The sequence below is a fragment of the Muscardinus avellanarius genome (assembly GCF_963383645.1).
Source record: "Muscardinus avellanarius genome assembly, chromosome: 3".
Lineage (NCBI taxonomy): Eukaryota > Metazoa > Chordata > Mammalia > Rodentia > Gliridae > Muscardinus > Muscardinus avellanarius.
The window spans coordinates 41,062,064-41,187,839 of record NC_137788.1 but is presented as its reverse complement, the minus strand read 5'-3'; the positions used below and the strand labels follow the sequence as shown (position 1 = coordinate 41,187,839).

At 36.7% G+C, this 125,776-nt stretch overlaps 2 protein-coding genes and 1 pseudogene across 3 annotated transcripts; 1 reads left to right on the top strand and 2 right to left on the bottom strand.

Annotated features, from left to right (window-relative positions):
* Positions 1-17,891: 17,891 nt before the first annotated feature.
* Positions 17,892-60,645, top strand: LOC308260078 (selection and upkeep of intraepithelial T-cells protein 1-like; the record flags this gene model as incomplete). Its single annotated transcript, XM_080691409.1, has 8 exons — positions 17,892-18,078; positions 22,282-22,362; positions 33,957-34,304; positions 35,799-36,080; positions 37,691-37,798; positions 52,778-52,885; positions 55,093-55,215; positions 60,500-60,645. The coding sequence occupies 8 exons, from the start codon at positions 17,892-17,894 to the stop codon at positions 60,643-60,645; spliced, it is 1,383 nt and encodes a 460-aa protein (XP_080547535.1).
* A 16,932-nt stretch (positions 60,646-77,577) lies between these two features.
* On the bottom strand, positions 77,578-78,715 carry LOC308260077 (glycoprotein-N-acetylgalactosamine 3-beta-galactosyltransferase 1-like; annotated as a pseudogene). The gene is made up of 2 exons: positions 78,453-78,715; positions 77,578-78,231 (listed from the first exon to the last, which is right to left on the bottom strand). The product of its transcript is annotated as a glycoprotein-N-acetylgalactosamine 3-beta-galactosyltransferase 1-like (transcript).
* Positions 78,716-82,343: 3,628 nt separating this feature from the next.
* LOC308260076 (selection and upkeep of intraepithelial T-cells protein 1-like) lies at positions 82,344-92,322 on the bottom strand (the record flags this gene model as incomplete). Its single annotated transcript, XM_080691408.1, has 7 exons — positions 82,344-82,532; positions 82,728-82,789; positions 86,911-87,192; positions 88,750-89,097; positions 91,036-91,116; positions 91,972-92,111; positions 92,246-92,322. The coding sequence occupies 7 exons, from the start codon at positions 92,320-92,322 to the stop codon at positions 82,344-82,346; spliced, it is 1,179 nt and encodes a 392-aa protein (XP_080547534.1).
* Positions 92,323-125,776: the final 33,454 nt, after the last annotated feature.

Here is a 125,776-nt window from a genome sequence, read left to right as displayed (position 1 = left end):
AAGTTTTCAATACTTGATCCCTGTGCCTCCCAATAACCTACAAACCTAAAGAGTTCCATCCAAATACCTATATATGATTAGTCAAATGTGCATACTCAATATTACAAGCAAGCTTTCCCATCAAATACAATGAAAATTCATAGTAAATTATTAAGGACAACAGAGAGAAATTATTTTTGCTTAAGCATAAATAATGGGACCTATACTCTAGGTCCCAAAAGAATGGTCTGATTTAGCTTTTCATCTTGCATTCACTGACTCTTGGCTTTCTCTAAAACACCTATTGAGAGCAGCAGTCAGGTATTGAGTTGGTTGGTTACATCAAACCAAAGTGAGATTATCTTTATTTTCTTACTGCAGTAGTATATGAATAGGCAAAGAAAAAAAGTAGTGATGGCTCTCCACTGTTCCACTTCCACCCACGGAACAACATTTGAGCGAGGGTCAGTGACATATAACACAGGCAGAGGGAATTAAAATAGTTTCATTACAAAAAGCTTCTGTCATTTTATGGAGTAAGAGAAGGGACAGAGGGCTATACAAGAAATGGCTAGAAATGGAAATTTACTGAGTGTTATGAACAAAAATGGTTTTAGTCAAGATGCTTCTTCAAAAAAGAAAGCCTGAGGTGATTTCAAACCATCTCAGTTGAGGTTCCCAATAAATAAAGCTCCAAAATGATGTTTCTGGGCCAGCTATGGCAATGTGTGTGACTTATCTGAGGGTGAGGACTAATTCAATGCCTGCAACTTCCTCCAGAAACTTCAAGACCCTGGATGGACAAGATGATTGGTGTGGAGAGGACAACTTTTCCCCATGAAGCTTGCTAGACAAAGCCTTTGTAATATTCTATGGTTGGAGGATCATAATAAAAATAAAGGATTTTAATAAGATACTGGCCAGGATTCAGACTCTTCTCCTTGCCAATTATAAAAATATGCTACCCACTGAGATGAAACAATGCAAAGGACAATTGTGTACTTGCTAAAATAAAAACTTTTTCTCTGTGTACCTGTTTCCTACAATCAAGAAAAGCAGCCCAGTCATTATCCTTACATTCATAGAGATGAATTAGCAAGAGAAGAAAGTACTATTAAGTCTCTACTAAGGCTTATTCAGCTCAAGTAACAGTTACCTGTGGACTCAAGGGGACAAACAGGATCAGAGTCCAGACAACACAGTAGATCTTAGAGGCTAAAACAAGTCTTCTTCTAAGATACCTCGAACTATAAGGCATACATTGATGTTGTGTCTCTGTATCCTATTAAGAACAATGATAGAGTTGCTTTAGCCATTAATATTTTTCTCTCACTGATTTCAGCAAGAAAATTTAAGTTAATCAATTTCTAAATAAAAATTATTTTCTGTAGCTTTTCTAAAAATATGTCTTGCATCCCAGAGGATATCAATCTGTTTAAAACATGCTTTTATCTTAAATATTTGCCCTTTGTAAGATGTGAATTTATAAAATAATAAATTTTATTTCCTTGAAAGGCCATTAAACAAAGAGACTGAAAAAGATTCAAATCTCTCATCTGATGTTGTTCATATGGATAATATAAGGGAACAAGATTCTGAAACCTCAGAATAAATAATGATGGCTGTAAAATCCTATATGTGGTCCAAGAATTGCCACTTGAAGGTACAATATTATTTGCATTGCATTTACAGCTCTTGTAGAAATTATGTTAACTCAGAAAAAAATGTATAAATGTAATCAGATGATTACTTAAGAGAAAAATAACAAAGAAACCAGCAATTAACATGGTAAAATGTAAGTATCTTAAAGTAAAAAAAATTATATCAATGATTAAATGTCAAAATTAAACATATTAAAGACCATTCTTGTAAATGACATGATTGTGCTCTTTTTTATAGCTGAGTTTAATTCCATTGTTTGTGTATACTATAATTTTGTAGTCCATTTGTCTGCTGACAGACACATAGGCTGGTGCCACAGTTTGGCTATCATGGATTGTACTATTATAAATATAGAAATGTGTGTCATTTGCAGGAAAATGAATGGAATTCAAGAATATTATGCTTGATGAGATTAGCCAGTCATGGAAAGTAAAGAGCCATATGTTTCCACTCATGTGAAAGCTAGAGAAACTGGGAAACAAAGAAGACTTCAGATAAATGAGGGGAGACACTCGTAGAATGGGAGAAGGAGATCCAGGGAGAGAGCTGGGGAGCACAAAGGGGATATCTGATAATGGAAGCTACTCAAATAAGCTTGTGTTCACACATGAAGTTATCTGTATCAATGTTAATATTATCTATGAGTTGGAGGAAACTGGGAAAAACCCAGGCAGAAATGAACCATGAATGCTATGTGTATGTATGTATGTATATGTCACTCTGAGCCTCACTGTGATGTATAATTATAAAACACCAAAAAAAGTATCTAAATTTTGTGTTTATTATAACTAAATGAATAAAGTGTCAAAAAATTATGCATACATCCTAATTATAAAAGGAAAATATACTCTTAAGCAAGACATAGGCAAATACCATATAGTCTCACTCATTTTTGAAAACTAAGCAGTCAGTTTTGTAGAACAGAATTTAACAGTGGTCACTAGAGATGAGGAAGGGCAGCAGAAGGAGGATAGATGACAAGAAGTTCACTAAGGGGCACAAAGATAGAGTGAAGCTATTACTTCTTGTTCTTTTCTAGCACAATAGGGTAACTGATGGTTAAAACAATCTATGATATTTCAAAACGACTAGTAAGGAAGAGTACACAATTCACAACACATTAAATATTCAATTGCTGAAAGATGAAAATGCTTATTATTTTGGTTTGAATATTACACATTGTATATTAAATTAACCAAATGTACCCCATAAAGATGTACATATACTATGTCTCACTTAAAAAGAAATTATTCTCAGTTCTCTTTTGTTTTCCTGTAATTAGTTTTAACAGTGGTATATATCTCAGCATTCTCACCAGTATATCCCAAAATACAAACCAATATACTTTGCTCCTGTTTCTTTAATCTCATTGTACCTCACAATGAAGAATGCATCTAAGTCCATCTCAAAGAGTTCCACAGTCTTAGCAGTTCCAGCATCACTCAACTACCCCAAACTCCAAAGTCTCCTCTGAGACTCAAAGTGAACTCTTTGCTGTGGGACCCAGTAAAAATAAATAAATAAATAAATAAATAAATAAATAAATAAATAAATAAATAGCACGTTATATTCATCTGATGTACAATGGCCAAGAATAACATTTTCACTCTAAAAGGGAGAAAAAGGTCCATGAGAAGAAGGAATGGGACCAAAATAGTACCACAGTTCAGCAGGGCAGGCATATAATCCTGCAGCTCCATTCCTGGCATCTGGGCCACATGACTGTGAGGCAAGAGTTCCAAAGAGCCCTGACAGCCCTGCCCCTGTAGCCTGGCTCCTTTCCATGGGCAGCATGCTGACTCTCCCAGCCTGGCCTCATGGCTCCCAGCTTGTAACTTTTGCTCATGGTCATTCTGTTAGGTAGCTAGCCAGAAAAGAGCAGGACAGGGAAAAGGGATAGAGTGGAGCCTCCCTGAGAAGAGACATGGAGATTTCCCCACCCAGCTGTGGTCAGAGACTTCCAGCCTATTACACTGCAGCTCTATAGTCCCATACTACACAGCCACACTAAGTTGTGGCCCAAAGGCCAAAAGTAATTGCTCCAAATTAATATGCATGAAGAGGGATGTGATTTTTAGACAGTATTTCACCAAGCAGCAGACTCGGTCCATTTCTTATTCCAATTGAAAACTGGCCAGCTCTGTGACTTTCCTGTTGAACCCACTCAATAAAGCCCTTTATGCTCACTCTATCTAGGTCTCCCGAATTAAATTCGTTTTTTTTTTTCCAGAGACAAGAACTGAGGGAAACTCACAGCTCTATAACATAAGTGGAGCCAAGACTCAGATCTATACAAGTTAAGATGCTGACTCCCCTACAGCTAGGTGGCTATGCCCCTGGCTCTTGGCTCAACCCTGGCTTTTCCCCTGATTGTACTGGCCTTAGCCTCCAGCTAAGCCACATCACAGTCCTGGCTCTCTCTTTCTTATTACCCTTCTTAGTGGTTCCAATATGCAGTTCTCTTCCCCTAAACACTCCTCTCAGGGACTACAAGAGCATAGCACTGCCAATGCGTGACTGCTTTCCATCTTTAAAATTCCACCCAGCCTCAAGACCTCTGCTTACCCAGACCAGCAGCAATGCCCATAAAATTGAAATGATTTTCAGACCAACATCTCCCAGCACAGCTCATGCCCAGAGTCTACTGTTTGCTATATTAAAAAGTAAAAAGGCTCCATGTTGTAAGACAAGTGTTTTTTTGTTTTGTTTTGTTTTTTGTTTTTTGTTTTATGGTTTGTGTGTGTGTGTGTGTGTGTGTGTGTGTGTGTGTGTGTGTGTGTGTGTGATACTGGGGTTCCTGGAAACCCTTCTACCTCCGGGCTAGACTCCCAGACCTATTTTTATACTTTTTTTTATTATTTAGAAACAGGGTCTCTTAAGGCAGCGAGGCTGGCTTCAAACCTGAGGGATCCTTCTGTCTCTGCCTCCCAAGCACAGGGATTACAAGAGTGTGCCACCATGCCAGGCTGACAAGTGTGTTTTATACGAACACATAATCCTGACTAGACACCATTTTAGTGTTCCAGGTTGACTCCACTAAGCACAGCCTGGAACCATTTTGGCATTCCAGGTAAGCTATCTTAATGGAAAGAAAACTCTCCCCCTCCTTGATGCCATTTCAACTTAGTTTTTCACATGGACAACACCATTTTTAATTGCCTCAAACCACATGGTATTTAAATGTCTAATACAATGCTCTTTCTTCCTAGACAACAAATCAATAAGGTTCATGGTTTGTGGAGTCTCTTTAACAGAGAAAAGTGATTGAAGATATTAATTTTTTGTCTAATTTCTTGATTTTAGGGGTAACCTATAACTATTAAAATTAAATTGGGTAAATGCAAAATACAAAGAATGTTTTAGAATATTCTTGACTTTTTAAAATCCGAGATAACATAAATAGAATGGTTTTGCTTGGGGCTCTTTACTAAAGTCAACACACACTGCTGGAAATTGGGTTTCTACTTAATACACAATTTTATATACAAGATTATATGATGCTTTGATGAGAAATTATAAAAATATCATAAAGTATGATTTTTGTTAAAAATAGGTGATTTTAAGCTAAGAATATATTTAAAATAAAATTAAGGCAGCATAAACAGCTACAAACCATAGCTCAAGCACCTGAAAAACCAAGCCTGGCAGACCTCTGCCTAGGTATGTATGGAACCATGGTGCCCATGTGATGTACCCTAGGAGGGATTTTAGCCCAGCTTCTCTCTGTAGAATTCCTGTTAAGAGTCTGCTCATTGTGCTGTGCAGCAAACTGTTTATAAATATTCCTCATCACCTGTGGAGCCCCTTCTACCACCAGCGCCCCCCAGGCACCATGTTTGACTCACATTGTGTTGCCATCTTGGCACACCATGCCCTCATGCACATGTGATTGGCTTGGACCTGATATCTTGCCTTACTCCACTCCCCCCCAAAATTCTCTTGCCTTTTTTAGTTCATGCTAATTTTTTTCATAACTGCACCTCTCTTTTCACACTTAGTTAAGTCTGATTTACTTTTGTTCATTTTATCTCACGGCTTTTTGGCCCTCTTTTTTGTTTGTTTGGTTGGTTGGGTTTTTCTCTCCTACAGTCCTTACTGAGAAGTTCAAGGGTTACCAACCCAATTTCATTCTGGATTCACAAACGAGACTATACCTTTTTGGTAATCTCCAAAGGACTAAAAATGGGAGTATTTGGTGTGGATTTATCTTCCATAAGAGGCAAAGTGGTCACTTAAATCAATTGATTGTCACCCATGACTGGCTGACTCTTCCCTCAACATACCCAACTGCATTTTTTTTTCCCATGTCTATGTCATGCAATAAAATCTGTAACCAGATATGTTTGGTGTCCAAAAGCTCTAAATCTGGCAGCAGTCTCTATAGAGAACATTTATAACTGTTTTATCTTCTATCTATGGTGACTCAATAAAGGCTTTTTTTTTTTTTTTGGTGGTACTGGGGTTCCTGGAAGCCCTTCTACCTCTGGGCTCCACCCCCAGACCTATTTTATATTTTTTTATTTGGAAACAGGGTCGAACCTTCGCGATCCTCCTGTCTCTGCCTCCCAAGCGCGGGGATTACAAGCGTGCGCCACCACGCCCAACAAGGCTATTTTTTATTAGTGCATTATAGTCAGACATCTTAATGGGATACAAGATGGTGAAGGCATACATGTACACATCACTTATTTATCCAGTTCCTATCCTATTTCTTCTCCCCTCCCTTCTTCTCATGTTTGCCTTAATGATTAATTCGGATATGTTTGTGAATGTACATCATGTGCAGTAGGGAATTTCCCTCTTGCCCCTTGCTATCCTCCTCAGTTAGGTCACCTTACCTGCTTCTCTATGCTTTCTCCTTCTTTGTCTAGAGTTTCTTTATGGCTGAATAAAATTCCATTGTGTACATATACCATAGTTTTTTAATCCACTCAACTTTTGATGGATATCTTAATCTTGATAAAAACAGCAGGAATCAGTGGCATTTTTCCACGGTCTGTTTCCAGGTCCTATTCTACTCTTAAGTTTTATTGCATAAAATTTTACTCTAAAAGAGAATTATAGGCCTTACATATTGGTATATTGGGTGCTTTGACAACAAAAAGCACTATAGTTGGAGCAGAACATAGAATGACACAAGATATTTTAGAAAACAATAAAGATCTCAAGGTAATACAATTAAGGAAAGCTAGTATCCCAGCCATATTACTCTGTATAATTAACAAAATGAAAGACCACCCATAATTTTAACAAAAATTTATGGAAAGTAGCATCCAACTAACTAAGATAACACTTAAACTGATTATTAATAAGGCTCTGTCTTGGAGGTAGAAATGTCAGAATTCAGATATTTGCAACATATAATGCAAAATGTCCAGTTTCAATAAACAATAATGAAGCAAGAAAACTGTGACCTATACATAGAAATAAGTGCAGTACATAGAAATTGTCTCTAGAGTGGACTAGATGTTAAAGTTAGCAGAAAAAAACTAACGCACTTTATCCAAATGTGTTTAGAAAAATTAAAATATTTAAAAATTAAATAACATAATAATAATGACCAATTCAAATTAGGAAAAATCAACAAAAAAATAATGCAATGTAATTTTAGATGAGTATTCTGACGGTAAAAAATAAAATGACCAAAGTGAAAATTTTACAGGAAGAATTTAATACAGAGTTGAAATAGCAGAAGAATCACTAAGCCTGCAAATGATACAATTTTAATTTTATTCTTTTGGAGGAGGTACTGCAGATTGAACCCAGGAGAATTCTACCTCTGAGCTATAGTGCCAGGCCTTTGTTTATAGTTTATTTTGAAACACGATCACTCTAAGTTGTTGAGGGTTTCACTAATTTTCTGAGGCTGGCCTTGAACCTGTGATACTCTAGTCTTAGCCTCCTAAGTATTGAGATTACAGACGCATGCCACTATGCTTGGCCAATTTTGTTCTTCTTTGTGGTTGAGTAAATATCCATTGTGTCTACATACCACATTTACTTTATCTGTTTATCTGTTGACGGATACCTTGCTTGGTTTTATAACTTGGCTATTTGAATTGTTCTGTTATAAACATAGGTATGATCACATAGTGTCCTGACTTAAATTCTTTTGGAAAGATATGAAGAAGTAGTATTCCAGGATAAAATGATGGTTTTATTCCTAGACTTTGAGTAACCTCCACACTGGATTCCACAGTAGTTGTATTAATTTACAGTACAACCAACAATCTATAAGCATTTGCCTTTCCCTACATCCTCACAAGCATTTATTATTTGTAATTTTGATTCTTTCCATTCTAGATAGAATGAGATGGAATCTCATTGTAATTTTATTTCCATGATTACTAAAGATGTTGAATACTTTAGAACATCATGCTAAGTGATATTAGCCAAACTCAGAAAATCAAAGATCACATATTTTCTCTCAAGTGCAAAAGCTAGAAAGAAAAAAAAAAAGGTACTTAGTGTAACAAAGTGACAAATAAATACAGCAGTAAGAGGGGATTGAGGAGAGAGGAAAATAGAGAAAGGGGAGGATTGAGGAAGAAAGCAAACAAAATAATGTTATGTGCATAATATGAAACTATCACAATGAATACCATTACGATGTACAACTGCCGAGGTCCAGCCCTAGCAAGAGTCGAGGTTCGTGTGTTGGTGAGGGAACCCGAGGTCTAAATGAGAGAAGAATTGCCACATGAAATCAGATTCAACCTTCTCCATTTTATTCAGGATTTGTTACAACTTTTATACTTTATTTTTTGGCAGAAAAGCAAGGGCATAGTCATGCAAGCAGGATCTCCAAAGACAGGAAAAAGTTAGTATTTACATACTTCAGGGCAGGGTGCCAGACATTTAAATAATCATAGTATGCCTTGTCTCACTTCACAAGGCTGACTCAAACCCAATCTTTTACAGTGGCTCAAACTAAGGTCAGTTTGAACTTAATGTTTGGCCCAATAACTTTATCCTTGGGAAAAAATCTTTGCTGCCTGAGTCTCTCACAAGCCGCTGCCTATCAGTTTTAGTTATAATGCTTATACATAAGATTCCAATTATATATATTAATCCAAATAATCCTAAAATAATTTTTTTGAAGAAAGGAATGCTAGACATACTTCATGGGGGTCTACGCCATTGCGGATCCCCTGATCGAGCTTTCTCAAGATCTGCATGAGATGCTGTAAAATACAACTGCAATGTACCAATAGAAGATTAATAATTTAAAAATCAGTAAAATTGATGATATTTCAATACATGTCCCATCTGAAACATAGAAATTTAATGGAAAACAATAATCCACACATGCAAGAAGCTCAAGAAACTCTGAGTTAAATGATACAAAATGATTCACATTTTATACTTAAACTGATGAGATTCAAGATAAAAACAGAAAGAAAAATACTCATTACATGAAAGGGAACTACACTGTTAACATGGCTTACTTATCAAGAAGGCAATGAGATAACACTCTTGTGGTACTAATAGAAATTTAAAGAATTTTTAAATGCCACTTTCTTTTTATACCTAGAGAATAGAACCAATATAAATTACAGAATTTCTTGTTCTCTTTTTATACATTTTATTGATTTCATTGAAGTACAATATACTGCATATACTTAAGGTAAACAATTTGATTCATGTTAACATATCCATGTATCCTTTAAACAGAAAATTGGCATGCCTTAATTTCAAAGTTTTCTAAATACTTCTTGATAATTCATCCTCACTTTTTTCGTGTAGCCATCCTGAGGCAACACTGATGGTGTTTTGTTTTGTGTTTTGCATCTAGAAATTAATATAAATTTTCTAAAATTTTATATGAAATAGTAAAGTATAGACTTATTTTCATCTGGCTTTTTATACCCAGGTTAATTATTTTCAAGGTTATCCTTAACGTTATAGCATTATAGCTGAATAGAATTCCATTGTAGGGATATACCATCCAATGCTCTGAGTCGGCTCAAATATTCAGCTGGAGGACTTTGATGGAGAGAAAATTGATGGACTTTTTTTGCTATTACAAAATATCTATGAATATTTGTATACAAGTCTTTTTGTGGCTATAAGTTTTCATTATATTTAACTAAATATACAATTATAAAACAGCTATGTCATGTGCTACATATATGCTTCATTGTTTATGAAACTGCTAAATTATTTTTTCTGTGCCGAATTTTTATCCAATTTTATTTCTAAAGGAATCTACAGTATCTACTAAATGGTCAATAGCCAGTACTTATATGACTCTCTTTTTGTTTTTTTCTGGCTTTACAAAGATTGTTCTTTGTTATATTCTCTAACAGACTTTTGGAAATAGTATCCCCTATGTTACTGCACATTTATATAGTTGGCCTTGCCTTTTACAATCCAAAGTCATTTTGTTATTTATAAAGCTTTGATTCACATACACTTTTCTTGGATATCTTAAATATATTACACTATTTTCTTCTAGCATAAATTATTACTCTTAAAACTTCCAACAATTATATCATTATATTTTTATGCTTTTTTGGTGCATTATAGTCTCACATCATAGAGTAAATCATGTTAACAATAATATACATGCACACAGAACTTGGTACACCCCCTCGGCTACCTCCCTTACAATACAGAGTATCCAGATTGACATTGCTATATTCACATGTATACACATAGTTGATTAATTGACCTCAGTACATTAATGAACCTCAGTCTTCCTCCTCCCCTACCCTTAGATCTCCTCCCTGGCTCCATTGAGGTTTCTCCTCTATTGTCTAGAGTCCATCTTGTATCCCAATTACCTCCCTAGTTTGTGCATATTAGAGAAAACGTGTGACTCTTCTTTTTCTGTGACTGGATATTTTCACTTAATATAATATTCTCCAGGTCCTTCCATCTTCTTGAAAATGACATAATTTTATTCTCTATTGCTGAGTAGAATTCCATTGTATTTCCAATGATTTTGTAATCCATTCATCTGTTGAAGAGCACCTAGATTGGTTCCATAATTTGGCTATTGTGAATTGTGCTGCTATGAACATGAGTATGCATATATTACTATAATTCTCATTTGATTATATTTCCATTTTGCATAACATGTTTCTTTGCCTAGATGATTTTTTTAGTTTAATATACAACAATTTAAATAGAATATGGTTTTCTTTTAATAATTTGAGTCCACATTCTCTTGTCTACAGAGTGCTTGGTCAACAGAAAACAATTCCAGTCACAAAAACCTCAAAAACAAAATATCTAAGAATAAATCCAACCAAAAAGGTAAAAGATCTCTACAGTGAAAACTATAAAATACTAAAAAAATTTAGAAGCTAGAAGGATCTTCCATGCTCTTGAATAGGCAAAATAAGTATTAAAATGGCCATCATACCAAAACTGATATACAAATTCAATACTATACCTAAAATACCATAGTAATTCTTCACATATCTAGAAAAATCAGTCCTAAAATTAATATACAACAACAAAAGAACCAAGAGAACCCAAACAGCTCCTAGTGAAAATAACCATGCAGAAGGCATCACACTACCTTACTTCAAACTATACTACAAACCCATAGTAATAAAAGCAGTATGGTATTGGCACAAAAGACATATATACCCATTTAATATAGTAGAAGGTACAGAAACAAACCAACACACAGTCAATTAATTTTTTACTAAGAGGCAAAAGCATATGCTGGAAAAAAGACTTTTAAATAAATGGTGTTGACAAAAATGGTTATTCTTATATAGAAAATTGGAAATAAATTCCACCTTCTCACCCTACACAAAACTCAACTCATAATAAACCAAAGATCTGAAAATTAGACCAGAGACTTTGCAATGACTAGGGCACAGGACCAATGCGCCAACATAAGACACTGGAAAAAACTTCCTCAAGTAAGACCTCATAGGCATAAGAATTTAAAAGAGGATTAATAAGTGAGGTTGCATTAGATGATGAGCTTCTGTGCAGCAAAGAAACTATCAAGAGAGCTAACAGAATGTGAGAGTTTATTTGGGTACTCTTCCAATAGAAAATTAATATCTAGAATATATAAAGAGCTCAAGATACTTATTACTACTACAAAAACAAGTAACCTAATAAAAACTGGGCACATGAATGATACAGGTGCTTCCCAAAAGAAGAAATACAAATGTCCAATAGTTATTTTAAAATTTTTACCATTATTAGAATCAGGGAAATGCAAATCAAAATGACACGACATACTTCTAACCACAGTTAGAAGGGCAATTATCAAGAGTACAAACAACAATAAATGCTGGGAAAGATGTGGGAAATAGGAACTGTTATGCAATTTTAGTGGGATTGCAAATTAGAACAGTCATCGTGGAGAACAGTATGGAGGTTTCTTAAAAGACTTGGAATGCAACCACCATATACCACCCAGTCATTACCACTTTTGGGGATCTTTCCAAAGGAGTTGAAATTAGATTATTATGTGAATACACACATTTCAATGTTTATAGGAGCGCAATTCATGGATAGTCAAATTATGGAACCATCAACAGATAAATAGATTATAAAATTATGGTATATATACACACAATGCAATTCTACTCAGCCATAAAAAGAACATAATCATGTCATTTTCAGGAAAATAAATTGAACTAAAGGAAAATTGAGCATATTGTTCTTAATGAGATTAGTCAGTCACAGAAACTGAACAGCCATATATTTTCTCTCATACGTGGAAACTAGAGAGTAACTATGAAACAAAGAAGATCTCAGACAAATGAAGGAAGACACTAGTGGAGTGAGGGAGTGGGATACAGAGAGGGAAGTGCCAAAATGGGAAAGAGAAAGGGGAGATCTGATGATGGAAACTATTCAAATAGTCCTTTATTCATAAATGAACATGAAGCTATTTTTATTGATTTTTTGTTGGTGGTACTGGAGTTTCTGGAAGTCCTTCTACCTCCTGGCTACACTCCCAGACATATACATACATATATATATATATATATATATATATATATTTTTTTTTTTTTTTTTTTTTGGAAACAGGTTCTCTTAAACCAGCGCAGCTGGATTCGAACCTGCGTGATCCTCCTGTCTCTGCATCCCAAGCACGGGGATTACAAGCGTGTGCCACCATGCCTGGCTATTTCTATTGATTTAAAGACGGTCTATGGAGTGGGGAGCAGAATGGGAACCAGAGGGAAATACTAATGAATGCTGTGTTCTTGTATGTATTTGTCAATCTAAGTCTTACTATGATGTATAATTACGATACATCAAAAAAGAGGAAAAAATTCGTCAAAATCAGAGATGTGTGTGGAATTATGAACATGATACTAAATAAATAAGCATAGTATTTGTAAAAAAGACTTATCTATCATAATTTCAAATTTTGTAAGAACAAATCATTGACTTTCCATGAAAAAAATGTGTATGATGTAAGTAACTTGCCACCATGCTTTTAACTTTAGTCAGCCATGCCACATTAAGAGCCTCAGAGCTGATTACTGCTAGTAACCAGATGAACATGTTAAGATGAAGTCTATGATGCCCATTCATGCATTAATCTTTTACTTATAATCTTTCTGAGAGGTAAAAAGACAAAATATGAAATAAAATTTATATGCAAAAGATGAGGCATTTTGTTCATAGAGAGCCTCACCTACACTAAGTTCCTTTCAGTGGTCATTCATATAGAACATAAATGTTTTAATACTCTGGGCCCATCTTAAAGAGGTCTACCTATACAATTCTACCAAATAGCTCCTTACCACCAATCTTCCAATATTGTTCAACTCAATTCTAGGATAATTGGGGTAAATATTTATACATGGTAGTTTTCTCTGGACATCAGAATAACTCTCTCCAATCAAAAGAGTTACCATCTGATCCAGAAATCCAACATCTATTCATACTTTCACCCCAAATAGTATATATACAATTCCATTCAAAATAGCCTCAAAAAATAAAACACTTAAGAATAACTCTAACCGAGGTGGTAAAAAACCTCATTAAGAAAAATTATAAGACATTAAAGAAAGAAATTAAAGAAGACTTAAAAGATGAAAAGACTTTCCATGCTCTTGGATAGACAAAATATTGTCAACATGGCCATTTTGCCAAATGCAATCTACAGCTACAATTCAACCTTATTGAAATACCAATGTCATTCTTTTACAGATATAGAAAAAATAGTCCTAAAATTAACATGAAAAAAGTAAAAGACTCAGAGTATCCAAAACAATTCTCAGAAATACTATGTCTGAAGCATCAGAATATATGATTTCAAGTTATAATACAGAGCTACACTAACAGTTACAGGATAGTATTGGCACAAAAACAGACACATAGACCAATAGAATAGAATATAAAATACAGAAACAAATCCTCAAATTTATAGCCAGTTGATGTTTTACAAAGGTGTTAATATTGTATGCTGAAGGATGTAATATTGATGTATGTAGGATGTCTTTACATCCTTTTCTACAAACAATGTTGGCAAAACTATTTATCCATTGATAGAATAATGGAAGTAAACCTCAGTTGCTCATCCTGCATAAGAGTCAACTCAAGATAGATAAGAGAGCTAGAAATCACACCAAAATCTTTGCAACTACTAGTAAAGAGCATAGGACTAACTCTTCAATATGTAGACACTGGTAGAGACTTTCCCAATAAGAACCAACCCCTCAAAGCCCAGGAAATAAAAATGAGAATGAATAAATGGATGGTATTAAATTAAAAAGGTTTTATGTCAAAAAGAAAACTGTCAGGAATTCAAAGAAAAGGCCTACAAAATAGGAGATTTTTGCTAGCTATTCCTCTGACAGAAAACTAATTATCTAGAATATATAAAGAACTTTAAAAACTTAACAATAAGAAAACACTAAAAATGATCAATGTACCTGAATAGGCTTTTTGAAACAAGAAACAAAAATGGTCAATGAATATACAAAAACATGTTCAGTATCATTAGTAATCAGGGAAATGCACATAAAAACACACTGAGATTCCATCTAGGTCCATTTAGAATGGCAATCATTGCTTTCTGTGACTGGCTAATCTCACTTAACATAATGTTCTCCAGTTCCATCCATTTTCCAGCAAATTGAAGTTCAAATGTTTTCTCTCATATGCAGAAACTACAGAGTAATCAGATACCAGAGGGACTTCAGATAATGGAGGAGAAACTCCAGTGGAGCTAGAGGATGGTCTATGGGAATCAATGAAAATATCACTTCTATTGCCTTTTGTACATATATAAGAATACTGGTGTCAACCTCAAAACCCTCAATACTCAATACTCAATAGGCCACCAAGTGCTGTGTGCATATATGTCACTATCTTCATGAACTATATTATATGAAACTATAACTCATCAATAAAAGTATAAAAATTTTAATACAATTGCAAGAGAAAAAAGAATGGCAGTCATCAAGAATGCAAACAATAATAAATGCTGAAAAGGATATGGGGGAAAAGGAACTCTAATAAACTGTTGGTGGAATTGTAAATTAGTACAGCTGCTATGGAGATGAATGTGGGGGTTCAGCAAAGATTAGAAATAAAGCTACAATATGACCCAACTATACCACTCCTCTATATATTTCCAAAAGAATTAAAGTCAGAATATTAAGTGATACACACATTATTATGTTTATAGCAGCAAAATTCACAATAGCCAAATTATGGAACCAATCCAATTCAGCCACAAAGAATTTATGTCCTTTACAAGAAAATGGATGGAACTAGGGAAAATTATGCTTAATGAGGTTAGCCAGTCTCCAAAAGTGAAGGGTTGTATGTTTTCTCTCATATGTGAAAGCTAAAGAGAAATTGATAAACAAGAGACTTTAGATAAATGAGGAGATATTCCAGTAAAATAGTGGAAAGTGAAGGCAATGGGAGAGGAGACTTGAAAAAAAAAATAGTTCAAATATTGCTTTATCTATGCATGAGATTAACAAGCCTTCTCATGTATGAGAAGGGGGAGGGAACAGAGTAGGATCTGGAAGGAAACACAATGTGTGTATTTATGTTTCAATCACTTTGAACTTCCTTATGATGTATAATTACAATGTACTAATAAAAAAGAACTGGTGAAGGAAACAATTCAAATAATGCCACATCCATATACAAAGGTATCACTATCAGTATTACTAATATATATGAGGAAGGGGGGATAGTATAGTGGGAACTGAAAAGAAACACACCAAGACATGTATGTTTGTATCCCTTTGAACTTCACTATGATGATTAATTACAATGAACCAGTAAAAGTATAAGTAAGAGAAGGAGGAGGAAGAAGAGGAGGAGGAGAAAGAGAAGGAAGTGAGGACACTCTTCTTCCACAAGACCACCTAGAAACCTATTTTCCCAGGGTTTGTTTCACCATATTAAGCCATCCAGACACCCTGAGGCTGCAAAGGGTTAAAGGGGGCTCCTTCCTCTCCCAGCATTGTATAATAAGTAAAGATTTCTCATTAATACTCAGTGAGGTCCAAAGTAAAGTTCCGCAAGTGTTTGACAGCTACTTTTGTGTCTTCATGGTCTAGAAATTATTCTTTTATGCCAACCCACAATTGGCCTTTATCAGCTCATTAAAATTTTGGCTGAAGTCTTTACAGCAGTGTATATTGTGGCTTCTCTCCAATCTTGTGAATTTCCCCAGATGAGTTAATGTTTTTGTTTAATTTCTTCTTAAGAATTTCAGAAGCCGGGCGTGGTGGTACACGATTGTAATCCCAGCATTCGGGAGGCTGAGACTAGAGGATCGCGGTTCGCAGACAGCCTCAGCTACTTAGTGAGGCTTTCTGCAACTCAGTGAGACACAGTTTAACAATAAAAAATAAAAATAAATAGGGCAGGGGGTGTAGCTTGGAGGTGAAATGCCCCTGGGTTCCCTCCCCAGACCCACAAAAAAAAAAAAAAAAAAAGAATTTCAGGTGACCTGTTTCCCTGAAAACTCTTCAAGGATAAAGAAAAGTTATAAGTTACTAATTATCCAACCTTTTCTTAATCTTAAATTCAAGGCCACACTTCAGAGTTTCTGGCAGATGTCAGAGTCCACAACATTGTATTATAATGAGTAGAAATTTTAAATTTAGACAAAGTTTCATTCAGTGTGTATGTGTGTGTGTGTGTGTGTGTGTGTGTGTGTGTGTGTTACTGAGGAATATACCTAGGGGCATTCTACTTCTGAGATACACCCCAAGCTATTTTTATTTTTTGGATTTTGAAACAGAATTTTGCTAGGTTGATGAAAATCTTGCTTGACACATTGCTAAGACTGACCTCAAATCCGCGTTTCTCCTGTCTTGGCCTCCCAAGTACGGGGATGTACTCCCAAGTACTACCATGCCCAGCATTATTTTTTTATTTTTTGATTATTTGATTTATGTGAAATATCTGAAAAACCTCTTATGGTCAGGAAAGCACTTCTACTTTATGCAAAACAAGATTTCCCAGTCCCAGATTCTGTAAACAGAGAGCAAAGCAAGTATTCTCATTATCTTATCTAATATGTAGATAACAACACATGAAACCACTTCTCATTGCATTATGAAGTATATTCTTTCATAAGATCATAATCCCACACACATAACTAGAATATAAGCATATTCACACCCAAACCAATGGGATCTGGAGTTAATTTCTAATGCTCTAGCTGATAAAATACTATTACACTTCCTCTTTTTTTTTGGTGGTACTGGGGTTCCTGGAAACCCTTCTACCTCTGGGCTACACTCCCAGATCTATTTTATATTTTTATTTGGAAACAGGGTCTCTTAAGCCAGCAAGGATGACTTGGAACCTGCGCGATCCCCCTGTCTCCGCCTTCCAAGCATACCCTTCCTCTTCTAATTCTTCCTGTCGTATTACCTGGAAACTTTTAAGGTTAAATTAGAAATATCCATTGTCTATAAAAGGATAGATTCACGTCTGAGTTGCACAATGCAATCACCTAGGAGAACTTTTAAAATACTAATGACACACCCCCAAGTAGTTCTGAAGTGCTTCACAGATGATTTTTAACTAAGTGTAAAATCTGATGAGGAGGGATATTAGAAATCTATGGTGAACAGGTGAGGCAGAAAATGGATATAAGGTATAACCATTTCATAGGAAAACAAATCAAGAAAATAAAAAACTTTTTAACCAGAATTAACCCCAGTATTTACTCTGGATTAATGCCTCTAGAAAAATTGAGACGCTCCTAGACTTTATATCAGAACATTCAGTATAAAGAGATTTTAGCCACAAGAAATGAGGCAATACTAGCGATTATGCTTCACAACTGCTCTCTAGATTTTCTGTGCCAGTCTTGGCACCCATTATGCTTGAGTCAAAGTCCAAAGAAACAGCTTAGATACACTCAGTGTGCTGGGAAAGAGCCTGGGATAGATGAAGTAAAATGCTACCAGAAATATCTGGAGAAGAGAATTACACTGGATTCAGGAACTGGAATAAATGGTAAAATTTAGAATCTGATTCCAATGGAGCCCATCTAATAGCCATGGTCTTTAGGAGATGACCTGCCCTTTTATATATCATACAAAACTAAAGTGCACATGTATGCATATACACTAAAGTATATCATTTATGTTTTACACCTTTTTTCATCTCTGAGATCACCTCTCATCTTTCCTTCTCACCCTCTCTCCCACCCCAGTCACAAGAATCTACCTGACATGTTCTGAATTCATCTTCCCTTTATCTGCAAAGTCAACTTGCTTCCTCAGCTGGAAAACTTACTCTCCTTTGCTTAACTAGGCTGACTGTCCACTTTGTTTCAGGATTCTTCTCAGCCATTATTAGCTTTCTGATGCCTTGTGCTTTTTAATGCTTTCATAGCTCCAGTTTTTTCCTCTCTATGTACTTGTATAGCATTCAAAAATCAAATTTTCATAGTCCCTTTATTGAGCACTAATTAATGAACTATATAAATCAGAGCTTGCATTTCTTCCTCCCTGAGTAAGGCAAGTCGTGTTAGTACTTGAGCAATGCAGGTACAATCACTGAGCTGAGCAAAGGGTTCCACCCACAGGTTGATGAAGCCAGTCCACTGGGAATTTCCCCTGGAAAGGGACTTAAGTTTCAGGCTGGCAGAGTCAGATGCCCAGAGACGGACAGCGGAGAGAGGGCTTTGGTAGTTTGTTTGCCTTGTGACAACTTTCCCTGGCTGCAAGAAAACTACTGAAAGACTGTCAAAAATTCAGACTCAACTGGGACTCTTCCTATAGGACAATAAAGAGCTGTCTTGGGATAACAGGCTCAAGTAAGTAAGGCAATTTAGTGGGATTTAGGAACATGGGTCTCTCTTCATGAATGGTACTCACTTCTATCCTCTGATGGTCCTGAACAAATTGGTTCATTGTCTTGTTGTGAAAGGAATCTCCTGGCCAGAGATAATGTTAAATGTAATACCAAGAAAAAAAAAGGGGGAATTTATCATGCATATTATGGTTTGTACATAAAGTAATACTAGCAGAGAACCAAGATTTAGAGAGTAAATGTTAACTCATTGAGTATAAATTAATATCTTATTTATGATGGAAGCCACCATCTAACCACCAGTATCCTGAATATAAGGAGCAATATCCTCAGCAGAGGTGATAGTTCACAAGAAACCACTGATACTGTGGGGTTTGATAAGTATAAAATAAAGAGGTTATTTACAAATGTTTGAACACTATATAGGGGAATTCTGAGAAGTAGAGTAGGTTCCTGGATCTAAAATAAAGAGATCATGACCACTTCTATCCCTGAAGGAGTAGAAAGGCAGAACACACTAAATAAAACCTGTGTGTGTGGCTACAGGTTGTGTGCATTTGTGTGTAGGATGGTTATACAGTTCACTGAAGCAACCCAGAAAGAAAGGAGCTGAGAGAAAAAATATTTCAAACTCATTCTCCTTTCTATAATGAATATTATTATCCCTATTATTCCTATTATTATTATTTATTATTATTAATGCATGCTAAAGCTCATCAGAAACCATTGGAAATAGATCTGATTACTGTAATCCTTAAAGTTCCATTGTCTGTAAAACAGAGTAGGGTGTAAAAAAAAAAAGGAGGTTGAATTTGGAGAAGTATATAGATCACCCAGCGCTTATTATAAATGCTTAATTATTCCAGGATTCTACAACATACTTTGAATGAGAATATATACTTTCTAAATGTAAAAACATAAAAAATATATTATTAAAGTCATATGCTTTAATGATTGCAGATAGTATTCAATGGGATAAATAAAATAGCTGCATAAAATATAATATTTGTATATAATATAATATTTACTTTTCTTTTCAGTTTTTTTTTTTTACGATATTGAGAATGGAACCCAGAGGCATTCTACCACTGAGCTACACCTCCAGCCCTATTTTTTATTTTGAAACAGGGTCTCACTGAGTTGCAAAGGGCCTGACTAAGTAGCTGAGGCTGTTCACAAACCATGATCCTCCTGTCTTAGCCTCCCAAATGCTGGGATTCTGGCTTTTCTCCCTTCTCAGTTTCTTATCATGACTAATGACACAAAATTTCCACTGACTAATGACACAAAATTTCCACTCAATTACATATTCCAGAAACTCAGGGTCATATAAAAATACATCTCTACTGTTTCCTACATTCAGAGATCCATTAAGTCCTAGGAGTTCTACTTTTGTTTTCTAATGTTATAATCTTTTATTCTTTCTCAAGCATCACCTACTTGGGCTGAAATATTTGCGATAGCTTTGCCATGTGGTAGCCCTGCATCCAGTCCTTCCTTTGCCTTCAGAATATGTAGATTGGATATGGTATGTGATGACTATAAATCCTTCACTAAGAAATAATATTTCTTGGGCATTTACTTTGACTCACTTTTGATCCAAACATAGTTAACTAATTTGATCTTATGGAATATATAGTCATATTACTTGATTTTCAAAAAGTAAAATGAAGCACAGGAGTTATATAAATAATCTAAGTTTACACAATATTATATAGTAGAGCCAGAGTGTGAATTTGGTTCCAAAGTCCTCATTTTTCATCTCTATTAAATATCACTAAATTTCCATAAATTGATAAGAAAACCAATACTTTATAGTCCTTTATTTTTATAGTCCTTATACTTTTTAGTTATCACTTGTCAAAAATGATTCTGGCCACCTTAGATATTATAACTACTAACTTTAATAATAAATAGAATGAGGAAGATATTATTATCTCCTTTTAAAGTTGAAAAGTGGCCAGGCATGGTGGCTCATGCTTTTAATCCCAGTGAAGAGTGAGACAGGAGGATCACCAGTTGCAGATAGCCTCAGCTATTTAGTGAGGCCCTTTGCAACTTAGTGAGACCCTGTTTTAAAATAAAGAATAAAAAATAGGGTTGGGGGTGTAGCTTGGAGGTATACTGCCCCTAGGTACCACAAAAATAAATAAATTAAATTAAATAAAGTTGAAAAGTGGAGTCACCGCTTTAGAAACTTGCCTAAGCTCATACAGCTAAATATTAAGGCCAGAATTTTAACTTAAGCAGTGCCATTACAACACTTTTAACCACTATGCATACTACTGTTCAACACCTTGTATTTTCTTCACTGAGAGGATGAAGTTTAAATGTATTAACCTGGCATGTGAAGCCTTCACAATTGACTCTCTGTCTCACTATTCACTCTTACTAGACTTGCCTCAACTCCCTTGCGCAGTAAGCCTTCTATGTATTGAGTATGGTGCAGTTCTCAATGCTTTTATCCTTCATGATAAATTCACCTTACTCGTCACAGTGTAGGCACACCTCTGCAGACCTTCTCCCTGGCATAGTGCTGCAGAGTGAATGGCTCTCCAGGGCTACTTGAGCTGCCAAATAGTCACATCATTGCCATGATTTAAGCATCTGCCCACTTCTCTATAATGCTAGCACCTAGCAATCTGATTATTTTGCTTGTTTGTTTTTGTGGTAGAAATACAAAAATATAAGATTTGACTTTTGAGTCATGTGTCACTATTATACAACAGGTGAAATGTTTTTACATTTAGAAAGACAAATTTATTCTCTCCTTTGTTCTTTACTGACCATGTGGATCCACACATCTGTCTCTAATTATAAGTTCTCCTAAGCAGAAAATTCAGAGAGATTGCAACAACTATGGGCAAGAAAGTGAGACCCTTCTCTTAAATGGCCACATGGTTTGTCCCATAATAATAAGGCTAAATTTCTGTTTTTAGATTTTTCTGTATAGGTACATATAACTAAATGTGAAAGATATTTATACTACCAAGGCTTTGGAGGTTCCCTGATCTGTTCCCTGGACCTGTCACTTCATCTGGAGAAGCAAATCACTCAATGAAGCTTACAAAACCAGAAGATAAACATCTATCCTGAGACAAAGTAATCCTTTAATGAAAAAGAAGTTTCTGGCTGGATCTGGTCACTATGTTGAGCATTCATCAGAATAGGATGCCAGATTTAGCAAATAAAAAATTCAGGATACTAAATATTATAAGGGAAATGGTTATACTAAAAATTATCCATTGTTTGTCTGAAATTAAAATCTATCTGGGAGTCCTACATATTACCTTGCTATTCCCTAGGAGAGTTAATTACTACCAAATGATGTGAAGATATTGAATTACACAACTCTCACTTTTGTTATTACTGTTTATAAACTGGCCTCACTTCTGGTCACAGGTGTCATGGGAACTTCAGCACTACTTTTCTGCAGACACTTTGTCGTCCTGCACCTCCTTCAGATGGTAACAGCAAGTTCAGGTAGGGTCTTTCACTTCTTTTCTGAGCATTAGAAATAGAAAGTATGCCAGGAAAAACAAGGAACAGAAAGAGAGGATACGTTTTTTGACTATTATTCTTAATGTTTAATATGTAATACTAAAATGAAAATGGATACCATAGGCTCTTGTTTATCATTAGGGGATTTAGTTGTTTCTAATGACCAAGTCTAATTTACTCAGAGTTGTGCTAGGTTGTCTTAGTTGTGCTAGGAAAAATAAATTAATGCCTAATATTTATCCTCATAAAACCAATGTTGATACAGAGACAATATGATGTATATATCACTTGTACAGATAGGAAGTAGTTCAAGATGTGGCTCCTTGTTGTAATATATAATAATTATCAATACAGAGAGGAAAAAATATAATAAAAGCTGATACAGGCTAGTGAGACTTTGATAAAGAATGCAAATTTGCATTTTTAAGTTGAATGGTGCAAAATAAAAATAAATGTAGATTATTTATAGACACATTAAAGAAGGTCAGGAATAGGACAAGGATGCCCATTATCATACTCCTATTCAATATAGTACTTGAAACTCTAACCACAGCATAAAAATAGGAAAAGATAATTGAAGGAATACAAATAGGAAAAGAAAATTAGTAATTATCTTTACTGGCAATGCAATCCTTTACTTAGAAAATTAAAAATTCAACCAGAATAATTCTAGAGATGATAACTGACCTAGCAGAATATCTGGATACAAAATCAGCTTACAAAAAATATTATCGTTAGCATTTTTATTCACCAATGATGAATCTACTAAAATGAAAATCATAAAACAATTGCATCCAGAATAATCTCAACAAATAAAACACTTGGGAATAAATTTAACCAAGGAGATAAAAGACCTCTACAAAGAAAATTACAAAACACCAAAGAAAAAAAGTTGGAGATCTTAGATAATGGAAAGACTTCTCATGCTCTTGAATAAGCCAAAGAAATATACTCAAAATGATCCTTCTACCAAAAGTATTCTATAGTCAAAGCCAGAGACAAAAAATGAAGTAAAAGATGTAGAAGTTTCGCCAGGCATGGTGGCTCATTCTTGTAATCCCCATGCTTGGGAGGCTGAGACAGGAGGATTGCACAGGTTCGAAGCCAGCCTTCACTGGCTTAAGAGATCCTATTTCCAAATAAAAAATATAAAATAGGTCTGGGAGTGTAGCCCAGAGGTAGAAGGCCCCTGGGTTCCATCCCCAGTACCCCAGAAAAAAAAAAGATGTAGAAGTTTCTAGCAAAAAGTCCATTTCAGATGCTAAAATTTTTTCTGAGGCAAATTTAGGTTGGATTCAGAACTATTAAAAATAATGACTGCTACAAGCATCATTGTACATCTGTTTTGAGTTAAACTGAGTGTAAATGTAAGAAATATTCCTATGAGTTTCTGGACAAAATTTATTTGCTATATTATTATTATTATTATTATTATTATTATTATTATTATTTTGAAAATGTTATTCTGAAATAGTTACCAATGTACACTTCTACAAATGGCATGTGTGAGTTTGTCAGGTGTGTATGGTAGATATCAAAGATTTTGTCTCTTCCAAAATTATGGATGAAGAACATAATTTTACAGTGATTACATCTTAATATCTTATTAACAAATGGGGCTATCTATTAAAATTGTATTTTTTTCTCTGAACTACTTGTTTAGGAGCTAAATGCTTATCTTCCTTATTTATTACTTTATAAGAACCCTTAAGTATGAAGAATTACTTTTTTATCTATTTATTTGCTCCATGTATTTCTGACAAGTTTATGATCAGTGAACTCTGAAATTATATTTTTATGTGCAGAATTTTTGCTCAGATTTTTTATTTTATTTTGTGGATTACAAAATAAAAGTTTTGGAGACTTCCAGGAAGATGGTGACCAAGAAAAGCAGCATTTACAAATCCTGCTAAAACTTGATTTCTGTTGCCACAAAATCAGCACTTTTCATAGCCAGAAAACACTATCAGCAGAGAAATTTAAAAAATGTAAACACAAGGTACAGAGAAAAAAAGACTAGAAGAGCAACCAGAGACCAGAAAAGAAATCAAGCCCACAATGAGGCAGCGGAGCCGCACCGGCACCATCTTCCCTCACAGCACCAGGCTCCAGAGAGGAAAGGTAAACAAGGATCTTAAGTGAACAGCTGCAGATCATTCGGGTGTAATTCAGCAGTTCTTTCAGTGCAAAGAACGCCTAAAACTCCCAGTGGCCAAACTCATCACGCCTTTTAGGGACTTAGAATGGAACTCAAAACCAGAAAAGAAATACGCCAGCCTCACAGCCAAGGGCATGGTAGTAGCACCATATTGCCAGCAGCGACAGTGAGTTCACTGTGCCCTGTGACAGCTCCTAATCAGTGCGCACAATAACTGTGAGTGAAATTGCAGCCCCTAAAGGAGAAATCCCTGTACTGCACTTCCAGGGACTTGCGCAGCTTTGATAGTCTCCTTGGATCTGAGATTTTGCAGTTCAAACCAGTGAAAGAGTAGCAGTGGCAGAAATACCACACCCTAGTCACAGCTCCCCATGGGAAATCGCCCAGCACGGCACCCCCACAGTCTTGCGCAGGCTTGATTAACTCCCTGGGCCTGAGACTTTGTGATATAACCCAGTAAAGGAGTAGTGGCAGCTGAGGTTACCACGGACTTGAGATACAGACCACCCTAAGTGAAGTTGTAGTGACCCAGGGAAGGCACAAAATTCCAAAATCATGGGAAAGAGGAACAACAATAGAGCAATGAATGCTTACAACCCCATATTATCAGAACCTGATAACACAGAAATTTAGAGATCTCCAGAAGATTATATCAGGAATATAACTGTAGAAATAATACAGAACCTTCGAAAAGAATTTAGAGAGAGTCTAAAATAAATAAAGAATGAAATCATTGAAGTAAGGGCATCAATTCGAAGTATAAACAATCGATTAGACCACATGGAGAATAGAATCTCGCTCCTAGAAGATGATCACTCCAAAAACGAACACATACTTTATCATTCAGAAAAAAAAATCCAATAGCAGAAATTTGACATTGAAGAAATATGGGCCCATTTTAAGAGAGTTAACCTAAGAATAATCAGAATAGAGGAGGTAAAAGAAGGTGAAACCAAAGGGATCAATAATCTTGACTCCCGGGACTTCCAGGAAGATGGCGACCGAGAAAAGTGGGGCTTAAGAGCCCCACTAACAACTAATCTCCATTACCACAAAATCAGCGCCTTTCAGAGCCAGAAAACACCATCACCAGAGAAACAAAAAAATCACCAGGCTCCAGAGAGGAAGGGGACTCAGAACAAAGGTTAGAGCCACAGAGGAGATACACCGACCTCACGCCCGAGGACGCAGCAGCAGCGCCTTACTGCCGGCGGCAGTGGCGAGTTCACAGACAGCTACAGCGAGCCAAGATGAGCCGCTGCGGAACAGCTGGGCAGGATTTTTTGGCGCAGGGAGCATCTAAAGCTCCCAGTGGCTGAGCTCAGCACACACTGCAGGGACTCAGAGCAGAGCTCAAAACCAGAGAACAAATACACCAGCCTCACGGCCGAGGGTGTGGCAGCAGCGCCATATTGCCAATGGTGGCAGCAGCAGCAAATTCACCGAGTCCACTACAGCTCCATCTGCGTACTCAAGAACAGTGAGTCAAATTGCGGGCCCCAGAGGAGAAATCCCAGTACTGACTCCCAGGGACTTGACCCAGTGGGGGAGTGGTGGTGGCAGAGATATCACACCATAGGAGAACGCCCAACCTGGCACCCCCCATAGTCTAAAGCAGCCTCTATTGACTCCCTGGGTCTGAGACTCTATGATACAACCCAGTAAAGGAGTATAGTGGGGTCTGTGATACCACAGACTCGAGATCCAGAGCACCTTAAGTGAAGTCATAGTGACCCAAGGGAAGAACCCAGAGAAGGCACAAACTTCCGAAATCATGGGAAAGAGGAATAACAATGGAGCAATGAATGCCCACAACCCCACAACATCAGAACCTGATAAAACAGAAATTCAGAGATTTCTAGAAGATCAAATCAGAAAAATAACTGTAGAAATAATAGAGCTCTTTCGAAAAGAATTCAGAGAGAGCCAAAAAGAGATAAAGGATGCAATTAATGAAGAAAAAGGCCTCAATTCAAAGTACAAACAACCGATTAGACCACATTGAGATAGAATCTCGCTCTTAGAAGATGAGCAATCCAAAAATGAACGCATAGTTTCTAATCTAGAAAAAAATATCCAACAGCAGGAATCTGACATTGAAGAAATATGGGCCCATTTTAAGAGAGCTAACCTAAGAATAATTGGAATAGAGGAGGGAAAAGAAAGTGAAATCAAAGGGATCAACAATATCTTCAAGGAAGTAATAGCAGAAAAATTTCCAAACAGAGCAAGAGGTCGATACACAGGTCCAGGAAACTTATAGAACTCCATTTAGACAGGATCGGAGAAGAGGATCCTCACGCCACATAATTGTCAAAATGACCAATGTGGAAGCCAAGCAGAGAATCTTAAAGGCAACAAAAACAAAGGGCCAAGTGACATTCAGAGGCAAACCAATTAGAATCACTCCAGACTTCCCAAACCAAGTCATGAAAGCCAGAAGGGCTTGGAGTAACATATTCCAAACTCTGCAAGAAAATAACTTCCAACCAAAAATTTTCTGCCCAGCAAAACTTTCTATCAAATTAGATGGAGAAATAAGAAGCTTCCATGACAAACAGAAACTGAAGGAATTTATGTCTTCAAAACCAGCACTAGAGAAAATACTCAAAGAGATTAACTACAAAGAAGAAATAGGTAACACACACCAGAACCAGAGAAACAAGATTTTCCATCCAACAGACAACAAAGATTAGTTATCTGTGGAGATTCATTACTTATGTTAGTCTTTTACCTATCGTTAAATTGTATTGTTTGCTTTTATTGTTGTTAATTTTTAGGATTTCTAGTTGGAATATTAATATACCTTCAGATATAGCATTTAGAAATATTTTATCCCATTCAATCAGTAACTTTTTAACTCTGTTTACATTGTCTTTGGATATACAATATTTTTTTTTATTTTTTAGGGAGTTTGTATACTCTTCTGTTGCCTGTGCCATTGAAATCATATCCAAGAAATCACTGCCAATTTCAATGTTGTGAAGTTTTATGACCCAGATTTTCTTCTAAAAGTTTATAGTCTTAAGATTTATATTTAGGTCTTTTATCTATTTTGAGTTAATATTTGTATATGGTGTTAGGTAAGGGTCCAATTTTATTCTTTTTCATGTAATTATTATTTTTCAACAATATTTAGTTAAAAGATTATTATTTCCCCCACCAAATGTTCATGGAAACATTGTCAAAAATAACTTGACAATATATGAAAGAATTTAGCTCTAGGCTTTTATTTAACTCCAATAGTTTATATATCTGCCTTTAGAACAGTAATACACTGTTTCAATTATTGTAGATTTATATGGTTTGAAATCAGAAAATATATATCTTCTAGCTTTGTTCTTTTTCGAGATCGTTTTGGGTATCTGGAGTCCATATTCTATATTAAGATAGATTTTTTTTCTGAAAAATAAATATATAAATATATGATAGTTTCCCCTAAAAAAAAGAAAAGAAAAAAAAATATTCTCTGGTAAGAAAGAAAGGAAAAAGAAATATTGAAATGTTATCTTTAAGTTATCAAAAGCTTGGTATCAGACAAATGAAACTGTTATGTGAGATTATCATTTTTAATTTTGGATAAATTGCTATAATACTAGATGTCAACCACTAAGCCAAGCAAGGGAAGGAGGGATGGGGAGGGAATGGGGTGAGGATCGGGTGGGGGCTGACTGGGCGATGTGTGCATGTATGTCTACAAAAGTTTGTATCCCACTATGATGTATGAATACAGTGCACGAATAAAAAAAAATAAAAATAATAAAAAAAAATTTTAAAATCTCTTCAAAGAAATAATAGCAGAAAATTTTCCAAACATAGAGCAAGAGGTCAATACACAGGTCCAGGAAACTTATAGAACTCCATTTAGACAGGATCAGAGAAGAGGTTCCCCGCACCACATAATTGTGAAAATGACAAATGTAGAAGCCAAGCAGAGAATCTTAAAGGCAACAGAAACAAAAGGCCAAGTGACATTCAGAGGCAAACCAATTAGAATCACTCCAGACTTCCCAAACCAAGTCATGAAAGCCAGAAGGGCTTGGAGTAACATATTTCAAACTCTGCAAGAAAATAACTTCCAACCAAAAATTTTCTGCCCAGCAAAACTATCTATCAAATTAGATGGGGAAATAAGAAGTTTCCATGACAAACAGAAACTGAAGGAATTTATGTCTTCAAAACCAGCACTAGAAAAAATACTCAAGGAGATTAACTAAAAAGAAGAAATAGGCAATACACACCAGAACCAGAGAAACAAGATTTCCCATCCAGCAGACAACTAAGCAAAGAAGAATACACAGTATATCAAACAGAAATAAAATCTTAACTTGTAAGGAATTAAAAGTTATCTCTCAATAATCACAATAAATGTAAATGGCCTCAATTCCCCAAATAAAAAGACATAAAGTGGCAAAATGAATTAAAAACCAGAATCCATCCACCTGCTGCTTACAAGAAACACACTTTACAAGTAAAGAGAGTAACAAACTCAAGGAAAAAGGCTGGAGCAAGGTAATCCATGTTAAGCAGCCATCCTAACAAATGTGAAGTAGTATTTCACTATAGTTTTTATTTATATTTCCTTAATTATTAGTTATATTATGATAATGAGTGATATTCATGTGTTTATTGGTTATATAAAAATCTTTGGAGATTCATTACTTATTTTAGTCTTTTACCTATTTCTCAATTGTATTGTTTGCTTTTATTGTTGATAAGTTTTAGGGTTTCTATTTGGAATATTAAAATACCTTCAGATATAGCATTTGGAAATATTTTATCCCATTCTATCAGTAACTTTTAACTCTGTTTACGTTGTCTTTGGATGTACAATATTTTTTAATTTTTAGGAAGTTTGTATGTTTATTATTTTGTTGCCTGTGCCTTTGAAATCATATCCAAGAAATCACTGCCAATTTCAATATTGTGAAGTGTTATGACCTAGGTTTTCTTCTAAAAGTTTATAGTCCTAAGATTTACATTTAGATCTTTTATTGATTTTGAGTTAATATTTGTATAATGGTGTTAGGTAAGGGCCCAATTTTATTCTTTTTCATGTAATTATTATTTTTCAATAATATTTAGTAAAAAGATTATTATTTCCTTCACCAAATGTTCTTGGAAACCTTGTCAAAAATAACTTGACCATATATGGAAGAATTTATTTCTAGGCTTTTTATTTTACTCCACTGGTTTATATATCTGCCTTAATAGCAGTACTACACTGTTTCAAGTATTGTAGCTTTATAAGGTTTGAAATCAGAAAATGTACATCTTCTAGCTTTGTTCTTTTTCAAGATTGCTTTGGGTATTTAGAATACATATTTCATGTTAGGATAGATTTTTTCTGATAAATAAATAAATGTATGATAGTTTCACTTTTTAAAAAAAAGAAAAAATATCCTCTGGTAAGAAAGAAAGCAAAAAGAAATATTGAAATGTTATCTCTAAGTGATCAAAAGCTTGATATTAGACAAATGAATCTGTTATGTGAGATTATCATTATTAATTTTGGATAAATTGCTATAATATTAGATGTCAACCACTAAGCCAAGCATGGGAAGAAGGGATGGGGAGGGAATGGGGTGCGGATTGGGTAGGGGCTAACTGGGCGATGTGTGCATGTATGTCTACACAAGATTTTTATCCCATTATGATGTATGAATACAGTGCACCAATAAGAAAATTTTAAAAAACAAAATAAAAGTTTTTATGCTTTGATTTCTTATTTTATTTTGTAGAGTACAAAATAAAAATTTTCCTCCAAGTTTTCATTTCTTTTGTCCTATACTGTATCCTAATTTGTTTTTAAAGTTTAATATATTTTTATATATTTTGGGGATTTCTTTTCAAACCTTTTTATTGGTGCACTATAATTATTCATAATAGTGGGATTCATTGTGACATATTTGCCCATGCATTTGTACAAAGCATAATTTGATTTATCTAATGCCTCTGTAGACTGCTTTGTCTTCCCTCTTCCTTCCCTTTGTCCTCTTCTGCTAGTCTAGTTGTCTCTTTGATATCCATAAAGTTCTTTCTTTCCCTTTTTTTCTCTCTACCTTCAACATATGAGAGAGCACATAATAACCTTTACTATGAGAGTTTGGTTTATCTCACTTAACGTTTTCTGCAAATGATATAATTTTGTTCTTCTTTAAGGCTGAAAGAAATTTCATTGTGTATCTATACCATATTTTCTTCATCTGTCTTTGGACATCTATGCTGGTTCCATAACCTAGCTATTGTGAATTGTGCTGTTATAAATATGGGAATGCATATAGTTTTATAATATGCTGACTTTAATCATTTGACAAAATTTTGAGGAGTGGTCTAACTGGGTTATATGGTGATTTCATTCTTAGTCTTTTGAAGAAACTCCATATTAATCTCCATAGAGGTTATACTAATTTAAAATCTTACCAGCAGATTAAAAAAGCTTCTTTTCCCCTGCATCCTTGACAAAATTTTTTATTTGTATTATTGATTATTTCCATTCTAACTGGAAATATCAGGATAACTAGATTCATATTTCCCTAATTGCTAAAAGTTAACATTTCTTCTTTTGAGAAGAGTTTGTTTAGTTCATTTACCCATTAATTGATATTGATTGAGACACACACGCACATAGTTAAGTTTTTAATTCTTTATATAATCTAGACATTAATCCCTTTTCAGAGGAGAAATCGCTGGCAACATTTTCTCCCATTTTGTAGGCTCTCTCTTCATGCTCTTGATTGCTTTCCTTTCTATGTAGAAGCATTTATTTGAAACCATTACATTTATAAATTTTGGTATTATTTACTGGGTTTTAGGTGTCTTATTTAAGAACTCAATGCCAGCATCTATATGATGAAATACTAACCCATGTTTTCTTCTAGCAGTTCTAAAGTTTCTGCTCTATTTCTTAGTTCACTATTAGTTGACTTTCATTAATATACTTTATTTTCTAAAGCAGTTTCAGTTTTACAAAAAATATGCAGAATGTATACAGAGTTCTCATATAACCTCACTGCTTCTTTTCCACTCCCCTCACCACACACATGCAGTTTCCTTTATTCTTAGTATCTTGCCTTAGTATATACCTTTATTATAATTGAACAAATATTAAGAGAATATTATTAACCAAAGTTAAAGTTTGTATTAGGATTCATTCATGTTGTACCATTCTCTGAGTCTTAACAAATTCATATATAAATGAGCCAAATAGTCTCTATGTAAACTATATTTCTCACTATCTTAAATTTGATTCCAATTAGCCCCAAAGCCCTCCAATGTTAAAATAAAAATTTTACATATCTAATTGCTTTAAATATACCCCAAACAAGAAAATTTTAGCCATTTAATGCCTGCCTTCTTTGCCTCTGAAACTGCCTCCAGCATCTGCTAACTATAGACAAATATAAATTCTGTAATTGTAAAAACTCTGTTGATGTCCTCATAGCTCTCTGACCCAAATACTCCCTACTGTTTTGTGGAGTGGTGTCACCTAGATACATATACCCTCTCTGCAGTCCTGGGAGCTCATCAGCCTTCCTTCCCTTTGGATATGGGGCTCCTACACCACTACAAGGTCTCATGATGTGGTGACTGTCTCCTTTCTCAACCCTCAGTTTTGTCCAAAAAGAAGCTTGCTGTGTGCTACTGCCACCTTGTGGTTGTATCTTTTTCCATAGTGACTCAAAAATCTTCAAATTTATTACAGAAATGCATAATGTCTCATAGTACTAGTGAAAACAGCTCTAACATTTATATGAAAGAACAAGGAATGAGAATAGCCAAAACAATTCTGAGCAATAAGTACCATGCTGGAGAGCTGGGCACGGTGGTGCACACCTGTATTCCCAGTGCTTAGGAGACTGAGACAGGAGGATCACAGGTTCAAGGGCAAGCTTCTTTAAGTAGTAAGACTCATCACCCTACTGAGACCCTGTTTTGAAAATAAAATAGGGGTTGAGTGTAGCACAGATGTAGAATGCCCCTGGGTTCAGTCATCATTACAAAAAAACCCCACACATCTGATCTCAAATTATACTGCAGAGATATAGTTACACAAACTGAATTATTAATATTGACACAAAAACAGACACATGGAACAATGGAATAGAATAGAAGATACAAACAAATCCTCAAATTAATTTTTCACAAAATAGTCACAACATATACTAGAGAAAAGACAGTCATTATGGAAAGCAATACATTTGTTCCTAAGATTCAGCTCTACAATTCCTTGTTATTTATCCAAAAGAATTAAAGTCGGCATACTTATAAATACACACATACTCATGTTTTTCACAACACAATTCACAATAGCCAAATTATGGAATCATCCTAAGTATGCTCATCAACAGATGAATATTTAAGAAGATAAGGTTCATTAAAAATTCAATTCATTAGAAATGCTTATATATTCAAAACTATCTTCAAGGACTTACTATATATGCATATAATAATGTGAGGTTAGGCCATGAAGAAAGCATTACTTTACATATACAAAATAATATTCAATATTTTAAGCATTAATTGATCAGTTGCATATTGGTACTTGAAGCTGTTTTTCCCTACAGGGTGAGAAAAGCCTAAGCTGATTTGGTAATTCTGACCAAGGTGCCATGTAACAGAAAGAGTTGAAAAAGAAAAGATGGCCGCTATGAAGGAGAAATGGAGAGTACTAAGAGAATCAACATTTTTCATCCTCTCTTCAAGGAGCATGGCAGGGGAAAAACAAGAGAGTCTAAAATATCCCCAAATCTCCCATATTATTCCAATTAGAGACTAAATATCAACATCTTGAGTTTCTGAGTCTCTAGGTTACTTCAGCTGTAACCATGTAGGATCAAAAAGGAAAAACAGAAAATGAAATGTACTAACCTGAGGACACTTGGAGGATTAGATGGTGTTACTTTAATATGACTTGCTGGGAATCCCAAGACAGTGTAGAGAGTTTCATAGTAAGAGAAAACATAGAACAAATGATATTAAACACACATCAGATAAGAATTTTCCAGAATTAAAAGATAAGAATCCTCAAATTCAATAATTTTATGAAGCTTATCTTAAAAACAAAGCATAAGTTCATACATGGATTCATTATATTGAAATTGCAGTAAATCTTAAAAGCTGCCTGAGAGAAAGGTTTAGAATGAAAGGAGCAACTATTATACTTTTTGTTAACAAACAATATAAACCATTTAGCAGCAATGGAAAACATTTTTATTCCTCAAGGAAAACAATCTAAACTACCATTCAAGTCAAATGTGATATTAAGATGTTGTTAGAGCAAAGAATTAACACTCAATAAAAGTAAGCTGTTATGTGCACATATGTGTGCATGCATACACATGTGTGTATTGCATGTGTGTATTATAAAAGAAGTGTCCTGACTCACACTCTCACTTTTGATTGTTTCCCTTCTCAGATCAATTCACAGTGAATGCCTTAAAGGGGCCCATCTTGGCTCCATTGGGTGGAGATGTTGAGCTTAGTTGTCAGCTGTCTCCGCCACAGAGTGCACGACACATGGAGATCCGCTGGTTCCGGGACCGCTACACACAACCCATTTACCTGTACAGGGACGGTAACGACCAGTACGGAAAAACTCTCTCCAGGTATGTGGAGCGGGAAGAACTCCTGAAAGATGCCATTGGAGAAGGTAAAGTGACCCTCAAGATCTTTAATGTCAGTGCTGATGATGATGGGTCATACCGCTGCCTCTTCAGAGATGGTGATTTCTATGAAGAGGACACTATAGAAGTGAAGGTCACAGGTAAGGATGGATCCCCCTAAAGTTTCTATGCACCAATTGAAACCCATGAGGATGAGTATTAGGAAAACCTTAGGAATTTAAAATTATCTCTACATTACACAGTTTGGCTAGCAAGTTTAAATTCATGCATTTAGTTTTGGAAATAGAGCAATTTGGGCAGACATCAGCTCTATCAGTAAATATCTTCTTTTTATGTCTACATATAATTTTAGATTTCTAAAAGACCAATGGTTTCCTTCTAGGACTTCTTATCCTTTCAATTATTTTACAGCAGTTTAGTAAAATGTGATTTTACTAATGACCTGAATCTTTGCAATAGTCTCCTTAATGATAATTCATATTCCCATTTCTCTGTAATTCAATTTGCTGACTGCTTAGTGACATTTTTTCCTAAATTGATTCCAAAAGACTTTATCTATAATTGTACTGTCTTCAGGTATATATGCTATATTTTAGTATATGTAATTATAAAGCATTTAAGTAAATTTCCTCACCTTCTAAATTATTTTGAATGACAAAGAAATGGAGAAGAGGTAGAGAACATGTAGTAAACTGAAGAATTTTACAAATATGAGAACTCAAATGTAGAGTTCCAAGCCCACTTATATTGAATTTTTTATTGGATAGTTCATGACACCTGACACCTGACTTTGTAGTTTAGATCTGAGCTATATTTAAATTCAAATTAAGTAAATTATCACTGCCCCATTTTGGTGCTTGGGAGTCTCAGGTAGTGAGTAACTAGTGTATCAGGACAGCATAGACTAATTCTATTGCTAAGAAGTTTTTTTTAGACAGAGTTGCTTGTGGTTACACTTTAAATCTTTTTAAATTATTTTTGCCCATCCATTAGACAAGTCTGTATTCCAGGCAATGCCTTGAAATATTCCAAAGATACATTTTCACTAAATTAATATATATTATAATTTGATGACACCAGTGTATTATTTATTTTATTCAAAACATAGCATATTTAACTACCTTTTATATGCAAATAACATATAAATTAAAGTTTTAAATTAAGTTGCAAACATGGATTTATGTTATTATTTATAATTTATCATTATGGCTCAAAAGTGACTAGTAATAAAGATCAAATATATTATACTATAAATTTTATAAGATGAAAATCTTAATTTTATTCATTATTATAATCCAGCAACCTACCTCAGCCTTCTAAATTAAGTAAATACCAATAAATATTTTTAATGAATGGATAAATAAATGAAACAAATAGGAATTTTTTACCTGATTTACTTAGGACAAGTTGTTTACCATATATATATATATATATATATATATATATATCCATTTTTATTACTTATCCTCTTTATCATTTGATTAATTTCTTAAAACAATCAGAGCTCCACAGAGTTTTGACTATCATTATGTCGAAGAACACTGATATTAAAATGGGGGAGGAAGGCTTTTTTTTCTGTTTTTTTCCCCTTTCTTCCACCTAAAAATACTATTTCCTTCTTTGTATCCAACAAGCTTCAAGCTCAGACATACAGATTCATGTGCATCTTCCTACTACCAAAGGTCTTATACTGGAGTGCCATTCAGAAGGTTGGTTTCCACAGCCACAGATAGAATGGAGAGACAGCAGAGGAGAGATCCTTCCACCTGCGGCAAAATCCTACTCACAGGATAAAGACAAATTGTTCAATATGAAGATCACCCTTCTTATTAGTGACAGTTTCCATAGGAATGTTACTTGCTGTCTTCGAAACCCTCTAACTGGCCAAGAGGAAAGAACAAGCATTGTCCTATCAGGTGAGACCTATTTATTTGTTGTTCAAATAATAGCCATTGTCATACAATTTACAAAATAAACAGAAAAATTCATTTGCTTTCTCCACTTGGTTTCTAAGACAGTGCTTTTTTAACTATATTATTCTAATTGTATCTTTTTATTCTCTTTGCTGCATTCATCTTTTTCATTGTCTTCTTAATACTGGAGTTCCCAGAATGTAATTTTTGAGCCTTTACTCACTTATAGATTTATTCTGTCTCATGGCTTTAAGCACCATCAATATGATGATGGATTACCAAATTATATCTTATGGCTAGACTCCCCTACTCTATTCTTTTCTCCAAACTCAGCATCTCACCCTTAAAGTCTAATAACTATCCCAAGCCAAAATATGAAAAACTAAACTCATGATTACTTCCCAACTTGCTAAATTTATTGTCTTCCCAATCATACTTCATATTTTTCTCATAAACAAAATGCTTGACAGTTACCTTTAACTCCAGTTTCTCTCATATTTCACATAACACCAGCCATAAAATAATGTGTGATCTACATATAAAATACATTGAGTCTGATCACTTGTCATTGTACCACTTTGATCCAAATCTGAGACACCATAACCTGGTCTGAATTTTAGAAATAGCTGAATAGTCACCTATTTCTATTCTTGTCCGTGGATATAATATGATAAAAATGGAGATAGTAAGACCCTCCTAACACATGAACATATAACATCACCCTGTGTTCAATATCCTTACATGTGACTTTGCTTCTCTCTGACTTGTGAGATGGCAAGGGTTTCATTTGTGCTCACTGGGTTGAGGAAATCATTTATCTGAGTATAGGATTAGTTCTAAAGTCATGATGCCCTAAGTACTTTGAATTACATGCATGGGAAGCACCAATTCAATTCAGATTATATCACACCAGACATATTCAAAATTCCGTAGCAGAACTCTTGATTGCCTCTAGAGCAGCCTCCTGGATTGATTTTCTCAGACAGAATTGCAGGACATAATGGCATATTCTAGACAGGACAAGATTCCTCCTCTAAGAAGAAAGATCTCTGATTTCCAGATAAAATGTCAGGTGTCATGGCCAGTATGCACAAGCAGGTAGGCCAACATAGACACTTGTTCAAATGAAATGAGAAGAAAAAGTTTCATAAACTATGTCTCTTAATTTAGTCAAGAGTAGTATTCTCAGATCCAATCAGTACTGACAAGTTAGATAAAAGGACTGAAAGACTGAATTGGGACTGAGCTTATTATGATTTCTGGAAACCTTCATTTGAGACTTGGGTGGGGGTTTAGAGAGAAGACCTTAGCTCTGTCTCTTCCCTTGAAGTCACAGAGCTTATGAGACAGAACAGACAGAAGGAAATATTAGGAATGGTATTCACTCACCTCTGAGCCAGCCAAACACTAAGTAACTGCTCACTCTAGACTGTCCTAGCTTTCACCCACCCAATCATAACTACCTCTCCAAATTGATTTATATATAATAGTCCATGGTGATGAAATCTTGAATGGGAATATGCTGTGGATGAATCACCATTCCTAATTATAACTGGGTAAGTCCAGACACTCCAAGTTTCTTAAGTGGTAAGATCTGTAACTCTTCATTTCAGATAAACTGTTTACATGGAAGCTAATTTGGATAACTATTGTGGTTACAATGATGATTGTGCTGGTATTCTCTACCCTGCGGCCCAGTGTTTCCGAGCCCAAACCACAACGTAAGTAGGTTTGAAGAGTGGAAGATAAAAAGTGTGAGAAGGAGAGAGGCAGGTAAACTGAATGACCCTTTATTCCCAAGCCTGCTTGCTCAAGACATTTCAAAGTCTGGGGACATATGTTAGACATATATCTTCTCCCCATTTCTTGGTCCTAGATATTCTTTTCTTGCTGCTAGATCAGCTGACAGTGTTATTTATTGAAAAACCTGGGCTTCTTGTACCTTAATCCAGAAATTGAAACCTCCTTTGTTAGGATGAGAGAGAGCCCAACAAACTTGAAAAGCTTTATAACACATAACACCTAACACAAATTACACACATTTTTCACTTGACTTCTTTGTTTTTATTATTTGTTTTTTATTCTAAATACAAGAGTTACATGATTCAACATAGTTCTTTTTAAATTGTCAGTTAAGTAAAGGTTTTATTTTATTTTTATTAGTGTATTAATTTTATGCATAATAATGGGATTAATGACATACTTATACAACACATGGCATAATTTGGTTTGTTTCATTTCCCATACCTCAACTTTCCTTCTCCTTCTGTCTTTTCTGACTTCCTTCTGCTACTCTACTGGTCTTCTATTTTCAAAACGTCTTTTTCTTTTCTTTTCTTTTCTTTTCTTTTCTCTTCTCTTTTCTTCTTTTCTTTTCTCTTAGTTTTGCTTGAAAGATAAAACATATGATCCTTGATTTTCCAAGTCTGGCTTATCTCACTTAGCATAATGTTCTCTAGCTCCATCCATTTTCCTGCAAATGACATGATTTTATTCTTCTTTATGGCTGAATATAACTCCATTATGTATGTATGTATGTATGTATGTATGTATGTATGTATATGTATGTTTGTGTATATATATATCATATATATATATCACATTTTATTTATTCATCAGTTTGTTGATAAGCACCTAGTTTGATTGCATAGTGTGGCTGTTAGGAATTGTGCTGCTATAAGCATGGGTATTCATGTAGCACTATAGTATGCCGATTTTTTTTTTTTTTGGTGGTACTGGGAATGGAACCCAGGGGCCTTCTATTTCTGGGCTATACTCCCAGACCTATCATATATATATGATAGGTCTGATATAAATATATATATATATATTTTTTTTTTGAAACAAGGTCTCTTAAGCCAGCGGAGGCTGGCTTTGAACCTGTGTGATCCTCCTGTCTCAGCCTCCCATGCGCGGGGATTACAAGCCCCAGCTAGTATGCCGATTTTAATTCTAGAATTGGTAGATCAGGGTAATATGATGGTTCCACTACTAGTCTTCTTTTTAATTTTTTTTATTGGTGCATTGTAGTCATATATTTTAATGGGATACAAGATGGTGGAGACATACATGAACACATCATCCAAATAGCCCTTACCCAATTTGCACCCTGTTCCCTCCCCATTTATCTTTCTCATGCTTGGCATGGTGAATGACATGGATATTTTTGTTAAAGTACATCGTATGCATTAGAGAATTTCCCTCTTCCTCCCTTCATCCCCTCAGTTAGTCACCTTATTTTCTCATCTACAGAATCTCCTTCATGATCTAGAGTTTCTCCTATGACCCATTTTCTCCCTAGCTTCCATATATTAGGGAGAGCATCCAATTTCTTATTTTTTGTGACTGACTAATCTCACTTAGCATAATGCCCTCCAGTTCCATCCATTTCCCTATAAATGAGATAATTGTGTTTTCTTTATGGCTGAGTAAAATTCTATTGTGTACATATCCCATAGTTTTATAATCCATTCATCTGTTGATGGACATCTTGGCTGGTTCCATAGTTTGGCTATAGTTAATTGTGCAACTATGAAGATAGATACACATGCATTAGTTTGGTAGTTTGCTTTCCTTTCTTTTGGGTAGATATCCAGAAGTGGTATTGCTGAATCAAATGTTAAGTTTGTGCCCGTTCTTCTGTTTTCCAAAGTGGTTGCACTAATTTGCAATCCCACCAACAATGTTTTAGAGTTCCCACTTCTCCACATCTTTGCCAGTATTTGTTGATGTTTGTGTCCTGAATGATTGCCATTCTAGTTGGAGATAGGTGAAATCTCAGGGTAGTTTTGATTTGCATCTCTCTCATTGCTAATGATGTTGAGCATTTTTTCGTGCATGTATTGGCAATTTGAGTTTCTTCCTTCATGAAGTGTCTATTTAGCTCACTCACCCATTTTTTGACTGTTATTTGTTTGAATTTCTTGAGTTCTCTGTAAATCTAGATATTAGTCCTCTGTGGGAGAAGTAGCTGGCAAAAATCTTCTCCAATTCTGTTGGCTCTCAATTGAGGTTCTTGATAGTTTCCTTTGCTGTACAGAAGCTCTTCAGTTTAATGCAATCCCATGTATTGATTCGCCTTTTAGTTTCTTGTACCTTTGGGGTCTTGTTGAGAAAGTTTTGCATCTGTGCCTATGTTTTACATTGTTGGACCAATGCCATCTTCAAGGAACCTCAATGTCTTTAGTTTAATTTCCAAGTCTTGAATTGACTCTTGTGCAGGGTGAGAAAGTGGGGTTTATTTCCATTTTTCTGCATATGGTTAACCAGTTTTGCCAACACCATTTGTTGAACAGGCTATCTTTTTTCCAGTGTATGTTTTTGGCCCCTTTGTCAAAAATCAATTGGCTGTAGGTGTGTGGATTTGTTTCTGAGTCTTATATTTTGCTCCACCGGTCTATGTATCTGTTTTTGTGCCAGTTTCATGCTGTTTTTTTTTTTTAATTACAATGGCTTTTTAGTATAGTTTAAAGTCAGGTATTTTTATTCCTCCTACATGGTTTTTGTTGCTGAGAACTCCTTTGGCTATTCTGGGTTTTTTGTTGTTTCAAATTAATTTAAACAGTGATTTTTCTATGTCTGTGAGGAATGATCTTGGTAATTTGTAATGGGTATTGCTTTGAGTCTGTAGATCACTTTTGGAAGTATGGTCATTTTGATGATATTTATTTTGCCTATTCACAAACATCCCCCCACACTTTCTATGGATTAGACCCTGAGTCTGTCTGAGCCTCTGCTATGTCCAACAGCAGACTCTACCCCCACCTTCTCTAGGATGAACCACAAAGTCTCAGACTCAGGGAGTTTATTGAGGCTCTGCAAGTCCCTTGGGGTGCCATGCTGTGTGTTCTTTCGTCACTATGGATATCTGGAAGGCATGGTAAGCTCAAACACCACTGCTGCAAGTTGTATACCCTATCTCCTCCTTCACCAGGTTGAACTGCAGGGTCTCAGACCCAAGGAGTTTATAGAGGCTGCACAAGGCCTTGCAAGCACAGTGCTGGGCATTCTCCACAAGCAATGCAGCTTCATTTACGGTGTTGCTGAGCACCAGTCTGGATCTCTAGAGGTTGTGGTGAGCTTGGCTGCCACTGCTGCAAGTTGTAACCAGTGTTTGCAAAGGAGGAACTGATAACAACAATTCTGATGATCTGAAGTTGCTTAATTCAGGTCCTTGGTTGTTTTTCTGATAATCTCTGGAGTTGGATGCAGTCAGGCAAAATGACACTGCTGTGGTGCTCACAGTCTCAAGGCGAGCAGGATTCTTTTTTGGTGTGGAGTGCCTCTCTAGGTCTCTAGAGCGTGTGGTGAGCTCAACTGCTACTGCTGGAACTTGTAGCCAGTGTTTGCTCAGGAAGAACTGATGGTATACAACTCCAATGATCTGCAGCTGCTCACTTCAGGTCCCTGGTTATTTCCCTGTTTGTCTCTGGAGTTAGGTGCAGTGAGGCAAGAAGGCAGCACTGTGGTGCCCACAGGTGCAAGCTGGAAGGGTTTCTTTTCTGGTTGGTCTTCTAAACTTTTTTCCTCTGCTGACTTGTACCTATTATTTTATTCCTCTACTGATAGTATTTTCTGGCTTTGTATAGTGCTGTGTGTGTGTGTGTGTGTGTGTGTGTGTGTGTGTGTGTGTGACTTGTACCTATTATTTTATTCCTCTACTGATAGTATTTTCTGGCTTTGTATAGTGCTGTGTGTGTGTGTGTGTGTGTGTGTGTGTGTGTGTGTGTATGTGTGTGTTACTGGGAGTGGAACCCAGGGGCTTTTCTACCTCTGGAATATACTCCCAGACCTATTTTATACTTTATTTGAAAACAGGGTCTCTCTAAGTTGCTGAGAGTCTCATTAAGTAGCTGAGGCTGGCTTAAAACCTGTGTGATCCTCCTGTCTCAGCCTCCCAAGTGCAGGGATTACAAGTGTGCACCATCATGCCCAGCTAGAATGCTGTTTTTAAGGCAATGGAGATCAGGTGTCAGCAGGAATGGTATGTGCTGCTTCCCTCAGTGACCATCTTTCCAGAAGTCCCATTACTAGTCTTTTGAAGAAGCTTCACATGATATGATCCTGTGGTTTTTGTTCTCAGTTCTGTTTATGTGGTGAATAACATGTATTGATTTTCATATGTCAAATCAGCCTTGCTTTTCTGGGACAAAACCAACTTGGTTATGGTGTACAATTCTCTTGATATGGTTTTAAATACATAAAGCTAGTATTTTGTTTAGAATTTTTTCATTTTTGTTCATCAAGAATATTGGTCTGTAATTTTCTTTTCTTGAGGTATCTTTATTTGGTTTTAGTATTAATGTGATACTAGCCTCATAGCAGGAATTTGGGAGAATTCTATCTCTTTCAATTTCCCAAAACAATTTGTGAAGTACTGGGATCAGTTCTTTACTGAAGGTTTTGTAGAATTCAGATAGAAAACCATCGGGGCCTGGGCTTTTCTTTGAAGACAATATTTTTTATTGCTGTTTCTATTTCTTTGCTTGCTATTGGTTGGTTTAGGCTTCCTATGTCCTCTTGGTTCAATTTAGGTAGGTTATATATGCTTAGAAATCTATCAATTTCTTCCATGTTTTCCAGTTATTGGAGTATAAATTTTTTCTATTTTTTTATTGGTGCATTGTAATCATATATCACATTGGAGTACAAGACTTGAGAGGATATACAAGCACACATCATCCAATTAGCCCTCATTGAGCCCCCATCCCATTCCTTCCCCCTCCCTCAATCCCATGCTTGTTTGGTGATTAACTTTGATACATATGTTTATATACCTCCTGTGTTTTAAAAAGGCTCCATCCTCCCCTATTCCACACCCTCTGATTGGTCACCTTAGTTGCTTCACTATAGGGCCCTTTCTATAGCTCGACCTCTTCCTGTTGCCCCTTTCCTCCAAGTAATTGCTGATTAGAGGAAGCACCTGATTTTTATTTTCTGAGATATTTCTCTGTGCATGCCACGTTGCAAGTACCGATCCCACTCTTGATGGCCCTAGTAGTGGCCTGGCTACCTGGTGGACTGATCCAGACCTCGATGGCTCAAGCAGCGGCCTTGCCTCATGGGAGGCCCCGATTCTGGTCTAGCTGGCCCCGACACCAGCCTAACCCCTCAGCTGGCTCCAATCCCAGCCTCAGAGGTCCCAGTAGCAGCCTTGCCTCACGGCAGGCTCCGATGCCGGCCATTGGCCCAGGCACTGGCCTAACCCCTTGTAGACTCTGATCCCGGCCTCGGGGACCCCAGCACTGGCCTAGCCTCACAGCAGGCTCTATCCCTGCTTCGCTGGCCCCAGCACCGGCCTAACCCCTCGGCAGGCTCCAATTCCAGCCTCGGAGGCCCCAGTAGCGGCCTTGCCTCCTGTCAGGCTCCGCTGCCGGATATTGGCCCCGGCACCGGCCTAACCACTGGGCAGGCTCCGATCCCGGCCTTGGAGGCCTCAGCACCGGCCTTGCCTCACGGCAGGCTCCAATGACTGCCTCGCTGGCCCCAGCCCTGGTCTAACCCCTCGGCAGTCTCTTATCCTGGCCTCAGAGGCCCCAGCACTGGCCTTGCCTCATGGCAGGCTCCAATGCTGCCCGCTGGCCCCGGCATTGACCTAATCCCTTGGCAGGCTCTGATCCCAGCCTCAGAGGCCCCAGTAGCGGCCTTGCCTCATGGCAGGCTCCGATGCCGGCCATTGGCCCCAGCACCAGCCTAACCCCTCAGCAGGCTCTTATCCTGGTCTCGGAGGCCCCAGCACCGGCCTTGCCTCACGGCAGGTTCCGATGCCGGCCACTGGCCCCGGCACCAGCCTAACTCCTCGGCAGGCTCTTATCCCAGCCTCAGAGGCCCCAGCACCAGCCTTACCTCACTGCAGGCTCCGATGCTGGTTGCTGGTCCCAGCATCGACCTAACCCCTTGGCAGGCTCTGATCCCAGCCTCGGAGGTCCCAGTAGTGGCCTTGCCTCACGGCAGGCTCCAATGCCGGCCATTGGCCCGGGCACTGGCCTAACCCCTTTGCAGGCTCCGATCCAGGCCTCGGAGGCCCCAGCACCAGCCTTTCCTCACAGTGAGCTCCGATCCTGGCCTTGCTGGCCCTGGCACTGGCCTAACCCCTCGATAGGCTCTTATCCTGGCCTTGAAGGCCCCAGCACCGGCCTTGCCTCATGGCAGGCTCTGATCCCAGCCTCACTGGCCCCAGCATCAGCCTAACCCATCAGCAGGCTCTGAGCTTGGCCTCGGAGGCCCTAGTAGCGGCCTTGCCTCACGGCAGGCTCCAATGTTGGCTATTGGCCCTGGCACCGACCTAACCCCTCAGCAGGCTCCAATCTCTGTCTCAAAGCTTCAGCACCGGCCTTGCCTCACAGCAGGCTCCGATCCCGGCCTTGCTGGCCCCAGCACCGGCCTAACCCCTCGGCAGGCTCCAATCCTCGCCTCGAAGACCCCAGCACTGGCCTTGCCTCACGGCAGGCTCCAATCCCAGCTTTGCTGTGTCCTTCACTGGCCTCACCCCTCGGCAGACTCCAATTCGAGCACCCTCTTCACCCAATCAATTGTCCCACATTCTCGAGGGTGTGTGGTGGTAGCATTCTGCCTCTGGGGTTATTATTTCAAAGGTTCCAGGTGTAATGCATCAGATCTCTGCCTCCCCTGAGTACTGGCCACTGCCATTGCCACTGCCTCCACCATTTCAAATCCTTCCCAAGCTCTTTTTCCACTCTGAATGTTGTCCAGTGTTCCTAAGCATGCGTGATGGTAGCATTCGACATTCAGTGTAATTTCTCCAAAAAAAATAAGGTTGGTAGGATCCGATTTCTGCTTCTCCTGAATACAAGTCTCTACCACCATTGCAGAGACCGCTTTCAACACTGCCTTTCTCCTTGGTCTCCGCTAAACTCTCTCCTTACAGGTGATGTCCAAGATTCTTAACAATACAGAGAAACAGCAGTCCTCCTTCATGGGGAATTTTTCCATAAGTTCCAGTGCATTTGGATAAGTTTTGTCTGCATCTCCAGTGTCCTGGCATCCGCCACGGCTTTCTTAACCCCTCTCTGATATTTTTCCTTTTTCTTTTTCTTTTCCTTTTTTTTTTAAATAAAAGAATACAGTATATGTTGTTTGAGGAGGTAGTGGGATCAGGCACTCAGTAGCACTGTGACCCGGTCGGTTTCCCCATGGGTCCAGCGTGCTCCGCACTACTCTGCCTGGGGCCCAGAGTCCTGCGACCCGGGCCCCGGCTGTTCCAACCCCTGCCCAGGACCCAGGGTCTTACTGGGCCCGGTTTCTCCAGGGGTCTGGCGTGCTATGCGCGATCCAGCCTGGGGCCCAGAGTCCCGCGACCCGGGCCCCGGCTGGTGTGCCCCGCGCAACCCCCACCCGGGACCCAGGGTACTGGGCCCAGCTTCTCCAGGGGTCTGGCGTGCTATTCGCGGTTGGAGTATACATTTTGAAAATATTTTCTGATAATCCTTTTAATTTCTCCACTGTGTGTGATGATGTCTCCTTTTTCATTTCTGATTTTAATGATTTGAGTTGATTCTCTTTTTTGGTTAGGTTGGTCAGGGGTTTGTCAATCTTTCAATCTTATTAATCTTTTCAAAAACCTGCTTTTTGTTTTGTTGATGCTTTGAATTGTTTTATTATTTTCTATTTCATTTATTATTTATGTTCTGATTTTAATTATTTCCTGCCTTCTGCTGGTTTTGGGGTTAGACTGTTGCAGTTTTTCTAGGTCCTTGAGATGCGTCAATAGGTTGTTTACTTGGCAACTCTCTGTTCTTCATATGTGTGCACTCAGTGTTATAAACTTTCTTCTCAATACCACCTTCAAAGTGTCCCATAGATTTTGGTATGTTGTGTCTGCATTTTCATTTAATTCCAGGAATTTCTTTATTTCTCCCCTTATTTCTGATCTTACCTACCATTTAATAGTGTATCATTCAATCTTCAAGTATTTACAAGTATCTAAAGAGTTTCTTTTGGTCTTCCTTTGGCTGATTTCTACTTTGATTCCATTGTGGTCTGAAAAGATGCAGGGAATTATATTACATCTTTTAAATTTGCTGGTGCTTTCTTTGTGGCCCAGTATATGATCTATTTTGGAGAAGTTTCCATGGGCTGCTGAGAAGAATGTATATTCAGCTGTTTCTGGTTGAAATATTTTGTATATGTCCATTTGGTTTATAGGTTTGTTTAGTTGTGAAGAGGCTTTATTCATCTTTTTTTTTTTTTTCGGGTCTGGGATGGAACCCAGGGGCATTGATCTCCAAGCTACTGCCCTATTTTTTATTCTTTTTTTTTTTTTCTGGTGTGTGGTGCTGGGGTTCCTGGAAACCCTTCTACCTCCAGTACCTCCAGGTTACACTCCAGACCTATTTTATATTCTTATTTAAAAACAGGGTCTCTTAAGCCAGCGCTGCTGGCTTCAAACCTGCATGATCCTTCTGTCTCCACCTCCCAAGCATGGGGATTACAAGCATGCACCACCATGCCCAACTTATTCTTTATTTTGAAGGGTCTCGCTAAGTTGTGGAGGGCCTCACTAAGTAGCTGAGGCTGTCCGCAAACTGTGATCCTCTGGTGTCGGCCTCCCGAATGCTGGGATTACAAGCATGTGTCACAACACCTGGCTATTCATCTTTTGCCTTGAAGATCAATCTACTGGCATGAGAGGTGTGTTGAAGTCTCCTAATATTGTATTTGGGTCAATTTGAGATCTGATATCCTGAAGGGTTTGTTTTACAAGTGTGGGTGCACCCACATTTGGGGCATAAACATTTACTATCATTATATCTTCTTGGTAAATTATTTATTTTAATTAAAGGTGCCCTGCTTTGTCTCTTCTGATGTGTTTTAGCATAAAGTTTGTTTTGTTGGATATTAGCATTGCTACCCCTGCCTGTTTTTGGTCACTATTAGCATGATATATCTTCTGCCATCCTTTCACTTTCAGTGTATGAATGTCTTTGGCTGTAAGGTGAGTTTCTTGCAAGCAGCATATATTTGGATTGTTTTAAAATCCACATTGCCAGTCTGTCTTTTAATTGGTGAATTAATTCCTTTGACAGTCAGGATTATTATTGAAATATGATTTTGGTTTCCTGTCATTTTGTGTTCTATCTTCTGTTTTATATGATATTATTTCTTCTTTACTTAGTTGTCCCACTGATTAACTTCATCTCTTCTCTGGTTCTGAAATTTGCTGCTGTTTTCTTTTTTATGGTTTATTTCTTTAAGTATTTTTTTCTAGTGTTGGCTTTGTATTCGTGAATTTTTTGAGATTCTGCTTATCTTGAAACACTTTTCTTTCACCATCAATCTGAATAATAGCCTTGCTGGATATAGCAGTTTTGGTTGGAAGTTGTTTTCTTCCAGGGTCTGAATTATATCATACCAGTCTCTCCTGGCATTCATGACTTGGGTTGTGAAGTCTAGGGTGACATTTTATTGTTTTGACCCTCTATGTCACCCATTCTTTTGTTCTCACTGCTTTTAAGATTCTTTCCTTGGCCTCTATGTTGGTCATTTTGATTATTACATGGTGTGGGGAGGTCCTTCTTTGATTTGCCATAACAGTGTTCTGTATGTCTCCTGAACGTACATGTCCAAGTGTCTTTCTTAATGTTTGGAACATTCTCTGATATTATTTCTCTAATAAGATTATAAATACCCTTGGTCTGTACCTCTATCCCTTCTTTGATGCATTTTATCCATTTGTTAGGATGTTTCATATAATCCCATAGTTGTTGGATGTTTAAGTTTTGCTGCTGTAAAGACTTTTGTATGCTGTAGAGTGTGCTTTTGGTTTTGAATGAACTGTCTTCTGACAGTGATATTCTATTTTCCATTTCACCTAATCTTCCTGAATTTCTTTCTATTGCTGTCTTCATTTCATTTATTGATTCTCATTTCATTCCATACCTCATTCCAATTCTTTTTTAATGTCTCTATTTATTCATTCATTTTCTGTATACTTGCCATGAAGCCTTTCATTATATTGAAGATCAGGATTCAGAGTTCTCCTTCTTGCATTTCTCATAGGCAGTATCTGTGGTTTCCCTTATTTCCTCACTGTTCCTAGTTCTCACGTTTTCAGTTCTCAGGCTTGTTTTTCTGATGTCTTGGCATCTTCTCTTTTGTGTATGATTCTGTGGGTATTCTATCTGATACAATCTTAGTAGTAGGAATTTATAGATGTCAGCAGGTAAGCAGTGCTTTTTTCAGTGATGAGGGCTGAGTAAGGGGGAGGAGCTGGGGTGATAGGTACAGGAGTTGGGTAAAGTAGGGGATATGATTAGGTTGAGTAAGAATGTAAGTATAGTAAGGTAGTATGTGGTTGAGAATGAGAGAAGGTTAGATAGTAGAACTCTTGTAGTTAGTAGAGTATTTAAGTATGAAATAGCTTGAATATAAAACAAGGGGATACAATAAAGGAAAAAAGAAAAGTTTTGAGAGAAGAGAGTAGATAGGCTAGAGTGAGGAAGTTTGTAAAAGCAATGGGAGAAAGAGCAAACAAACACAAATAATGTAGCAAAACAAATTACAGAAACTAACAATTATGAATCAAAGACAAAAAAAAAAAAAACCAAAAGGAAAAAAAAAGGAATAAGAAACAGCTTTGTGTTTAAGTGTCAGGGTGTTGCACCAGCAGAAGGCATCCAATGTAGTCTTGGAGCGAACCCCCTGTGACCCTGTGCAGATATAGTTCCTTGAATACCTTTCCTGTATCTATGGAGGTTCTAATTGGACTACCTCCAGGGATGGGCCACCTGGCCTTAGCCTGCTGGGGTCTCATGGCTACTCTGGGCAATCATCTGCCGAGTACTGAGTACTGAAAGCAGTTACCTGTCTGTCCTGCTGCAGGGTCTCTGGAGGCCACGATGAGCCACCATGTGTGCCACCTCTGGTGAGTGCACAGGCTTTTGGATCTTTTACTGCATCCCTGAAGCATGGTGCTGGTTGCTTAAAATGTTGGAGCTCTGCCACTGCTTTTCTTGCACTTCAAGTTGGATTATTTTTTGGGATCTCTTGGAGCTGCAGCGCTGAAGTACACAGCACAGGCGTCAGCACTTGAGGTTTGGACCAATGACTCAAAATGGTGCCAGCGGCTGGGCCAGAGGCCACACCAGGTCAATTATGGCACAGTTCAGAGTATTGGATTCCTTCTGCTATGGTTCCTGCTTCCGTTTTGGTTCCTAATCTTTACTTATTTGTTTGTCAAGACACTGCCTTCTCAGTAGTTGAACTTTATTTGTTCAAGATACTGAGATGTGTTGTATCCTGCAGTCACCATTTTTAATCTTCCTCTTTGAAACCTTTATATATCCTGGATATTAATTCTTTGTCAGAAGAATAGGTGGCAAAAATTTCTCTCCCATGCTATAGACTCTTTCATCATATTGTTTCTTTACTCTGCAGAAATTTTTTTTATTTAATGCCATTCCATGTGTTAATTCTTGATTTTATTCCTTGAGCTTTAGGGATCTTAACTCAGGAAATTGATGCCTCCACCTGTGTTGGAAGGTTAACTCTATATTTTATTCCAATAATGTGTTAGTCACATTTCCATCACTGTGATTAAAATATCTTACGAGAATAACTTAGAGGAAAAAGGTTTAATTGTTTGATAGTCTCATAGCTTCAGTCCAAGGCCAATTAGTTCAAAGACAGAAACATCATGACAGCATGATATGGGACATATTTACTATCATTATATTTTTCTGTTGGGTTGTTTCTTTTACCTTTGGCTTACAGTCTGCTTTGTTGGATATGAGAGTAGCTATTCTTGCTTGCTTATATTCTCTATTTGCATGAAATATCTTTTCCTATCCATTCGCCTTCAGCCTGTGGATGTTTTTTGTCTGTAAGACAAATCTCTTGACATCCAGTCTGCTAGTTTATATCTTTTGATTGAAGAGTTGAAATCATTTACATATAGTATTATTATAGAGAGATAACTATTTCCTATCATTTTGATTTATTTCTATTTTTTAATTTGGCCCTACGTCTCCTTCACGGGGGATATACTGAACCCTGCAGAGTGTCTGGATCTTGGACACCTCCAGAAAATTCTTTTCATAGGGTGGCAAATGTGATCATGTCTACCTGTTTACTTTATACTTGTCATCAGTTGGTCACACAAGCTGCCAGGCTCAAAGTAAAAGTGAATTGCACTCTTCTTCACATCCCTGCCCTGAAATCCCCTTGATACAATATTTTATTTGCCTCTTTAAATTATCTTCAGCCTACGCTACATGGTAGGTACCAGCAGAGAGTGTGGCAATATTTGCTGCGATCTCCTGAGATCCTGCAGCAGCAAGCTTCATCCTGAGCTCCATAAGCTGGTTCTTTGTCTCAGCTCTCCACTTCCATATTGAGAAGGACTACAGAGTGATTTTCATATACCAGCTCACGGTGAAGACTTTGACTTAGCTGAGTTCTGATGGCCTTTTTATTCTACAGGAACTTCCATGCCATATTTGTATATTGATCTATTTGTTTTTTGCCCCCTTTCTGTTACCCCTCCTGTCTATGAAGAGCTGGAATTGCTACCACCTCCAGCTTGGCTCAACATAATCTTTCCTGTCCTTCATTTAAAAGACCAGATTTTGTTAGTCTATCTGAATCTCTGACTATAGAATATTTAATTACATCGAGTTCCCTCAGTCACTCACATCATGTTGAAACAGCACAAATATTTGTCACAGAGTGACTAGAAAAGTAGCACTTCCTCTGCTTTATTATCTCTGTTCCCAAACATGACTTGTAAAAGTGTTCAATGACCTTGTCAGAGGCAGGAAATAAAGTTCTAAACTGCACATGGCAGAAATGGCTGAAGAGTCACTCATTACAGCATAAGGGAGATAGACTACATACAGAAAGGTACATTCATTGCAACATCAGTGTGATACAAAGTTGTGATGTACTTTTTTCAGGAGAAAAAGTTGTTATATATTATCAATCATACTATATTAAATGGAATTGGACTTGAAGGATTCACAGGAAAATTGAATATACAATAAAATGGCTGTTCAGGATTTGAGGCTGTGCTAAATTTAAAAAGCTTCAAACTCACAGATTCCTTATGGTATGGCTCTGTCTCTCAAAAGCAGATCCAGGCCCCCAGTGTATCCTCCTAACATGTGTAGTTTAGCTATCAGCTAAGGAGTTGGAGCTTAGTACATCTGCACTTCTCCCAACTTTCTAGTCTCCCCTTTACATTTCCAACTTCTCCTCTGGCCTGACATCTATTAATCAATTCAAATACCTACCATTTTCCACCCATTATATCTGTGGGTCTTGGAGAAGATCAGAAAACCATATATTTGAAATGTTTATTTCTTCTAGTTGTTGTTCCACAAAAGTAAACTCTCTTAGCTTGTCTGCTTATTGACACTATCCAAGTTTAAAAGATTTTTCAACTAATTTCTCTGCTCAATTATACCTTTAAATGCATTTACTTTTATTGGAATCATATCCTATTCCTTATTGAGTCTTCTTAGGCCAAATGAATTTTCCTAGATAGCTCTTTAAAGATTTATATTCTAAGACCTTTCTAAATTGTTCTTTGCCGAGAAAATTGCTTCTAGTTACTCAACTGTACCTCAGTTACATAAATCAGGCCCCTAGTATTTTTCATCTTTATCTAAAAAGTGCTTTTAATCATTTTAATGGATTATTTTCAAGGAGGAGAGATAACTTTATGATAGGAATTATAACATCATCATAAGAGGCTAATGTAAATGAGCTTTTATTATTGACAAACTATTTCAAGAACTTTAGAAATAGTAAGTTATTTAACCTCTATATGACACTTTGAATAAATATTATTAGTATTCTAATTTTATATGATAAAAGTTGAAGTTTATCTAAGTTAAATAGCACACTTGAGATTACATAACTAATAATAGTAGAAAACAAGATTGAACATAATCCCTATGGACACTCATTTCCTAGAGTTAAACTGTACCTATAACTTGCTAGCAGAGAAATGGTCACTACGTGTGGTAGTAAGCTCAAAAAGATAGCCAAAGGATACTACTATTTTATCTGCTATATTCAATTTTAAGAAATATGTTAGCTTGTCCTTGTGGCAAATGCTTGTAATCTCAGTACTTGAGAGACTGAGACAGGAGGATCACAGGTTTACAGCCAGCCTCAGCTACTTAATGAGGCTCTCTGCAACTTATTGAGACCTTGTTTTAAAATAAAGAATAAAAAATAGAAATAGGGTGTAGTTCAGAGGTAGGATGCCTGGATTCCATCTCCAGTATACAAAAAAAGCATTGTTATTTGAATACCCTTTTACTCTCATGAGATTCTTGAATCTACAGATCTTATGATCTCTTAGGTAGCACAGGGTCTTCAGAATTATCCTTCTTTCCTCTTTCAAATCCAGATAAATAATAATGTCAAATGCATAACTCCATCCCATGCTCCAAAGAAGACCCATTGATTGATGGGTCAGAGAGAAAAGATGAGTTTCTTTCTTCCAGACCTGGTTAGCCTTTGTCCAAAGTCTGTCCCATCCTAAAAACAGCTTTACTTCTTGTTTCTATCATAAATACTCTATGCTCTTTTAGGCCACAAACATTAGCCCTGTTCTAAATTAACACAGAGAGATAGTATTATAATATAGCTCTTGCTTTATTAGTGCATTTCATTCCCAATCCAAAGTGTTTTCACACCAATAACCAGTGGTTGAAACATCTCTTTTTCTTTAGGTAACTACTCCAGGTGGAATTCTCCTTGTGCAGTGAGCGCAATGATAGCCATTTCTTCAGTGGCTGTGGACTTCATCTTCATTATCTGTTTGTATAAGAAAGAAAGAGGTACGTGAAATCAAGAAGATGACAACTTTCTATAAATATTTTCTTTTCTAAATGCCCAGTTATTGGTAAGAAGTTAAAAAAAAAGACTTGAACTGTAGGAAAAATTGGCCCTTGTATCACAGGCCATAGAATTTGGATTCCTGCCTCCTAAATTTTACAAGCTTAATGATATAAATTTCTCTTTTATTCTCTTTTATTCAGAACTAGTGATGGAACCCATGGGCATTCTACCTCTGAGGTACATCCTCAACCCTATTTTTTATCCTTTACTTTGAAACAGGGTCTCACTAAGTTGCAGAGGGCCTCACTAAGTAGTTGAGGCTGGCTGAAAACCTGCAATTCTCCTGTTTCAGCCTCCCAAGTTCTGGGATTACACTAGAGAAAATTTCTTCAATTAAATAGTTATTTTTGACAAAACTCTAGCCAAAATCACTTAATCTAATTAATTATTCTAATTCTTCCCATAGTTATAGTCTAGAGGAGGTAATAATTTAGTATCTCTCCAATATTTAAGTCAAAGATTTCTTTCAGAAGTTGATGCAAAGAAAAGGACCTTTTTCTTAAATTGTGTCATCTGTTTATAAGAATTTTTCATAATTTCATGGTATACATGGATACCTGAAACTGATCTTTTCCCCTTTTTTGGCTCTTTTTGAGAGTAAATTGAAATAGTAATGTTGAGAGTTTGGGAATAGCTAAACACAACATTTAAAATGTACCCTCCACATTATCTTTGAGGACTGTGGAAATTATATATGCAAAATAATGATATCTAGGTAAAGTAATTTCTTATAATAAGCCATATCTATAGCCAAAAATCACATTATAAATGTCATAAAATAAGGCTGGACTTTTCAGAGTACTTTAAATTAATTTTTCTTCTGTGGCATAAAGACACAAATGGTCTTAAACCAAGCTAAGGTGCAAGGGAAGATCCTACAGCATTTTATACAATATGTTATAATATAAGAGAACCTTGAATCCATTATTCTAAGTGAAACAAGCCAGTCACAAAAGAGGAGATACTATATGAATCTATTTATGTAAGGCACTTAGAGTAGTCAAGACCATACAGACAGACGATAGAATGGTGGCTATTAGTTTCTGAAGGCAGGGAGAGACAAGGGATGATTGCTTATTGGATACACAGTTTCAGCTTGGAAAGATTTAAAAAATTGAAGATGTGTGGTGGTGATGATTGCACAATATGAATGCACTGAATATCACTAAATTGCATTTAAAAATGGTTAAATTGGCAAATTTTATGTTTTGTGCATTTTAGTACAATAAAAATATTTTTTGCTATTCAAGAAACTTGGTTATGAAAATGAAAAGACAAGCCATAGAGAGGGAGGAAAGATAAGACAGATATTGAGAAATAACTTGAACCTAGAATTCATTACCTCTTGTTTTTTTTCCAAGATAGCTATGACTCAATTCCTCTTACTTTTTATATTATTTTCATAGAAAAAATATATACTGCAATTGTTGAAGCACAAGACTAAAAAAAACTAAGTTTATGTTGTACATTAGCACATCATTGTTCATAATGCTCCTGTGAATATGAACAAACATATTTCTTTTAGACTTTCTTTCTATTCTTTTGCATGTATACAGAAATGAAAGTTTTAGATAATATTATAGATTTTTAGGACTATCATATTGTTTTCCACAGTGGAATGCAACAGGTACCCTAGTCATTGGCAATGGTATTGCATCACAAGACAGTAACCAATATCATGAGTTGAAGATTTTTTTTACAATGATCCAGAAATGATATTTAAGAGAGATTTCTGCCCCAATGACAGTATGACTTTTGAGAATTATACTGTTTTTTCATGTCAGAATTTTACTCATCTAAGATTATTCTATTCCACTATAACGCATATTAGGCTCATATTTCTTGATGGTCTTTGGCCCTAGATAAAGCAGATAAAGGCATACTATATCCATATGCCCTTACCAGCCAGAGAAAATTTTATGCTGCTTGAGTAGAAAAAAACTGCCTCCTCACAGTTCTGTTCCAGCTTTGCCCAAAAATGGCCTTCTCCAGGTTCACTCATGTAGCCTAACCTCCTTTTCCTCCATTTCCATAAGTTCAGAAGGTAAGGAACAGTAGAGACCTGAACAGTGAATCTATTATAAATCTGTAATCCAGCCCTACTTTCTGAGTTGCAGTTTTCCTAATGCCTATTATCTCTTCCTAGTTCCTGTTTCAGATCCACTATTTGAATTGAATGCTGTGTCGATGGAAGATATCATTGTGGTCCTGTGTGTACTGATGGTCTTCATCACCATGCTCATTTCCTTTATCTACTTCAGATTGAGAGGTAAAGAGGACAGAAAATGCATAGTGCATTGTTCCTCTGGATGGTGTCCAAATGTTCAGAAGACTGAACTGTCTAGTTCATATTTCATAGTAACTAGATAAATAAATGAAGATCTGTGTCTTACATGAAGGTTTGTATAGTGTAGGGTTCCTGACACACCTAGGAGATCTACCAGTGTCAGTGTTAGTACTTCAAATGCCAATGACCTTCTTACCTCATTGCACAGTTATGATAACTTTTCTGAAGGGGAAGATCCAGCTTTGTTTTATTCATACATTTTCTAAAGTTTTGTGCAAAACTTTCATGGTTTCTTCTTATTTAATTTGAAAGGTAGAATTGATACTTTAATATCATAGTTTTCTCTTTTAGAAACATGTGTTAGCCCATGGTGGTGGTGCTTGCTTGTAATCCCTGTGCTTGGAAGAAGGAGTTAGGATCATTGAAGGTTTGTGGCCAGCCTCAGCTATTTAGTGAGGCCCTCTACAAATTAGTGAGATCCTTTTTCAAAAATAAAGAAAAACTAGGACTAGAGTTATAGCTTTGAGGTAGAATGTCCCTGGGTTTAATCCCCAGTACTGGGAAAACAAAAAACAAAAAAGAAAAAAAAACATGCATCTACAGGTGCTGTACCGACAACATTTTTTAATCTATATTCAGAGAGGACATATATCTTTGAAACATTCCCTAACTCACATCCAAGCCTGAAGTCCTGGGTTCATTGTACAGATGTATTTCCTAATGAAAACAGAGGGAAATATAGAGCTGGTAACCCAGGAAGAAAATTTTTTTTTTTTCCGTACTGAAGATGGATAGAACCCAGGGACATTGTACCTTCGAGCTACACCCCCCAGCCCTATTTTTTAGTCTTTTTATTTTATTTTATTTTATTTTATTTTATTTTATTTTATTTTATTTTACTGTGGGTTTGGGGAGGGAACCCAGGGGCATTCGACAGCACCTGCCCTATTTTTATTCTTTATTTTTTGAAACAGGGTCTCACTAAGTTACAGAGTGTCTCACTAAGAGGCTACCCATGAACCATGATCCTAGGGTCTCAGCCTACCAAACGCTGGGATTTCAAGCATGCACCACCATGACCGGCTGGAAATTTTTACTATTTTGTTTTTGTGCTCTGTTAATAACCTACAAATCTAAAGAGTTCCATTCAAAGATGTATATACAACTACCAAAATGTGTATACTCTTTATTACCAGAAATCTTTTCCCATCAAATAAAATGTAAATAAATGGTAAGTGATTAAGGACAACAGAGAGAAGTTACTTTTGCTTAACCAAAAAAGGCCCATAGCATAGAGCCCAAAAGAATAGTCTACTCTGGCTTTTTATCTTTGTATCTTCTGACTCTTGGCTTTCTCTAGACCTCCTGTTGAGAGCTGTCCGGTGTTGAGCTGGTTAGTTATGTCAAGCCACAGTGAAACTACCTTTACTCCTTTACTGTAGTGATATGAGAAAGAAGCCAAGGAGGAGAGTGGTGCTGTCTCCTCACTCTTCCATTGCCTCCTATAGAACAACATAGGAGCAAGGGGGAAATTGTTTCTCACTACAAATGACTTCTGCCATTTTGTGGACTAGGAAGAGGAACGGGGTATACAGGGAAAGGCTAGAAATGGAAGTGTACTGAGTGATGTGGAGAAGAGGGTTTTGGTCAAGATGCTCCCCCAAAAAGAAAGCCTGAGCAGAGGATATTGCAAACCTTCTCTGCTGAGGCCCCCAATAAAAAGAACTCCTAAAGGAGATTCAGGGCCAGCTATGATGATGGGTATGACTCTGACACAATTTTCTGACTACAGTTTCCTTCAAAACTTCAAGATCCTGGCTGGTCACCAAGACTGGTGTGAGGAGGACAGCTTTCTCTCACAATCTGTGGACCCAAGAAGAGTAATAGTTAGATTCAAGGACAAGTTTAACTACCTCCCACAATACAGGAGGCCAGAGGAACTAAAACAAGCCCTCCTAACCTACCTGGAACTGCAAGGCATTTATTGATGCTGCTTCTCTGTATTCCATTAAGAACAATGATAGAATTTGTTTAGCCACTAAAATATTTTATCAGTTTATTTTTTTTGTTTTTTCAAAATTCTGTGAAAAAAGGTTAAGACAAACGTTAATTTATTTGTACTAGTGATCATACAAGTCAATGAACTAAAACAAATCATTTTATTTATCATCATTTAGGCCTACTTATGTATCTCACAATGGTAATATGATAGTAATATTATAGCGTTTTATAGCAAGAACTTCAGGTAAAAATTTAAATTTATCTAAATTGACAGAAGCCAGGCATTGTGGCACATGCTTATAATCCCAGCATTTGGGAGACTGAAATAGGGGATTGCAGTTTATGGCCAGCCTCAACTACTTAATGAGGCCCTTTGCAACTCAGAGAGACCCTGTTTCAAATTAAAGAATAAAAAAAAAGAGCTAGGGGTATAGCTTGGAGGTAGAATGTCCCTGGGTTCCATCCCCAGTACCACAAAATATTGACTGAAAATTTAAATTCCCTAAATCAAGTTCTAAGTTTTTAAAGGAATAAACAAACTTGAAATAATCAGATCAATTTTATTTTAAGAGGAATAATTTTCCCAGATACACACATGTTCCCTATAGTTGTTTTTTAATATTTTCTTCAGATCTACAACTGATTATTAGAGTATTTGAATAAACTCCCCATTTTTAGTAGATGCATGCTCTGTATCTTTTCACTTGATAAGTCTAGCTCTTTTCATGTTGAAAAGTTAATTATACCAATTCCATATTACTTTTGTTTTATAATTTTTAAGGCTTTAGAAGGTCAAAAAGATAATGAAAATATTTAGACAAATTAAAAAAAACTGGAAAAGTGCACAGATCCAATTTTGTTTTATAGAAACTTTACTTAGTAAAACATAACATATAGTGATTTACTGTTATCTTAGTTATGAGAATTTATAGAAAGGAAGAAAAAGGAAGGAGGGAGAGAAAGAGCAAGAGAGCAAGAGAGAGAGAAATAATATTTTTGTTATAATTTCAACAGTTACAAAAAAATAATATGCAAATTAAATCAGTCTCTTTCTAGGATGTCTTTAATTATTGTAGGCTTCCCTTCAGCAGATTTTTTTCTCATTAATTTGAGCTAGCAAATTCAAGTTAATCAATATCTAAATAAAAACTGTTTCTTATAGTTTTTCTAAAATTATATCTTTTATCTCAGAGTATATCAATATGTTCTCCAGATTTACAAGACTTTGAGTGAATTTTATTTCCTTGACAGATCATATACAAAATGAAAAAATCAGGAGAGAATCAAACTTTCCATCAGAAATTGTGCATTTGAGTACTATAAGAGAACAAGATGCTGAAATCTCAGAATAAAATAATGATGTCTATAAAATCCTATATGTGGCCCAAGAATTGACATTTGAAGGTAATGATGTATTTGGGTATTCAAATTTGCATTATATTTGTATCTCTTGTAGATATTATGTTAACTGAGAAAAAGATAAAAATATAATCAGAAGATTAAGAGAAAATCAACAATAAAGCAAATCATCTACATGTGAACTTTAAGTTTATGAAAGAAACAAAATTACATTAGCAATTAAATATCAAATTTAAACAACTTAGTTAAAAGAAAATTCTTCTTGGAGATTACATGATTGTGTTCTTGTTCATGGTTGAGTAGAATTCCATTGTGTTCATATACCAAAATTTTGTAATCCATTCACCTATTGACAAATACCTAGGTTACCCCCACAATTTGACTATTATAAATTATGCTGCTATAAACACAAAAAGCATGTCATTTGCAGAAAAATAAATGAAATTAGAGATTATTATGCTGAGTGAGATCTGTCAGTCACAGAAAGTGAAGGACTGTATGTTTCCACTCATATGTTGAAGCTAGAGAGAAACTGGGAAGCAAGGAAGAGTTCAGATAAATGAGGGGAGACACTAGTGGAGTGGGAGAAGGAGATCCAGGGAGAGGTGGGGAGGAGAAAAGGGAGATCTGATCATGGAAGCTACTCAAATAATCTTGTATTCAAACATGAAGTGATCTATATCATTGTTACTATGATCTATGGGGAAGGGAGGGAGTGGGGAGAAACTCAGAGGGAAACCCAGAACAAATGCCATGTGTATGTATTCATCTGTCTCTCTAAACTTCACTATGATGTATAATTAATGTGCACCAATAAAGATATACCTAAATTTGTTTTTGTTTATTATAAATGCACACATCCCAATTAAAAAGGAAATGATTCTTAAGCCAGACATAGAATGATAAATACCACATATTCTCACACATTTGTGAAAACTAATTAGTCAATTTTATAGAACAAAATGTAATAATGGTCACTAGAGATGAGGAAGGGCTGGAGGGGGAAGAAAGATGAAAAGAAGTTCCATAGAGAGCATTAAGACACAGAGTGAAGGAATTACTACTTCTGGTTCTTCTTTAGCACAGCAAGGTGACTGATGGTTAAAACAGTTTATAATATTTCAAAGTGACTAATGGAGTACACAATTCCCAACACATGGATATGCTTAATGGTTGAAAAGATGGAAATGTTTATTATCTTAATTTGAGTATTATCCTTTATTACATGTAGTAAATAATCCAAATATGCCCCATAAAGATATATAAATACTATGCCTCACTGAAAAAAATTATTCTCAATTCTCTGTCTCTTTTTCTTGTAATGAATTTTAACAATGGTGTGCATCTCAGTCAGCATGATCACTGCTATATCATCAACAACTGATCACACAACTTAGAAAAAGGAAGATTTATTTGCTCATGGTTTTCTTGGGGATTTGGAGTTCAATCCATGTGAGATTGTGAATCACAGATCTCAGGGCATTGTAACAGTTCTAGCATCCCCTAAATGTCTCAAAGTCCACTCTGTGGCACAGGACAGTAAAATAGGAGCTCCAAGGGGCCTTGGCAGCCCTGTCCTATGACATGTCTGATTGCCATGGATGGAGTAATGGCTCTCAGGCCTGGTTCAGGGCTCCCAGCATGTAACCTTTCCTTGCAGTCATTTCACATTTTTGACATTTCTAAATCTCGGGAGTTTATCTTGAAACCTTGTCTTTGCCTTATAGCTTCACAAATTGCCCGATTTGGGCCTGCTTACAGGGATTCCAACTCTGCCACATATTATCTGGCTTCCCAGGCCTTCCTTCAAAATCTGGAGGGAAGACTCCATGACCATTTTTATTTCCAGCAAAGCTATCAAGAAAGGTAGTCTCACCCTTAATCATTGTCCTTGGAACCTTTTCAGTAACAACTGTGGGGCATGCCTTCATTTGGGTCACAGCTGGACTCATGTTCATCCTGGCCACAGCTGGCTTCATCTCTATTCAGGCCACAGGCAAGGAATCTGAGTGCCTTTCCTCAAGATGGCTACCATTGTCTTCATTGTACTGAAACTGTCCTGTCCACATTCCTTTCTTTTTTATCCAAATCAGCTGCCTTGTCTACATTTCTCAGAGCATTGAACCATCCTTCAGTCATCATACTTTCTTTCAGAGCATCATCTCTGAGCCACAACTTTGCACATGCCTTTTTGACCAAACTGCAAGTTTATAAAACCTCTCTACTTTACTTTTTGCTTCCAGAATTCAGTGTACAATTTGCTAGATGCAGACATCAAACTTCAATAATTCAGTTTGGATATTTTGTTGTTTTGGAATTTCCTCATTCAGTTTAAGCAGCCCATCATCTTTAAATCAGGTCTCAAAAAAGTTCTAAGACACCATCAAAATGCTAATAAATTCTTTGCCAAAATGTAACACCTGTGGCCTCTACTCCATTTTTTATGGAGTCCTCTTTGCTCTCCAAAATCTCCCAATCAGTTGGTACCATCTGCCTTTCTAGCCACATTCTGGCTCTTCCAATTTCCTCTCAACATAGTTCCAAAGATTCATACATGGTTAGTATTAGATATAGCCATGACCCTACTCCTCTAGTACCAAATTCTCTCAGTCAGTATTATAACTGATATATCCTAATGGCTAACCACACAACTTAGAAAGGAAAGATTTGTTGGCTCAAAATTTTCTTGTGGATTTTGTGTTCAGTCTATGTGAAACTAAGGACTGAGGATTTCGGGCATGGCTAGGGAAAGCAAAGAGATGGAGAAGGAAAGCCTTCATTCTCACATCTTAGAGGCCAGAAGCAAGAAGAACATCAGGGGAAGGAAGAAGAATATATAATTCCTAAGGACACACTGCCAAGGGCCCTACTTAGCAACCAAGTTCCTCTTCCAACATTGTACCTATTTCTGTGAGGGGTGAAGGACATTCCAAATCCAAACCATTACATATATTAAGTTTTCAAAATACGCACATAAAAATACACTAAAAAATAAAATTATTCTCAGTTCTATGTCTCTTTTGCTTGTAATAAATTTTAACAATGATGTGATTACTTTATTAAAGAAAAACCAGTTTTTTGTTGATAATCTATAGATTTTTCTATTTTATTTGATTTTTTATTTTATATTACTTTTTGATATTTGTTTTTATTTCAGCTTTTATTTTCTGAAAAAAACAATTTTAGTTTCTTTCTTTATATATAGCTTCTTAATTTGCTAAGGGTATATTTCTAAAGTAAACAAAACTCTAGTGATGTCTATACAATCAGAGATCTTCAATTAAGACTGCCCTAGAAATGTAGTACTCTGTCAAACAACTGGAAACACATACCACCTCTTGTTGGGTTAGTCATCAACTCAGGAACTCAAGATCTGCACGGTCCTTGGCTAACATGATGGAAAATAATTTCAGTATGCACCAGTTAGAGATATGGACAGAGGTTTATTTGGGTAAAAGGAAAGAAATACACAATCAAGAGAGAATATGAGCCATCACAAGATGAGGAAGGCATATTTGGGAGTCAAGAACTATTTTCTTTTAGGGGACTTTAGTGTGAGGAGTGGGCTAGAGGAGATATGTGAGGTTACTCTCATTCAACTAGTCCCCAAGGCAGTTTATGGTGGTCTGGTAGTCCAGTCAGCTTTAGAGAGAATGATTTCAGTTCTGTAGTCCCAAGGAAGTTCTTGATTGTCTGGTTAACCTTAGGGTTCTCAGGCTGTTAGAAATAACTTTTTGTAATGTTAAGAAAATACATGTGTTCAAAAATTGCTTGGCAAAGCAATTTTACTTTTTTGGCAAAAAAAAAAGTACTCCCAGGTATGTGAGTGAGCACACCTGACAAAGAACTGGGTGGGTCTTATATTCCTGATGCAGTGCTTCTCCTCCACTGAACTCCTATTGGTAGGAGTTACAGCTTCACATTTTTCTTGTCCAGCTACAAGGTAATATGAAGGAGGGTCAGCACCTGTAATCTCATAAGAGATGCTAATTTTGAAAAAGAAATTAAGTCCCTACCAGATTACAAAATGGTGGTTTATGTTTAAACTACTCCTTTGACAGCAAAGATACAATTATATTCTCACAAGGCTGATTGGGTCCTCATTAGCTGATTGACAGCTAGTAAGCTGGAAAATGTCCTAAATTAAAGGATTCTCAAAATATCATTCCTGCCTTGTTATCAATGTACAGGACAATTACACTTTTTGTTATATTAACTCTATGATCTATAGATTTCCCAGGAATTTGGGAGAGTCAGGCCTTGGAAAGAGAACTCATTTTGTGGTGTAGAAGCTGAAGCACTTCAGCTCCAGATTCTTATATTAAAGTTATATTTTGGAGACTTCCAGGAAGATGGTGACTGAAAAAAGCAGCGTTTATGACTCCCGCTAACAATGTATCTCTATTGGCACAAAATCAGTGCTTTTCATAACTAGAAAGTACCATAAGCAGAGAAATAAAAACTGTAAATAGAGAAATAAAAGCTGTAAATACAAGGGACAGAGAAAAAGAAGACTAGAAGAACAATCAGAGAACAGAAAAGAAACCAGCACACATTGCAGTGGCAGAGCCGTGCTGGCGCCATCTTGCCTCACAGCACCAGGTTCCAGAGAAGAAAGGGTCTCAGAAGAGATCTCAAAACCAAAAAAGAAATATGCCAGCCTCACGGCCGAGGGTGCAGCAGCAGCACCATATTGCCAGCAGCAGCGGCAAGATCACTATGCCCATGACAGCTCCAGATCAATGCACTCAACAACCCACCAGGCTCCAGAGAAGAAAGATAAACAAGGAGCTGAAGTGAGCAGCTACAGATCATTCGAGGGTAATTCAGCAGATTTTTCAGTGCAAAGAACATCTAAAACTCCCAGTTGCCAAGCTCATCACACCCTCCAGGGATTCAGAATGGAGCTCAAAACCAGAAAAGAAATAAGCCAACCTCACAGCCGAGGGCGAGGCAGCAGCACCATATTGCCAGTGCTGACGGCAAGTTCACCGTGCCCACAACGGTTCCAGATCAGCACCCTCAATAACCATAAGTGAAATTGTGGATCCTAAAGGAGAAATCCCAGTACTAAACCCCAGGGACTTGCACAGCTTTGAAAATCTCCCTGGGTGTGAGATTTTGCAGTCCAACCCAGTGAAGGAATAGTGGTGGCAGAGATACCACACACTAGTCACAGCTCCCTGTGGGAAAACGCCCAGCCTGGCACCCCCATGGTCTCACGCAGTCTCAATTAACTCCCTAGGTCTGAGACTTTGCGATACAACCCAGTAAAGGAGTACTGGTGACTGAGATTACCACACACTCGAGATCCAGACCACCCTAAGTGAAGTCATGGTGACCCAGAGAAGAACCCAGAGAAGGTACAAACTTCTGAAATCATGGGAAAGAGGAATAACAATGGATCAATGAATGCCCACAACCACACAATATTAAAACCTGATAACACAGAAATTCAGAGATCTCCAGAAGATCATATCAGGAATATAACTGTAGAAATAATACAGGACCTTCGAGAAGAATTTAGATAGTCTAAAAGAAATAAATTAAAGGCATCAATTTAAACTATAAACAATCGATTAGACCACATAGTGAATAGAATCTCGCTCCTAAAAGATGATCACTCCAAAAACGAATGCATAGTTTATAACTTAGAAAAAAAATCAGACAGCAGGAATTTGACACTGAAGAAATATGGGCCCATTTTAAGAGAGTTAACCTAAGAATAATCAGAATAGAGGAGGGAAAAGAAGGTGAAACCAAAGGGATCAATAATCTCTTCAAGGAAGTAATAGCAGAAAATTTTCCAAACATAGAGCAAGAAGTCAATACACAGGTCCAAGAAACTTATAGAACTCCCTTTAGACAGGATCAGAGAAGAGGTTTCCCACACCACATAATTGTGAAAATGACCAATGTAGAAGCCAAGGAGAGGATCTTAAAGGCAACAAAAACAAAAGGCCAAGTGACATTCAGAGGCAAACCACACAGGATCACTCCAGACTTCCCAAACCTAATCATGAAAGCCAGAAGTGTTTGGAGTAACATATTCCGAACTCTGAAAGAAAACAATTTCTAGACAAAATGTTTCTACCCAGAAAAACTATGTATCAAACTACATGGGGAAATAAGAAGTTTCCATGACAAACAGAAACTGAAGAAATTTATGTCTTCAAAACCAGCACTAGAGAAAATACTCAAGGAGATTAACTACAAAGAAGAAATAGGTAATAAACGCCAGCACCATAGAAACAAGATTTCCCATCCAGCAGACAACTAAGCAAAGAAGAATAAACAATATCTCAAACAGAAATAAAATCTTAACATGTTAGGAATTAAAAATTATCTCTTGGCCGGGCATGGTGGCGCACACTTGTAACCCCTGCGCTTGGTAGGTGGAGATAGGAGGATCACACAGGTTTGAAGTCAGCCGCGCTGGCTTAAGAGACCCTATTTCCAGATAAAAATATAAAATAGGTCTGGGAGTGTAGCCTGGAGGTAAAAGGGCTTCCAGGAACCCCAGTACCACACACACACACACACACACACACACACACACACATTATCTCTCAATACTCACACTGAATGTAATTGGCCTCCACTCCCCAATAAAAAGACAAAAAGTGAAAAAATAAATTAAAAACCAGAATCCATCATCTGCTGCTTAGAAGAAACACACTTTACAAGTAAAGATAGTAACAAACTCAAGGTATAGGGCTGGAGCAAGTTAATCCATGCTAACGGAACTCAAAGGCAAGCAGGAGTGGCAACAATGATAACAGACAAGTTAGACTTCAAACCCCAACTTATTATAAAAGACAAAAAAGGTCATATTTTACTTGTAAAAGGAATAATCCAACAAGAGGAAATAACAATAATCAACATCTATGCCCCAAACATAGGTGCAGCTACTTTTATAAATCAAACTCTTTGTGACATGAAGTCACACATAAATCTGACACAATAATACTGGGAGACTTCAACACACCTCTCACAACATTAGACCAATCTTCCAACAGAAGGTCAGTAAAGATGCCTCAGAACTAAAGACAACCATTAATCAAATGGACCTGGTGGACACATATAGAATATTTCACCCAACTACAGCAGAGTTTACATTTTTCTCAGCTGCTCACAGAACCTTCTCCAAAATAGATCACATCCTGGGACACAAAATGAGCACTAACAGATTCAAAAAATGTTACATACTTCCCTGTGTCACTTTAGACCACACTTCTGAATGAAGAATGGGTCATAGAAGATGGAAGAGGTTAAATTAAAAAATTTCTAGCAACAAATAAAAATAAAGATACAATATATCAAAACCTCTGGGACACTTTGAAGGCAGTATTAAGAGGAAAATTTTAGCACTGAGTGCTCATATGAGAAAAACCAAAAATGTTCAAATAAATATCCTAACAACACACCTCAAAGTCCTTGAAAAGCAGGAACAATTGAACCCCAAAGCCAGTAGAAGACAGGAAATTATTAAAATTAGAGCAGAAATTAACAAAATAGAGAATAAAAAAAATACAGAAAATCAACAAAACCAAAAGCTGGTTTCTTGAAAAAATGCACAAGATAGATAAACTACTAGCCAATCTAACTTAAAAAAAAGAGAGTATCAACCCAATTTATGAAGATAAGAGATGAAAAACCACTTTGGAAAACAGTATGGAGAATCCTCAGAAGAATGGGAACAAATCTACTATTTGATCCAGCAATACCACTTCTGGGTATCTACCCAAAAGATAGGAAGCCAAACTACTAAACTAATGCATGTGTATCTATGTTCATAGCTGCATAATTCACCATAGCCATACTATGGAACCAGCCAAGATGTCCATCAACAGATGAATGGATTACAAAACTGGGAGATATGTACACAATGGAATTTTACTCGGCCATTTAAAAAAACTCAATTACATCATTTTCAGAGAAATAGATGGAACTGAAGAACATTATGCTAAGTGAGATTAGTCAGTCACAAAAAATAAGAAATTGGATGCTTTCCCTAATATGTGCAAGCTAAGGAGAAATGGGTCATAGGAAGAACTCTAGATGAAAAAGGAAATGGGGTGGGAATTGGATAGGGGTTAAATGGGTGATGTGTATGTACATGTATGTCCACAGAAGTTTTTTTTTTACCCCAATATGATGTATTAATATAATGCATCAATAAAAAATTAAAAATAAACAAATAAATATTGTGGTGTGTGTCTGTGTGCCTGTGTGTGTGTATATATATATTTTTCAAACGGATGCTTAGGTTCTTTCCATATCTTGATTATTGTGAACAATGCTGAAATAAGCATGAAGGACTTACATCTTTTAAAGATAATTATTTTATTGCCTTTTATATATACAAACAGAAATGGGTTGTTGAATTATATGGTAGTTCTAATATTTTTATTTTTAAGAATCCTTCTTATTGTTCCATAATGACTTTACCAATTTACATTCCACTACAGTGTAAAAAGACTCCCTTATCTTCATATTTTCACCAACACTTTTTATCTTTTATCTCTTTGATAATTAGCATCATGATATATTTCATTGTGGTTTTGATTTCCATTTTCTGATGATTAGTGATGTTGGCCATTTGTATATCTTCCTTGGACAAATGCCTGTTTAGGTCCTTTGTCCATTTCAAATCAAGTTTTTAGGTTATTGAATTTTATAAGCTTTTTAATATATTTTGGTTATGAACAGTTTATTGGATATATGGATGTAAAATATTGTATTACATTCTGTAGGCTTCCTTTATTAAAAAATGAATTCAGTAATGTAGAATACAGAATCAACATGCAAAAATCAGTTGAATTGTTATACATTAAGCTATTCACAAAGAAAGTTAACAAAACAATTTGATTTAAAAAGAATAAAATGCCTAAGAATAAAGCTAACCAAAGATTTAAAAGATATATGCACCAAAAACTATAAAATACTGAAGAAAAAAACTGTGGAAGACAAACCAATGGGAGATATCCCATGTTCATGAATTACAAGAACAAGTACTATTAAAATGTTCATCCCTAGCCGGGCGTGGTGGCGCACGCTTGTAATCCCCGTGCTTGGGAGGCAGCGACAGGAGGATCGCGCAGGTTCGAAGCCAGCCGTGCTCGCTGGCTTAGGAGACCCTGTTTCCAAATAAAAATGTAAAAATAGGTCTGGGAGTGTAGCCCGGAGGTAGAAGGGCTTCCAGGAACCCCAGTACCAGCACCAAAAAAAAAAAAATGTTCATCCCTTCAAACTGATTAGCAGATTCAATGCAATTTCTATCAAAATTTCAATGGCATTTTTTACAGGAGTAGAAAAACCATGCCAAAATTCACATGGAACCAAAACAACACTTATGATGTTTAATCTAGTTTACCTAGGATTACAAGCCCTCTAGAGGGTATTTCCAGAGATAATTGTAATGTGGGACAGCACACTGAGACCAACATTGAATGTGGGCAGCACTAACCAATAGGTTGGGGCCTAAAGAAACAAAAGGTGTAAGGAGGAAGCTGCAGAGGATGACAATTTGATTCTTCTTGAGTAAGTGTGTCTATTTCTACTGTCATCACCATCACCCAAGGACATTACACTTCAGCTCTTTCACTCTTCCAATGTGAATTCTCACCAGCCATTCTCCAGAAAGTTGATATCCTTCAATTTCACACTAGGGCTGAGACTGGTCTGTCTTATCCCGAGGCTCCTGCTTCTTTCAATGAGTAGCTATTAATTCCTCCAGATCTCTGGTGTGTAGATTGTCATTGTGAAACTATATAGCCTCTGGTTGTTTAAGTCAGTCTAATAAATCCCCTTTTAAAATCACATGAAAATTAAATGAAACGTTCTTACTGTAGTTAAAATTCAATTTTATAAGAAGGCCAAGTATTTACAGATACAACATACCCAGAGTGTCTATTTATGTGACTTCCAGGAAACATGGGAATCTGCTGAATTCACTCTTTGACTTCCCAGCATTACTATATTCCCAATTTGGATTTAACCATGTAGCTCTCACAAGAAACTTTAAAAAATCTTTTTTAATTTTTTATGAGCACATGCATAACAATTGCATTCTGTGTAATATTTTCATGCTCATGTATAGTATGCACTGATCTAATCTAACCTTCCTTTCTCCACCTTACCCACCCACATCCCTCCCAACTTCTATTACTATTTGACATTCAGATTGACTTTTCTTAGGTTCCACATGTGAAATAGAACATATGGTACTTTCTGTGCCTGGCTTATTTCACTTAACAGAAGGTAATCCAGTTACATCAATGTTTCTGCAAATGACAGGATTTCATTCTTCATTATGGCTGAGTAATATTCTATTGGGTATATATACTATTTTTCTTTTGTTTATGTATCTGTTGAGAGGTACCCAAGATAATTCCGTATCTTAGCTATTGTGAATAGCATTGCAATAAACATGGGCATACAGGCATATCTTTGATGTGTTGATTTCATTTCCTTTGGCTATATGATAAGTGGATAGGTGAACCATATAACAGATCTATTTTCAGTTTTCTGAGGAACCTCCATACTATTCTTAATAATGCTTGAATTGATTTACATTCCCACCAACACTATGTCTAAATGTATTGCTTTCCCTTATACTAGATTATATAGGTAGTTACACAGAAATACAAATTAAGACACCACTAAGATAGTACAACATACTGATCAGAATGGCTAAAATTTTAAATGCTAACATTTGTTTCTAATACATAATAATCCTCTTTATCTATAGTACTTATGATTTCTATATAATACTGATATATATTTCTACATATCTATTATTCTCCAGGTATTTATTTTCCATCTCTTTACACTAAAACTGTCTCATTGTTAGGTTTTAAGCATACATCCTGAAAACCAGACATCTTCTATTTTATAATTTTATCCAATTTGAATCTGTTTGAAAACCAGATATTTCAGTTCATTCATATATCTGATTATAATATATGAAAATTATTTTAGAGCAATGTTTAGATTTTATGATACACTTAATTATTTCTTAGCTTATTACTTTTCTATACATTAGATGTTCCCATAGCTTAAGATCTTATTTATGATGCAATTCTATTTAACTTTCTCATAAAAATTTGCAAAGAAGACACATAGGTAATATATTTTAGGAGTCAATGAATATATTGGAAGGTTTTTTATTTGCTCTTACACATAAGTTATTGTCTCTACTCAAAAGTGCAGGCTCTTGATCAAAGATGTTTTTCCTCAGTTTTGTATCATTGATTTTACTGTCCTCAAACCTTCTTTATTTCACAGTCTATTCCATAATTTTAGAATCCCTGTTAAGAAAGAAGTTACTGTTATAGAATCCATATTGACTCAAACATAATTAAACTTAAGATAAGGGGAAGAGTATACGTCAAAGGTGATGCTAGTACTCACTGCCAACCATAGAATGACAAAGTTAAAATCTACACCTTCTAGGAAGAACATAATTGGAGAAAAAAAAATAAACCCTCTTGGTTGTATGTTTTATAGAGCTGAAGTCTATGGTTTTTACAATCATTTTTGCATAAATTATAGATGCCAACCAGGAACTTTGAGTAGATGGAAAGATACATAAAAACAAGCAAAAATATTAATCCAGGTGGAAATCATGATACAGAGTTTGAGAGATGCTACTATAAACTTGTTGTGTACCGTTTAGAAAAGAGAGAGGAGTCTCTAAGCCAGATACAGAGATTTTATCTTATTTTTATTAACAAGTATTAATTATGCATGTTAATGTGGTTCAGTGTGACATTTCAATAAGAATATTTGTAATATATTTGCCAAGAAATAAATCGTATGACTTGGAAAGAGAATGATAACTCTGATATCACAAGTGTACCACGTTCCTTCGGCAACTGAGTAAAGGAATCCTGAAACAGTTCTTTGATGTAGAAACAAAGTAGAGGCAAGACACACATGTTGGTGCCCTTCAAAAAGGGGCACCCTTGTTCACAGCCTTAGGGTATTAGTGAGTATTTTGGACATTCTTAGGCTGAGAAGAATTCAGAATTCAGCTGATCCTCTTTCAGAAAGACAGTCTTTGAGCTATAGCAGGAAGAAAATAAAGCTAGCCTGTGTTAGGGGAGCCCCACTTTGTATTATCACATAGATTAATTGTACTCTTCCTTTTACTTGCATGTAATTCTGACATGAAAATTGCTAAAGATTTGGATGGCATGTCACTCCTCCTAGTATGTTTGCTTCCTCTGTACATTACCATCTCTGGCAGGAAACAGAGCCTAACACATAACTCTCCATAAGGAAAACACATGTTTGCCATTATCCTTATTCCTGATTGATTTCTGTGCCTAGATGAACTAGACTCTTCAATATAGTATTCAGGCCAAAGTCTTTTTGAGCTTTAAGGTCTAGGTTATTTGGTGCCAGCTTAGTTCATAGTCTCAGGCCTAAGTCAAATTTAAATTATCAGTGAAGTGTCTATTTAGTTCGCCTGTCAATTTTTTGGTTGGGTTATTCATTTTTGTTTTTGGTGGTAAGTTTTTTGAGTTATTTGTATATTCTAGATATAGGTCTTCTATCAGAGAAGTAGTCGGCAAAGATTTTATCGCATTCTGTTACTCTCTCTTAAGGTTCTTGATAGTTTCTTTTGCTGCATAGAAGCTCTTCAGTTTAATGCAATGCCACATATTAATCCTTGCTTTAACTTCTCTTGCCTTTGTGTTCTTATTTAGGAAGTTTTTACCCATGTCTATGAATTAAAGCATTGGTTCTATGCCCCCTTCAAGTAACTGCAAAATTTCTGATCTAACTTCAACATCTTTGGTCCATCTTGAATTTACTCTTGTGCAGAGTGAGAAGGTGGGATTTATTTCCATTTTTTCTACCTAAAGATAACTAGTTTTGCCAACACCATTTGTTGAAAAGGCTATCTTTTTTCCAGTGAATTTTTTTGGCTCCTTTGTCAAAAATCAACAGATGCTTCACAAAAGAAAAAATACAAATGCCCAATAAATACATTAAAAATGTCCAACCACATTAGCAATCAGAATGCAAATTGAAACTACTCTGAAATTTCATCTAACCCCAAATAGAATGGCAAATATTAAAAACACAAATTATAATAAATACTAGCAAGGATGTGAAGAAGTAGAAATTTCAATATATTGTTGGTGGGATTGCAAATTAGTGGAAGGTCCTCAGAAGAATAGGAATAAACACACCCTATGACCCAACTATACCACTCCTGGCTACCTACCCAAAAGAATTAATACCAGACTACCATAGTAATGCATGCATAACTATGTTTACAGCTGCACAATTTATAGTTGCCAAACTATGGCACCAACCAAGGGGTCCATCAATAGATGAATGAATTACAAAATTATTGAATATACAAAAGATAAAATTCTACTTAACCATAAAGATGAAAATTTATGTCATTTGTAGAGAAATGGATGAAACTTGAGATTATGCTAAGTGAGATTAGTCAGACACAAAAAGTGAAAGATTAGATGTTTTCCCTCATATATGGAAGCTAGAGAGAAATTGGGACATACGAGGGACTCCAGACAAAGGAAAAACCTTAGTGCAGTGAGGAAGGGGACCTAACAGAGAGAAGGGAGAGAGAGAGGGAGACTCAAAGAGAAAAATACTGCAATAGATATGATGTGCATACACAAATTTACCAATGCCAATCACAGTGTTGTGCTTGGGGTAAAGGCTCACTGAATGCTTTGTGCATGTTTGCCTCCATCACTCTGAACTTCATCATGGTGTATAACTAAAATGAAGCAATAAAATTTTAAAATAAAAATAGCAGTGGGACAAATCTCCGCCTACTAAACTTTACCTTTAAGGGAAAGTTCTCAATATTAAAGAATGACAATTTTCTAGCCTTGTCTATGTTCATTGTTTTTCTTGGGAATATTTTAAGTATAGCAGATGACAAAGAAGATTCAAGAATTTAAATTCTAGCTGGGCTGTGATTGTGGTGGTGCATGCTTGGAATCCCAGTACTTGGGAGGCTAAGTCAGGATGATCACAGGTTTGCAGCCAGCCTACTGGCTGCAACTTAGTGAGGCCCTCTGAAATTTAGTGAGGCCCGTTTCAAAATAAAGAATAAAATAGTCCTGGGGAATGTATCTCAGAAGTAAAATGCTTCTGAGTTCAATCTCCAGTACTGTTTAAAAAAATTCTAGCTAGTCATAGTGGCACATGATTATAGTTCCAGCTATTCAGAAAGCTGAGGCAGTGAGATTGTGAATTCAAAGTCAGCCTGGACAACAAAGTAAGGATCCATCTCAAAAAATAAGAACAAGAAGAATTTAGACTCTTTAACCTTGTCCAAATGTTTCCATCTTTTTGACCATAAATACCCAGATTGGAAGAAATGCTTATAAAAGAGACTAAATTATAGGCATCTAAGACCCACATTGGAAGAAAGATTTGCACAATTAAATGTAAAACTCTAGCACAATGAAAAAAAAGGCCCAGCAATTAGAATATTCTTTTTGAAGTTTTGTGTCCCCTCAACCCAGCCTCACGAGGGTATAAAGGGCAGATAGTATGAAATGTAGATATTATCTTCATTATCTTTCATTATATAACCCTCAGATCCTTAAAAGAACTGTGTTTATTTATGAGTCTCAGACAAGACAAAATGGTTGGGTGATTGATTATTTTGGAGCTGTAGCAAAAAAGGTATGGAATAACCCTGCACTGGTAAGGGCAAACTTGCTCTGGGTCTAGGGTTATTGCACCTGTCCTTTCTGTGTCAGGTGACTCTACATGGGAGTTGATCATGATTTTTATGCTATGACACAGCTCCATGTACATGTGCCTTTCCTATCATGTTATAAGTTTTGATGAAGTAAGATTTCGTGGAGGTGTCAAAATGAGCTTCCCCTGTGGATCTACAGTAAATGTTAAACAATTAACTTGTCAACTGTGAGTTATGGTTGGGCTGGAGTCTTTCCCTAGTGCTGCCAAGTCTTAAATATAGATGGAAAAACCCCTCTTCTCACCCTTACATGTTTTGAATAAAGAGAACACAATTTAGTGGAATAAAGCTTAGCAAGGCATGGGTAAATCTTACACTTCTCATAGGTTTGTGAAAGTAGAGGTAAATATAGGGATAACCTAAACACCATATTTTTCTAGATCCTACTTGACCCTAACACAGGATTTTCACCAAATGAGGGGTGATGACTGAGAGAATTCAGGTAGAGGCATAGGAGATACATCCTCACTCTCCCACTTACGGTTCTGGTCATGAAGGAGACCCAAAATGAGCAGAGTGAAAAATGACATCAGTGGAGTCACAATCATGCATAGATCCCACATCCAAGTATTATACAATAGGTACAGGTCCTCTGAAATAGAGACTGAAAAAAAGAGAAAGAAAATAATTAAACAATAATTTTTAAAAGAAATAATGTTCCATAGTTTACAAATTTTGAATTGAGCAGCAATTGCCAAATTATGGAACCAGCCAAGACGTCCATCAACAGATGAATGAATTACAAAACTATGGGATTTATACACAATGGGATTTTACTCAGCCATAAAGAAGAACAAAATTATGTCATTTTCAATGAAGTAGATGGAACTGGAGAACATTATGCTAAGTGAGATTAGTCAGTCACAAAAAATAAAAAGTTGGGTGTTCTTCCTAATATGGGAAGCTAGGGAGAAAAATGGAATGTAGGAGGGACTCTGGAGGAACAAAGACAAACCATAGATTAGCAAATAAAGTGACCTAACTGAGGGAAATGGGAGGGGGAAGAGGGAAACACCTCAATGGACGTGATGTACATACACAAACTTATCAAAGTCAATCACTGGGCTGAGCATAAAAAGAAGGGAAGTGGTGGTGGTGGGGGGGGATAGAATGGGAACCAGGGAAGGCTCAATGAGTGCCGTGTGCATGTATGCCTCTACAACCCTGAACTCCATCAAGACGTATGACTACAATGCACCAACAAAATAAAATAAGATAAATATGCCATAACAACACCAGAAAGAAAAAACTAAAAGAAATAATGAAGAGACTAGAAAATATGCACAAATTAAGAAGCCAGAAGGATTAGACGGAGCCTACTTAACAAGAGGAAGAGGAGGTGCTAACTACACTTCATTTACTTTTTTTTATTCTCAGTCATATCTGGGACAGTAACATTAGGCTTTTTGACATGACAAGACTTGACTTGATAATTGGGATTAAGTCAGAGGGTGTGTGCGATTTGTCCTGAGACACATACAATGTGCAAATTGTGATATATCATTTCTACTCATTCATCAACGACTAACTAAAAACAACTCTCATATTTTTTATGCCCCTGTTGGGAGCTGTAGATAATAAATGTTCTTCATTTTGTAGCTTAATAGTAGAAGAGAATATTTTAGTATGCAACATACTTAGAATATGATTAAAATATTGTAGAAGCTCAAAGTCAATTCATGTAAGTAATAAGTGGACAAAGGTATTAGTAAAGTATGTATTGAAACTCAATACCTAAAATTAAGATTACAAAACAGCAAATTAGTAATATTTTAGGAGTTAATTAGCAAAACTGATAAGTTGGAAAGAAAAGTAAAAAATAAAGAGGAGAAGGTATGATATATATGAAATGGAGCAGAAAGTTCTGGTCACTTAGAATGGTCATCTAATGTTGTTAAATAAGAGGAGTTAAAGGAGAAAAGGAAGTATTTAAAAATCAATAGCTGAGAGTTTTTTGAGCCCTGATTAAAGAAGCTAATGTAGAAAATCATGGAGCATAAAAAATTTTTATTATGACAAATAAAACCAATCTCACACTGAGGTACACACACACACATGGATATGCTCACACACGCACACATACACACAACAAATAAAAAGGTCTTTTGAGCATTCAGAGAAAAAATAGTTTTCATTCAAAAGTGGTACATAGAGTGAAATCAGATTTCTCAGTTGAATAGGATAAGTAGATGCCAAAATAATGAAATAATATGTTCAGTGCACTGTAAGAAAATGAGTTCAACCTAAAAGTTAGTACTGTTACAATATAGGTGAGATAAAGGGGACCAGATAGTGGGATAGCATTAATAAAGGCTGATGTGTGAGAAAGAATAAAGGTTAAAAAGAACAGTAAATATGTGGATGGAAAACATAATAATATTATGTAAACAGTAATTATAGTAACTTTCAGTGGGGTTTAAATAACATAATTGAAAATCTAACAAGCATAGTATAAATCACTATGGAGTCAAATGTTATGATACTGTCCAAGGTCATAACCTTTGTCAATATTTAAGATATTAAATTTAAACATGTTATAATTTCTAAAGGAACTATTTAAATGATTGACAATACTGTTTAAATTATATGTCAATTTTTTGGGGGTGGTGGTACTGGGGGTGGTACCCAGAGGCTTTCTACCTCCAGGCTATACTCCCAGATCTTTTTTCTATTTTATTTGGAAACAGGGTCTCACTAAGTTGCTGAAAGCCTCACTAAGTAGCTGAGGCTGGCTTCGAACCCATGCGATCCTTCTGTCTCAGCCTCCCGAGCGCAGGGATTACAAGCGTGCGCCACCATGCCCGGCTAAATTATATGTCAATTATAAGTGGAGGAAAAGTGATTAAAATTGTGAAAGTGAAAATAGAATGATTAAAAATACAGAATAAAGTGAAGATAAAAGCAAGTTTGGAAGTATAAACATAGAACATGAAAGTATTTTTTTCAGCATCAAACTTCAGGATTTTATTCATAAATTAAGTATCTGGTCTTTTAATGTATGACATTTGGTTTTCTAATGTTTTTAATTAACTCTGGTCAAAACTTGCATTTAGAATATTTGCTAGTGCAACAACCACCTCAGACCTAAAAATAAATTTTAAAATAGATTTAAACAAGTTATGAAAAGCACAACTTCTCATCTCTCAACTGGATGAGAATGAAAAGAACAATAATTACATAGCTGGAAAGAGTTTTAAATTATCAATTTAAAATGTTACTTAGTAATTCCTGAGAGTGGCACCCATACAAGAAAAGCATGCCCAAATAGCATCAAATTTACTATTAATTAGTTACATTAACAATAGATGAATCTAGAAACAAAATATTTCAAAATCCATGTATATGGAATGCTATTAATACTTTGGGTAAATATTTTAATAGTGGAGAATGGTACTTGAGAGTGGTTAACTGTATTTTGGGAAAAAAATGACTTGGTAAAAGATTAACTAATTAGAACCAAGTATATAATATAGTCAAGGCCCATGATTATTTTTAAAATGTGGTTTTATTAATGCACTTTAGGATAAGTGCCATTTTATTCTACTTTCTTCTTGAAGAAATACTGCCAATTATAAACAATCACATCAGACTTTCATGAGACAACTGTGTGTGGGATGTGGAGGTTCATTTGTATCACACTGAAAATGAGTTTATAAACAATACTGACCAACAATATATCCTTCTAATATCTTCCTTAAGGCAGATCTGTTTAACATTGTCTATGTTATTAACATGGTGCAGTGCAGTTTTAGCAAATTTAACTGTTTTGTTTCTCAGTAACAGTAATACTCAAGGTCAAGGACAGGCAACAAAATCTCTTCTAGTTCTTCCACCTGCCACCATTTAAAAGCACAAGTTCGTGTGTGTGTGTGTGTGTGTGTGTGTGTGTGTGTGTGTGTGTATGTAATGTATGTATATACATACATTATATATATATGTATATATATGTATATTACTGTATCAAAACACATTTTAACAGACTTCACAGCTCATTTAAAGCTTCAGTTTACAGTCATTCATTTGAAAGATCTCTATATGGAATGTTCGCTTAGAATACATTCCTACTGGAATTTCAAGGTTCTGTGTTAGAAATGCAGAACTTCTTCACTGCAACGCTAAGTGTTTTACCTTGGTTCATTCATATTTTTCTTTCAAGGTTTCCTAATTTTACTTTTGTATCTTCCTTTTTGTTTGCTTGACTTATTTTCTTTTGTATATTCTCAGGTAAGGCAGGTTGATACCTCTACAGGAGGATAATAGTTATAATTCCAGTACCAAAATGTTCTGGGTAGATAACCTTTGATTAAGTGATGTTCTGGCACAAAGGGATGAAAAGTTTCTTTTCCAGTGGTATCTCTGGAATCTCCAGCTTCTACATTCATAATTTCCATGCATTTTCCCAGTGCTAAGTCTTCGATGGAGGAACTGTGTGTACGTGTGTCTGTTTTAAATGCATGAACAAATCTCCTCAAAGCTTCTTTGCTTAGTACACATCCTGCTCCTCCACTCATATAGCCCTGCTTAACGTAGGGCTTAAATCTCCTCCCAAAGTAAATGGGTTCTTCAGGGTTGTATTTTGAAAGAAGCCATCTCACATTGTCTAGTATGACATATGTATCGTCATCTGCTTTCATAAACCAATCAGCATCTTCTAAATAATGGTCATGGACATACTGGAATGGTTTAATTGTTTTCCAGTATAGATGATCTCTGCCTTCTTTGATTTTTAATCCCACAGTAGGAAAGTCTTTATTTTCTTCTGAACTCATAAATAATACTTTATTACAAAGCTGAGCCCAAGTAGCTTTGACATGCTTAGCCTTTTTCTCTAGATTTTGAGGGCCAGTCATAACCCAACAAAGAACTTTAATTTTCTTTTTTTTTCTTTTTTTTTTTTTTGGTGGTACTGGGGTTCCTGGAAGCCCTTCTACCTCCGGGCTACACTCCCAGACCTATTTTTACATTTTTATTTGGAAACAGGGTCTCCTAAGCCAGCGCGCGCGGCTGGCTTCGAACCTGCGCCATCCTCCTGTCTCTGCCTCCCAAGCGCGGGATTACAAGCGTGCGCCACCACGCCCGGCAGAACTTTAATTTTCTGATAGAGGTATTCAGTAATGTCTGTGTTCTCATCTTTATATTGGCTAGAATCTGCATTGAAGTTCATTTGTCCTAGATTATTATGTCCATTATCATCTGAATGCCTAGCATGAGGATCATTATGAAGAATATGAGGCTGAGTGTCACCCTGTTCTCTCAACAAAATATTAAATAGCTGAGAACATTAAAAAAAAAATCCTATTGCTGATCCACAGAGAAAAGTTAAAAATTCAGCCAAGATTTAGAGACCATTTCCCGAAAGTGTATTTTTTTTTTTTTTTTTTTGTTATTTTGTTTGGTGGTACTGGGGTTCCTGGAAGCCCTTCTACCTCCGGGCGACACTCCCAGACCTATTTTTACATTTTTATTTGGAAACAGGGTCTCCTAAGCCAGCGCACGCGGCGCGATCCTCCTGTCTCTGCCTCCCAAGCGCGGGGATTACAAGCGTGCGCCACCACGCCCGGCTTCCGAAAGTGTATTTCTGACATCAGCCGCGGCGCCCTGACTACTTGAGACCCCGACCCACGCTCTCCCAGGCAGCCGCAGGAGTGGCTCCGGCCGCCGCTGCTGCCCAGATCCTTCCCCGACGGCGGGCGGCGGGCCCTAAGCGCGCTTCCGCCCGCTCGCTCCGCAACATGAAAGTATAATAAGCACAAAATAAAATTTTGAAACATCAATAAAAGGGATAAATGATCCATTTAAATGACAAACTGTCAGAGTGAGAGAGTAAAATTGAAAATCTAGTTATATCCTTTCTGAAAGAACAGCATAAAATCACAAATATACAGAAAAGTTTAAACAAAATATTTTTAAAGATTGCATAAAAAGTTAGAAAAAGATATACGATGAAAATAAAAGCCAAAGATTCCTGGTATAACCATACTGCAAATGGTCACAATACTGCCAGCTAAGAAAGCATTGCTAGATACAATGTAATATTAATGTTTCCTTTTAATAACTTCTTAGTAACTTCAGTATTTAGCTTATTTTTTAGTAATTTTTACCAATTTAAATTGTATAGACTTAGTGTCCTGGCTTCAAACATGTAAAGAAAATCTTGACAAATCTAAACCAGTTATACTTAAGTTTTATTGATATATTTTAACACTTTATTGTTTATTTTCTCTCTTTTCCTGATTTTTCAGTCTTGTTTACTCTTTCTTAAATGTTGAGGGTTATTTAAACGTTTTAAGTATTTAATTTTGGTTAATCTTTAGTGGTGTTGGTGCTATTATTTTGCATCCTGCCACTGCAACCACAATCTAGGGAAAACTCTTCTATTTCCCTTGAGTATGAATTGGGAGACTTTTCTGAAAGTTCTGTCTGTTTACATGGAATCTGCTCACTTCTGGGTTTTAGGATGAAGTATACCAGAAGGACATTTCATAAATTCATAGCTGGTTCAATATATCCTGAGACTTCTCTAACTTTAGACTTTTCTAATTTCTCTAAATAGTCTTCTCTAATTTTCTTTTACTATATACTTTCCAGTATCCTAAATAACTGCTGAATGCATTCGGATCAGTATTGGAGCTATATTCAGTGAAAAAGACAGAGTAGAATGTACTGACCACAATACCAAAAGTTGGACTCGTTTTTTATGATATCTTGCTTAATTTATTCATGCTGCTTTGAATTTTAAATTATCTATTTAATTTGTAGATATTGTAGTTGTTCTTTTTCAAATATTCTTGGACTTTTAATAGTCTCTTGTCCTTTAATCCGATTTTAAATCCATTCTTATTTATTTATTTATTTATTTATTTATTTATTTATTTGTGTATTTTGCAGTACTAGGGATCAAACTGAAAGGCATTCTACCTCTGAGCCACACCCCCAGCTCTATTTTTTATTCTTTTATTTTGAAACTGGGTCTCACTAAGTTGCAGAGGGCCTCACTAAGTAGCTGAGGATGGAGGCAAACCTGCCATCCTCCTGTCTCAGCCTCCCAAGTACTGGGATTACAAGCATGCATCACCACGCCCAACTCATTCTTTCATTTTTAAAGCATAAAACATTTATATATTAAATGTCTAATAAACATAGAAACGCTATTCCATCACTGCTAACTGAAAAACTGAAAGTCCTCTTTGACACTTCTTTCTTGCACCTTAATATTCAATAAGGGAGGCAATCAGTTGGCTTTATCTTCAAAATATACATAGAATTTAATTTTCATCACTTTAGGTCCAACATAATTAAATGAGGGTTTACACATATAATCTATCAAGGCAAAGTAATTTTAACTCTACTCATTGATACTAAGAATCAATAATAGTTTTATTATCTTATTCCATTGAATGTATTTTTTTTTCTTAGTAAATTTCTGTACAGAATGTTTCAGTATTCACCCTTTGGGATCCCAAGACAAGTGCAAGTATTTCCATTAGACTCCACCATTAATAGGTCTCTAGGAATCATCTTGGGTCCACTTGACCCCAGTGTGGACTTCAAAACAAAAACTAAATAAACAATCTTGGGTGCAAAATGTCATCAGGAAGAAAGGAAGAAAAGAGGGAGAAAAGAAGTAAAGAAAGGAGAGAAAGAGATCAGAATAAGATAAAGATTATACCACTAATTTTTCCATTATTCAATCTTCATTTTCTCAATAGCTAAAAATAACTTGAAAATAATAGTTTGTACATAGCTATAGATAATAAATGACAGATAAGATTATACATATTATAAATGATAATAAGCAGATAGATTTATAGATAGGAGAAGAGATGAACTGACAAATCCCATTTTTCTAGTCCTACTTACCTCCACTTCTGCATGTTGCATAGATAGGAAGGAAGGCGATATATGGCAGGAAAGGTAGACCATCCAACACAGATGCAATGTAAGAATTCATTTTATTCATTCTAATCAGTACCACTAAAAAGGAGTCATGGGAAAGGAGAATTCGGTAGTTAGGACTTGGAGATGCACTGGAATGTAAACATGTAGAACAGGGGAAATTGTTTAAATGTCTCAATACTTTATATATTCAGGTCTATTTAAACAAAATTAGGATTCAGTTCTGATAGGTAAGATTGTGAGTGAGGATAGTACCTGGAATCTGGGATGAAGCTAAGACTTATGATTATTTGGGCTGAGGATAGACCAGGGATAGATAAAATAATCTCCTCCAGGCATAGTGGCACACACCTGTAATCCCAGAACATGGGAGGCTGAGATGGGAGGATCACAAGTTAGAGGCCAGCATGCAGGAATTTAGTGAGAGGCTAAAAAATTAAAAGTAAAAAGGACTGGGGATGTAGCTTAGTACCACAAAAAAGAGCGAAAAAGAGAAAGAGGAAAAAAGAAAGGAAAAAGGAAGGAAGGAAGGAAGGAAGGAAGGAAGGAAGGAAAGAAAGAAAGAAAGAAAGAAAGAAAGAAAGAAGTAAGGAAAGAAGGAAGGATAAATGCTGGGCAGCATTTGATCAGTCTGAAAATAAGACCAAGACAGTTTTGGACCGTGGTCATTATAACCTTGTCTGAATGTTTAAGGGTCTAAAGTTTACAAGAGGCAGTTGTGAGATATTCTGTGTTAATCAGAAGGACGGTGGGAGGCTCCTACTGAGTGTAAAAAATGTTTATGTTCAGATTGGTTTCACAGGAAGAACAAAAAAAGATAAAGAGATGTAGGAGGACCAAGATTTGAGTTATTGTTTAATGTATTTTTCTCTTTCTCACAATTCTCAAAAATGTGGACAATAACTTTTAAAATACATGGGTGTCTGTGGAAGATAATATATCTATTATTATTCAGATTGCAGGAAATGGTCTTGAGTATGAGAGGGAGTCAGCAGTGATCTCTGTGGGGATTAGGAGATGGTGATGGTGGCAGCTGCTGTAGCAGCAGCACTGCCTTGCCCAGGAGAGCCATGTAGGAGGGAGGACCAGATCAACCTTTGGCATGACTCAAGATGCTGAGGCCACCTCTCACAGATGGCGGTGGGATGGGCTGAGATGCAGGTTTACACGGGTTTGTATAAACCACCTCTAAACACTTTGTATCAAGTAAAGAAGAGATGGTTTTAGAACTCTTTAAGGCTTTACCTTCCCTGAATTCAATACCTTGTGTTCTGAAACACTGAAGAGTAAGCGCAATCATCAAACACAGCAGAGGACATACAATCTTATATGATGTCAATGATAAATACCCTGGTTTAAGTAGGATATCTGAAAGAGAGAACAGAAAGACCTGGTAAATGGAGTAGCAGAATCGTTAAGGTTTTATCATGTATAGAAGATTGCTGCTGAGAAAACAGGATCCATCCCCACTTACAGTCCCTGTTATACCCTGTACCATGTACCCTGAGCTTAGATGATGGTTGTTGGCCAATGAAGCTGAACCAGTGGAAAGAATAGGATTTAGACGTTATTAGGACAAGGATGAAACAGGATTGGGTGGAGGAATAATTTTCTCCTTGAGTGTTAATATTTTAGTGGATAATCTGTGAGATAAAGGAAATTATGGCACAGAGCTCTGGGAAATAAATAAATAAATAAATAAATAAATAAATAAGGAACCTGGGGAAGCTGATGGCTAAGGAAGAGGCTTGGGTAAAATTTAAGAAAGTTTAATGAAAAAGTAAGAGCTCTGAGATAATAGAAATAAAATTGAGAAAATTTCTGACATTCAATGTTCATATTCCTGTTTCTTGTTTTTGCAGTACCAGATATTGAACTCAGAGGAATTCTACTTCTAAGCTACACCCTCAGCCCTATTTTTATTCTTTATTTTGAAACAGGGTCTCACTAAGTTGCAGAGGGCCTCAGTAAGTAACTAAGGCTGGCTGTGAACCATGATCCTCCTGTCTCTGCCTCCCAAGTACTAGGATTATAAGCATGTACCACCACAATCAGCTGGTACTTTTTAAATTGCTCAAAGTTCATAAAATGGAGAACATAGAAATCAAGAATTTTCCTTATCTTTATCTATCAATCACTAGTAACTTGGAGAATGGCATTTAAAAAGCTTTATGTGTGAGGTAAGAGAAAAAGAAAAACAAAGTACCCAGGGCATGAAATTAAGATTGGAAACATATGAACAAATCACAGAATCTTACATTCAATACCTCCATACAATAGGATTTTTAGATACAAAACACAAATTAATATGTAGGACTATTTAAGTCATAAAAAGGTCTAAAGTATAGTGAAGGACCAAAGAGATGCCATGACAGGCTCTAGTTAAAGCTTTAAGTAGAGTAGGCCTAAGTTTCTGTCCAAAAGTAAGTTCCTGTTCCCCTGTAACCTTTGCCCTATTTCCTGGAAAAAAGCTGCTAACTGCACTAATCTGATCTTCCCCTAGCAACAGCCAATCAGTGCCGTGTATATCTAGGTCTGCAATTTACAGGCTTCCCAACCAATGCAAAGGTGGGTTGGGCGGCCTTTCTAAAGGATAAAGGCTTTGTTCTCAGGGGAACACATGCTCTCCCCCTCAGTGACCACTGCATTGGTGCACATGGAGAGACCAAGCTTGAATAAAACCCCTCTTGCTTCTTGCATAGAACTTTTGGCTCCTGATGGTCATTGGCAGATAATGCACTGCCATTTCAATAGCAGCTTAGTGTAAAAATTATCATCAAACTATTGAAATTGAGGGTAATATGGATTCTAGGAACAATAGAAAAATAACATAGCTCCATGGTCAAGGATCTCCCTTACTCGGCTGTCACCATGACTAAGTTTTCTTTTTCATTTTATGAAAGGCTGTGGTTCAATCTTTGTAAAAATTAATCTGCAAGGACCCAAGGCTCTACATTTATGTTTTAGCTTCTACAACACTGGTTGATGCTGCCCAGACTCAGAAGCCTAAATGACTTAGAAAAGAAATGTAGAATTTGAAAAGGAAACCAGAAGATTCCTGTGAAGTGAAAGAGAAGATTGAAATTGTGAGTTGACTGAGACCATTTTGAATCACAAAGGCATCTAAGCAACTTCAGTGGGGTTTTGGTGAACAGGAAAAACAGGCTCATGAGATTTATTCTATCAACTTTTTAACTGTTCTTCCATGACTGTGAGGAAAAAAGATATTTTGTAATTCCCTGATATTAATCCTTTCTAAACTGGATCTACTTAACTAGTTACTTCTTTCTGTTTTAAGTACTCTAACAAAGTATCTAAAATTGATCTGAGATCACATCTGAAGATTCCCTGGTAGATACTGATGGTATCTCTCTTGGGGAGTATTCTCTCATATTCCTTTCTAGTAAGGGTATCCACTGAGAAATGAAACAGCAATGTAATCCCAGTATTTGGGAGACTGAGACGGGATGACTGCAGTTTTGAAGCCAGCCTCCACAGTTTAGCAAGACTGTCAGCAACTTAGTGAGACCCTGTTTCCAAGTAAAATATAAAATGGGGCCAGGAGTGTAGCTCATATAAAATGCCCCTGTATTAAATTCCCAGCACTGCCAAAACAAAAACAACAACAACAAAAGAAACGAAGAAGGAAGAAAGAAATGAAACAATGTAGTAAATTTAAAATAAATAGCATAAAAAGATTTATTAAATTTCAAAAATTAAATACAAGAAAAGAGAAATGAAACCAAAATAATTTCTTGTTCCTGATTTAAGCAATATTGGGGTCAAATAATTTCTTGTTCACATGGTAATCAGTTTTGGTACTAGGTATATTTTCCTTTCCCACATTAAACACCTGAAAACAAGAAACTATTACTTGATTCCTGGCTCCAGAAAATACTTGATCCTGGAAGATGAGAATGTAATCAACTGACATTGTTTACACAAGATTAACAATTGGTTCATAAAAACTCCAGAACTTCCAGTGTTACCTTCTAAGACCTACCTTAAAAGACTCAGCAGAGGTTCTAAAACTCTGTAAGTACCCTCTTCTAATTTCTATTAGGATACTTTGAACACTGTCAAGATGGTATTCTCCTTCACAACACCGTTTTATAAACTTAGCCACACTTGTTTTTCTAAGTTTTTGGAGGTCCACATCCTGAACTTAATGCATTAATTATGCATAGGGTCACCTGTGCATGGTTAACTTATGAATTAATTATGCATAGGGTCATCAACCAAAAGAATATAACATTTTCTCTGGAAGTAGGTTGTTGCAATTAATTTGGGTCAATGGAAAATAAATAGTGACATATTTTACTTCCAAGAGTAAAATGAAATTTGTATTCTGTTTTCTTTCTTTTTCCACCATCAAGAATTAGTATGAAATTGTAACAATGATAGCCACTATTAACCATGCAAATGAGGACTAGAAGCTGGGTGTGGTGACACACAGAGATTCTTGGGTTTGAGGTCAGTGCACAGTAACTTAGGGAGATCCTGGTTCAATATAAAAATAAAAAGGGCAGTGGATGTAGTTCAGTGGTAGAATGCTCTGGGTTCAATCCCCAGTACTCCCCCCTACACACACACACACACACACACACACACACACACACACACACACAACACACACGAGGACTAGCACCCTTGGGATGGTACAGCAATAAGATGGTAAGAACTTGAGTTTCTGAGTTACTTCAAGAGTAGAGCCACATCACTGTAAGCTATCTATCTCTATTATTTTTTAGTGACTAGGAGTTAATCCTTTTCTATAATAGTTGATCTGTTGAAACAACTAAAATAAGCCTTTTAATCCTTTCTGCCTCCTGTCCTGTCCATACATTTTGAGTTCTCTGGAGACTATATCAGTCACTGAAGCACAGAGAATACAACTTTATGGTGTTTGTCTCTAACCTAACTGATCACACCCATCATTTCCTAGAGGAAAAAAGCCATGAGCAGTGAGGACCTCTTCCTGTATAAAATATCTATTTGTTTGTTTGTTTATTCACTTTTTGTGGTGTTGAGGATTAAACTCAGAGTCATTCCACATCTGAGCTAGACCCTAAGCCCTTTTTATTATATTTATTTTTTATTTGAAACAGTCTTGCTACATTGCTGAGGCTGTCCTCAAACCTGCAATCTTCCTATCTTATCTTCTCAAGTATTGGGATTACAGGTGTGCACCACCATGCCCTGATACTGCTATACCTGTTTAATCAATCTCACTTAAGCATATTAATTTGTTATTTTGTAGAGCCATTTCATTAGAAATATTTAATTTTTAGCTCAAAATACTACACTTAGTGTTTTTTAACATGAGAAAAATGAATGGTCCTGAAGGTGAAATGACACCCAAGGTCACAAATCTAGAAATAGTGGGTCCTGCAGTCAAATTGACATATAACTTTTGAATCCTTAACAGGATACAAAGGGCTCTTTCTCCAATTTTTAATACATTCTTCTTTTTAAATATTCCCCTTAGCATCCAGTGTTTTACTTGTTCTCAGCAACAATATAATTTTAACAGTAGACATCTATATAGCAGTTTGTAGTTTAAAGCGATTTTGCATTTATTATTTCGTTCAACATTCTTCTTAGTCACATTGATGAAAAGAATTCTTCCCTGACGGAACCAAGCCACAAGCACTCACCTGGTATGACAATACCTGCCCTTTTCTCCTGACCAGTGAGTGGGTTGTAAATGCAGCAGGTGACAGAACCCTGGGTGCTGTTTTTGAGAAGAATATTGGTCTTCAGGTGTAATAATCCAGCTCCATCCTGAGAATAATATTTTGCTGAGTTTGCAATTACATTTCCCTCGCCGTCTCTCCACATCATCTCAGCTTGGGGGAACCACCCTCCTGAGCTACACTCCACCAGGAGCTCTTCTGTGTCAGAAAACTGGATATTCATCTGTATATCCAAACCCACAGCTGGGAAGAAGAGAGAAATGATATTACAATTCATAGTGTGGACTCAAGAATGGAGAAGTCAGTGGCCTTCTCATTCTCAGTGGCCTGGTATGTATGCCACAAATTTAATGAGAGTGGCCACAGTTAGGCCAAGAATAATACTCCAACCCAAATCCAAGCTAACAGAACAAAAAAAAAAGATTGTGTAATAAAAGAAAAATAAGTCAGAGTATTCAGTTATTAATTACTGTTCATCAAAAGTCAATTTATAGGCAAGAAATCCACAGACTAGAAGATATTCATAATACATCTGAGAAAAAAAAGTTGTATCTAAAACATATATACTATAAACCAATAAGACAGAACAACATCTATTCCTAGGCATTTTATTGTTTTTAAGATTATTGTGAATGGAATTATTTTCCAGATATATTTTTAAATCATAGTTGAATTGTAGAAAACATAATGATTTTTAACTGATATTATATCCTGCTACTTTGCTGAATTTGTTAATCAGAAGTCTTTCTATTGTGTTTTTGGGTTGTCTGAGCATAGGATCATGTCCTTTGCAATGACCTCGCACTTTAATACCTAATTGTGTATCCTAAAGGAACAAATATCACAGTATAATATGGAAATAGTAACTTATCTGCAACTTTAATGTCCATTAATGTGAAAATATATAGATCAATAGTCATATACTTAGGGGTTGGAATACTGTACTGAAGTTAAAAGGAGTAAACTGCAAGGTTCTACCCAGGGAACATGAATTGAGGATATCCTTTTTCATATTCATGAATTAGAAAACCCATGAGAAAAAAGTTCTTGAACCTCTGACAATCTTGAGTTTATTGAAACATCAAAGAGTACCACAATTCTATTGATTATTATTCTGCAGAAACGTATCTTTCCTGTACTCCACATTGAATGTTTTATTATGAATTGAAGAGTATAATCAGGTTAATAGAATATGTAGAATGATACTATTGTGTAACCTTTAGAAACACACAAACATAATAGCATCTATTTTTGTGAGTGCCTATGCATAAGCCAAAAGGGAGTGAATCTAAGTGTAGTGGCTACTTCTTGGAAAGGAGGGGAATGGATGGTACTATCAAAAGGTACAGAGTGACTTAACTTGGTCTAAGGAATAAAGAGAAATTGCTAACAGCATATGGATTACCATATTAGTCACCATAATTTTCTAAAAATTCTACCACACAATTATATTAAAAAGTCATAAACTGCCAGGCATGTTGGCGCACACTTGTAATCCCAGCATTTGGAAGGCTGAGACAGGAGGACCGTGGTTCAAGGACAGCGTCAGCTACTTAGTGAGGCCCTTTGTAACTCAGTGAGACCCTTTTTGAAAATAAAGAATAAAAAATAGGGCTGGGGGTTAGCTTGGAGGTAGAAGACCCCTAAGGTTCAATCCCCAGTACCGCAAAAGAAAAAGTCACAAAATTTTTTAAGTATCCTGAGATCATTTTCAAATGATCCAGTATTCAGGAATTTAGTGCCATGGATCTACAACCACATTACTGAGGAAACTCAGATATAAAATTCTTCCAACCTTACCTGCCACCCTCAGATCCATGGTGGCCTCTTCATAAGTATCACCATCTTTAAAGAAACAATGGTACATTCCTCCATCAAAAACACTGATATTGTATATTCTGAGGGTTACTTTTCCCTCCTCTAGGGCATCCTTTAGAAACACCGTGTGATTCGTAGAGTTCTGTATGCTTTCTCCGGAGTGCTGGTCTCCATTCCCATGCAGGTGAACTGGCTGGGAGTATTGTTCCTGAAACCAGCCCACCTCCATGTGCTGTGCACTCTGTGCTGGGGATAGCTGGCAGCTGAACTCGGCCTGAGTTCCTAGGGTGACCACCTGGTGGCTGGCAGAGCTGCGCACAGTGAACTGCCCTGTGAAGAAAGTGGAGTGCCAAGGATTTATTGGGATGGCTACATCAGAGTGTCACCTAGATCCCTGTGCTCAGGACACAGACACGGTGACCTTCCTTCTGATTCCTGATACCAAATTCTTTCAGACTTCAAAACTTGACTGTCAGAAGTATCTTCACTCTTACCGTTCTTTTTCACCCTTACTGTTCTTTCGATTCTCCTATAGCCGGGAGATTCTCTCATAGCCTTCCTATCTCTCAAGTTCCAGCTTGAATATCAGCTCCTTTGAAAATTGTCTATAACCACCCACTCCTCTCATCATACCTACACATCATTTGTTGCTGTTGTTTTGCAATGCTGGGGACTGAACCCAGGGCCTGGAACATGCTAAGCAAGTGCTCTACCACTGAGCTGCATCCCCAGCCCCCTACATGTGTCTAGATAACAACTGTCACTACTGATGTTTTCTTTATCTCCTCATTTTCCCTCATAGCTTATTAATACCTAGTCATGAAACATAATAGACTTCATTTTGTTCTTTTTCATATTCCTGGCACGTAAAATATTTCCATAAAGATAATAGGCACTCTATAAACATTTAATTAATCAATGAAGCGAGGTGTGGTGACACACACTTGTAATCCCAGTATTCGGGAGGCTGACACAGAAGGATTGCAGGTTTGAGACCAGTCTCGGCACCTTAGTGAGACCCTCTGCAATTTAGTGAGACCCTGTTTCAAAATAAAAAATAAATTAGGGCTGAGGGTGTAGCTCAGAGGTAGAACTCTACTTTTAATTCCCAGTACCAAAAAAAAAAAAAAAAAGAAAGGTGCTCCCAGAAGGAGGGAGGTGGGATGAGAATCACAGACACTGAGCAACAATCTTCACTCTTAATATATGTCAGCTACTTTTTCTGATATCAGTTTTGATGGATTAAAAATGGCCATAAATTTTCTTACTGTTATTTCCATCAAGAGAAGGAGTCTAATCTCTAGAAGCTCTGTATTCTGCAATTTGTTTATAAAATAGAATATAGCAGAAGACATACTATAAGTTTCTGGACCTGACTTAAGATATGACTAGCTCTCAGTCTTTTGTTTTGTAAAAGTCTTTCTGGAAGCCTAGAGCTACTAGATAAAAAGTCTGATTATCCTAAGACTGCCATGGTGCAGAGGCCACATGGAGACACGGGAGTTGACAATCTCAGTTGATCCCAGCCTTCCAGGCTACTCCAGCAAAATACAAGGCATGTGAATGGATCCCCCTTAAGCCCTTCACATCACCCCACCCACCTGCTGAATACACCTCAGTCTGTCCCATACAAAAGAAAAATCACCCACTGGAGAACCAGCCAGAATTTCCTGAACTACAAAAATTGTGAGACATTATAAGATCATTATTGTTTTAAGCCACTAACTTTGGGGATAATTGATTATGAATCCATTAATAGATATCATAAAGATCCTTTCAGATCCTCCATTTTACTTTCTTTCAACTATGCCAGGTTTGTTCTTATTTCTGCCATAAGAAAACTGAATTATCAAACTTAATAGTGCAGTACTGTAAAAAAGTTGTTGGACAGCTCCCACTTATACCAACTTCTTTATCTGAGGTTCTACTAGACTTGTAATTCATGTGGTCATATAAATGATTTGCTGAGTCGTGAAAAATAAGAGATATTCACTGTGATTCATCAGTGAGAATCTGAACTTCTCAAGGGAAGATGCTTAGACATTTATCTAGATTTTATCTAGGCTTATCATTTCAACATTGTGGCATATAGCCAGGGCTGAGAAACACACAGCAGTCAAAACAGCATTGATTAAGCATGAGCTGTGCAGACCTTCATTTCTACCCTCAGAACTAGTGGGATCTGCAGATTAGTGATGAGAAGGTGTGCTCACTTCCTTCAAAGCCATTCGCCACCAAAACACCATGAAATCACAAAGGTTTCTCTACCTGAGGTGAGTGCTGTTGTCTGTAAGAGAAGAATGACCATGAAGTGTCCAGATAAAGAGGAAGCAGCGAACTCCATCACACCTGGAAAACAATAACTGCGGGATTAGGCAGCGGGAACAGTGAAAGACCATTTGAAATCCTGTCTTCAAAGATAAATTTTTTTTTCCAGTACTGACAATTGAACTCAGGGACATTCTACTTCGGAGCTACATCTCCAGCCCAATTTTTTATTCTTTATTTTGAAATAGGGTCTCATCAAGTTGCTGAGGGCCTAAGTAGCTGAGGCTGGCCACAAACCTGGGATCCTCCTGCCTCAGCCTCCCAAGTACTAGGATTACAAGCATGTGCCCCCATGCCAGGCTGAGAATTCCTTTTTATGTAGAATTGAAATTTAGGGATAAAGAGAGAACACTGTATCTATCTATAATGGGAAAAATATTGTTAAAATGTAAAACAAGCAAGGTATAAACAACTGAGCAGAGCAAAGGAGCCTGAGGGACAAAAGGGGCCTAACCAGAAGGGCCCATAAGTTACTTTCTAGCTTTCCAGTTCCCTAAACATTTTCTGGAATGTATTAAAATAAGAACAAGACCTGAATATAATGAAACCAGTAACCTCTGGAGTGTATGCGTTAACATTTGTTTGGACCATTACTTTGTGGCCTAATGGCCTGATCGATCACAAGACAACCAGGAAACTTGGTGGACAATGAACCCTATACACCAGACCAGACCCCTAAAAGGGAAGCATGAGCTTGCTCAATATTTTCCAACCATAGGAAAAGCCCAGCCCCATTGGATCACACCTAATCCACCTAATTATGTACCATAAAAAACATGTAAGCCCTGGCGTGCTGTGGCTTGCTCTTGAGATCCCCACACAGGCCTTTCACTTTCTAATAGAGCTCTTTTTTTTTTTTTTTTCCTAAAACCTGACCGGTCCTTATGTCCTTTACTACAATGGAGGAAGGTTCCTTGGACCTCCTTTTGGTGAGAGATCTAATGACTCCCTTCCTTCGTGTGCTCTCACATGAATCACTGCTTTTTACCAGGTTACTGAGGGCAGCTGAGGATAAGCTGTGCATACAAGTTGCATAGGATGAGCCTGAATGAAGCACATCCCACCCTCACTTGCCCCTTGGCCCAGGCCACTTGCTCAGGGCAGAGGCCCAGCTGCTGACCCCAGAGTTGTTTCATTTTCTGATGCAAACCTTTGCTTGTCTTCTCCTGCAGGGAAAAGGGCAGCTTCAGCAAAAAATCCATATGCTCCACCCACTGCTATAGGCATGGTCTGACCTTTCTCTATTCATGGGGTTTCTGGCTCTACCCATCACTTCTGTGTTCAAAGAAGAGGTTGGACCCAGATTCCTCAGGAGCTGGGTATAGGGCCTGGGTAAAAGAGCTCATACTTTAAAAGATGTTAAATTCCTATGAAGTAATTTTGTATCCATCAGATATAGGAAATGAGTCAAAGCAAGCAAATAAATGCCTCTCCTTTCTTGTTATATTTCCTAATTTTCTCCCTCAATTTTGTTGCCTATAATTGAAACTTTATTCCAAAAATATTAATAAGTTTGAACAGTTTGGACATAGGCTGGATCTTTTTTTTACCAGGAATTGCAGATGGATAAAAGCAGATATTATTCAAATATGGAGGTGTGCATAAGCATGCTATATTGAGGAACATAAATTTGATTTCACATAACAAAGTATGCTTCATGAAGGACCTTAAGTGTGTCTATAAATAAAATATTAGATTTTACCCTCTAGGAAATGTCATGTATGCATGCAAAATATAATGGCATTCCATGGTGAGTTTGTTTTTTAATACAAGTATGTACAATAATGTGTTGGAAGAGAAAAAAGGTACAGGTGTAGTCCTGCAGTGGTTTACACTACCTGTTAAGGGATTGGAAAGAATGCAAAAGGTGAACACAATGCTGACTGGCTAAGTGGCGGTGTTTCGGAAAGGCAGAGGCAATACAATCTCCACTTCACAACATGTATGAGTGAGTATGACCCATACAGCTCAGTGACACAAATGTGAAGGATGGAGCTACAAAACGGTAGAGCATCATATAGCAGTATGTTTTTATGAATTTAGGGTATGGATAAATTTATTAAACTATAAATAAAATAGCAACGAGAAACATTAAGCTCAACTCCATTGATATATTTATCTATTTTTCTTTGTCGCGGTATAATTAAATAAAATTTGATATACCTACTGAGCACTGTGTGCACATATTGTGATACGACCTTCACACCCGAGCTGACTCAGAGCCCCTGCCAAACACCGTTCTCCTTCCTCCTTACGTAAATTCAACTTTTATAGATTCTGTGTATAAAGGAGAGCATGCAGTTTCTTTTTTTCAGGGCCTGACCTATATCACTTAGCATAATTTCTTCCAGGCTCATCTGTGTCCGTGTAATGGTATGATTTCCTTCCTTCTGAGCCTGAATAAAGTTTCATTGTATGTATACCATATTCCTTTCTCTACTCATCCATCAGTGGACTCTTAGGTCGATTCCATGTCTACTGTGAACAGTGCTCCAGTGAACACGGGGCAGAGATGTCTCTTCATGCTGATTTCATTTCCTTTCGATAATTTCTTAGTAGTGGGGTTGCTGAATCATATAGTAGTTCTTTTTTATTTTTTCAAGGAACTTCCATACATTTTTCATATGACTGAGCTAATTAACACTCCCACCCATTAAATATGTTATCTAAAAACATTATCAAAAAAAGAAAATGGCACACCCTATTCTAGGAGACAATATTTATAACACATGAAACTTTTAAAAGATCATTCTCTAAAATATATGAATTATTTCTTATCATACAGACTGCAAATGTCTCCTAACACATATTCCATCTTTTTTCTTCAAGAACATCCAGTGTTTACAAAAATAACCTGGACAAATAAAAGAATGACTTCACTTTTCTGATTTCAGATTTTTTTTTTTAGATGGAAGTTAATAAGTAGAAATAATTGCATACACACTGCATAGCCATAAAAATAAGTGTGTGCCTGAATATCTGATAACAAAAAAGTATATTCTTCTGTTCAAAGTATCCTTAAAATACAAACTAAACTAATTGCTGTATTTTGTAGGAAGAGAAGAAGCTTCTGTAGCTCCTCTGTAACTGGGTGAGACTATCGGCCTGATTTCTGGTCAGGGATGTAAAGGAAAGAAGTGTACACAGCTTTCTTCAAACTCTAAAGGCAGGAGGAACACTTCTTCCTCTCTTCCTTTCTACAGACAAACTGAAAGTCAAACTGATAGCCCTGCCCAACACGTGCCTTGGACCTTGAAGTAGAAGCTGCAGACTGAAGATGGAGCGGTAAATAAAACTGCGGAGCTTGAGGCCTCGACCTTGTGGCGCTGCCCCATGAGCCTTGGAAACTGGCTCTTACCTTCTTTCATCTTGTGTAATAATGAATCTTGGGTGTCTTTAGAAAGAAATCCAAGCTGAAGTGACATAATTGTTCAGTTTATTGCTATTCTTTCTTTTGTGTGTGTGTGGTACTGGGGGTGGAACCCAGAGGCTTTTTACCTCCAGGCTATACTCCCAGACCTATATTTTTTTGGAAACAGGGTCTCACTAAGCTGCTGAGGGCCTCACTAAGTAGCTGAGGCTGGCTTCAAATCTGTGTGATCCTCCTGTCTCAGCCTCCCAAAGTGCGGGGATTACAAGTGTACACCACAACACCCGGCTATTGCTATTCTTTACAATATAAATATATTTGGGGAAGGTACTAGGTGTTGAACTAGAGGTATTCTACCTCTAAGTTACACTTCATGCCCTCTCTATTTTTTATTTTGAGAAATGATCTCAGTAAGTTGCTGAGTCTGGATCAAACCTGTCATCCTCCTCTCTCAGCCTCCAAACCACAGGGATTACAAGCATGTGCCACCATATCCAGCTTATTCTCTAAGTATATTATATATTTATATCTACTCATAATATTTATATCTATTCAGTATTTATCTTTATCCTTATATTTAAAGTTGTTTTAATGAAAGAAGACTAAAGGCACTTTAATGTTTGTAGGCCAGCTTCCCCAAATTGACAATAACTAGGTTTCTTTCAGATACTTCTGATATATCCCTCTCAACTGTCAACTATACATGTACATGTATTTGAAACCACTGGAGTTATATCTTACATGTATAAGATATTTATACTTATGATTTATTTATTTATTTTTATTTTTTATTTTTGGTGGTACTGGGGTTGCTGGAAGCCCTTCTACCTCCGGGCTACACTCCCAGACCTATTTTTACACTTTTTTATTTGGAAACAGGGTCTCTTAAGCCAGCGCGGCCGGCTTCGAACCTGCGCGATCCTCCTGTCTCTGCCTCCCAAGTGCGGGGATTAAAAGCGTGCGCCACCACGCCCGGCTATACTTATTATTTATAAATTTATAAAACTTGAAGGCATATGTATAAAAATACAAAGCAACTCACTAAATTTTTGTTTAAATTCTCCGAATTATTATAGTTACTAACCACACAATCTTGGCTTCTCCTCTCCCTACCAAGTACAGCAATTAGTTTATTCTGTATTTTAGGGATACTTTGAACACAAGAATATACTTCTTTGTTATCAGATATTCAGGCACATACTTCTTGCTATGGCATGCAGTGTATATACAATTATTTCTATTTATTAACTCCCATCTAAATAAAATTTACAAAATTCTACCCTTTGAAGTAATAAAGACCCATTGTGCATATTACTCTTTTTAAAATCTTAAAACTAGCTGCTCTGCAAGGAAAAAAATGAAAGGGAGCAAATTCAAACAGACAAAACAAAAAACACACTGGCAGAATCAGAAGAACCTAAGGTCAAGAATAAAGGATGTATAATTACAGTGCACCAGGAAAAGTATAAAAAATCTGTGGCAGGAAAAAGCACTACTTAAAAATGAAGTGAATTTCATCTAAAATCATAACATGTTTATCATTCTCTCTTAAAAATTGGTAAGATGGAAAATAATAGGCAACATCAACAATAAAATCTCAGTGAGATAAAAGAATAAAGGATAGGATTCTAGCAAAGCATATCAACAAGAAAATTAGCAATGACAGAGATGGGCCACTTAAAAGCACCTTAAATTTTCCCTCTTCCTTGACCCCAGAAAATTGAGGACACAACTAGGAAGGACAGCGGCCCTCCAGAAAGAACACAGATGATGGACGGATGCTCTGTAGATGAGTGCATGGATCAGCTGGGTTTCTGCTGTTGTAGAAACCACTGTCAGAGGTGCTAAAGTCACGTAGCCATCACTAAGACTTTCTGAAAGAACCCCAGCTAATGTCTGCACACAATCATTTTATTTTTCCAATCTAACATGGATGTTTCCTCTCAAGAGAAATCTGAAGGTAGTAACCCCCACCCACGTGTAGGATTGTTTCTTCAAACTCATCTGGTGCAAGGATGCAACAGTAGCATTCTCAAGCAAGTACAAGTTTCAGCTTGATCTGCCTCTCCCTACAAATGAAGCATGAATTCATGTTGCTGTTTATTACTTGATTTGAGTCACTTAAATTGTGGATGATGGAGGTATTGCCACAATGTTCCTTAAGAATATTATATTAAGGAATGTTATGGGCTATGCTCATAGTCTTGGAAAATGGAAATGAGAAGAATATGTCTACAAAAATCTTTTATAATACTGAGAAAATTTGGAATCTTTCTTTTAAGTCTAAAGAACTAAAAGTTTTATCCAACACAATAAAAAATAAAGGTGACAGTGAAGCATAAATATTGTAAAGGACAGAGAAAAATAACTTGCATAGAAAAAAACAAAAAATAGACAAATACAAATAGACATATCAGAGTTTAAATAAACAATGCATGAGATCTCTTTGGAGTTTAAAATATGTTTCTCTACCTTAATAACTGAATGACTTTAACACGTTTGTAGATGAAAAATACTCACATTTTAAAGATATAAATTATCTTCAATTTAAATTATAAATTCAAAAAATCATAATAAAGTTATAATTTGTAGGAGATTTATAGAAGTTATTATAGTTATATAGAAGATTAGTATTAGGAACAATAGAATAATCTCAAAGTTCTACAGAAGAAATGATGTTTACTAATATCTAAGATTATCATAAAACAAGAGATGGAAGCTTTTAGTTCATTCTGTCAGATATTAACATATATAATAGAGCCATGATAAAATAAAAGTTTAAGAAAAGATTAATCCACATGGAAAAGGTTAGAGTTAAGAAAAATAAATGGTACTTGAAGGCTGTATTGGGTTTTTTCTCTGTTTATTCCCCAAATCCATTCTCACGCATCTCGGCCTTATTTTATGCCTGGAGAGCTGACCTCACAAAGTCAACAAGCTGAGGTCCCTTTCTTGCTGCCCTTTGGGAAGCACTGGCAGGAGAAGGGTGGAAAGAGAAAAAAGACAAAGTATTTCTTTGCCTGCTTCCTTCCCATTTTAGTATTAAAAAAAAAAAAAGACAGTCAATGACTCACCCCTCCATAACCCCAGCTCCTGCCTGTGTCTCCCTGGCTCTGGATCTCCAGGCTCTGACAGTTCCCTCTGGCCTTTAATGTCCAGGAGTGATGACTTCCCACAGTAGCCAGACTGCAGGATCTTGTTGGCTCAGCCAGTGGTTTCCCCTTTCTATAAGCATTCTTTGTGTTTGATTATATTCAGAATCACATCTACACCGGCCTTTAGCTTCCTGCCACAACCTTATTAAAATAGGTGAAACCATATATGGCCTGATAAAGTATGAGTTCCTGAGGATATTTGACTCACTCTATGAAAAACATACACATAAAAACTCAGAATAATTATTTGATGACATTGAAGCAAAATGAAATTGTTAGTAAGACCCCCCCCAAAGCACAAATTACATGAACAACTTTATTTGACAACTTTAATAAATATCTATGCTAATGTACTGGCATTAGAGCCAAAGTTAACAGATGTTTGGCATGGGAAGATATTTTAAAAGCCTGATTGTATGAAGGGATTACCAAGGAAGTATAAGAATTCCCTGTAAATCCAGGGGAGGAAATGAAAGAAAATGTAATAAACACATTGTTAAATTGTATAAGTAAGAGTTCACCAAAGATTTGAACTGATACTTACATTTATATAAATAACTACACAATCTTTCCAGTCATCAGATAAAACACAAATATTAGAAAAGGGAGATGTAATTTTTAACCTGTAAGCTGGGCAGAATGAAGAAACTAGATAATATTGCTGATAAGGACCGGGGCACTGAAAGCGAACATCCATCTCAGGTAGGAGGGGAAATAAATCCACCTATTCTGTAGCATAATCTCTTTTGAGTTTGAAATTACTTTTAATTTTTATTTTTATTGGTGCATTTTAATTATACATTGTGATGAAGTTCAGGATGATGGAGGCACACATCTACGCAGCACTCACTGAGCCCTCCGCCAGTTACCACCCCACTCCCTCCCTCTCCCCACCTTCCTGCGCATGACTTTGATTGGCTTGATAAATCTGTGTATGTGCATCATATCCATTGAAGGGTTTGCCTCTTCAAGTCTTCTTTACCCTCCTGCCTCCCTCAATTAGGTCTCCTCTTCACTCCACTCCAAAGGTTTCTCCTCCCGTCTGAAGTGTGCCGTAGATCTCAATTATCTTCCAGCTACCATATACACATACGAGGGAAAACATCTGAATCTTTCACTTTTTGGATTGACTAATCTCACATAGCATGATATCCTTCATTTCCATCCATTTCCCTGAAAATGACAAAATTTTGTTCTTTATGGCTGAATAGAATTTCATTGTGTGTATTTCTCATAATTTTATAATCCATTCATCTGTTGATGGACATCTAGGTTGATTCCATAGTTTGGCAATTATGAATTGTGCTTCTGTAAACATAGATATGCAGAAATTACTATGGTAGTCTGATTTTAATTATTTTAAATACACACCCAGGAGTGGTATGGCTGGGTTATATGCTTGGTTCATTCCCATTCTTCTAAGGATCCTCCACACTGTTTTCCAAAGTGATTCCAGTAATTTGCAATTCCACCAATAATGTATCAGATTTCTTAATTCTCCACATTCTCTCCAGCATTTATTATTTGTTTTGTTTTGCTTGTTTTTTGTTTTTTTTTTTTGTGGTACTGGGGTTCCTGGAAACCCTTCTACTCTGGGCTACACTCCAAGACCTATTTTATATTTTTATTTGGAAACTGGGTCTCTTAAGCCAGGGAGGCTGGCTTCGAACCTCCACGATCCTCCCGTCTCCGCCTCCCAAGTGCAGGGATTACAAGCCTGCGCCACCACTCCCAGCTTATTGTTTGTTTTTTAATGATCACCATTCTAATTGGGATTAGGTAAAATCTTAGGATAGTTCTAATTTGTACCTCTAATGATGCTGCTGAATGTTTTCATATTTATTAGCCATTTGTATTTATTATTTTGTGAAGTGTTTATTTAGTTCATTTATCCATTTTTTATATATATTTTTGTTTGGAAACAGGGTCTCTTAAACCAGTGCAGCTGGCTTTGAACCTGCAGGATCCTTCTGTCTCTGCCTCCCCACCGTGGGGATTACAAGCATGTGCCACCATGCCCGGCACATTTGTCCATTTTTAATTGGGTATTTTAGGTGGTGAGTTTCTTGAGTTATTTGTATGTTTTAGATATTAGTCATTTATCTGAGGAGTATCTGGCAAAGATCTCCAAATTTGTTGGCTTTCTCTTGAGGTTCCTCATAGTTTCTCTTAATTTGGCATTAAATTAAGAATTCATGTACTTATGAAATGCCAAGGATATATTTGGGTACAAGTCCCTGTTCACTTGTGAAGAGAGGACTGGGAAAAATCTAGGTAGCAATCATTGCAACAATTAAAAATAAGGTAGCCAACAATTCTGAAAGCAGATGAAACACCAAAGGTATATTGTGATTCAATTGCTTAAAAAAACAAACAAAAAACAAAAAACCTGCCATTGAAGCAAAAGTAGCCAGAAAAAAAAGGGGACATATTACATACAGAAAAAAATCAGTCACCACTGATTTGTCAGGCAAAATAAAGCAAGACAGAAGAAAGTGGAATGATGTCTTCCACTTGATGAATGAAGAAAATCAGCCTTAACTTCCATATCCACTGAAACAGTGATCCAGAAAACAAGGAGGGCAATCAGGTTCTGCCTATGACAGCAAGAACCAGTAGGACAAGGATCAGCCCACTTGTTTCTACAAGGTTCCTTTTATTTGTCCTAGTCTTCGTTTAAACAAACAAGAAAAAAAGGGAGGCAACTGCCAGAAGAAAATACTATAAAATAACCAAGAATTTGTTCAGAGTACTTTATTTCAGCTGACTTTAATAGAGAGTGTGAGAAGTCACTGGAAGAGTGTGTTGCACCCATAGTATTTCTTTGTCCTGAACCACAGGACAAAAAAAAGATGTTCTTTAGCCTTAAAAAATAGCTTCCCTACCCCTGGAACTCCTGCAGTGTTCTGGCTGAGACTGCTGTTGGATTAAGGACATCTACCTTTCAATCTCTCCGTTTTTGCTACACTATGGAGGCTACAATACACTAGATGAAAAGATTCGTGAACTAAAACAGCTAGAAACTCAGAAAGGAGCTCAAGACTGCCCAGCAGTGATGAAAAGACAAGAGTGGCAACGTGAAAAATGAAGGCCTGTGCACTTCCCAAAAGAGTAAGATTCATCAGATAGACGTTACATGATTCTACCACAGAACTGCTTTGAAGGAGTTGAATTTCAGGCATAGAGAAAATGAAATGGGTATTGATTTTTAAGGGGCAAGATCTCAGATCCTCTGTAGCCTATATAGAAGTTCAATTTTTAAAAAATGATTATTTGTATAAGAAACTGAATATTTTTTAATTTTTTATTGAACATAAAGGGTATACATTTAAACTATACTTGGTGCCCTCTCCCCCCCCCGAAACTGAATATTTTTTAAAAAATAATTTTGATATATATTGTAAAATCATTACAGTTTGTTTGTAATGTCAGGTTTCTGCTCTTCTTGAGGACACAGAATTCAGGGCTCCTATTGACTAAAGAAGGACAATTTTAGTTTCAAAATAAATACTGTAATGAATTATATCTGTTAAATAAAATGCTTATGAGTTCAAAATGATATAAAATGTAAATACGTAAATGGAGGAGGAGAAAAGTCATTTCCCTAGAGTAGAATGTCAGTTAATAAATGACTAGGAATGACAAAATTAGTGATAAAGGTCTTCTGTTTTACTAAAATTTAGTCAAATTTCTCCATCTTTTCCTAGTCTCCTATATGCTCTCCTTGCAGAATTCAGTGTTAAAAGGGAACTCAGGTAAGTCAGTTTATCAAGCACTTCCTTGATATCTGATCACACTCCTCATCCTGTACCATCCCCAACTGATGTCCTGTAGCAAGAATCCTGTTAGGTCTGTTTGGCTGGAATTCCCCTTACCTTGATGTTTACTCTTAAAAATTCTCCATTCAGTCATTCACCCCACACTGTTTCTTAACCACAAATTTCCACTTGTCCATGGTATATTCCAAATTGAATTAAATCTCTCTCCCCACTGACTGCAAAGCGTTCACTTTACTTATCATGAGTGTCCTGAATAAGTCTTCCTTGTCATATTTTAACAAATAGCTCTAAATAATTTAATATTAGAAATAATCATTTATAATAATTATAGTGATAATAATTTGGGAAGAAACATGAATGCATGCTAATACCAGTAAAAAAAGAAATGAGAATTTAGGTAACCTCAAGGAAATCCATCACAAAATAATTATAGAGAAAAATGGAAAAAGAAGATAACTTTGAAATGGAGAAATGGGGAAGACATTATTTAAAGAGATGATTCAAATTTCCTACAAGAAACAGTATCAAATAGTCCACCAGAATAAAGCAATGAGAACATAGCATTAATTATTTGATACTCTGACCTAAAATTATTGATTGGAGTCTAATCAAAGAGAAACATCACATAATCCCAACCTGATGAATGTGCTTCAAAATTATTGTTCTGTAATAAATATTCAGATCTTTTTTTTTTTTTGTGTGTGTGTGTGTGTGTATGTGGCACTGGGGTTCCTGGAAACCCTTGTACCTCCGGGCTACACTCCCAGACCTATTTTTTATATTTTTATTTGGAAACAGGGTCTCTTAAACCAGCGAGACTGGCTTTGAACCTGCGCGATCCTCCTGTCTCGGCCTCCCAAGAGCAGGGATTACAAGCGTGCGCCACCACGCCCGGCTAATATTCAGATCTTTAAAATGAAAAGAAGACTGAGAAACTTTTTCAGATTTAAGAGGATGAAAGAGACATAAAAACTGGGTACTTTGCTTAATCCTGGATTAGATCCTTTTACTATAAAGAACATTCTTGGGACAAATAGTAAAACTGGAATGGAGTTTCTGGGAACAATGATGCTCTTTGTACTATTCTTCAAACATTGATGAAAGTTTGAAGTTATTTAAAAGTTCAGTCCATCAAGACTGTTACTTCTACTCTAAAAAAACAAGGTCTGTAAACTCCAGAACTAAGGCTTTTCAAAACCCATGTAAGAACTAAGAACACAAAGAACTTAATAAACTGAATTCTAGGGAGTGAGGAAATCTTCCTAGGTGAGATGTGACCACAGATGCTTCCACTTCTGGTGGGACTGTGGGAGGAAGAGAGAAGAAACTACCATAGATTGGAGTAAGGGAAATAACCTAAAATTACAACAATCATATGTGGGCTGGGCTGAGAGATTAATTAGAGGAGCCTGTGCAGCAGAGAAAGTACCTGTGGCCCATTCCTTTCAATGGAAACTCAATTAGTGAATGGGAGTAGTACATCAAAGGCTGGAAACAAAGAGTGGGGAGGGAGGGAGGGAAGGGAGGGGCAGGTATTATCTTGAGATTACAAAAGAGGCAGAAGAAGTGAGGAAAAATCTTCCTAAAGACTCTTCCCTTAACAAGTGATCAATTGTACTCGACTGGTCTAATGGCTGGAGACAGGAAAAGAGAGTGGAGAAATATCTCCCAAGACACTATGTAGCTGAAATGTGACAGGAAAGGAAACCAAAGAACTGGCGGTTGGACTGTCTGGCAAAGAGAGATCTCAAAGTTCAAGAAGTTGGCAACTCGGTTGAAAAGAATAAAGATCCTTTGCAATGTGCTTAGTAGCTACTCCTGAGACTGAATTAAATGAAACAGCTAAGCAGGTGCAAGATGAGATAGGGGAAGAGGAAGGAGAGGGAAGAACGGGGTCTGACACAGAGTCCATGAGCAGATGAAGCACAGCAACAGTGGCTTTTTTCTTTTAGAATAGATAAGAAGAGGGGGAAAAAAGTATGAGAAATAAATTCTACTAGCAAAAGCTATACAGCTGCTTGGTGGGAGAAAGGAAGGTCCTCTGCAGAGAGATGAAAAAAGAAATGATCAGCAATCTCTGCCCACTTTTGTCTTCTTTCTTTTTTCCTCTCCTATTTTTAATATCTCCAAGACCCACGAGCCTCCCTTTCTTTTCTTTTTTTTTTTCTTCTCTACTTGTCCATTAGGTGCCCAGACCAAAAATCATCCCAGATCAGGAGTGAGTCTGTGGCCTGAACTGGCTGGGCGCTCAAGACTGTGACCGCTGATGAAGACCCTTGGAACTGGTGTTTCAAATGTACAAAGGCTCCTGGACACCCACTGCAGTCTCTCACAGTCTAAACTGTCCAGATCTCAAGCAGCAGGATTCATCCTTGGGTTTTCAGAGCAACCTTGGCTATGCAGAAGTGTGATGTGAGATAACTACTATTAACCTCAGGGATGGGTGCCCACCCATCCCAGTCATTGGGATTTATGGGTTGGACTTTCACGTTATTTCCCCAGAGAAGAGTGGGGCACCACTTTCAGTTTCTAGAATATGATACTGGGACTTTCAGAACCACCCTGACTACCCTGGAGAAGGGCAGGATGATGATGATGATGATGATGATGTGTGTGTGTGTGTGTGTGTGTGTGTGTGTGTGTGTGTGTAGCCCTGGGACAATGTGTCCCATAGGACACAAAGCTGCTCTCCCAGCCAGGGAAAGATCTGTTAACAGGACTGAAGTCACTTCTCAAACCCTCCTGGGAGCTTTCAGGCACCTAAGAATGCCACAGAAACTATAGAATCATACCAGAAATGGGCAGGTGATGTTCAGGATGGAAGGGTGCAAAAGCCTGAGTTTGGGCAAGTGTATGCAGCAGAAGACTGAACTAAACATAAATAAACAGATGAAAGGGCCCATGCTGTTGCTACATCCATGCCCAGAGATACTTGGAGTTTATGTAGTCAGAGACTAAGTATTGACTATCCTTCCTAATACCTGGCATAGTCCAAAACAGGAAGGCCAAGTAATAATCTCCATCTCAAATACATTGGCAAGGAATTATTTTTGACTCTTTAATGTTAGCATTTCTTAATGTCTATATCCAGTCTAATGTATTGATTTGATAGATTCCCCCACACTATTTTATACCGCATTCCTTAATCCAATTTGTGTGCTTTTTTCTCTTTAATGTTAATTGGAGTTCTTCCTTCTACTGTATTCTTCTCACTCTTTGCCATACTCTCTACTTCTCTTTTCTCTCTCCTTGTTTTTTCTCCTCTATCACCCCCATTCCCATTTTTTTATTGTTGGTTTTGCTTTGTTTTGTCTCATTTTTCATGGTGATGGGGCTTGAACCCTGCAGTGCTCTAACACTGAGCTTCTTCCCCAGTCCCTTTGTTTCTTTGTTTTGAGAAAGAGTCTCCCTGGGTCTCCAGGGCAAACCTTGTAAGAGCACTCATTCACGACAACAACATTGAAGAAACTAGGGATAGAAAGAACTTACCTAAACATCACAAAGGGTATATATAAGACCAAACCAAAGCCACCATCATACTGAATGGGGAAAAACTCAAAGCTTTTTTTAATTTAAAAAACACAGCAAGGATGTCCAGTGTAACTACTCCTATTCAATAAAGTATTTGAAGTTTTAGCCAGGGCACTGACAAGAGAAGAAAATAAAAGGGATTCAAGTAGAAAAGGGAGAGATCACATTTTCATTGTTTGCAGGTGATACTTAGATTAAAAAAAAAAAAGCTCTACCAGAAAACTAGAACTTATAATAAATTATCAAAGTAGCAGGATATGAAATCCACATAAAATTAATAGTTTTTCTCCACACCAATAAGTTGCTGAAAAAGAAATCAGAAAGATAATTCCATGCAAAAAAGCCTCAGAATTAAAATACCTATCAATAAATCTAACTCAGAAAACCAGCTTATAGGCTGGTTAGTTGGTTGAATCTTGGAATGAAACAAGTTGGAAGATTAGTGATAGGCAGTCTGGGAAACATGTGAAAGTCTCGTGTACAATGAGCACAAAGTATGATCATATTCATGAATTTTTACCATGGTCACTCAAGGTTGCCAATAAGCTTCAAAAATCAAGTGGATGAGGTGTACCATCCTGTCAGTCAGCTTTTTTAATCAACTCTGGTGTTTATTTAATGAATTCATGTACAAAATATCCATGGTGGTAAAGCAAAAGCTATATATGAGCTCAATAAAATGTATCTTCCCTTCCCACTTGTTCTCAGCCTACCGAAACCACTGATTGCACAACTGTTGATGGTAGCAATTAAATGTTAAGTTTTGTGTTTTTCAAACTGTCCTTCTCTGACTGTATTGCTCCTCTTTCATGATAGAGAGAAGAGCAATGGTCTCTGCTGGGTTAGATAATTATTCTAATAAATGTCTCTCTTTGGCTGTAGCACTTCTGCCAGCATCAAGTGAAGATTTATCACAATGTCTAATTATCATAATACTGTTGCACTGGTTTCTGATCAAGAAACTGGTTATACTATAAAACAAGTATAGCAATGAGTTCTCACTAATGGAACTGATCAATATCTCTATATACTCTTCTGTACAGAAGCAGCTACTTTTATAGACCACTGGAAGGGCCAGCTGAGCATTCACCTTTGAGGCTAGAAGGAAAGCAAGTCTGCAAAGATGCAACACTGCCCCCAAAGATATAGTCCATTCTTTTAATTAGTGACTTATTTGTGATGCTTTTAAATTCCATTACCAAAATGCATAGTTTCAAGACTAGGGAGAAAAAATAGGAGAGATTTTTTACTCTCAGATTCCAAATTCACTCATTATCTTCTCGCTTCCCTTTCCCAAAGGTGTTGTTGTTGTTGTTGTTGTTGTTGTTGTTGTTGTTGTTGTTTGGTGGTACTGGGGTTCCTGGAAACCCTTCTACTTTCAGGCTACACTCCCAGACCTATTTTATACTTTTTATTTGGAAGCAGGGTCTCTGAAGCCAGCAAGGCTGGCTTCGAACCTGCATGATCCTCCTGTCTCTGCCTCCCAAGCGTGGGGATTACAAGCATGAGCCACCATGCTTGGCTTTCCTAAAGTTTTGAGCTGTGTCAGTCTAAAGGTATTCCCAATAGAAAAATAACTTTGTATGAGTAAGCAACATTTGTCCAGGTTATATAGAAGTTGAAACTTCCATGGGGCAAATTTGGGCTCCCAGTGCCACTCAGCCAACAGATGAATAAAATGTATTTACTTCTAGCCACCAAGAGGAAATAAACACCATCAAGGTATAGAAAACTGTGCCAGAAATCAGATTCTATTGTAGAAATCAAATTACTTCATGTTTAGTAGTAAAAATTAAATAAAGACCACAGTAATACAATTAAAGAAGGGCCACTAAAAATTCATATGCTACAGGGGTAAATATGTGTGTCCCCTCATAAGAAAAGAACCCAATTCACCAAAGTACTGGCTGAGGAGAAAGGCAATCTGGATAAGGCAGTAGGTAATGTTATAAATATTATCTGTAGCTTTATAGCCAATTACAGAAAGAATACTATAGCAGCTATGTATCTTTCATTCTTGCTGGGGAGTCATTACAAGCACTCTTCATAATCTTTTCTTGATGAAGTAAAAATTATATTTGAAACATTGGCTGCCAAATATGGTCAGGAAGTATGATATCCTAAGGAATATAGTCATATTTAATGCATATATATGCCCATAAGTAAAGTATAATGTGACCTTTCTATAATGGTGAACCTCCAAATCCTCACACCATCGTCCCCTGACATCCAGCTTCATAAGCTGAAATCTCAGGGAGACAAGTTTAAGTGATACTGGACATAAGGAAAAATCAGAAAAATCATTGTCTTAAAGAAAAATAAGTATGCCTTGCTCTTATCCTGAAACTTGATATATCCCCTCTCCTCTCTCAGATGTGGGAAGGATTTTTTAGTGTCTACATAATCTAACAAAAGAGAAGACAGACGTGTTTTCTGAATCAGCCTTCCCCAGCATGAATTTGCATCTAAACTAATTGTGGGACTCAGTATTTATCTTCATGAACTGGCCAGTAGCTAGCTTCCCTTCTTGAAGCAGAATGGAAGCCAATATAGTAGGAAAACTAGATTTAAAAATACTACAGAATGGAACCTGAGAACAGTGACCGCATATTGTCAGAGAAGTATTAGAATACTCACCTGTATATGATTTACTTTATCCAAAATTTCAACACGTTCTCGGTCCTTCCGTGTTCCCAGAAACACTGCGTTGTCAACCAGGATATGTAGTGAGTGAGAGAAGAGCAGGGCAGTGCTGAACCAGGAACCAGTTCATTCCCAGTGTGTGATTTAGATCAAGTCAAGCCACAGCAAGTCACTTCCAGAAATAGAACAGGTTTATGAGCATCTATCTAGCAGCCAAACTCCTTAGTAAAGGAAATCCTCTCTAAAGTATCACCTTACAGAATATGGTCTGATATTTTTATACTTTTACTGAGGTATGCTGACAAATTAAAGCAATATATTTAAAATGTACAAGTTGATATATTGGTACACATATCCGAAATCATCACCATGATCAACAACATATTAACAAAGCCATCACCTCACAGAACCACCTGTCACTTTTTCTAAAGTGACAATATCTAGGACCTACCCTCTCAGAAAATTGTAATTGTGAAACAGCAGTGTTAACCATAGTCTCCTTGTTGTGTTAGAAGAGCTTTGAAACTCATTTATCTTGCATAACTGAGACTTTGTACCCTTTGACCAATATCATCCCATTTCCTCCTTTTCCTAATTATAAATACTTTCTCTTCTTTTTCTCAAGTTTGGGTATTTTACATTTCACATGTGAGATCATAAAGAGTTTGTCTTTCTGTGACTTGCTTATGTCTTTCTGTGACTTAGCATAATACCCTCCAGGTTCATCCTTGCTGTTAAAAATTACAGGATTTCTTTTTTAAAGGTTGACTCTAGTCAATTACATATACACACTACATGTTTTTATCCACTCATTGTTCAATGGACAGTTAGGTTGGGGTTTTTTTCCATATCTTGGCTACTGTAAGTAATATTATAATGAACATGGGAGTGAGTTTATCTCTTTGACATACTGATTTTATTTATTTTGGAGATACCAAGTAGTGGAACTTCTGGATCCTTTAGTTTTTCTATTTTTAGTTTTTTCAGGAATTTCAAAACTTTTTTCCATAATATTTGTACCAAAGTTACATTGCCATCAACATTGTTCAAGGGTTCCCTCTGTGCCACATTCGCCCTAATACTTGTTATCTTTCTTTTAAGTAATACATTCTAACAGGCAGAAAATGACATGTTATTATGGTTTTGACATGTTTGTTTCTAATAGAGATTTTTGAGCACCTTTCATATACTTGTTGGCCATTTGTATGACTTCTTTTGAAAAGTACACATTCAAGTCTTTTTTATTTATTTTTCTGCTATTAAATTGAATGAGTTCCTTACACATTTGGATAGTAACTCCTTAGTAGGTATGGCTTAAAAACATATTCTCCTAATGAAGTTGACACTTCATTCTGGTGACTGCTCCCTTTGATGTGTATAAGCTTCTTAGTTTAAGTCCTGCTCATCTATGTTTGCTTTTATTGTCTTTGGTTTTGGCGTCATATACAAAATCTCATTGCCCAGAACAATGCCAAGAAAGTTTCACCCTAAATTTTCTTGTAGTAGTTTTATAGTTTCAGATCTTACATTTAAGTCTTACATTGTGAACTGATGTTTGTATATGATGTGGGATAACATCCAATTTCTTTTACCTTCGTGTAGATATATAGATGGGTCTCCAACTCCTGATAGTTAAATCACTTTTTTTTACTTTAGGATGGTATGAAAATGATACCTGTTCAGTGGAAACCATGGTCTAGTTCTGAACTTTGAACTTTTTCTAAGCTAGTGATATATAGTATGATACTCTCATTACGCTGGTCAGTAGCAGCAAACTGAGTCCCCAGTAAGCTATGTGACTGTGAAGTGATTACACTGGCTAGGTAAGGTGTATAAATGCATTTTAGCTTACGATTTATTGGGTTTATTGGAACATAACCCCATTGTAAGTCAAGGAGAATTTGTATTATTTTTCCAACACTACTGATTAAACAGACAATTATCCTTTTTCCATTGTTTATTGTTGGTACCAAGATGGAAGATCAGTTGGCAATAAATGTATGAATTTATTTCTGGGCTTTCTATTCTGTTCCATTGCTCTAAACACCTGTTTCCATGTGAGTACCATGCTGTTTTGATACTATAGATTTGCAATACACTTTGAAGTCAGGAAGTGTAATGTCTCTAACTTTGTTCTTCTTCCTTAAGATTATTTTGTCATTTGTTATCTTTTGTAGCTCCATGTGGATTTTGGGGTTGCTTTTAGTATTTCTCTAAAGAATGAAATTGAGACTTTGATAAAGATTGTATGGAATCTATAGATCTCTTTGGGTGCTATGGGCATTTTAACAATATTAATTCTTCTAATTTATAAACACTAATTTCTTTCCATTTATTTGTCTCTACTTTCCCTCATCAATGTTTTATCTTTTCTTAGTATATAAGTCTTTTGCCTCCTCAGTTATGTTTTTTCTAAATTACAAACTTATTTTTCCAAAGATATTGCAAATGAGATTTTTATTTACAGTTTCCTAGTTGGATTGCTCATTGTTCGTATGCAGAATCACAAGAATTTTGGCATGCTAAATTTGTACCCTGCAACTTTACTGATGTTGATTATTAGTTCTAGCAGCTTTTGTTGATTCTTTAGGGGTTTCTACATGGATGATTATGTCTTCTGTAAGCAGAGGTAATTTTACTTCTTCTTTGCTAACAAGAATGCCTTTTGTCTTGCCTAATTTCTCTGGGCAGAAATTCTTGTGATGTGTTGACTAGACATGGCAGGAGTGGGTATCCTTGACTTGAATCAAATCTTTTTTTTTTAATCTTTTTTAATTTATTTTTTTATTGGTGCACTGTATTCATACATCATAGTGGGATACAAACTTTTGTAGACATATATGCACACATCGCCCAGTCAGCCCCCACCCAAACCCCACCCCATTCTCTCCCCATCCCTCCCTCCCATGCTTGGCTTAGTGGTTGACATCTAGTATTATAGCAATTTATCCAAAATTAAAAATGATAGTCTCACATAACAGTTTCATTTGTCTGATACCAAGCTTTTGGTGACTTAAAGATAACATTTCAATATTTCTTTTTACTTTCTTTCTTACCAGAGATTTTTTTTCTATTTTTTAGGTGAAACTATCATATATTTATATATTTATTTTTCAGAAAAAAAATCTATCCTAATATGGAAAATGGACTCTAGATACCCAAAATGATCTTGAAAAATAACAAAGCTAGAAGATATATATTTTCTGATTTCAAACCATATAAAGCTACAATAATTGAAACAGTGTAGTACTATCCTAAAGGCAGATATATAAACCATTGGAGTTAAATAAAAGCCTAGAGCTAAATTCTTCCCTATATTGTCAAGTTATTTTTGACAAGGTTTCCACGAACATTTGGTGGTGGAAATAATAATCTTTTAACTAAATATTGTTGAAACATAATAATTACATGGAAAAGAATAAAGTTGGACCCTTACCTAATCCCATATACAAATATTAACTCAAAATAGATAAAAGACCTAAATATAAATCTTAAGACTATAAACTTTTAGGAGAAAATCTGGGTCATAAAACCTCACAACACTGAAATTGCCAGTGATTTCTTGGATATGATTTCAATGGCACAGGCAACAGAAGAGTATACAAACTCCCTAAAAAAAAAAAAAATTGTATATCCAAAGACAATGTAAACAGAGTTAACAGTTACTAATAGAATGGGATAAAATATTTCCAAATGCTATATCTGAAGGTATATTAATATTCCAACTAGAAATCCTAAAAATTAACAATAATAAAGGCAAACAATACCACTTAGAGATAGGTAAAAAACTAACATAAATAATCAACCTCCACAGATAACCAGTCTTAGTTGTCTTTTGGATGGAAACTCTTGTTTCTCTGGTTCTGGTGTGTGTTACCTATTTCTTCTTTGTAGCTAATCTCTTTGAGTATTTTCTCTAGTGCTGGTTTTGAAGACATAAATTCCTTCAGTTTCTGTTTGTCATGGAAGCTTCTTATTTCTTCATCTAATTTGATAGAAATTTTTGCTGGGTAGGAAATTTTTGGCTGGAAGTTGTTTTCTTTCAGAGTTTGGAATATGTTACTCCAAGCCCTTCTGGCTCTCATGACTTGGTTTGGGAAGTCTGGAGTGATTCTAATCGGTTTGCTTCTGAATGTCACTTGGCCCTTTGTTTTTGTTGCCTTTAAGATTCTCTGCTTGGCTTCCACATTGGTCATTTTGACAATTATGTGGCGTGGGGATCCTCTTCTCCGATCCTGTCTAAAGGGAGTTCTATAAGTTTCCTGGATCTGTGTATCAACCTCTTGCTCTATGTTTGGAAAATTTTCTGCTATTACTTCCTTGAAGAGATTGTTGATCCCTTTGGTTTCACTTTCTTTTCCCTCCTCTATTCCAATTATTCTTAGGTTAGCTCTCTTAAAATGGGCCCATATTTCTTCAATATCAGATTCCTGCTGTCGGATATTTTTTCCTAGATTAGAAACTATGCGTTCATTTTTGGAATGATCATCTTCTAAGAGCGAGATTCTGTTCTCCATGTGGTCTAATCGGTTGTTTGTGCTTTGAATTGAGGCCTTTACTTCATTAATTGCATCATTTATCTCTTTTTGGCTCTCTCTGAGTTCTTTTCGAAGCACCTCTATTATTTCTACAGTTATTTTCCTGATTTGATCTTCTAGGAATCTCTGATTTTCTGTTTTATCGGGTTCTGATATTGTAGGGTTGTGGGCATTCATTGCTCCAGTGTTATTCCTCTTTCCCATGATTTCAGAAGTTTGTGCTTTCTCTGGGTTCTTCCCTTGGGTCACTATGACTTCACTTAAGGTGTTCTGGATCTCGAGTCAGTAGTATCTCAGACCCCACTACTCCTTTACTGGGTTGTATCACAGAGTCTCCAACCCAGAGAGTCGATAGAGGCTGCTTTAGACTGTGGGGGGTGCCAGGTTGCATGTTCTCCTATGGTGTGATATCTCTGCCACTGCCCCTCCCCCACTGGGTCAAGTCCCAGGGAGTACAGTACTGGGATTTCTCCTCTGTGGCCCGCAATTTGACTCACTGTTCTTGAGTACACAGATGTAGCTATACTGGATTCGGTGAATTCTCTGCTGCTGCCGCCGGTGGCAATATGGCGCTGCTGGTACACCCTCGGCCGTGAGGCTGGTGTATTTCTTCTTGGTTTTGATTTCCACTCTGAATCCCTGCAGCGTGTGCTGAGCTCAGCCACTGGGAGCTTTAGATTTTACCTGCGGCGAGAAATCCTGCCTGGCTGTTCCACAGCGGCTCACCTCGGCTTGCTGTAGCCGTCCGGTGAAGTCGCCGCTGCCGCCGGCAGTATGGCGCTGCTGCCGCGGTCTCGGGCGTGAGGCCGGTGTATCTCCTCTGTGGCTCTGAGCTCTGTTCTCAGTTCGCTTTCTCTCTGGAGCCTGGTGATTTTTTTGTTTCTCTGGTGATGGTGTTTTCTGGCTATGAAAGGCGCTGATTTTGTGGTAATGGAGATTAGTTGTTAGCGGGGCTCTTAAGCCCCCTGAATCAAATCTTAGAGAAGATTTTTCAGTATTTCCCATTGACTATGTATAATCTTAAGTTCCATATGTGGTCTTTTAGTTGCTGTTGTACTTAGGTTGAACCCAAGAGCATTCTATCTCTGAGCCTTTTTTTATTTTTTATTTTGAAACAAGGTCTCACTGAGTTACTGAGGCTGGTCTTAGACTTGTGATCCTCCTGTCTCGACCTCACAAGTACTGGGATTACAGACATGCGCCACCATGTTCAGCCATAATTGTCTCTATTATGTTGAGATATAATGAATAGAATATCCATACAGAAAGCCAATAAAGAAATAGCTGACTTGAACACTACAAACTTAATGTATATATAAAGAAATAGAGAGCTTCCTATCAATAACAGAATAATACACAATTTTACCAAGCATATATGGAGTGCTCTCAGGAATAGGTCACATAGTATATTATTAAATAAGTCTTAACAAATTTAATAAAACTGAAATAATTCCTAATAACTGTTTCTAACCACAATACAATTAAACTAGAAGTCAATCACAGTAAGTACATGGGGAAATTCACAAAAAATGTGAAAACTAAAAAACACAAATTTTAACAACCAATGTGTCAAAAGGAAATCAAAAGAGAATTTTGAAAAATCTCAGGGTAAACAAAAATATAAACACAACATCAAAATTCAAGAAATGCTGCAAATAAAGTACTAAGGAGAAAATTTATAGTAATAAATACCTGCTTAAAATAAGATCTCACCAGGCGTAGTGGCGCACACTTCTAATCCCCGGGCTTGGGAAGCAGAGACAGGAGGATTATGCAGGCTGGAAGCCAGCTATGTTGGCTCACAAAACCCTGTTTCCAAATTTAAAAGTATAAAAAATAGGTCTGGGAGTGTAGCCCGGAGGTAGAAGGGTTTACACGAACCCCAGCACCACAAAAAAAAAAAAAACCTCAAACAACCTAATTTTACAACTCAAAAAACTAGAAAAAAAAAAAAAAGAAAGAAAATCAGCCTAAGAAGGAGAGAAATAATAAATATTTGGGTAGACATAAACCAAACATAGAATAAAAAAATACTGAAAAAATCTAAAAAGCTAAAAGTTGGTTTTTAAAAATTACAAAATAATAAATGCTTTGTTAGACTAAAAAAGTAAAGAAGACTCAAATACATGAAATTAGAAATAAAAGATAAGACATAGAAATAGATGCCTTGGAGACCAGGCATGGTGGCACACGCTTGTAATCTCAGTATTTGAGAGGCTGAGACCAAAGGATTGTGGTTCACAGACATCCTCCACAACTTAGTGAGACCCTGTTTCAAAATAAAGAATAAAAAATAGGCAAGCGTTGGGCATGGTGGCACACACTTTGTAATCCCAGTATTTGGGAGGCTGAAACTGGAGGATTGTGGTTCGTGGACAGCCTCAGCTACTTAGTGAGGCCCTCCACAACTTAGTGAGACCCTGTTTCAAAACAAAGAATAAAAATAGGGCAGGGGATTTGGCTCGGAGGTCAAATGCCCTTGGGTTCCATCCCCAGACCCACAAAAAAAAATTAAAAATTAGGGCAAGGAATGAGGCTCAGAGGTAGACTACCCCTGGGTGCCATCCCTAGACCCACACAAAAAAAGAAAGAAATAGATGCCTCAGAAATACAATGGAGGGCCGGGCGTGGTGGCGCACGCTTGTAATCCCCGTGCTTGGGAGGCGGAGACAGGAGGATCACACAGGTCCGAAGCCAGTCGGGCTGGCTTAAGAGACCCTGTTTCCAAAAATAAAAAAAAAGTATAAAATAGGTCTGGGAGTGTAGCCCGGAGGTAGAAGGGCTTCCAGGAACCCCAGTACCACAAAAGAAGAAGAAGAAGAAGAAGAAGAAGAAGAAGAAGAAGAAGAAGAAGAAGAAGAAGAAGAAGAAGAAGAAGAAGAAGAAGAAGAAGAAGAAGGGGAAGAAGAAGAAGGGGAAGGGGAAGGGGAAGGGGAAGGGGAAGGGGAAGGGGAAGAGGAAGAAGAAGAAGGAGGAGGAGGGGAGGGGGAGGGGGAAGGGGAAGGGGAAGAAGGAGAAGGAGAAGGAGAAGGAGAAGGAGGAGAAGGAGAAGGAGAAGGAGAAGGAGAAGGAGAAGGAGAAGGAGAAGGAGAAGGAGAAGGAAAAATAAAATGGATCACAAGAAACTATTGTGAACAATTCCACACCAACAGATTGGATAATCTAAAAGAAATGAATAAATTCCTAGCAATATATATCTTACCAAAACTGAATTTAGATGAAATATAAAGCCTGAACAGATTAGCAACAAATAAGGAGATCTGGGAATAATCAGAATTTTCCCAGAAAGCCTAGGACAAGATGGCTTCACAGGTGAATTCAACCAAACATTCAAAGAATTACCAATCTTTTTTAAACCCGCCCCCCCAAAAAAAGTAGAGGGAATACTTCATACCAAAAACTGATAAAGATTTAAGGAATGCTGAATGCTCAAGAAAACTACATACCAATATCCCTTATATAGATGCAAAATTCCTTAGTAAAATACTACTAATCTGAATCCAAGAATGCGTTAAAAATATCACATACCATGACCAAACGAGAAAATGAGACTTATTCCTGAGATACAAGGATAGTTTAACATGCAAATTAGTAAATGTAATACTCTGTGTTATCAGAATGAAAGATTATCATCATCTTGATAGATGTAAAAATTTGTTTTACAAAATTTGCCAGAGCCAGCCGGCAAAAGTACGGGTTCCGAAGAGAGGAGTGAGGATGAAAGAATTCAATTCTAAGAATTTGATTCAAAAAATATTTAATTTGATTTAAAACATATTTAATTCTATCATGGAAGGATCACCAGTACACTCCCGGGTCGATATCTCTACTGACCAATCCCAGGTTTATCACTTTCATCCTACTTATACAGCTCCAGGTCAATCAATCCCTCGTGCCATCACCACCTGTGCGCGTAAAGTCAGGTCAATCAATCCCACCTGAGCTTCTCTCAGACCTGAACTTTCCATGACCCCAAACCTTATTGGCTCTGGGCAAAGGACAGTCAGAAGTATTCTTTTAGGGGAAAACCTTAATGGCTTCCCACAAAAATTTAACATTTTTCCATTATAAAACTCTCAACAAAATATAGAATGAATTTACCTTAACACAATAAATGCCATATGCAAAAGATTTTTGTTGTTGTTGTTTTTTTCTCTGATAACTTCCTTTCTTCTGGAATAAAAAATTTGTTCAATCAAACTCAAAAATCAAAATACAGGTCTCCCAAAGGCCAGTCTGCTAAAGCTTGGTTGTCAGCACTATTGGAAGGTGGTGGAATCTTTGAAAGGTGGAGCTGAGTTGAAGAAAATTTAGATCAATGTGACATGTCATTCCAGAACATGGATTATTGGATCTTTGGCCTCTCCCTCTCTATGTTTCCTGGCTACTGCGCAGTGAGCAGCTATGCTGCACCATGTACTCCCCGTCATCACATGCTCCCCATAATGAGCTACATTCTTCTCTTAGTATCTGTGGAATACTGATGCTAGAAAGCCTATGTATACCAAAATCCAAGGATGCTCAAATTCCTTATGTAACATGGCATAGCTTTTGCATATAACCTATGAAAATGCTACCATATTTTTATTATTTCTAGATTACTTATAATAGTTAATACAATGTAAGTATTATATAAGTAGTTGATACACTGTATTGTTTATGGAATAATGACAATAAGAAGAGTTTGAAATGATTTTGATTAGTTGTTGGTTGAATCCCCAAATAACCAGATGCAAAACCCATGAATACAAAGAGCTGGCTGTACTTATAGAGCTAAAACAATCCACGTATATTAGGTAAAAATATGGAGTTACCCAGAGAAGGGACAGGCTTAGACTTCTAGCAATTATAGTTAAGGGAGAAGAGATTACATATTGCTTACGTTAGCTCAGAGTGAGGCCATAACTTTCAACTAAGGAGAATAGAAACAATACTTGCCATTCCCAAGACTTGAGAGTATTTCAGTGCATAAATTGACTACACCCAAATTGAAGAACTGTTTACCCCTTTGAGGCTTGGACCAGTATCTTGCTTATATCCATCAGGGACTTCCCGGCCTTTAATCTAATTGGAGGTTCCTAATGCATAAACCTGCAACATTAGACAACAGTCACCACCATCACCTGCTCTAAATAATAAGACCTCTGTTGTGACTGAGATCACCTTAGCATTAGTTACTATCATGAAAAAAACCACAGGAAGTGATTAGAGCAAAGTTTCTATGAGATAGAAGAGTATTTATGAGCCGGGCGTGGTGGCTCACGCTTGTAATCTCAGAGCTTGGGAGTTTCACGCAGGAGGATCACGCAGGTTTGAAGCCAGCCTCAGCTACTTAGTGAGACCCTGTTTCCTGTTTCCAAATACAATATAAAATAATAGGTCTGAGAGTGTAGACCAGAGATAGAAAGTCCCTCGGTTCCATCCCAGTACTGCAAAAGAAAGGAGGAGAAAGAGGAGGAGGAGGAGGAGGAGGAGGAGGAGGAGGAAGAGGAGGAGGAGGAGAAAGGAGAAAGAGAATGAGAAGAAGGAGTATTTATATGGAAAACTTTGTAAGAAAATCTGACAGCATAAAATAAAGGTCGGAGCCCAGCGCGGTGGCGCACGCTTGTAATCCCCGCGCTTGGGAGGCGGAGACAGGAGGATCGCGCAGGTTCGAAGCTGACTTAAGAGACCCTGTTTCCAAATAAAAATATAAAAAAATAGGTCTGGGAGTGTAGCCCGGAGATAGAAGAGTTTCCAGGGACCCCAGTACCACCAAAAAATTAAAAATTAAAAATAAATAAAGGTCAAATATTGATATTTTATAGCTTAAGATTTCATATAGGTAGTGTTTAATTATGAAAATTGAGACTAATAAATTATGATGCCTTATTTTTTATATAATTTCTGGCAAAGTGTAAGAATCAAATGAAATTGTTAGCATTCTCCACCTACCCATCCTACTTTACTCATTCACTCTGGTACTACCTGGAGGGAAATTTACATTCAAAGAACAAATGTCCATGCCATCTAGGATTCTTTTTTCTTTTGTGTGTGTGTGTGATACTGGGGATGAAACCCAGGGGCACTGTACCTCCAAGCTACACCCCCAGCCCTATTTTTTAGTGTTTTTATTTTTGAAACAGGGTCTTACTGGGTTGCAAAGGGCCTCCCTAAGTAGCTGAGGCTGCCTGCCCACCGCAATCCTCCCGTCTCAGCCTCCCAAATGCTGGAATTACAAGCATGCGCCAGTACACCCAGCTACAATTTAAATTGCTCTGAGTTATTAGGAAAGGGATTGAATTTCTGTGGTCATTATTTTTTGATAAATTATCTTTACTCGAATAGAAAAATGTGGCTAATGCTATTACCAACTGACCACAAGGCCTTGCCCTCTTCTGATGGTGCTGTGGTGTGACTTTGGTTTGAGTGTGCCCCCAAACACTCTTGTTCTGGAGGTTTAGTCTCCAATGTGATTGTGTGGAGGTGCTGGAATCTTTAAGAGGTGAGGCCTCGTGGAAGGTATTTATTGTTATCATAAGAGAATGCATGAAATTACCAGAAAGGTTGATAGATGATAATAGAGGAACATAATAGTGTCAGTAGCAAAGAAATATTGTTTTTTCCTGATAATATGACTTCTAAGAACATACATGGGAGCTTCAAAATTCTGACACTGCCTCCTGGCTCTTCAGTCTAGTGTGGGGGAGGAAAAATCAATACTAATTAGTGCTACACAGGGAGGTGGTTTCCAGAGAACTGAGTCAAGTTTTCTTTAAGGGAGTGTATTATAAAGGTTCTCCACAGAAACAAAATCAAGAGGATGTACTTATAGAGAAATAGATTTATCTTAAAGGATTGCCTCACATGATGGTGGGGGCTGGCAAGGATGAAGTGGGCAGGGCAGGGCAGGGCAACAACATGGAAATCATTAGAAGAGTTTCAGTTGCAGCCTTGAGTTCAAAGACACCTTGAGAAGAATTTGTTCTTTCTCAAGGGACCTCGGTCTTTTCTCTTAAGGCCTTCAACGGATTGGATGAGACCCACCCATGTAATTGAGGGTAATCTATTTGACTCAAAGCCTACTGATTTAAATATTATTCATATCTAAAAACTGTCATCATGACAAGACTTGGACTACTCTTCCAAAAACTGGCTACTATTGCCTAGTAAACTGACAAATGAAATCAAGCGCTACAATAAAAAAGAAAGAATATAGTTATATAAATAAGATGAAAACATGGGGTAGAATGAATTTACGTAGAATGGGTGCCCTGTGTCCATAAGTAGAATAGGTAGAAAAAAGAATAAAGGCAGAAAAAAATCCAACAGAAGAGAGACTGCGGGAGTTTGCATTTTTTAAGTGACCCATGAGGACCATGATAAGAAACAGGGAGGACCAACTAGAACCAGACGGTTGCCCAGTTCAGAGAAGATGGGGTTCCATTAAGAGGGAATGTAAGAGCTTGTAATGTAAAGAGGGTATGGAGAGCCTAGCAGAGAATACAGCACAGACCTGGATTATACTCCAATAACTGAAGGGAGAAAAATAATTGACGGTAGCATAACTTCACCTGCAAGATGTTATGGTTTGAATCTTAAATGTCTCCTGAAGGTCCAGATGCTGCACCTTGGTGACCAGCACTATTGGAAGGTGGTGGAACCTTTGAAAGGTGGAGCCCAGTTGAAGGAAAGTAGATCAATGTGACATGTCCTTCGAGGGGATGTTGGGTCCTTCTCTCTCTCTCTCTCTCTCTCTCTCTCTCTCTCTCTCTCTCTCCCTCTCCCTCTCCCTCTCCCTCTCCCTCTCTCCCTCCCTCCCTCTCCCCCTCTCCCTCTCTCTCTGTTTCCTGGCTACTATGACGCGAACAGCTTTGCTGCACCATATACCCCCCATATTCACTTACTGCCTCGCTACAGGCCCCAAAGCAAGAGAAGCCACTGACAGTGGACCGAAACCTCCCAAACCATGAGCCAAAAATCTATCTTTCCTCCTTCTAAATTGGCCTTCTCAGATATTTGGTCTCAGTGGTAGAAAGCTAACACATATTTCCATTCTATTTTAGACATCCTACTTGACTCCTTCACCTCACATCCCTGACGAATGCTGCCTGGAATCCTCTTTTTCTTGGACTGATTTCTGTCTGGTTCTAATTAGTCCTGATGGGAACTGGAGGACAGAGAATGGGTGGGGATTGGCAAAATAGAGAGAAGCCTGTGTCTTCACAGGGCTCCTCATCCAAATGAAACAATTTTGTTTTTCTCAATAGATACAACTTTGCATCTGTTTAAGCAAATTTCTTATATTTTTTACACTCTCATTTGCTTAATAGTAATTTCGGTGAAAAATACCTCACAAACAACCTAACAATAATGACAGTCCCTGAAATAAGCTATGCCAGGAAGCTTTTAAAACAATATAGCCATGAACATATGTGATTGCCAAATGGATAAAGATATCCCTGCCTTCATACAACACAAAATTCCAGAAAGCACCTTCATCCCAGAAGTACATCTATTGCTTCTGAGAATCTGGCCCAGTATTTGGGATCTAGGTGGCCAGCAAACAATGCCTCAAGATTAGAGGCTTGTCCCAGTTTAGGAGCGTCTGAGAGGTGCCAAGCCAGTATCTTGGGGCATGTAGCCCATCTAAAACACTGTAGCTACAGAAAACTGAACATGAACACAGCTACAGAAATTGAAAAGCTACAGAGATAAACAATGGTAAGAGTTGATATGGACTGAATATTCAAGTAATCCAGATATCGCTGGATTACTCTTTCTCAGTATTCTAGCTAAAGTATCCTTAAACCCTACCTGGTTCCATATTTTAAAGTTCCAAAAAAAACCCTCCAAATTCCCACTGAATCAAAATAACCAGATTGTCCCTGTCTCTAGACCCTACAACCAAGCAGGCTATCTCAATTTAATTTGCACATCAACCCCAAAACATCCCTCAGTGACTTCTAACAATTTTCATAAGAAAGCAAATATCCCAATTATACTGTGGTGTCTTTCACTTTACTAGGGACTTGGGGTCATAGAAAATGTCACATGACTCTAAATGCACAATGATACGTTTTTTTAAAAAATCTGCTTTCTCTTCCCCCTTTTCCCTTCTTAATTTCTGGTCCATACAGAGGAAATATTCCCACCTTATATATAATATTTTCCCACCTTTCTCAGTAGTTTTGGCAGTTGTTGAAACTAAAGCCTGTCAGTATTTGCCTACCGCAAGATGATTCAGCAAAGCATAGTTTCCAACAAAAATAGTATATTCCCTAAGATTAGATAAAATTTCTTTCCATCAGCAAAAGAAAAGAAATAATTTTACTTCATTGTTATTTCCTGAAAATGATCTTTCTAATTTATGCGAAATTTGAACTGGAAAACTGGAAATTGATAAAGACGGCTAATCTCTGTGTGAAGGAGAAACTTTAACACAATGTGAATCAGACAAGCCCAGACAGATCTCAAACTCCAAAATGCAAAGCAGTTGAAATCCAGAGAACCTTAGTTCTGGATTCAGAGGCCTTCAGGACTATCTGCTCTGTCCAAATGTCCATGAGGAGTGTGTTTGGGCAGTGACTTAGGTAACAGTCACAGGTGAGGTGAGGCTAAGCGCCCTGTCTTGGCACAGATGGGGACAGAAAAGGCAGGCTCCGCAGGGCTCAGTAAGAAGCGCAAAGACCCAAAAGCCAAACAAGGGACCCCAATGAAACCTACGAGAACTTGTCAGGGCCTTATGCAAGAAGTTAGAGAAAGAACCAGGGGAGGCATTCAGACAGAAGGATATATGGTGTGTGTCCTTGATACACACAAGGATGGCAAAATAGGATTCACTGATATAATAATAGGATTAGTATATATACCTCTGTGTGATATACATGTATATCTTTGTGCTAGATAGACACTGTTAGGTATTTTATGTGTGATATAAATATAATATCTTGTGATAGATGGACACTTACTGTTAGGTATTTTTATGAGATATTTCTCTTTATCTCCACTGAAGCTTTTTGCCTTACAATTTATTTTTTCCAATAGAGAATAACTACATTAACTTCTTTTAGAGGCTTTCTGCACACTAATTTCTTCGTCTTACTTTTAATCCTTTAGCATCCTTATAATGAAAGTGTGCCTCATATAAGCAGTATTTTGAATTAGTTTAATTCTTCTATTTGGAAAATTTATTCCTTTTGTTTTCTTTTCTTCCAACATACTGATTTTATTTACTTTGAATATATGTCCAGTAGTGGGAATACTGGATCATAAAGTAGTTCTAATTTTAGGTTTTTGAAGAAGATCCATACTTTTTTCCATAAAGGCTATACAAAATTTTAAATTAATTTTTATTGGTGCATCGTAACTATACCTCATAGTGTAATTCATAGTAATGTATTCATGTATGCACACAGCACCATTTGGTCTGTTTTCCTCCCTAGTTCTTTTATTTTAATGTAATTACTAATACAGTGGAGTTGCTATACATGATCATATTTCTTTTCTAGCCGGCCCATTTGTTTTATGGCCCTTTTCCTCCTTTTTCCTTTTAATTTGCCAACCATTTATTTTATTCATGATTCTTTTGTTAACTTAGGCAATTGTTCCCTGCTTCTTCTTTCTTGACTTCTTCTAGATTAAATAATATTAAGATTTATTTTTTCTATTGAATTTTTAGTTTTACATTCTGTTGCCTTTCAGTGGCTATCCTAGAAATTACATCATTTGTTCTTAACATATTACCATCTGATACAAGATGACTTGCATCATTTTCTAGTACTGTTTAGAACCTTTAAATTTTACATGTCCCCTCTCACTCTTATCATTATTATTTCCCTCCATATTAGTTAGACGTGTATGTTCTACTCTATAATACATTTCAATTATTATTTTAAGTAGTGAATGATCATTTACCCACATACTTATCTATCTTTTGTACTCATTATTTATTTCCTTTTATATTTCTTTTCTTTTCTCTTCTTTTTTTTTTGTGTGTGTGGTGCTGGGGATGAAAACCAGAGGCATTCTATCTCTGCGCTACATCCCCAACCTTGTTTAATTTTTATATTGAAACAGGGTCTTGCTAGGCTTCCAAGAGTCTCAGTGTTTGCTGAGGATGTACTCAAACCTGCGAGCTTCTTGTCAGCATCCCGACAGGTGTGTATCACCACACCGGGCTTTTCTTTTATATTTCAAACTGGAATAATTTTCCTTCCACTTGAAGAAATCCTTTCAATGTTGTTCTTAGTAAAGGATTGCTAACTAAAAATTCCCTTGGTTTCTATTGAAAAGGCTTTTTTTTTGCCTTTACTTTTTGAAGAATGTTTTTACTGTATTAAATAGAATTCTAGGCTAGTACGGTATTCTATGGACTCTCAAGAATTTGTTTATTAATGTTTGTGCCTTTCTGGAAAGAAAAACAAGAGTTTCTCTTGGGGGTGGTGAAAATGCTCTATAATTGACTGAAGTGATGGTTGTATAACTGTAAATAAACTAAAGAACATGCAAGTGTGTGCCATTGTGCCCAACAGATCTAACCATTTAAAAAATCATATTAAATATGGACTAAGTATTCCAAAAAAAAGGCAGAAACTATCAGACTTAATCAGAATCATGATCCAATCACATTTCATCTCTAAGAGACATGCCTTAAATTTAAAATATAAATAGTAAAATGAAGTTATATTAACAAATAGTAATTATAAGAGAAGTGGAGAGTCTATCATGATATAAGGCAAAATAGAGATTATCAAACATATTAATAAATATGCTAATTATAGCAGCATTAGTAATATCAGGAATATAACAGTTAAAAATATAGTACGTATAAATATAAAATAGTATACATATATGGTCCCAAAATCGGTAAAATAAAAACTGGCAAAATTCAGGAAAGAAATACAAAATTCAACAATTATGATTAGACACTTCAATTATTGGTGTCTGGATAATAGTACAACTAGATAGAAAACATGCAAAATAAAGAAAACTTAAATAATTCTGTTATCTAACTTGAGCTAACTGAGATTTATGGAACACTCCACCCAAAGCTACAAAACAAGTATTATTCAAGCACACTTAAAAAATTCTCCATAAAATAATCCTACACAAATTTTAAAAAAGAGTTTAAATCATGCAAAATTTACTCTCTGAATACAAAAGCACTAAACTGGGAATTAATAATGAAAGAAATATGGGGAAATCACAAATATTTAAAAAATAGAAATATAGTTCTAAATAAACCACAAAAAAGAAGAAATCACAAAATTAATTAGAAAACACTTTGAACTAAGTAAAAATTAAAGCACAACATATCAGATATCATATTTATATTAGTGCTTAAATAGAAATTTATAGTGTGGGACACTTATGTTAGTAAAGAGAAAAGTCTTAGCCAGGCATAGTGGCCCACATGGATAACCCAATACTTGGGAGGCTAAAACAGGAGGATTGCAGGTTCAAGGACCGCCTCAGAAATGTGGAGAGACTTTCAGCAACCCAGTGAGACCCTATTTCAAAACAAAAATTTAAAAAGGGGCTGAAGATGTATCAGGGATAGAATGCACCTAGTTAAGTCCTCAGTATCATATGCACACACACACACACACACACACACACACACACACACACGTACACACACACACACACGTACACACACACACACACATACACACACATACACACAGTAAAGGTCTCAAGTCAACCATATAAATCTTTACCTTAAGAAATTAGAAAAAGAAAAGCTAGTCAAACCCAAAGCAATCAGAAAAGAAGAAAAAATAAAAATAAAAATGGAAAATAATGAAGGAGGAAGCAGGAAAACAATAGAAAATCAACAAACTCAAGAGCTGGTTGTTGTTGTTGTTGTTGTTGTTGTTGTTGTTGTTGTTGTTGTTGTTTGGTGGTACTGGGGGTGGAACCCAGAGGCTTTCTAGCTCTGAGCTATACTCTCAGACCTATTTTATATATATATTTTTATTTGGAAACAGGGTCTCACTAAGATGCTGAGGCTGGCTTCACACCTGTGCAAACCTCCTGTCTCAGTCTCCCAAGCACGGGGATTATAAGCATGCACCACCACGCCTGGCAAAAAGCTGATTATTTTAAATGATGTGCAACAATTAAGAAAACTTTAATCAGACTGACCAAGAAAAAACAAAGATAAAGTTTACCAAAATGAAATATAGAGCATCGTTGCTGGCCCCACTGAAATTAAAAGGATGCTGATGGCCTGTTATGATTAATCTTTTCCCCATCAATTAAAAAAATGACAAATTCCTAGAAAAACTAAAACTGCCAAAACTGACTCAAACAATGTGAATGAACAAATAATAAATTTATTTTATTTTATTTTTTTTTTTGGTAGTACTGGGGTTCCTGGAAGCCCGTCTATCTCTGGACTACACTCCCAGACCTATTTTATTTTTGGAAACAGGGTCTCCTAAGCCAGCACGGCTGGCCTCGAACCTGCGCGATCCTCCTGTCTCTGCCTCCCAAGCGCGGGGATTACAAGCGTGCGCCACCACGCCCGGCCCAAATAATAAATTTAGTTAATAATTTAAAAGAGTTCCATAAAAAAGTTCAAGTCTATAGACTCCCTAGTATATTTTGTTAAATATTGAAGTAAATGCTACAAACTCTTTCTAAAAATAGAGGATTCAGAGGATATACAAGCACACATCA